This window comes from Rhinoraja longicauda, chromosome 23 (assembly GCF_053455715.1).
Source record: "Rhinoraja longicauda isolate Sanriku21f chromosome 23, sRhiLon1.1, whole genome shotgun sequence".
Taxonomy (NCBI): domain Eukaryota; kingdom Metazoa; phylum Chordata; class Chondrichthyes; order Rajiformes; family Arhynchobatidae; genus Rhinoraja; species Rhinoraja longicauda.
This window is the reverse complement of record NC_135975.1, coordinates 25,837,951-25,981,890: the sequence shown is the minus strand read 5'-3', so window position 1 is coordinate 25,981,890 and position 143,940 is coordinate 25,837,951. Positions and strand designations below refer to the sequence as shown.

The 143,940-nt window shown below is 41.8% G+C and overlaps 1 protein-coding gene across 1 annotated transcript; it reads right to left on the bottom strand.

Annotated features, from left to right (window-relative positions):
* Positions 1 to 37,574: 37,574 nt before the first annotated feature.
* On the bottom strand, positions 37,575 to 107,818 carry LOC144605111 (mucin-6-like). The gene is made up of 50 exons (XM_078420170.1): positions 107,754 to 107,818; positions 103,726 to 103,763; positions 102,560 to 102,788; positions 101,634 to 101,751; positions 101,306 to 101,384; positions 101,084 to 101,172; positions 96,640 to 96,841; positions 96,364 to 96,489; positions 94,104 to 94,224; positions 93,872 to 94,010; positions 93,646 to 93,738; positions 93,484 to 93,556; positions 93,259 to 93,396; positions 88,478 to 88,633; positions 86,706 to 86,800; positions 85,289 to 85,415; positions 84,034 to 84,280; positions 83,892 to 83,950; positions 83,699 to 83,784; positions 81,304 to 81,452; positions 81,065 to 81,203; positions 80,114 to 80,218; positions 79,784 to 79,972; positions 77,460 to 77,699; positions 77,225 to 77,381; positions 75,861 to 75,986; positions 75,402 to 75,543; positions 74,552 to 74,583; positions 72,500 to 72,592; positions 61,067 to 61,111; positions 59,372 to 59,710; positions 54,390 to 54,437; positions 54,251 to 54,289; positions 52,786 to 52,833; positions 51,781 to 51,843; positions 51,321 to 51,377; positions 49,208 to 49,252; positions 47,281 to 47,619; positions 46,627 to 46,674; positions 46,488 to 46,526; positions 44,358 to 44,408; positions 44,205 to 44,252; positions 44,018 to 44,080; positions 43,558 to 43,614; positions 41,445 to 41,489; positions 39,518 to 39,856; positions 38,863 to 38,910; positions 38,724 to 38,762; positions 37,736 to 37,786; positions 37,575 to 37,630 (listed from the first exon to the last, which is right to left on the bottom strand). Exons 1-50 carry the CDS (start codon positions 107,816 to 107,818, stop codon positions 37,575 to 37,577), a joined length of 5,559 nt encoding a protein of 1,852 aa, XP_078276296.1.
* Between the last annotated feature and the right edge of the window lie 36,122 nt (positions 107,819 to 143,940).

Genomic DNA, 143,940 nt, shown 5'->3' with positions numbered 1-143,940 from the left:
AGGTTGCGCAGGTGACCCAAGAGACTGTAAGCTCCTCCCCTTCGAAAAAAAGGAGGAATCTCTCTAGGGAGGAGTGGAAGGGGGAACATACGGGAATCGTTCAGTGAGGAGGGGAGTACTGTGGTGGAGGAAGACTCCCGCCCTCTGGTTCTGGCTCCTGTCCCATGCTCTGGAGGGGATTCTGGGGAGGGTGGTGATGGGGACCACTCGGGTGAAATGGAGCAGGGAGAGAGTCTTGTTGGGGAGGGAGTCCCGATTCATACACCCGAGGAAGCTCAGGAGCAACGCACCCAGGACGAGGTGCAGAGCACGCATGTGTAGTTAGGGACAGTAGGCGGGGAGGGGGAAGGGGAGATCAGCCCTTCTGTCCCTCAGAACTTTTTCAGTCAGAGAGTTGTAAATGTGTGGAATTCTCTGCCTAAGAAGGCAGTGGAGGCCAATTCTCTGAATGCATTCAAGAGAGAGCTAGATAGAGCTCTTAAGGATAGCGGATCCAGGGGGTATGGGGAGAAGGCAGGAATGGGGTACTGATTGAGAAACCCGTCGTGTTGCAAACGGGCCTGTTCTGGGTGGTGTCTACCCTGCTGAGCTCCATCGATCCTGGCGACTGCGTGATCCTCGGGGGATATTTCAACTGTACCCTCGAGGAAGGAGACCGTTCCGGTATCCAGTGTGGCCAGGAGTCGGTGAAGATGTGGAAGGAGCTCGTGGGCTCCTTTGACTTAGCAGACACCTGGAGGAACCTCCACCCCGACTTTAGTGCCTACTCCAGGAGGTCAGAGGGGGGTGGTTCTCGCATCAACCGCCTATATATTTCTCGGGCGTACGTCTCCCGTGTATCGGCAGCCTCCATGCGGCCGGTGCCGTGCTCAGACCACCACCTGGTGTGGGCGGAGTTTACCCCGCTGTGCATGCGGGGACGGTCCGCGTACTGGCACTTTAACAACCGGCTGCTGGAGGATCACCGCTTCCGGGACTCGTTTGTGAGGTTCTGGACCACCTGGAGGGGGAAGCGGGGAGGATTTCACTCCCTGCGGCTATGGTGGGGCGTGGGCAAGGCCCACATCCGGTGTTTCTGTCAGGAGTACACTAGGGGGTCGACCAAGAGGCGCGATTCCAAGGACAGACAGCTCGGGAGTGAGCTGCTCGATTTGGATTCGTGTCTAAGTCAGACCAGCGGGGACCCGACCTTCTGGAGGGAATACCAGGGGAAGAAGGATGTGCTGAAGGAGCTGCAGTTAGAGCAATCCTGAGGAGCGTACGTGAGGTCGTGGATCCAAATGCTCCACGATTTGGACCGCGGTTCACCCTTCTACTCGCTGGAGAAGTGGCAGGGAGGCCGTCAGCAGTTAGTGGAGCTGTTCGCTGAAGATGACTCCCCCGTCACCCAACCAGAAGACATCAACGCGGCGGTTCGTTCCTTTTATGGGACCTAGCTCTCACCAGCTAGCTCCGGCGGGGACGAGTGCAGTGATCTGTGGGAAGGTCTAGCCACGGTCGGCCCGGGAGGGGGTGTGCCGAGCGTCTGGACGCTCCCCTGAGACTAGACGAACTGACCACGGCCCTCCATCAGATTCGAAGGGGCAAATCCCCTGGCCTGGACGGCCTGACAGCAGAGTTCCTCCGCACTTTCTGGGGGATCCTGGGGGAGGATTACACCATGGTCCTGAGGGAGAGCCTGGCGACCGGGGAGATGCCCCTGTCTTGGCGGAGGGCTGTCGTGGTCCTTCTGCCCAAGAAGGGAGATCTCCGCCTACAAAAGAACTGGCGCCCCTTCTCCCTCCTCTGTATCAACTACAAGGTCTTTGCTAAGGCAATGGCCAACCGTCTGGTCCCAGTGTTGGCCCAAGTGATCCACCCTGACCAGTCTTACATGGTACCGGGCCGGTACATCCAGGATAATATCCATCTGGTCCGGGACCTGGTCTACCTTGCTCAGGAGACCGGTGTACCCACTGCCTTTCTCCCCCTTGATCAGGAGAAGGCTTTTGACAGGGTGGTTCACGAAAATCTGCTGAGGGCTCTGCGGGCGTTTGGGTTCGGACCGCACTTTGTAGCCCGGATCCGGCTTCTATACGCCGCCGCGGAATGCCTGATCAAAGTCAACGGATACTTGACGGCCCCCATTCCCTTATGCAGAGGAGTACGTCAGGGCTGCCCCATGTCAGGCCAACGGTACGCCATCTGCGTAGAGCCATTCCTTAGACTGCTTCGGAGGAGGTTGACGGGCATGGTTCTACGCGAGCCCGGCATGGAGGTGGTCCTCTCGGTCTATGCCAATGACGTGCTCCTCATGGTCACCGACCTGCAGAGGTTGCGCGAGTGCCAACGAGTCTTCTCGGCCGCCTCCTCAGCCAGGATCAACTGGGGGAAATGTTCTGGACTCTTGGCTGGCAAACTGGCAGGAGCTGCAATTGAAAGTCGTCGCCCGGCTGGGGCGCTGGTCAAATCTCCTCAGAGGGTTTTCCTACCGGGGCAGGGTGTTGGTCATTAACCACCTTGTGGCCTCCCTGCTCTGATACAGATTGACCACATTGGTCTCATCAGCCACCTTTGCTGGGATCATCCAGAAGATGTTGGTGCACTTCTTCTGGGGCAACGGAAACCGCTGGGTCTATGCAGCGGTCCTGAGTCTCCCGATTGAGAAGGGCGGTCAGTCACTGGTGTGCATTCGCACCCAGTTGGCGGCTCTCTGCCTCAGGACTCTGCAGAGATACCTGTACTCGGAGCATCCTCCCAGGTGGCATGTGCTGGCGACGCACTTTTTACAACGGGACCGCTGCCTTCAAGGAGGTACGCGGATCCCGATAGTGGGCGTCAGCCGTGCCGTCGTGCTGGGGATGCCCGGCTTCTACTGGGCTGAAGAAGGGTTTCGACCCGAAACATCACCCATTTCCTCTCTCCTCGATGCTGCCTGACCTGCTGAGTTACTCCAGCATTTTGTGATACCTTCGATTTGTACCAGCATCTGCAGCTATTTTCCTACGCAGATTCTACCGGGACTTGTTGAGAGTCAGGAACCTGGTTGCTGTCGACCGGGCCCCCCCCATCGCTGGTGAAGGGTGACGGCCCGAGCGTGAGAGCAGTCGGCCCTTGTCCCGCCCCGCTGGGTGTCAGGGGGCTCAAACGTGTGGAGTACTTGCAGCTGAGCAAATCCCCGCTCAGCCGGAAGTACTCGTCGGACCCAGGCACCGTAATCCTTCCTGGGAGCTGATCCCACACAACATGAGCCGCTTTTCTTCGACACCCTTCATCTCCCTCCGAGACACAGGGAGGTGTGCCAGTAGGGGCTCCTCCTCCTCACCCTGCACTTCCTCGCCCTGGTCCACCATCCGGACACTAAGTGGCGGTCGGTGTTGCCTTCCGGTAACGAGGGGGCCCCTCTACGCAGGGATTCTGCCCCTCTCCATCGGGGACCTGGGGTGGAGGGTATTGCACCGAGGAGTCCCCTGCAACCTGTTTCTCTCACGGTTCACAGACTCGCCAGCTGCCTGCCACTTTTGCGGCTGGAAGAGTCTGTGTACCACGTGTATACGGAGTGTGTGAGGTTGCAGACCCTGTTTCAATATCTAAAGGGGCTGCTCCATGCCTTTTGGCTGCACTTCTCACCCACCATCCTCATCTTTGGACACCCTGTGCGTAGGGGAGAGGGTTGGGCTGAAGATGTCCTGGTTGGGTTGCTCCTGGGCCTGGCCAAGCTGGCCATCCGCGACTCATGGCACCAGGCGGAAGAGGGCTGTGCCCGTGCCAGCTGCCTACCTCTTTTCCGGGGTTACGTCCGGGCCAGGGTGGAGTTGGAGAGGGAGTATGTGCTGTCCACGGGCACCCTGGGAGATTTCCGGGACCGCTGGGCACCGCAGCGGTATGGATGCATCCTAGATAGGGATTGTAATATCGTTGTATAATAGTTTCATTTGGTATATTTGTTAGTATTGTATTCTGGTGGTGGGTTTTGTTTTGTTTTATTGTAATGTAAATATTGTTTTTAAATAATTGAATACATTTTTTAAACGGGAGAACGGCTCGCTCTGGCCGACGTGATGGCCGGCCGTGGCCAAGGTGAGTGGCACCCTCTCCCCTTTCCTGTCTCCCCTCGCCTGCCCACGGCCCCATGGGGACATTCCCCGGCCGGCAATGGGTCCACGGATCGTCAGTTGGGGGAGGGTTGCCGGGCCCGCAGAAGAGGTTTGCACCCAATGAGGGGTGCCGTGCCCGCAGGAGAGATTTGGACCCAACGGGTCACACCCGTCTAGTCTACATTAAATGTATTTGCTTGAAGAACAATCTTAGTTTTCCATTCGTTTTACATAACTGAAGTCTGTATCCCTGTCCCTTACTACCTAATCAAATCTATCCATTATATAACTTTACACACGTTTACTTTGCACGTCACTCATCCTTTTTTTTCAATACCCTATCTCGCATCCCTTTTTTATCTTTACTACATATCTATATCTTTATGCAATATCATGCATATCCCAGTTATCATTCCTAAATATACTGCATCGGCTGAGGACCATGTACCATTACCGTCAGATGAGTGTTCCTTTGTTGCGATAGAAGAGAGCAAATAAAGAGAACGACTCAAGGTGGCGCTCAAGGCATTGATGGGGAAACAGACATCCAACATCAATTATCCATCCAAATGAGCCAAAAAAATATAAATTTCAGATACTCGAAGTTCAAAATAAAACAAAACATTATTACAGATACTCCCTGGCTTACGATGTTTCGACTTGTGATAGTCCGACTTTGCGATGGCGCAAACGGCAGCGACCCGTAGCGAGCCGTAGTGATCGCACATATTCAATGCATTTCAATAAGCAGATTTCAGACCCTCAGCATAGGACCACCGCAAGGCTGCGTACTCTCCCCTCTCCTTTACTCTCTCTACACCAACGACTGCACCTGCACAGACTCCTCTGTCAAGCTCCTCAAGTTTGCGGATGACACAACCCTGGTTGGACTGTTCCAGGATGGGGAGGAATCTGCCTACAGACGGGAAGTGACACAGCTGGCGTCCTGGTACCATCGCAACAACCTGGAGCTCAATGCTCGTAAGACAGTGGAACTAATTGTAGACTTTCGAAGAGATGCCCCTCCCCTCCCCTCCCCTCACACCATCAACAACACCACAGTCATATTTGTGGAGTTATTTAAGTTCCTTGGAACCATCATCTCCAGGGACCTTAAATGGGGGCCACCATCGACTCCACAGTTGAAAAGGCCCAACAGGGGATGTACTTCCTGCGGCAGCTGAGGAAACACAATCTGCCACAGGCAATGATGGTCCAATTCTATATTGCTATCATTGAGTCCGTCCTCACCTTCTCCATCATGGTCTGGTTTGGCTCAGCCACCAAGCATGATATCCGGAGGCTGCAACGGATCATTTGCACAGCTGAGAAGGTTGTTGGCTGCAACCATTCCCCCATTGACGAAGTGTACACTGCAAGGGCCAAGATGCGAGCGGGCAAGATCATCTCTGACCCCTCTCACCCTGGCCACAAAATCTTTGAAGCACGTCCCTCTGGAAGGCGACTCCGGACTTTCAAAGCAGCCACAGCCAGACATAAAAATAGCTTTTTTCCACGAGTGGTAGTTCTACTCAATAACCAAAGTATGTAGTCTCTTTTTTGCACTGTTTTTTTTCACCCACATGTTTAGACCGTAATGTTGTATCCTTATTGTTTTGATGTGCTTAACTGTACGTTTGTGTTGTCATTTGTGAAACGAGCACCAAGGCACATTCCTTGTATATGCACATACTTGGCCAATAAACTTATTCATTCATTCATTCATTACAATATTTTTGGTTTCCGATGGGTTTCTCGGAACGGAACCCCATCGGAAGCTGTGGAGCACCTGTAACTCTGTTTCACTCTCTATAGAAACTGTCTGACGTACTGTGAATCTTCAAAATGTTCAGCTTTTTCAGATTAGTTCATGCATGCCGAGACCACATCAATTCAAACTTTATATGACAATATTGTATGATGATGTTAAAGTCCGCAGGCTGCCTCGCCAACAGTCTGCTTCGTCCCTTCCTTTGTAGTTTTTAAAATATGGGTTAAATGTATGTGTTAGTGTCTTATGTGGGGGGGGGGGGGGTGACACCTTTTTTTAATCTGTTACCTCGACGAAGATGCATTTTTTTCCGTATTGTATCTCCGTCCACACTGCAGCCTAACATCGAGGAGCTGGCGGCCTCTGCTGGAGACCGACTTCAGGAGCTCCACCCGTGGGAGCCTGCAGGACTTAACATCGTGGAGCTGGCAATCCCTGTCAGGGATCAACTTCGGAGCTCCAACCGCGGGAGCCTGTGGGCTTTAACCGTTTAGCTCACGGTCCCTGGTTAGAGACCGACTTCGGGAGCTACAGGCCACAGGAGCTTCGATCGCCCCGACATGGGGGCTTCAATCGCCGGCTGCAGGAGCTTCGATCGGCCTGACTGCGGATGGTTCGACTGCCCTGACCGTGGGAGAATAAAGAGGAAGCAGATTATACTTTATTGCCTTCCATCACAGTGAGGAATGTGGGGGAGCCGCTGTGGTGGATGTTTATGTTAACCTTTATGTGTGTCTTGTTGCTTTTTTTAGTATGGCTGTACGGTACTTCGAGTTTCACTGTACCTTAATTGGTACATGTGACAATAAACTGACCTTTGAACCTTTGAATATTTCTGATAGGTAGGGCATTAGGTATATTGGATGCACAATAATGATGACATTAAAGGTCACTCTGAAATACAGAAGTGAATGAGAAATGTATCTGAGCCATGCAGTGTGAGTCTCTGGTCGGGAAAATCCAGCAGGGCTCTCAGTTAGGACAAAATCTCAATAGGTAACAGCAACAATGGAAGGAAGAAGGAAAGTTGTTTTAAAATGTAAGTTTATGAGTAGAATATTAAAGACAAAGCAGCTATGTCCAGGAGAGCAGCCTAGTATAAAGTTGTTTTCGTGATGTTCAGTGGAGACCATTAACCTGAAGATCAAAGTTGAGAAATGATCCAAATGATCCAAAGGAAACCATAGAACAGGCAAAAAGGAATTGGGAAAAAAAACTTTTATTGTAAACCAGCATTTGCAGTTCATTTTTTCTACAAAAAGGAATGGGAATTGGCTGTTTAAGCTGCTAGTAGTTGACTTTTAATTAGGGCTAAAATATTTGTACGTTTATTGTATCCAAGCCAATTGGCAATGCTCAGAGGAATCCCCATAAGGAAAACTTATTCCTTTCAGTTCCTGTATGATATAAATGGACATTGATGCCCAATATATGACCATGGATTCAATAATCTCATATACCCAATGGGTTGGTCCACCCAAAAGCTGCATTAAGCTGGAAAACTGGCACATGGGAACATAAGGCAGTGGAATGAAACTGTAAAAGTGGTCCATTGTTCTGCATTCAAATTTAAAATGAAACACATCGCATTTTACTTTATTTTTTGTGAAAATGCTTTATTGATTTTAACTTATTCAATAACAGATCAAAAGTTCCAACGTTTACAAGGTATGATCTTGAATCCACATTCTAAATTTCATAACTTGAGATAGATACTCAACATTTTCCTAATTTTACCGTGTAACATTTGCAAACTAAACATTGATTTTTATAAATTCCTTTAAAATTTCAATTATATTCATAAATTCTGTTCAGATGACCAGATCTGAAAGGTACATCCATCTCATTTGTTTTTACAACGTTTGCACATGCATGTCTTTGCAGATATGTACTTGTACTTTTTAGGCTTTCCATTCTTGCAAACTAGTGTTGTCTCTATTTTTTCTATTTTATCTTCTTCACAGCACTCACAGTCCTTCATCATGCGATTTGTTTTGGAATCAAACCTGAAAAATAGCCAGATCACAGCAGGTCAGGTTTAAACAAGTCGTAATCAAATTGGGATCATGGTTGAACATATCACAGATATGAGACCAAACTCATAACACACACAACACAAGAAAATCGGCAGAGTCAACCATCTGCACTTCAAGCCATTCAATATGGTCATGGTTGATCTCAATTCCCATGTCAGTTCTCCAGAGCACCCAATTCCTCATCTTTCAAAAATTTATAAACCTACTCTTCAAATACTGCCAATGATTCAAATTCCACCATGTGGCACCATCAGCGATGGCATCCTCGCCAACAGTCTCCATCTTTTCTGTTATTTTTAGTGTATTTTTAAAAGTATGTGTTAATGTTCGCTGGTTTGTTTTATGTGGGGGAGGAGGTAGGGGAAACATTTTTTCAATCTCTTACCTTGTCGGAGGTGCGATTGTTTTCTGGATCGTATCTCTGGTCGCTCTGCGGCCTAATATCATGGAGCTGGTGGCCTTACTCGAGACTGACTTTGAGCCCCACCACGGGGCCGTGGACTTACCATCAGAGCCTGCGATCCCTTGCCTGGGATCGATGCTCCAACCGCAGTCTGCGGATTTCAACATCAAGGAGCTTGCAATCTCGGGTAGAGACTGATGTTGGGAATCTCCAAAGTCGCAGGAGGCTTGACTAGCCCCGACCTGGCGTCCGATCGCCCAGCACGGGGGAACTGAGATCCCCCCGATGCGGGAGCTTGATCGCCCCGACGCGGAGGGTCCGACCGCCGGCTACGGGTGCCATGATGGTCCTGTCAACGTAAGGTTTGAGGTCCCCAACCGCGGGAGAACAAAGAAGGGAAGAGATTGAACATTATTTTTTGCCTTTCATCACAGTGAGGAATGTGGAGGTGTCACTGTGGTGGATGTTTATGTAAAAATGTATTTTGTGTGTTTTTTATTGGTATGAGTATATGGCAACTCAAATTTCTCATATGTTGCAAAACATACTTGGCTAATAAAGTATGATTATGATCTTGTCTGATTCCTTTAACCAAAGTGCATGACCTCTGCCACATTAAGCTCCATTTGGCAAGTTTTTACCCACTCACTCGATCTATCTATATCCTATTGCAATATTCAAATATTCTTATTGTAACATGCCCTTTCACCTATTTTATTGTTAGAGGCAAACTTAAAAATGTTATACACTGGCCTCTCCTCCAGATCATTCATATAAATGGTAAATCTACAGGTTCTTGTCTATTGGCTCTGCTTAGCATTTTCTTGAAGAACTGCAAATTTGTCAAACATGATTTACGTTTCAGAAAACATGGTTTGATTATATTCAGCTTTTCTATATGACTAGCCACTACTTGATCAATCAAACAGATCCACGTCTTTTCATTCTTTTGAACTGATCTGAGGCATCCCACTGTTTTAAGCTTGCCTTCACTCTTAAGTCTCCTGCTCTTTTAAAACTCCCTTTCACTTAAATTTCAGGCCTTCCATTCATTTTAAACCCACCTCATCTCATAGAAACATAGAAAATATGTGCAGGAGGAGATCATTCGAGCCAGCACCGCCATTCATTGTGATCATGGCTGATCATTCACAATCAATAACTTGTGCCTGCCTTCTCCCAATATCCCTTGATTCCACTAGCCCCTAGAACTCTATCTTGCTCTCTCTTAAATCCATCCAGTGATTTGGCCTCCACTGCCCTCTGTGGCAGAAAAATCCACAAATTCACAACTCTCTGGGTGAAAAAGTTTCTTCTCACCTCAGTTTTAAATGGCCTCCCCTTTATTCTAAGACTGTGGCCCCTGGTTCTGGACTCACCCAACATTGGGAACATTTTTCCTGCATCTAGCTTATCCAATCCTTTTATAATGTTATATGTTTCTATGATTCCCTCTCATCCTTCTAAACTCCAGTGAATACAAGCCTAGTCTTTTCAATCTTTCCTCATATGACAGTCCCGCCATCTCAGGGATCAATCTTGTTAACCTACACTGCACTGCCTCAATTACAAGGATGTCCTTCCTCAAATTAGGAGACCAAAACTGTACACAATACTCCAGATGTGGTCTTACCAGGGCCCTATACAACTGCAGAAGGACCAATATACTCCTGTCCTGAAATCCTCTTGTTATGAAGGCCAACATGCCATTAGCTTTCTTCACTGCCTGCTGTACCTGCTTTCAGTGACTGGTGTACAAGGACACCCAGGTCTCGCTGCACCTCCCTCTTACCTAACCTAACACCATTGAGATAATATTCTGCCTCCTTGTTTTTGACACCAAAGTGGATAACCTCACATTTATCTATATTATACTGCATCTGCCACGCATCTGCCCCCTCACTCAACCTGTCCAGGTCACCCTGCAACCTCCTAACATCCTCTTCACAGTTCACACTGCCACCCAGCTTTGTGTCATCCGCAAACAAGGTAGTGTTACTTCTAATTCCCTCTTCCAAATCATTAATATATATGGTAAACAGTTGCGGCCCCAACACTGAGCCTTGCGGCACTCCACTCGCCACTGCCTGCCATTCTGAAAAGGACCCGTTATCTCGTTATATTTCATAATATTCAAATATGAAATACTGATCACAAGCACAACAAAAGTCAAACTGCTTAAAGCTGAGGTCTATGTATTCATTAACTTCTACAGCAATGGATTTTTGCTGGATGATTAACCTCTCTTGCCATCATTTTAAGTCATGTATGTTCTATCAGCCAGTAATCATTCCACTGTTTCCTTGTTTTTCCTACCCCATTTTTTAATCTAAATGTGCTTTCATCTCTTAGTAGTGTACAACCTAAATCATTGATTCTCTGACCTACCAGAAATTATTTTCTTTTAATTTGGATTGATTTATAATTTGATTTCAAACACTACAAATATATTAAATCACTTCACTTACATGGAAAATGACTTGCAAAATCCTTCACATGAATTCACTTCAACGAATGCTGAACAACCACCCTGGGTTAATTCCATCAGCACAGGTTGAACTTTGCATCGGCTCACTGTGGGAAAATAAAAAGTATAAATTGGTAGGAATCAATCAGTATTTTCAAATGATTATAAATCCATTATAAATATAAATATGACTTGAAATTTAAATTTAACCAATTAAGGTGCACCTTCTACCTAGCTCTGTATGGTTTACAATCTTGGGATATTTAATCTCCTTGTTCAAATAATTAATGATACTAGCGGGTGGCACAGTGGTAGAGCTGCTGCCTTACAGTGCCAAAGACCCGGGTTCAATCCTGACTATGGGTGCTGTTTGTACGGAGTTTGTACGTTCTCCCTGTGACAGCGTGGGTTTTCTCCGGGTGTTCCGGTTTCCTCCTACATTCCAGACATGCAGGTTTGTAGGTTAATTGGCTTCTGTAAATTGTCCCTAGTGTACAGGTGATCGTTGGTTGCCTCAAACTCGGTGGGCCAAAGGGCCTGTTTCCACTTTGTATCTCTAAAACCAAAATCTAAAGCTAACAGTATATTATGAAATATAATATTTCATATGAAAGGCTGGATTTTCAGAAATGATTTGTATATTACTCTGTGAGTAACTGCATCTTTGAATGACAGAGATGAACAAAAACTATTCAAATTAATTACTGACTTTGACAAAGTCAAAGTTCCACCCTCGCTATTTCTTTGCGAGAGCCTGTCAGTGGTGTTCTGCAGCCAGGACGGCTGAAGCCTATTGGCCATTAACTCCAACATGTGGATGGCCAGCAAGATGAGCTCTCTGATGCAATTAAATTGAGTGTGAATAGCGAGAACCACAGGTAGCTTTGAGCAATCGGCTAAGTTCAGTAACATCTAACCCAAAGCTTTTGGAGTGCAGCCACTTCAACTAAAGCTTCATTAACTGATTTTGTTTCAGCCATGAAAACCTAAACTGAGCTCACAATTTGAAAATCATGTGAAAATATTGGCAGGAATATGATTTGCTTCAATACCCGTTAAAATAGAAAGATATAATAGAATCCCTCGATATATAGCACAAGCACTGTATGATAAGCTAAGTACTTTAGAAATGTTGTCACTATTGTATAATGGAAATGGTACATTTTTGTTTTAAATGTTCTCATCTTTAAATAAATTATAATGTGTATATTTTATAGTTTCTATACATGCCACACAGAAGAATATATTTTACAGAATACATTACTTTGACTATAACTACTTACGTTGCTGTGGACAATCATAGCAGCAATGATGTTCATCCCATATTCTGGAAGCCTAAATTAATAGAAAATATTAATCACTGTTGTACACATACTATTTAAATTTCAATTATGTGTTATGCAAATTGCGCAGCATATACAAATGTATATATTGGTGAAAATTAAATTCTAATTAAATTATGTCAGAATAAAATGTGATTTATCATATCTTTTTGAAACATGATTATTTTATATTATGTAAATAATTGCTCCAGTTATCCATAGCAAGGATTTGAGGATGTAGGTGACTGCAATTAGGACTACTTACCAAGTTTTAGTTTATTTACATTTTACAAATTTTGTGTACTTCAAATTACTTAGATGTGTTTCATTCAATTGGATTTTAAATTCCACACACCATGACAATCTTGGTGAAATTATGATTATTTTTTCATAAATTTTATTACATTTTGAAATTTCATTTCTGTCATTTTTATATACTTTGTTGTTTCTAACGGATATTTCGACCAAATCTGCAAATAAATGCAATACTATGTAGCGGTATATTTATCTGCTGGGTTTAAAGTAAATCTATAACAATGTTTATCGTGGTAAGCCTTGCATTGTCATCCTCTATTTCCAGATTGATTTGATGATATCAATTTCCATGAATTGCTTTAGTCGGGAGGGAGAGGAAGCTCTTGATCAGTCAGAATGAATTAGACTAGTAGGATGCACTGGTGAATCAAACATAGCACACCTAACATAGATTATTGTTCTTCTTATTTTGTTCCAATGAACTGTTTTTGAACCGTACAATATACTTGACTCCATTGGGTTGCACACTGGTGCAACTTACAGTTACTGCCTCACAGCGGCAGGGATCTGGGTTTGATCCTGATCTCGGGTGCTGTCTGTGTGGAGTTTACACATTCTCCCTGTGACCATGAAGGTTTCCTCTGTATGCTCTGGTTTCCTGCTACATCCCAAAGATGTGCGGATTTGTCGGTTAATTGGCCTCCGTAAATTGTTCTTAGTGTGTACGGAATGGATGTGAAAGTGGAATAACATTGAACTAGTGTTAATAAGTGATCGATGGTGGGCCAAAGGACTGGTTTCCAAGCTGAATCTTTCAATTAAATCAAAACTAAATCATTACAGTTTGGAGTTTCTTGCCCCTTACCTCCATCTGACGTGATTGCTGCTTTGATATCAATTTGTAATTTGTTCCCAACATATGAGAAACTAATGAGATTAGCCTCTGTTTTTTTTACGAATAACCTTTGTAACAAACAAAAGCCACCCTTCATCTCAGTAATCGGAGCTAAATTAAAATCTTGGGTACTTAGATGAACTGGACAATAATGGTTTCTGCAGCAGCTGTATCTTGAAAGGATGCTGTGTTAATCCTCTGAGCCGAGATTTTATTTTAAAGTTTCTACTGATGTAGGATCTTTCCTATTAATTTAAATTTGCTTCTCATTTTGCTGTTCTTTTAGGTTTACCATCCATTAGTCAATTCTTTGCACAAACAAAAATTATAGCAAAAGTGATAAATACTTCAATGGCAAAAACAAAGCTGTGGAAAAACTCAGCAGGTCAGGCAGCACCAAATGAGAGATAAATAGTTAACCTTTCAGACTGAAGACTTTGTCAGAATCCTTTGTCTGATAAAGGGTCTTTGAACTGAAATGTTAACTCTATTTCTCTTTCCACAGATGCTGCCTAACTTGCTGAGTGTTTGAAGCAATATCTGATTTTGTTAAGATATCTTCAGTTTTTAAAAACTATTTCAACACACCAGTGTTATGAACATCAGAACAAAAGGAATTTAGTACAAATCAAATGGTGTATTGTACAAACCTCATCACAGCTTGGGCGAGATGAACATGTTATTTTAGTCTCTACTACCACACCTTGTGAGCAGCTGAAGTGAATACATGTATTAGTGGGATGCGACCAATGTTCACCTTCCTGTAAGAAAAATATAGACAATAGACAATAGGTACAGGAGTAGGCCATTCGGCCCTTCGAGCCAGCACCACCATTCAATGTAATCATGGCTGATCATTCTCAATCAGTACCCCGTTCCTGCCTTCTCCCCATACCCCCTGACTCCGCTATCCTTAAGAGCTCTATCTAGCTCTCTCTTGAATGCATTCAGAGAATTGGCCTCCACTGCCTTCTGAGGCAGTGAATTCCACAGATTTACAACTCTCTGACTGAAAACGTCTTTCCTCATCTCCGTTCTAAATGGCCTACCCCTTATTCTTAAACTGTGGCCCCTGGTTCTGGACTCCCCCAACATTGGGAACATGTTTCCTGCCTCTAACATTTCCAACCCCTTAATAATCTTATATGTTTCGATAAGATCCCCTCTCATCCTTCTAAATTCCAGTGTATACAAGCCTAGCCGCTCTAGTCTTTCAACATATGACAGTCCCGCCATTCTGGGAATTAACCTAGTAAACCTACGCTGCACGCCCTCAATGGCAAGAATATATAAATATTCACCAAAAAACTATAAAATTCCATAGTGTTAGAAACTCCTCTCAAGATGATTCAGTTGCTTATGGCAGTAAGGAGTTTAATCATGTAATCCAGAAGGATCAATTTTGAGATAGCTAACATCAGATGAAGCAGCTTTGGATCATTACAATTGGTATTTGCAAAGTGCTGGAGTAACTCAGCAAGTCAGAAATAATGGCATGCTTTACTGCTTCAGTGTATTTTTTCTCTCTTGAAATTATCCATTGGAGGGAAATACCTAATGCAATGAGATCAAGTTGTCTTAGAAGGACGTGCACAGTTCTGACATAGGATTTTCAACCTGAAATGTTAACTTTATTTCACTTTCACCCGCTAAGTGTTTGCAGCATTTCTTGTTTTATTTCGGGTATCCAGGAGCTACAGTTTATATTGGTTTTCATACATAATGAATACTTCATTTGACCAGAAGATCAAACTCACAACTTTCATACTTGTTGGAGATTCAGCACAAGAGCGTCACAGGCAATTCACACATTGAACATTATTGTAGTCAAGTCAGCACCTGTTTTCCATGTATTTATTACCAGTGTGTGGACTCACAAAATAAATTTGCTGAATAATATTGATAATGCAAATTCTGGTCGATTTATGTTTTCTTTTCTTGAACTATTATAGGCTTAATCAGGAATCTAACCATGACCTTTATTGTTAATTTCAAAGGGGATTACACAATGTCAAAAGTAATTGGTACATTAACACTGAAGTGGCCAGGCCTTTTGTGCAGGCAAAGGGATGTTCAGAAAGGGGGATACTTTTAAAAGAATGAGAGTGAGAATTCAAGGTAAAGATGTTCCCATTAGAGTAAAGATGAATACAGGTATGAGTAAGGAAACCTGGATGACAAGTGAAATGAAAGCTCTGACCAGGAAAAAGGAGGCAAGGCATGGGTCAGGTAGTGACTAAGCAACCGAGAGGGTTGAGAAGGGCAGGGGTGTTTACATTGTCTATATGCACTTCAGCCAGGTCTTTTATAAGGTTCCACATGGTAACTGCTCTGGATGGCTAGATCGCATAGGATTCAGAGAGGATTTGCCAGCTGGATATAGAACTGGCTTCATGGTAGGAAGCTGCGGATCGGGGAGGAAGGTTGTACTTTGCACGAAAGGCCTATGACGTGGTGTGCGTCAGGGATCGGTGCTGAACCCCTGCTATTTGTTATCTATGTCGACAATTTGTATGAATATATATAACATGATGATAAGTTTGCAAATGACACCAAAATAGACAGTATTGTAGACTGTGAAGGTGGTTATTAAATATCACAGAGGGGTTTTGATCAGCTGGGCCAAGTAATGGTAATTGAAGTGTAATCACACAAGTGTTACCTGTTGCATTTTGGGAAGTCAAACGTGGACAGGGTCTTCACAGAAAACGGTAGAGCAGTGAGATACTCCAGTGTACATATTTCACTGAAAGTGGCTTTGCAGGTGGATAGGTGAAGAATGTTTTTGACAAACTGTCCTTTATCAGTCAGGGAATTGAGTAACAAAGCAGTTACAGTTGTACAAGGCGTTGGTGAGGCCACACTTGGAGTGTTGTGATTAGTTTTGGTCACCCCACTATAGTAAAGATGCCATTAAGCTGAAGAGTGTGCAGACAAGATTTATGAAGATGTTACCAGGACTTGAGTTTGGGCAAGCTAGGACTTTATTCCTTGGAGTGCAGTTTGGCTCAGAGGTGGTCTTCTCATGGTGTATAAAACCATGAGTGGAGTAAATAGGGTGAATTCAGAGTCTTTTTCTCAGGGTTGGGGAATCACGAACTAGAGGGCATGTTTAAAGTGAGAGCGGAGAGATTTAAAAGGAACTCGAGGGCACATTTATTTACAGAGGAAGGTGAGTGTATGGGAACAATTTGTCAGAGGAAGTGCTTGGAAAAGTTCAGAAGGAAATGGGCCAAACATAGACATGTTGGGCTGAAGAGCTTCTTTCCTTGAGTGCGACTAGGTTACTTGAGGCATTATCATTAAGTACATTCTCAGAATATTATACTGGTAAAAAAGCTACCGAATGCAAGCAAAGAAAATCACCACACGGTTTGATGCAAGTAAACAATATGGAGAACACTACTGTGAGAGAGCTTCAAAATAAAAGAGTTGGATGATGGAAACAGTTTGAAACTTCACACTGTTTGATTTTAGTTTATTCTGGAATCAGATTAGGAATTGTCGACGTCTTCACATAACTGAATGTACTGTGCATGAATAGGAAAGTGACAATATAATTACTGCCCAATAAAAAATAAAAATCTTTGAGAGATTATGTACAGAAAATAAAACTTGATTAGCAATGACAGGAGGAGCATTAATTTAAGATCATTAGCATTAGAAGAAGGAAACAAAGTTAATTATTCATGCCAATAACTTGTTTGGGTGCAGGATGTACCATTTCAAAGTGCAATTAATACAGATTTAATAGTAACTTTCAAAGAGGATGAGATATATATTTATTTTTAAATGTAGAGTTACTGGGAAAGAACAATACAGAGGTCTAATTGGATAGTCACATATATAATGGTCCAAATGGGCTTCTTCTCTTATGTCAGCTTTAAAACACTGCATAAGAGCAGTTGGACTATTTTATGATATAAATTTGCATAAAAATATAGATTCCAATGAAGCATTGAAAAATTTTCTAGTACTCACATTTCTTAAATTTCCTGAATGGTCTTTACATCCTGTAGAAATAATGCAGCAATGCATAATTAATTCTGCATTAAATTCCCAAGCAGTTAATTTGTTCGACAGTAACACCTCAAATTGCGATCTAGATACATTCCAAGAAAATGGAATGCTAAACGAAAGTGCGCTCAAAATGGGGTCACTATATATTATAAATGAGGATGTGACCCTGGTAAGTTATTTTTAACCTCAGACATACACAGTACTGTATATTATATGGTATATGAAGAGTGTGGATAGTAATAATAAAGAATAATAGTAAAGAATAAAGAAAAATAATATAGAAATGTATCTTTACTAATTAATGTACATAGATTATTGAACTGTATAATTCTGCTTTTTGCGTATGGCGTGTACAGCCTGAAGTTGTAGGTCAAGGGTAGACATCCAGACCAGGGCAGCATCAGTTGCTGGGTGGATGGCCTTCATGCCACTGGGCAAAAGCCTCAGTGAGCAGTCTCAGTAAACTGGTCCATGATTTCTGTAATCTTTGCGATGGTTTTACGGAAGAATTCAGTGGTGAGGATTCTCTCTAGTGTTGTCTATGTCTCTGTAGCAGGGTTGTCAGGATCTTCAGCCTCACACTGGATTTGTTGCTGTGCCTACTCCTGCAGTTGTTCAACATTTAAAACCTTACCACGAGACTCCAATAACTCCTCCACATCTTCAACACTGGCATCCGCCACTCCCCCTTCTTCGGCCAGTTCCATGATTTCATTGGTGACTGTTGGAGGTTCTCATCCATGCTTCTCGCCATAAGTTCTTCCAGACTCAGTTCATGTAGTTTTGGGTTACTTCACATTGAATGGTGGTGCTGGCTCGAAGGGCCGAATGGCCTACTCCTGCAGCTATTGTCTATTGACATTATCTATCAACCTTTATGATGTGGTAGATTTTCTAAAATTCATGATTGATTGATTGTTTCCTGGGCCGTTTGTCTTCTCACCATGTTGTCTGATGGTGTGACGAAGGAAGGAGGTTTTAAAATTAGAAATGACTCCCTGATCTATTGTAAGGAATCAGCAAGTTGTGTGTATTATTCATCATTTTTCTGAGTGATAAACTAATCAGCATCTTCAGGTTGAAATCTCCTGAAGTGTTACTGCCGAGTGAGAGTGTTAAACTGTCTTTTCCAGCCTTGAACTCACAAGAACTTTTCTTTTCAGAAAATAAAAGTGCTGGATAGCATTCTTTTTCAAAAAAAGTTCGTTTCATCAACATTGAAGACAAGCTGGGGAGGGTAATTGCTATGTTTAATGATTGCTTTGAGATTTTGGGGAAATTGTTTGGCTGACTGCATGACTGCACACAACTTCATCTGAGATAGATACTGTGCAGGTTATAGCATTGTTTGAACTTGTCAAACCAATCCTTGCTAACTGTGAATGTTTTGGGGCTATCACTTTCTTCTTGTAGGTGTCTGAAGATGCTCCTTGTTTTTTCCGTGATGATAAATTGGTTTAATAGCATGTTGCATTGCGATTGCAAGTGCAAAACATATCTTCCATTTTCTCCAAAATAATTCTCCTTGAAAAAGCCTCCTTCTTTGAGGTTGTCATGGCACAAGCTTTTATCTTCTCTACATTTTTTATAATGGTTCTAATCATTGATGTAGCCACATTCATAGATTTACTCGCTTTCATCTGATGCGCACCAGCTTCCAATTGGCTCAACACCTTCAGTTTTACGTCCATTGTGCTGCTTTTCCTCAGCAACAGATGCACTTCAGCACTTGAAGTTGCAGGCCGTTTTCCAGTCATGATAAGTAAAAATTGTGTAGATAATATAACAAATGATAATAAGACAGCCAGAATGTGTGCACAATGTAGTTGCCTCAGAGCATGACCTAACTGAGGACTAGGAGGTAGCTGTTGTCTGGATGTGAGCACACGTGTGGTGCATTCTGATTGGCTACATGAATGTAAACAAAGATAGACACTCTTGGTGGGCTGTTCGAACTTGACCAATGTTATGGAGTTTATTCTTATTTTTGGAAAAAATAAGGCTCCAAAATGGAAACGTGCTTATGGTGATGGGGGTAGTGCTAAACGTGGTATTACTGTATTTTAATTGTGATTTATAAATATTTGTATGTTTACTTGGAAATAGAACTTACTTCTGCATGAAGGAACACATTGGGTCTCATCTTCAGATAGCATCATGCTCTCCGGACAAAAGCAACCTTCAGCAGGCTCATCAAAATTCTCTCCAACTATCATCACACTGCAACAAAGATAATTATTTAAAATGACTTACTAAATTATAGTTTCATATCAACATTGAAATTTGGCATGAAACAGATTTTGAAAATATGAAGTATATCATAAAATACTTACTTGTTCTTACAATAATTGTGATTACGGCTGGAACAGGCTTTGTAGATGAAACCATTCGGACAAATGTAGTCTTAAAATAGAATTAACATAAAATATCAGATACAGAGACATTTAAAATTTCCATAAAACTAATATTTTAGTCCCAGCCAGAATGTTTGACTAAAAGCTCTCTGTGAAATGTGCTCAGCATCGTTACTTCCAGCTGAAGAAAAGCCGGAAGAAGAGATCAACTTTGGTCACCAAAACATGTACAGTTGTTTTAATCTTTGCACATTTGTTCCATTCATGTCAAAGGAAACTAATTTCAAAAGCACAGTTGAACATACAAGCCTCAAGTTTCTCAGTCCCTATATTTTCTCACCATAATTTAACTGTTAGGGATAGTAATTGCAAAAGTTGATTGGAGTAGATTGTATGCAGGCAAAGGGACATCGAGAAATTAGGGGATGGCTTTTAAAGCGGGATAGAGTTCAAGGCATACATGTTCCTGATAGAGCAAGACAGGTAAGAATCAAGAGGTTTTTATTATCATATGTCCCAGATAGAACAATGACATTTTTACTTGCAGCAGCACAACAGAATGCACGAACATAGTACTCTGTAAACAATGTAATAAATAAGAAAATAAAAGTTCACTGTGAACGGAATCTTGGATGACGAGAAATTGTCAGGAAAAAGAGGTATGTTTGGGTATAGCAGCTGGGATCAGGTATATCCCAGGAAAAATATGGATTGAGGAGTATATTTCAGAAGGAAATCAGGAAGGCAAAAAAGGGGCATGATATACGTAACTCTGGCAGAGAGGATCAAGGAGAATCCAAATAATTTTTGTGGTATATTAAGGGAAAAATAATAAGTCGAGAAAGAAGAAGGTTTCTTAGAAACCAGAGTGGTGGCCTATGCGTGGAGCTACATGAAATGGGCAAGATCCTCAATGAGTGTTTTTACTGTGTAGAAAAACATGAAAGTGAGGGAACTTGGGAAAATTAATGGTCAATTATAGTCAAGGAGGTGCTAAGTGTCTGAAGGCTTATGAAGGTAAATACATTTTACGGGCCTCATCAGATAAATCTGATGACACAGTGGGAAGTTAGACAAGAATTGCAGGAGCCTCGACTGAAATATATGAACCATCGTTAAATTGAGGTGAGGCACCTGAAGCCTGGAGATTGTAATAGAATTAACATAAAATATCAGATACAGAGACATTTAAAATATCCATTTTTATTGCGGGGCTCCTGCAATTCTATTTAAGATGCAAAAAAAAGCCTAGGAATTATAACCAGTGAGCCTAACAACTGAGGTAGGAATGTTACAAGATAGGATTTTGAGGGATAAGATATAGATGCATTTGGAAAGATGGAGATTGATTAAGAATTGCCAGAATGGTTTAGTGCATGGTATATGGTGACTAATGAATTTACTGAGTTTTTTTGTTTGAATATTTCAGAAAGGGCTTTCTTAAGGTTCCAAATGCTCAGGGTTGTTAGATCGCATAGGTTGCAGGGAAAGCTAGCTAACTGGATGCACAATTGGCTTCATGGTAGGAAACAGAAGGTGATGGTGGAAGGTCATTTTTCGGACTGGAAGCCTGTGACTGGTGTGCCTCAGGGATCAGTGCTGGGTCCATTACTGTTTGTTATCTTTATCATTGATTTGGATGAAACTGTAAAAGGTATGTTTAGTAAGTTTGGTCATGACACTAAAATGTCATATTGTAGATAGTGAAGTATTATTATTAGGAATTACAGCAGGATGTTGATCAGCTGGGCAAGGATACCGAGGAATCGAGTTAATTTAGAAAAATGTGAGGTGTTATATTGGGAAGTCAAACTAAGGTAGGATCTTCACAGTGAATGGTAACGCCCTGGGGAGTGTTGCAGAGTAGAAGGATCGAGGGCAAAATTCTCTAAAAGTGGTGTCATAGGTAGATAAGATGTGAAGAAGGCTGTTGGCATGTAGTCCCTCATCAGTCAGGGAATTGAATAAAGAAGTCTGTTACAGTTGCACGAAAGGTGGGTAAGGTTGTACTCCTGAGTATCCTATTCAGTTTTTGTCACCATGCTGTAAGAAAGATGTCATTAAGCTGGAAACAGAGCAGAGAAGGTCTATGAGGATTTTGCCAGCTCTCTGGGGCTTGAACAAAAAGGAGAGTTGGGCAGGCTAGGACTTTATTTCTTGGAATGCAGGAGATTGAGAGGAGATCTGATGTGATGTATAAAATCATGAGGGGAATAGATAGGTTGGATGTACAGAGTCTTTTTCCCCAGGGGTGCGGACTCAAGAACTAGAGTTTATGATTAGAGAGGAGGGATTTACCAGGAATCTGAGGGGCAACTTTGGGTATATGATGTAAGAGGGCGGTGGATATATGGTGCAAGCTGTTGATGGATATGCAATAAAAACATTGAAAAGCTATTTGGACACGCATATAAAGGGACTAGACCAAGTGGACCCGTTGGGCCCAAACCTCTCCTGCAGTTGGTGCACCACCCTGTCCTCCCCTGTCTCCTCAACCCCCTCTCCCTTCTCCTCCCACTCCCCCCTTCCCTCCCTCCTCCCTCCTCCCCCCCCCCTCCCCTCCTTTAAAACTTTAAAATGTGAATAACTTAAAAAATATAACACTGATTTCAATAAAACTACTTGCATTATCACTAAAGTGACAATGGTGAGTAAGGTGGGCCTAAAGTTGTTGCGCTATCATGTACCGTTTTGGCTAAAGTTCAGTCACAAACAAGATAACAAACGAGAGTTTTAGTATATAGATATGGGCCAAACGCAGACAAATAAATCTAGCTTAGAAAAGGCATCTTGGTCAACACGAAAGAGTTGGGCCAAAGGGCTTGTTAATACGCTGTATTGAACATCAAATAATATAAAACAATACAGCACAAAAAGGGGTTCTTTGCTCACAAAACCTATGTCCAAGATGACTCCAAGACCAACTCTTATCTGCCTGCACATAATACATTTCCTCAATTCATTGCATATCCACGTGCTTATCTGAAAGTCTCTTAAATGGCACTATTGTATCTGGCTTCACCATCACCCCCAGCAGTGCATTCCAGGTACTTACTACGCTTGGTGTAAAAAACGTGCCCGACACATTTAGTTTAAACATTATCCCTTTCACTTAAAGGTATAACCTCTAGTAGTTGGCATTTCCATCCTGGGAAAAAAAGATTCTGATTGTCTACCCTATGACTCCATGACTATTGCTTCACAATACTCACCACATAATCCTTTTGCAGATGATCTCCAGTCGACACACCATCCCGCTCTATTGCACATTTGGGCAGCTGCTTCCAGGCTGGAACAGTCAGGTTTTCTGGAATTCGACCCACAGTTGCCATCTTCACGGCTGGAGCAACCATTTTCTGCGGAACCGGAACCTGAACGTGAACCTGGACGTGAACGTGAACCTGGACGTGAACCTGGACCTGGACGTGGACGTGGACCTGGATGTGGACGTGAACCTGGACGTGAACCTGGACCTGGACGTGAACCTGGACCTGGACGTGGACGTGGACCTGGACCTGGACGTGGACGTGAACCTGGACGTGAACCTGGACCTGGACGTGGACGTGGACCTGGACGTGGACGTGAACCTGGACGTGAACCTGGACCTGGACGTGGACGTGGACCTGGACCTGGACGTGGACGTGAACCTGGACGTGAACCTGGACCTGGACGTGGACGTGAATTTGAACCTGGACGTGAATCTGAACCTGGACGTGAATCTGAACCTGGACGTGAATCTGAACCTGGACGTGAATCTGAACCTGGACGTGACTCACAACTGCCATCTTCACCGCTGGAACAATCAGTTTCTGTGGAATTTGCCCCGCAGTTGTCGTACTGACATGCCTGGTTGTAGAAGTCAAAATACCTATTGTTTCTGCAACCACTGAATGAACTGTAGAATTGGAACATAAAGAAGTTAGTCCTACAATTTAACAAAACCCAAAATAATTTCACATCTAAGAAAGCTTAACATTAATTGCAACAATAAAATTACAATGCATATAACAAACATGAGAAATTCCTTTCTCTGTTGTTTTTGACAAAACTTGTTAAAGGGGAGAATACTTATTAATTGTTTATATAATGGTCATGATTTCCAGAAATACTGGTTACCAAAATGTTAATCAAAATGGTTTATATTTTTTACTTCTCTATAACAGTAATGCATATATTCCCTTGCCCATCGCTAACCTATATCTGGTGTGCATTTTTCCAGTAATGCAAGTGCAAATCCCCCAATAATAAAAAACACTGAATCCAGAAATAATCTTGGTCATGATCGGATAATTTGCCAGCACAATGTTGCAATCAGTGACCACTGTAAATTTGGTGCAAATAGCCTTGGACAACAGTGAACCATATGGTCTCTTAAAAATCAACTTATGCACTAAAATATCTTGCAAAGAGCATCAATGCACACAAAATAATGTTCAATGTTTGCGTTAATGTTTTATTTTGAATTATTAACGGGCTATCAATAAAGCCAAGAGCAGTCCCATGACAGGAACATGATTCAAACCACATCATATGTGCTGAAGTAGAATTGGGGAGGGGGGGGAGGATTGTTTATTGCAACAATATTTCATCAAACCCACATCAGATACACAGTTCCCCACTGATATTTTTAATTCTGTACTTAGGAACTGCAGAGTTCAGGAGCTAACTTTCAAACAATCTCAGAGCATGAGAGGTATGCAAATTGCTGAGGAAGTCTCCACTCCACTTTGTACAGGACCAGGGCCATTGACTGCATTCTAGGTATCACCTGCTCCCCAGTGCTCTGACTCAGGTCAGCGCATGTTAGAAATATCGACAGGCACAGGGACTTTAATAGCAGAGGAAATTAATCCAAATACCAAAATGTACTCAGTATTCCATTGAAGGCACTTAGAGATCAATTAATTTTCAGAGACATCAGGCATGTCTCAACTGGTGTCACTCTTGACAGAATCTGAATTGATGACCAATCTCGGAAGCTTAATTTGAATAATCAGTTTCCATTCCAGCGCAGAACAAATGAGATTTTAAATTGTGTCCCATTCGCTCTCTGAGGTGTATATAAATGATCCCATGACACTGTTCCAAAATTAATTAAATACTGAAGTTATCTCTGATATCCATGTATGATGTATTAACGCACATCCTTAAGAAAATATAATGGAAAAACAACATTAAGGGTGACTCTGGCTAGCAGTTGTCCAAGACTATAAGTTTCTATTGCACTCCTTTTCTGACATTTTTCCTTTCCACAGATGCTCCCTGATCTGCCAACCTTTTGCAATATTTTATGTTCAGAATTTTCAGCAACAGTTCAATAAAGTCATCAATTGAATTTATTATTTAATTTCAAAGAAATAAAATGAAATAGTACATACTTTCCTTTCAGGACATCACACACAGTTTCGTGTTCACATGGCGGTGGAGGAGAAGGTGGAGTGCACGGCACATTTGTAGGAGATGCTCTACACTCTGGTTTTTTTGGGTCATCAATCTTCCAATCAAATGCAGTTTTGTGGCAGCAGTTAGGAGGCTCTGCTTTTCCATTTCTTCTTTTACAGTCATCATTCATATTTCTGGATAGAAAACCTATAAAGTGGGGACATTTTCGATAAGCAAAAAAAAAAATCAAATTTCAGAACAATACAATTTATAGTTTAATTGATTTTTATAAAAGCTTAATAGGTTAAGCATGCACTCAATATTTTATGAAATTCACTTTCTGTAAAAATATATAACAAATATGTAAAGAAGTAGTTTAATGGCATGAACTATAGGTTACCACATGTTAAAGTTCATATTATATGTGTTAAATGTAATTGCAAGAAAAATGTTCAGTCTTTAATCCACAGATTTAATGCACCCTGATGCCATTGTACCTGCCCTTAGTTTGGGTAAGCTACAAACAAACTGCACAAACTTATTAAAACACAATTGTATGATATAGCTATGTATCCTAGCATTGTGTATAAACAATAACAGATCTCATACCGCATTGTCCTTGTGTGTTATCTCGGAAATATTGCTCTGGTACTTGAATCTTGATGGTATGTTTGTGACCAGTAATAGTGGTTCGAATGTAAGGAATGCTAACACGTACATTGGCACCCATCATTGAAATGTAGATTCCTTCTGCATCATATGGAAAGCTCTCAGCTATTCCATTGAATGTCATCTGTTGATAATTGATGAAAGATTGTTGAGACTTCATTTGTGAGAAACATATTGTCAAATAATCTCTATATTACTAAACCTCTCATCTTGTATATTTGTGGGTTTGTGGATAGATTTGTTCCCAAAATACAGCCAAAACAGTACATGATAGCGCAACAATTTTAGGCCCACCTTACTCACCATTGGCCTGCAGGCCTGCAGTTCAAATGGTTGTTATATTTTAAAAGGTATTCACTTTTTGAACTTAAAAATAAATTTTAAAACCTTAATAAATCCCTTTTCCACTTACGCTGCCCGTCAGCCGCGCCTGCTTCTGTTTTCGACGTCCCAATGCGCAGTTGGGAGCTCGGAGAGGGGCGGGACGCACCCGAGTGACAGGAGCGGCGGACAATCGGGAGGAGGGGGGTGAGGAGAGCTCTCCTGCTGCTGGCCACCCGGGTCCAGGGTGAATGGCTACCTTTTAAGGGGGGTTGAGGGAGGATGGTGGGTGGGGGTGGGGAGGGGCGGGGCAAGGGGGGATTGAGGGGGGATGGAATGGGTGAGTGCGTGAGGGAGGGGGGATAAGGGGGGTTGAGGGGGGATGGAGTGAGTGAGTGGGTGAGGGGGTGGGGGCAGGGGGAGTGGAGGGGGGATAAAGGGGGTTGACGGGGGCTGGAGTGGGTGAGTGGCTGAGTGGGGGAGGAGAGGAGGGTGAGTTGGGGTGTGAGGGGGAAGAGGGGGAGTGGGGAAGGAGAGGGTGCTGGACCAATGCAGGAGAGGTTTGGGCCCAACGGGTCCACTCAGACTAGTGAGTCATAAAGTCATACAGAACAGAAACAGGTTCTTGGGCCTAACTTGCCCATGCAGACCAAGATGCCTCATCTAAGCTCGTCCCACCTGCCCAGGTTACACCCATATCCATCTGTCATTGCCGATCAACTGGACTCTGACACCTTGCATTCGTTTTCCAGCCACACGATTTCCTCGCGCACAATGAGAGCAGTACAGTGCCAGTTACTGTATGACTCTGAAATCCCATTCTCTAATTTATTATCATCGATCACAATACATTCTCGAAAACACTAATACGGATAAAATGGCATGCTATTGAAATCAAGTTATCTGAAGTTGTAGAATTCAATATTGAACCCAGAAGTCTGCAATGTGGCCAGGCAGAAGATAAAGTGCTGTTCCTCAAGCTTGTGTTGGGCCACAATACAACAGTTGAGGAGGCCAATCTGCTTTTGGTTTCCCAATGTAAAAGATACCATATTATGAACAGCAGGTACACTGGATTGGAAAGCGATTAAGTGAATCATTGCTTCATCTGGAAGGGCTGTTTGGGGTACTGGGTGGTAGGCAGGGAATAGGTGAAAGGGCGAGTGTTGCATCATTTATGGTTGAGAGAGAAAATTCCATAATAAAGAGATTGGCTGGGGGGAGCAGAACAGTGGACCAGGAAGTCACAAATGGAATGGTTCCTGCAAATGCTGAAAGGGGAGGAAAGGAGAAGATGTGTCTGGTGGTGGAATCTCTTTCAAGGTAATTGTAGAGAATTATCTGTTGAATGTGGAGACTTGGAAGGTGAGGACCAGACTAACACTAACCTTGTTATGTCCCGGGGGAGCAGAGGTACAGGAAATGGATGAGGAGCAGTCAAGAAATTTGTTAACATTGGTAGAGAAGAAATAGTGATTAAGAAAGAAAGAAAACATTTTAGAGGTGACTATGGAATGTCTTTTTTAATGCAAATACAAGTTTAGAAAGAAAGAAGACATTTTACAGGCAGATGTATGGAATGTGTTGTAGGGACACAGGGATTGGCCAGGCCATCGAACCCTCTGATTGGTAGACCAGGTGAGGTGGTACGCAGGTAAAGGGAACGAGGCAGTCTCGTTTAGTCCTCCAGCGGAGACAGTAAGATTTATGGTTGTCTGTCGTTTGATGCGTTGATTGTCACGGTTGTTAATGTTATAATAAACGTCTACCTCAACGTACTTCGCCTACGACTCGCCATAGTGTCATCATTAGTGCAAATATGATGAAGACGGAGGAACCAGGTGAATGGAATAAAGTACTTACAAGGTACTTACAAAGTACTTTATAAGGTGAGACAAAGAGTAGTTAGAGAGCTCTCTTGTGCCCTTTCTCAACTATGCTTTGTCTGACTCCCACAGCCATCCTGACAACACTTCATCACCTTGTTTAGAGGCCAAGCAGCCTAACCTGCTCATCACTTTTTGTTTTCATTTGACATTGACACAATCTGTAGTTTTGTCTTGATTTTCATTTACCTCTTGAAAATCTGTCCCATGTAAGGATTACCTAGAGCCTTTCCTCAATAATGCTTCAATGTATATTATTCAATGTATATAATGTATATTCAATGTTATTCAGTGTCCAATGACAATGTAAAATATTATTAGTCTCCTGGGAGTGTGGCAAAGAACAAAATTGGAAACAACATGAAAGGATTTTTTTTTCACGTTTTTCTAACATGTAAGGAAGCCTATAAAACCAAATATTATTAAATATCAAATAGCAAAGGAAAAAATATACATTGAAATGTGAGATAATGGCTGCTAGTAGGGAAAGGGTTTGTGAAACTGACATACAGTATAACTAGGCATTAATTTTTATGAAGACATTACTTACACTGGGTCGGTATCCGGTTGTTAAATATATGACATTTCCTTGGTAATGGATAATTAATGTTTGTTGACAGGAATTAGGCGCTGATGATGTGCAGTAATAATTATCGAGTATCACCGTAAAATTGTATTTTGGGACAATTTCTTGCACAAGAATATGTGTACAATTTTCAAAGAAGTTATAGAATATCCCATCAAAGGTACGATAATGTTGTCCTCCCCATATCTGACAATCATCTAAAAAAAAAAAAATCCACTTAGATTCATGAAAAAAAAAAAGAAAAAGAAAACTACATCAAAGAAAGATGAATCTGAATCAATTAAAAGACTTACATTCACAATCCCACTTTGAACAGCAACCATCTTGAGTTTCAACTCTGATAGGGCGTAACCCATTGTAACAACTTGGTTTCACAGGTAATTGACAGGCAACATGTTCAATTTTGAACATTTCGTCTTTCACACAAGTAAGGGTCGCACAGTTCTCTTTCCATGTTTCATTGCACTACGGAAAGATGACAAAAAATGTAGACATCAACAGCTTACACATTTGCCAAGTTGTTTGAATTCGGCATGTAACTGCATGTGAAAAAGTATATTTTAGGATGGCTTGGTTGAATTAGTTTCCATCTAAACGATTTGAATATGAAACGTGGTGGTTTCTCTGAACCATAATCACCTCTGATTATGATGGAATTTTTGGAGAACCAACATTGTGCTTATTAGATGGCTGAAAATCCAGCCGTCAGTAACGAGAGATCAGAGTTTTTGAATACCTGCGGTGCTGGTTAGGATTATGGAGGGGTGAGGCAGAGAGGGTGAGAATTTTAAGACAGAGACATTGGTGGACAATGTGGGTAAAACTACATAAAGGTGTTGGATGAACCCAACGTGTCATAGGCTGGGATTTAGAAGCAGAAGCAAGGAGCAGAAATTTATGGAAGAACACAAGAGGCCGAGTGCACAAATAATGGAAGAGTCAACGCTAATGGATGCAGAAGAGCGTATGAAAAGTTTGGCGGCAACATAGTGAAACAGGTGGAGATGTCTAATGTTATTAGTTTCAGAAGGTGGTGCTATATTGACATGAAGAAATATGGTTGGAAATTCAGCTCAATTCAATGGAATGTTGAGGGTGTAAACTGTGTCATTGAGCCTGAGATAAAGGTTAGAGATTGTCATTACAACTTGCAATTCAATCTGATAACTACAATAAAATATGAGGTAAATTAAGTTTTTAAAGGCAAAACTTTCAGTACTCATTTCAGTACCACATCAAATCTGCCAAATTGGATGAAACAATTACCTTTCTTGGTGGATGTGAATCACAGAAACATTCTTCAGGTGCTGTAGTCGTGGTGACAGTTGTAGTCTCTTCAGTTGTGACAATGGGGAAAAAGCATAAAGCACAAACATGAGATGTCACTTTTCAGGCAGCTGACTGCAGCTGTGCGCTAACTATTGCATGATTTTAACAGCCGGATATTCTTTCCACTTTGATGGGTTGGTCTCAGCGTGCTATTGAAGAACATTATTGGAGTATTGCGCTATATCACCTTTGGATAGACAATAGACCATAGACGATAGATGCAGAAGTAGGCCATTCAGCCCTTCGAGCCAGCACCGCCATTCAATGCGATCATTGCTACGTATATGGTGAAAGGATATACCCCATATGCAGAAGAGATTAATTAGTGGGCAAGAGGGAAATGGCAAAAAGTTAGCTGCTCCAGGATAATATATGATAAAGGACCAAGTTTGCTATCAATTCATAAAACAGAATCATGAGATAATGCAGGAAAGAGATTATAATGAAAACAAGACCACTCTCAATAAGCTGTGGAAGGCTGTGCCTCGCCTTTGCCTGAAAGCTTGAGAAATCCAAGTTCAATCGTGATATTACATATTGTTTGTATGGAGTTTGCATTAGCTCCCTGTACCTCCTTGGGTTCCTCCTGTCACACAGAGAAGTACCTGTAGATTAATTGGCTGTTGTAAATTATCCCTTTGTGAAGGTCATTACCAGAAGAATCAAAGGAGAGATGATGTGAGAGAGAATATGTTGTGGAGTTACAGAGAAATAAGCAAGGGACATGACATTGCACTGTTGGAAGCTGAAAATGACCCAATGGGCCAAACAGCCTCCTCCCATGGCCTAATAAAGAGATTACCTATCATATTCATAAACACACGAGTTCAAATTCAGGAATTATGATAAAAGTAGCTGCCATTGTGAGCGACCAACCATTTTACTTATGAAAGTAAAATTGGTGAAAAGGGAACAGGGTCTATGCCAATGTTTGCCCATGGAGAAATTACAAATGTGATTTAGAAAAGGAATAGAGTTGTTATTACTGCCATTGCCATTGCTGTAAGTATTTGCTTTGAAGAAAAATTGAGGCATTCAAAACTGGACCAAATTAATGAATAATTGCTGTGAAGTTCCTCAAATGGGCAACTTTATCAGTTTGAAGTAAAATACAGCAGGAATAATTGATTACAGACATATATAATGGCAATCTAAATAATATTAGGCCAGGCACCTAGAAAGAAGTATGAACTATATTTTGATAGAATCAGCAGGTGCCACCAACATTAAAACCTCCGCTGATTTCAAAACCTTTTAGTGAAAGAAAATTGTTTCAATTTATTAAAAGAATTTGGAACAGTTTGTACTTAATATGTTTGACAATAAACTCTTGTGAGAATATACCAAAAAGGTAGAGAAGAAAACAAATGGATTTTCACTGTGATGAGTTGAGGTTGCAAAATAAATATATATTGAAAAAGTCAACACTTACCTGTCGTGGAAGAAATGCTGGTTGATGTCACAGTTGATGTTTCTTCTGGAAAATAACAAACAAATTCAAATCACAAAGTCAACTCAATTCTTATACCACTCCAGCAGATTTCAGACATTAGAAAAATGAAAGCAAAAACTACTGGAAGTACTTGGTAGGTCAAGCAGCATCTGTTAAGAATTAACATTTGAGACTGATTATATTTTATGTACTGGAAAATTTAGAATAAAACAAAATTTACGGTGCAGAGAAATAGGGGAGGATGTGACGGGCTGGAGACCAGGAGAGATTGAGTGACACAAATGGTGACTGAAATATGGAAGGAAAGGGTAAGAAAGAATAAGGTGAATGCTTGGAAAAAGTGTCACTGCAAAGAAACAAATAAAATGTAAAAATTATCGGGAAAGGCAGTGAGTATATAAGAAAAGGGAAGGGAAGGTCCACAGCAGAGTGGAGGGCAAAACAGATTTACTGTAGAATATATTAATTATCAGAATTAAAGTGTCTGTCGTTTAAATGTTCCCCACATTTCCACTCTGTGCCTCTAACACTGTTCCAATAAAGTTCAGTACTCGGTGTAAGTTACAGCGCCTCATCTTCCCACTACGCATATGGCTTTAGGACCCAAGACAAAATTTAACTGTTTCAGATAATCAGCTGGATTTGTATATCACATTTGGTCTTTAATCTCTCTCCAATATGGTGTCTCAGGTTTCAGTTGTCTGCTGACATTTACAAATTCTCTGGTTATGAAGTCTCATCAAAACTTTCTCTTGCAACTTAAAAGCTTGAATAATTTCAAATTTTTAATATTTGTTAATAAAGGTGAATGATCTGAAAAGATATCTTTAGTGCTCTATACAAAAATAATTCTTAATATTAACAAAGGAGATATCTTTGGTCTGTCCTGTATCATATCACCAACCTCGAGTAAACCCTCAAGGCTCTGGAGTAGGATAGAACTCTACTGCGCTGAAATTCAAACGATTGTGGCAAGCCAATAAAGTTCAAGCTTACAGTGCCTAAAAGGATAGTTGCGTTAGAATATCCATGAATTAATATTGAATGATGGCATCACCCACCAGTTATGTGACTGGTGGTAAACTAAGTTATGGTTGACTCTGTTATTGTATTTTCTATAAATAAAAGCAATCATGACCACTACATTCAACTTGATGAATGGCAGTAAAAATTAACCCGAGAAATGATTGTGGAAAATAATTTCAGCAAATGGCTTCAAAATTATAACCATACTCCATTCAGCTTTAAAATTTGCTGGGTGATTTATCTGTTTCGCATGTAAACTCTACTTTCAAAAGAACATCATTTTGTGAGCAAGCATGTTAACATACAGTTGATCACTTGTGTAGTGGCCTGGCGGAGGCCAGAGAAAAGGCAAGACGCCAGGCAGTGTTTAGTAAGATTCTTTTATTAGGCTGTGAGCTCCTGCCCACAGCGTAGTTCTCCTAGGGATAAGATACGCCTTCCCTTGGTCTGGCTTTTAACCCCTTTCGCCTGTCCGTCACGTAACGAGGGGGCTGACCCAAGGAGTGGCCTGATCCGCCACAGGACCCCCCCCAAGAACCGGAGGTACAAAATGGACAGGAAGGCGCACGAGGCGACCAGCCCGGGTGCGCACCATGACCGGCGCAGGGACCGGCGACTGACCGACAGGTGGAGGGGTCGTAGCAGACACTGGAGGGGGTAGCTTGGACGGGGGGCGACCGCGCGGGCGGGGCTGTGCAACCGGCACCGGCCGATCAATGTCCACGTGTGCCGGCTTCAGCCGTGCGACCGAAACAGTCTCTCTGCGACCCCCCATGTCCAGAACGAATGTGGCCGAGCCGTGTTGCAGGACCCGGAAGGGGCCCTCGTACGGCCGCTGGAGAAGTGATCGGTGTGCGTCCCTGCGCAGGAACACAAACTGGCAGTCCTCCAGAGCGGCAGGGACGTGTGGCTGGAATGTCCCATGACGTGACGTGGGCACAGGTGCCAGCCTGCCCACCGTCTGCCGAAGACGTTGCAGGGCGTCAGAAGGCTGCTCCACTCGACCCTGCGCTGGTGGGATGAACTCCCCGGGAACCGTCAAGGGGGCCCCGTACACCAACTCGGCGGAGGAGGAGGCCAAGTCCTCCTTGGGTGCGGTGCGGATCCCCAGCAAAACCCACGGCAGGGCGTCCACCCAGTCTGGGCCCGTGAGCCGAGCCTTCAGGGCAGCTTTCAGCTGGCGGTGAAAGCGTTCCACCAACCCGTTCGACTGTGGATGGTACGCCGTAGTGTGGTGTAGGCTGACACCCAAGAGTCTTGCCATGGCCGACCACAGTTCCGAAGTGAACTGTGGCCCCCGGTCGGATGTAATGTCCAGTGGCACCCCGAACCGGGCGATCCAGTGCGCCGCCAAGGCCCGCGCGCAGGTGGCCGTTGAGGTGTCTGCCAGCGGAATGGCCTCCGGCCACCGCGTGAAGCGATCTACCACAGTGAAGAGGTGGGTCATGCCCCGGGACGGCGGCAGCGGCCCCACGATGTCCACATGAATGTGGTCGAAGCGCTGCCGAGGGACACGAAACTCTTGCAGAGGCGCACGCACGTGTCGCTGGATTTTTGAAGTTTGGCACGGGATGCAGGTGCGTGCCCAGTGTGCGACCTGCTTACGCAGCCCGTGCCACATGAAACGGGAGGATACAAGGGCCACCGTCGCCCGAATGGAGGGGTGAGACAGCCCGTGGAGCACCTCGGATACCCTGCGACGCCAGACGACAGGGACGATGGGCCGAGGCAGGCCAGTGGAGGTGTCGCACAACAGTGTTGTATCCCCGGGGCCACAGACAATGTCCTCCAGCTGCAGGCCGGACACGGCTGTACGATAGGCGGCCATCTCCTCGTCCCCCAGCTGTGCGGCTGCTAGGGCGGAATAGTCGATCTCCCCGGCCATTTGTAGGACGGCGTGGATCGCGGGTCTAGACAGGGCGTCGGCCACCCTGTTGTTTTTTCCCTCCACGAACCGAATTGAGGTGGTGTATTCCGACACATAAGCCAATTGTCTCTGTTGCCGCGCAGACCACGGATCCGAAACCTTGGCGAACGCAAAGGTGAGTGGCTTGTGGTCTGTGAACGCGGTGAAGGGTCTCCCCTCTAGGAAGTACCGAAAGTGGCGTACCGCGAGGTAGAGGGCGAGGAGCTCCCGGTCGAACGCGCTGTAATGCCGTTGGGCCCCGCTGAGGTGCCTGCTAAAGAAGGCGAGTGGCCGCCAACACCCGTCGATGTGCTGCTCTAGCACCGCACCGACCGCCACCTCAGAAGCGTCCACGGTCAGGGCGGTTGGGGCATCCTCCTTAGGATGGACGAGCATCGTGGCCCTGGCTAGGGCCTCCTTAGCCTGCTCAAAGGCCGCTCCTGCTTCGTCGTCCCACTCGACCTCCTTGCGGCGACCAGCCATGAGGTGGAAGAGTGGGCGCATAGTTCTGGCCACCGACGGCAGGAAGCGGTGATAGAACGAGACCATCCCAACGAAATCCTGCAGGCCCTTGACAGTGGTCGGTCGGGGGAAACAGCGGACAGCTTCGACCCTGTCCGGAAGAGGTACCACCCCTTGTGGGGTCACCCGATGGCCGAGGAAATCGATGGCCGTCACCCCAAAACGGCACTTGGAAGTATTGATTGACAACCCGTACTCGCTGAGGCGTTTACACAGCTGGCGGAGGTGGGTGCAGTGCTCCTGCTTCGAGCGGCTGGCCACGAGTACGTCGTCCAAGTACACAAAGACGAATTCCAGGCCACGGCACACACAGTCCATAAGCCGTTGGAAGGCCTGTGCGGCGTTCTTCAACCCGAACGGCATCCGTAGGAACTCGAATAGGCCGAACGGGGTGATGATGGCAGTCTTGGGGATGTCATCGGGGTGGACCGGGATTTGATTATATCCACGCACAAGGTCCACCTTGGAGAACACGGATGCTCCGGCCAGGTGGGCATTAAAGTCCTGGATGTGCGGAACCGGGTACCTGTCGGGAACGGTCGCGTCATTTAAGCGCCGATAGTCCCCGCACGGTCGCCAACCCCCGTCCGCCTTGGGGACCAAGTGGAGTGGTGACGCCCACGGGCTATCGGAAGGGCGCACGATGCCCATTGACTCCATCTGACGAAACTCCTCTCGAGCTAGACGGAGCTTGTCTGGAGCGAGACGCCGCGCTCGGGCGTGCACGGGTGGCCCGGTGGTGGGGATATGATGTTGCACCCCGTGCTTGGGAGCGGAGGAGGAGAAGTGGGTTTCCACAATGTCCGGGAAGTCCGCCAGGATGCGCGCGTACGTCGCATCCACGGACGACAGGTGTCCGACGTTGGGGGAAACCGGCCTCAGCGTGCTGGAGTGCACCAGGCGCTGCCGCCTGACATCCACGAGCATGGAATGCGCCCGCAGGAAGTCGGCGCCCAGCAGCGGCTGGGAAACATCAGCAATGATGAACCGCCACGTGAACCAGCTGTCGCCGAAGTTAAGGGCGAGCTGGCAGACCCCGTAAGTGTTGATGGGGCTACCGTTCGCCGCAGTGAGGAGGGGGCCGCGTTTGCCCGTATGGATATCGGCGGTGGAAGGAGGTAGGACGCTCACCTCTGCTCCAGTGTCGACGAGGAACCGACCCCCGGTGCGGCGATCCCGGGCGAACACACGATGGATCTGGCCGGCCGCCGAAGGGATCACTGACGGCCGGCCCTTGCGTTTCCCGGAAAGGCACAGGGTAGGTGACATTGCTTGGCGTTCGGTCCCCAACGACGGTGATAATAGCACCAGCCGCTTTTGCTGGTGTCCGGTGGTGGTGCAGACTGGGATGCCCACCAGCGACCTCCGGTGGTCTCCAGCGGTATTGGAGGTGGTGCTGCTTGGGCCGACCACCAGCGACCTCTGGTGGCGTCTGGCTGAATTGTCGGCGGGCCGTGCTGAATTGTCGGCGGGCGGGTCGTTTGACATCACTACGTGTGATGTCCGTCGAGGTCACCAATGTAGTGGCCTGGCGGAGGCCAGAGAAAAGGCAAGACGCCAGGCAGTGTTTAGTAAGATTCTTTTATTAGGCTGTGAGCTCCTGCCCACAGCGTAGTTCTCCTAGGGATAAGATACGCCTTCCCTTGGTCTGGCTTTTAACCCCTTTCGCCTGTCCGTCACGTAACGAGGGGGCTGACCCAAGGAGTGGCCTGATCCGCCACACTTGGAACATTCAAGTGCAATGCTGCGAAATTACTGAGAAATGTGAAAACAATTTAGAGAGGGAAAAATTATTTTCTTCACTTCAGAACCTTTATGAGTGGAGATGCAACTGCAACAAAATAGTATAGTCCTTCACGATTTATTCTCAGATTTGATTCCCTCTCAAGACATCAACGCATTTCAGTAACACTTAATTACCCACGAGATTCGCTTTGTTCAGTCTCACACAGGCTGGCTGATTTTAGTAGCCATCATTTAAAGAAGAGAATTCTAATACATTTCTGTAGAAATAAATTAAAATATTCACTACGCTTGTAGTGGAAAGGTCAAATTAGTCGACTTTTACAGAAGTTGAGTGGAAGTTTTAATTGAACAACCAAACGCAACAGCCAGTAAATAAATACTGACCAAGCCGATCACTCATCTGTTATGGATGAAGTGAAATTGAAGAAAGGAGGGGAAAGGAATGTAACTGAAAATGATGTCTATGAGCTTAGCTGTGATATAAAAACCCATGGATTTACATTGAAAGTAGTTATCACTCACCAGTTGTGGGACTGGTGGTCGATTCTGTTGTGGTTGTCGCTGTTGTTGTAGATTTTTCTGTAAACACATACATACACGGCCTTTACATTCAACTTGAAGAATTACACATTTGAGAGAGCAGTCTCAAAATGAACATATATTGCATAAATTACAAGAAGTTGCACAATAATATTTCAACATAATAACTGCAAATTTATAATCCATACGACATTCAGCAGTAATAATTGAATGTATTTCAACTCCAGCACATACTTTGGGCATTATTGTTGTTCCTTTGCATTGCATTAAAGCACCATTCTAGTGTGAATCTCAAGACTTTGAAATTCGATAATATCCCATGAACTGCTGAGGTAAAATTGTGGCGCAGCAAAGCAAGAGTGATCAACGTTGTCACAACCTACGAGTGATACTGTAGTTGAGCATATGTGTGTTAAAATGACTAATAAAAGTCATTACTCACCAGTTGTGGGGCTGGTGGTAGACTCAGTTGTGGTTGTCTCTGTTGTTGTTTCTTCTGTAAATAAAACAATTACATTCAACTGGAAGAATGATTCAACTGAGGGCAAGTGGAAGTTGAAATTGAATGACTGAACGTAACGGCTGGTAATAGCCTACTGACAGAGGTGATTACTCACCTGTTGTGGAGGTAGTGGTGCTTGGTGTCACCGTGGTAGTTGTTTCTTCTGGAAAACAATAAAGGCATTACATTGTTTTGCATGAACATAATATATATATGTATTGGGGAGCTTGTGTTACAACGATTTGCAAATGAAAATATCACCACCCACCAGTTGTGGAAGTGGTTGTGGACTTAGTTGTGTTTGTTATTGGAGATGTTTCTTCTAAAGAGAAACAAATTCATGGACAAATAAATCATCCATTTTGAATAGTAGATTTTGAATGACCGACAAATTCAGCCAGTAATTGGACTATTTCAAAAGAGATTCCGTAAAGCGGAGATAAAATCATGGAATTACTTCCCATCTTGCAAAGGACTTACAGCAAGAAATTGTACTAAAGAATGGTCACAGCTGGAATATAGGGAACACCGTAACCTACTTATTCATATCTTCATCGTATAAACTAGAAAGCTTAAAAATATTTTCTGAGAAATCTTGTGTTAATTACTGGTATTATTCAGGGTAGTGGGAAGATTTTTCTGTTCTTCGCCATTGGCCACAAGATATACCGCAGTCACGACAGCACACTCACAAATCTCAAGCAGAATTGCACAGTATTGGCAGTGCTGCACTAACCCTATCCTGCACCAGAGGACCATCAAGACTGAACCTACGGACTGAAATGGGATCATGAACTACTGAGCTGAAATTGTGAAACTTGAAGCAAGGAGAATCAAGCCCTGCTACTGAACATGAGTGTGTGATGTATATGAGCTCAGCAGTGTTACAAAAAACAATGAGTGCACATTGAGAGAAGTTATCACTGACCAGTTGTGGGACTGGCGGTAGATTCTGTTGTGGTCGTGGCTGTTGTTGTTCTTTCTACGGTAAACAAATGCAGACATGTCCTTTATATTCAACTTGAAGAATGACACATTTGAGAGAAGTTACAAAATCAGCATATATTACATAAATGAATAGAAGTTGTGGAATAACATTTCAACAAAAGTCACTGCAAATTCAACAATGATCAACACGACATTCAGCAGTAACATTTGTATGTGGTTCAACTCCAGCACAAGCTGGACATAGTTTGGTCAATGTTGTCCTTCCTTTAAAATGACTGTTAACAAGTACTGGAGAAGGAGCCACTCACCAGTTGTGGGACTAGTGGTAGACTCAGTTGCGGTGGTCTCTGTTATTGTTGTTTCTTCTGCAAAATAAAACCATTACATTCAACGAAATGTCAGACCCTAATAGCTGGTAATAACACACTGACCGAGACGTTCACTCACCTGTTGTGGAGGTGGTGGTGCTTGGTGTTACCGTGGTAGTTGTTTCTTCTGGAAAATAAGAAAGACGTTCAATTTGTTTGGAATGAAAATGATATCTATATGCTAAAACTCTTGTTTGTTTGTTTGTTTATTTGTTCCTGAACTGCAGCCAAAACGATACAGGATAGCGTGACAATTTTAGGCCCACCTTACTCACCGCCGTCCCTTTGGTGCTAACGGAAGAAGTTTAATTGAAATCGGTGTTATATTTTTTAAGTTATTTACATTTTAAAGTTTAAATCTATCTCCTAGGGAGGGAGGGAGGGGATGGGAGGGAGAGAAGGGGTGGGAGGGAGGATAAGGGGTGGAGTTGATGGGGATGGAGTGGAAGGGTGGAGGGGTGTGGAAGGAGGGGAGCAAAGGAGGAGGGGTAGAGGGAGGGGGAGGGAAGGAGGGTGGGGAAGGGGGGAGGGCGAGGCGAGGAAGAGAGAGAAGGGGGGAGGGGGAGGGGAGGAGGAGGGGGAAGTGGAGGAGAGGATGCTGCACCAATGCAGGTGAGGTTGGGGTCCAACGGGTCCACTTGGTCTTGTGTATACGTATAACTTGTGCATTTGTACTCTGGGAGTGCCTGTGTTAAAAATATCTGCAAATTATTATTGAATATATCATCACCTACCAGTTGTGGAAGTGGTTGTGGACTCGGTTGTGCTGATGGTTGAGGGTGATGGCTCGCAGCAAACCCTAATTCTGTAGTCACGACAAAGTTGGCCTAAAGCATATCCAGAGAATGTGCAGGTCAATCCTACGTCTTTATCGCAGGTCACAACTTCTGGCGATATACTTAGTGGACTGTAAGGATGAGCGGCAACTTGGCACTGAATGTTCGTAATTGTATCAGAAGAGGATGGGCACAATGGAGTGCCATATGAAGCAAACACTTCATGATCATGTGGATTTGACGTTGTTGGATGATGTTCATTATACCATGGAGACCATACACCCAAACAGTCTGGCACTGTAATGGAAAAGAAAGAAAACATAAGGCAGACTTGTATAAATCAATACAAAGTGGAAAATATAAACATAAATATAAAGAACAAGATTTGAGAAACATGGTTGTGCATCAAAAGGAATCTTCCAAATTACAGTTTAAAAGAAAATGGGAACAGTAAAATGGGAATAATAACAATACGTTTGGAGAACTATTGATTGATCTGAATTTAGAAACAGCTTCAAGTATCAGATAGGGAAACAGTAATTGTCAGTGCAGAACCGGACAATGGGGAAAAAGCATAAAGCACAAACGTGAGATGTCACTTTTCAGGAAGCTGACTGCAGCTGTGCGCTAACTATTGCATGATTTTAACAGCCACTTTGATGGGTTGGTCTCAGCATGGTATTGAAGAACATTATTGGAATAGTTACACTGCCTCCCCATATCACCTTTGGACATGCTACGGTATATGGTGAAAAGATATACCCCATATGCAGAAGAAATTAATTGGTGGGCAAGAGGGAAATGGTAAAAAGGTAGCTGCTCCAGGATAATATATGATAAAGGACTAAGTTTGCTGTCAATTCATAAAACAGAATCAAGAGATAAAGCAGGAAAGAGATTATAATGAAAACAAGACCACTCTCAATAAGCTGTGGAAGGCTGTGCCTCGCCTTTGCCTGAAAGCTAGAGAGATCCATGTTCAATCCTGATATTAGGTACTGTTTGTATGGGATTTACATTGGCTCCCTGTACATCCTTGGGTTCCTCCTGTCACCCAGAAACGTAGATTAATTGGCTATTGTAAATTATCCCTTTGTGGAGGGCATTACCAAAAGAATCAAAGGAGAGTTGATGTGAGAGAGAATCTGTTGTGGAATTACAGGGAAATAAGCAGGGGACATGACATTGCACCGTTGGAAGTTGAAAAGGACCCAATGGGCCAAACAGCCTCCTCCCATGCCCGAATAAAGAGGTTACCTATCATATTCTTATAAAGAAATGTTCAAATTCAGGCATGATGATAAAAGTAGCTGCCATTGTGAGCAACCGACCATTTTACTTATGAAAGTAAAAATGGGGAAAAGGGAACAGTAAAGTCTAAGCCAATGTTTGCCCATGGAGAAATTACAAATGTGATTTAGAAAAGTAATGGATTGGTTACTGCCATTGCTGTAAGTATTTATTTTGAAGAAAAATGGAGGCATTCAAACCTGGACCAAATTAATGAATAATTGCTGCCAAGTTCCTCAGGTGGGCAACTTTATCAGTTTGAAGCAAAATACATCAGGAATAATTGATTACAGACATATATAATGGCAATCTAAATAATATTAGGCCAGGCACCTAGAAAGAAGCATGAACAATATTTTGATAGAATCAGCAGGTGCCACCAACATTAAAACCTCCGCTAATTTTAATACATTTTAGTGAAAGAAAATTGTTTTAATTTATCTATTAAAATAATTTGCAACAGTTTGTACTTAATATGTTTGACAATAACCTCTTGTGAGAATATACCAAAAAGGTAGAGAAGAAAACAAATGGATTTTCACTGTGATGAGTTGAGGTTGCAAAATAAATATATATTGAAAAAGCCAACACTTACCTGTCGTGGAAGAAATGCTGGTTGATGTCACAGTTGATGTTTCTTCTGGAAAATAACAAACAAATTCAAATCACAAAGTCAACTCAATTCTTATACCACTCCAGCAGATTTCAGACATTAGAAAAATGAAAGCAGAAACTACTGGAAGTACTTGGTAGGTCAAGCAGCATCTGTTAAGAATGAATTATTCACAAAATGCTGGAGTAACTCAGCAGGTCAGGCAGCATCTCAGGTGAGAAGGAATGGGTGACGTTTCGGGTCGAGACCCTTCTTACTGTTAAGAATGAATATTTGAGACTGATTATATTTTATAAGTCCTGGAAAATTTAGAATGAAACAAAATTTATGGTGCAGAAAAATAGGGGAGGATGTGACGGGCTGGAGACCAGGAGAGATTGAGTGACACAAATGGTGACTGAAATATGGAAGGAAAGGATAAGAACAAGGGGTATGGTTGGAAAAAGTGCCACTGCAACGAAACAAATGAAATCTAAAAATTATCGGGAAAGGCAGTGAGTATATAAGAAAAGGGAAGGGAAGGTCCACAGCAGAGTGGAGGGCAAAACAGAGTTACTGTAGTATATATTAATTATGAGAATTAAAGTGTCTGTCGTTTAAATGTTCCCCACATTTCCACTCTGTGCCTCGAACACTGTTCCAATAAAGTTCAGTACTCGGTGTAAGTTACAGTGCCTCATCTTCCCACTACGCATATGGCTTTAGGACCCAAGACAAAATTTAACTGTTTCAGATAATCAGCTGGATTTGTATATCACATTTGGACTTTAATCTCTCTCCAATATGGTGTCTCAGGTTTCAGTTGTATGCTTACATTTACAAAACCTCTGGTTAGGAAATCTCATCAAACCTTTCTCTTGCAACTTAAAAGCTTAAATAATTTCATTTTTTTAATATTTGTTAATAAAGGTGAATGATCTGAAAAGATATCTTTGGTGCTCTATACAGAAATAATTCCTAATGTTAACGAAGGAAATATCTTTGGTCTGTCCTGTATCATATCACCAACCTCGAGTGAACCCTCAAGACTCTGGAGTAGGATAGAACTCTACTGCGCTGAAATTGAAACAACTGTGGCAAGCCAATAAAGTTCAAGCTTACAGTGCCTAAAAGGATAGTTGCGTTGGAATATCCATTAATTAATATTGAATGACGGCTTCAATATGACTGGTTATGTGACTGGTGGTAAACTCAGTTATGGTTGACTCTGTTATTGTTTCTTTTATAAATAAAAACATTCATGACCACTACATTAAACTTGATGAAAGGCAGTAGAAAATTAACCCGATAAATGATTGTGTAGAATAATTTAAGCAAATGGCTTCAAAATTATTACTACTCCATTCAGCAGTAAAATTTGCTGGGTGATTTATCTGCATCACAAGTAAACTCTACTTTGAAAAGAACATCGTTTTGTGAGCAAGAGTGTTAACCGCATTTAACATACTGTTGATCAGTTGGAACATTCAAGTGTAATGCTGAGAAATTATTAAGAAATTTGAAAATAATTTAGACATGGAAAAATTATTTTCTTCACTGCAGAACCATCACGAGTGGAGATGCAGCAGCAACAAAATAGTATAGTCCTGCACGATTTATTCTCAGTTTTGGTTCCCTCTCAAGACCTCAATACATTTCAGTATGGCACACCCACCTATTATGGCAATCACCAAAAAATCTACCACTGCACTTTTATTATGAATTACATAGCTTAATTACCCATGAGAGACACTTTATTCAGTCTCACACAGGCTATCTGATTTTAGTAGCCATGATTTAAAGAAGAGGATTCCAATAAATTATTGTAGAAATAAATTTCAGGATCCTTCATTCAACATTTAGACCAATGCTTGTTTTGGAAATTGTAGCGGAAAGGTCAAATTAATAGACTTTTACTGAAGATGAGTGGAAGTTTTAATTGAACAACCAAACCCAACAGCCAGTAAATACATACTAACTGAGGCGATCACTCACCTGTTGGGGATGAAGTGAAATTGAAGAAAGGATGGGAAAGGACTGTAACTGAAAATTATGTCTATGAGCTAGCTGTGATATACAAACCCATGGATTTACATTGAGAGTAGATATCACTCACCAGTTGTGGGACTGGTGGTCGATTCTGTTGTGGTTGTCGCTGTTGTTGTAGTTTTTTCTGTAAACACATACATACACGGCCTTTACATTCAACTTGAAGAATTACACATTTGAGAGAGTAGTAATAAAATGAACATATATTGCACAAATTAAAAGAAGTTGTGCAATAATATTTCAACATAATCACTGCAAATTTACAGTCCATACGACATTCAGCAGTAATATTTGCATGTGTTTCCACTCCAGCACATACTTTGGGCATTATTGTTGTTCTTTTGCGTTGCATTAAAGCACCATTCTAGTTTGAATCTCAAGACTTTGAAATTCGATAACATCCCATGAACTGCTGATGTAAAATTGTGGCGCAGCAAAGCAAGAGTGATCAACTTTGTCACAACCTACGAGTGATACTGTAGTTGAGCATATGTGTGTTAAAATGACTGATAAAAGTCATTACTCACCAGTTGTGGGGCTGGTGGTAGACTCAGTTGTCGTTGCCTCTGTTGTTGTTGTTGTTGTTGTTTCTTCTATAAATAAAACCATTACATTCAACTTGAAGAATGATTCAACTGAGGGCAAGTGGAAGTTGAAATTGAATGACTGAACGTAATGGCTGGTAATAGCCTACTGACAGAGGTGATTACTCACCTGTTGTGGATGTAGTGGTGCTTGGTGTCACCATGGTAGTTGTTTCTTCTGGGAAATAATAAAGGCATTACATTGTTTTGCATGAACATAATATATATATGTATTGGGGAGCTTTAGTTACAACGATTTGCAAATGAAAATATCACCACCCACCAGTTGTGGAAGTGGTTGTGGACTTAGTTGTGCTTGTTATTGGAGATGTTTCTTCTAAAGAGAAACAAATTCATGGACAATTAAATCATCCATTTTGAATAGTAGATTTTGAATGACCGACAAATTCAGCCGGTAATTCAAGAGAGAGCTAGATAGAGCTCTTAAGAATAGCGGAGTCAGGGGGTATGGGGAGAAAGCAGGAACGGGGTACTGATTGAGAATGATCAGCCATGATCACATTGAATGGCGGTGCTGGCTCTAAGGGCCGAATGGCCTACTCCTGCACCTATTGTCTATCGTCTATCGTAATTGGACTATTTCAAAAGAGATTCTGTAAAGTGGAGATAAAATCATGGAATTACGTCCCATCTTGCAAAGGACTTACAGCAAGAAATTGTACTAAAGAATGGTCACAGCTGGAATATAGGGAACACCGTAACCTGCTTATTCATATCTTCACCGTATAAACTAGAAAGCTTAAAAATATTTCTGAGAAATCTTGTGTTAATTACTGGTATTATTCAGGGTAGTGGGAAGATTTTTCTGTTCTTCGCCATTGGCCACAAGATATACCGCAGTCACGACAGCACACTCAAGTGAAAGTTGAAATTGAATGACTGAACGTAATGGCTGGTAATTGCCTACTGACAGAGGTGATTACTCACCTGTTGTAGATGTAGTGGTGCTTGGTGTCACCATGGTAGTTGTTTCTTCTGGAAAATAATAAAGGCATTACATTGTTTTGCATGAACATAATATATATATGTATTCATATCATATCATATATATACAGCCGGAAACAGGCCTTTTCGGCCCTCCAAGTCCGTGCCGCCCAGTGATCCCCTTACATTAACACTATCCTACTCCCACGAGGGACAATTTTTACATTTACCCAGCCAATTAACCTACATACCTGTACGTCTTTGGAGTGTGGGAGGAAACCGAAGATCTCGCAGTAAACCCACGCAGGTCACGGGGAGAACGTACAAACTCCTTACAGTGCAGCACCCGTAGTCAAGATCGAACCTGAGTCTTCGGCGCTGCATTCGCTGTAAAGCAGCAACTCTACCGCTGCGCTACCGTGCTACCATATTGGGGAGCTTGTGTTACAACGATTTGCAAATGAAAATATCACCACCCACCAGTTGTGGAAGTGGTTGTGGACTTAGTTGTGCTTGTTATTGGAAATGTTTCTTCTAAAGAGAAACAAATTCATGGACAATTAAATCATCCATTTTGAATAGTAGATTTTGAATGACCGACAAATTCAGCCGGTAATTGGACTATTTCAAAAGAGATTCTGTAAAGTGGAGATAAAATCATGGAATTACTTCCCATCTTGCAAAGGACTTACAGCAAGAAATTGTACTAAAGAATGGTCACAGCTGGAATATAGGGAACACCGTAACCTACTTATTCATATCTTCACCGTATAAACTAGAAAGCTTAAAAATATTTTCTGAGAAATCTTGTGTTAATTACTGATATTATTCAGGGTAGTGGGAAGATTTTTCTGTTCTTCGCCATTGGCCACAAGATATACCGCAGTCACGACAGCACACTCACAAATCTCAAGCAGAATAGCACAGTATTGGCAGTGCTGCACTAACCCTATCCTGCACCAGAGGACCATCAAGACTGAACCTACGGACTGAAATGGGATCATGAACTACTGAGCTGAAATTGCGAAACTTGAAGCAAGGAGAATCAAGCCCTGCTACTGAACATGAGTGTGTGATGTATATGAGCTCAGCAGTGTTACAAAAAACAATGAGTGCACATTGAGAGAAGTTATCACTGACCAGTTGTGGGACCGGCGGTAGATTCTGTTGTGGTCGTGGCTGTTGTTGTTCTTTCTACGGTAAACAAATGCAGACATGTCCTTTATATTCAACTTGAAGAATGACACATTTGAGAGAAGTTACAAAATCAGCATATATTACATAAATGAAAAGAAGTTGTGGAATAACATTTCAACAAAAGTCACTGCAAATTCAACAATGATCAACACGACATTCAGCAGTAACATTTGTATGTGGTTCAACTCCAGCACAAGCTGGACATAGTTTGGTCAATGTTGTCCTTCCTTTAAAATGACTGTTAACAAGTACTGGAGAAGGAGCCACTCACCAGTTGTGGGACTAGTGGTAGACTCAGTTGTGGTGGTCTCTGTTATTGTTGTTTCTTCTGCAAAATAAAACCATTACATTCAACGAAATGTCAGACCCTAATAGCTGGTAATAACACACTGACCGAGACGTTCACTCACCTGTTGTGGAGGTGGTGGTGCTTGGTGTTACCGTGGTAGTTGTTTCTTCTGGAAAATAAGAAAGACGTTCAATTTGTTTGGAATGAAAATGATATCTATATGCTAAAACTCTTGTTTGTTTGTTTGTTTATTTGTTCCTGAACTGCAGCCAAAACGATACAGGATAGCGTGACAATTTTAGGCCCACCTTACTCACCGCCGTCCCTTTGGTGCTAACGGAAGAAGTTTAATTGAAATCGGTGTTATATTTTTTAAGTTATTTACATTTTAAAGTTTAAATCTATCTCCTAGGGAGGGAGGGAGGGGATGGGAGGGAGAGAAGGGGTGGGAGGGAGGATAAGGGGTGGAGTTGATGGGGATGGAGTGGAAGGGTGGAGGGGTGTGGAAGGAGGGGAGCAAAGGAGGAGGGGTAGAGGGAGGGGGAGGGAAGGAGGGTGGGGAAGGGGGGAGGGCGAGGCGAGGAAGAGAGAGAAGGGGGAGGGGGAGGGGAGGAGGAGGGGGAAGTGGAGGAGAGGATGCTGCACCAATGCAGGTGAGGTTGGGGTCCAACGGGTCCACTTGGTCTTGTGTATACGTATAACTTGTGCATTTGTACTCTGGGAGTGCCTGTGTTAAAAATATCTGCAAATTATTATTGAATATATCATCACCTACCAGTTGTGGAAGTGGTTGTGGACTCGGTTGTGCTGATGGTTGAGGGTGATGGCTCGCAGCAAACCCTAATTCTGTAGTCACGACAAAGTTGGCCTAAAGCATATCCAGAGAATGTGCAGGTCAATCCTACGTCTTTATCGCAGGTCACAACTTCTGGCGATATACTTAGTGGACTGTAAGGATGAGCGGCAACTTGGCACTGAATGTTCGTAATTGTATCAGAAGAGGATGGGCACAATGGAGTGCCATATGAAGCAAACACTTCATGATCATGTGGATTTGACGTTGTTGGATGATGTTCATTATACCATGGAGACCATACACCCAAACAGTCTGGCACTGTAATGGAAAAGAAAGAAAACATAAGGCAGACTTGTATAAATCAATACAAAGTGGAAAATATAAACATAAATATAAAGAACAAGATTTGAGAAACATGGTTGTGCATCAAAAGGAATCTTCCAAATTACAGTTTAAAAGAAAATGGGAACAGTAAAATGGGAATAATAACAATACGTTTGGAGAACTATTGATTGATCTGAATTTAGAAACAGCTTCAAGTATCAGATAGGGAAACAGTAATTGTCAGTGCAGAACCGGACAATGGGGAAAAAGCATAAAGCACAAACGTGAGATGTCACTTTTCAGGAAGCTGACTGCAGCTGTGCGCTAACTATTGCATGATTTTAACAGCCACTTTGATGGGTTGGTCTCAGCATGGTATTGAAGAACATTATTGGAATAGTTACACTGCCTCCCCATATCACCTTTGGACATGCTACGGTATATGGTGAAAAGATATACCCCATATGCAGAAGAAATTAATTGGTGGGCAAGAGGGAAATGGTAAAAAGGTAGCTGCTCCAGGATAATATATGATAAAGGACTAAGTTTGCTGTCAATTCATAAAACAGAATCAAGAGATAAAGCAGGAAAGAGATTATAATGAAAACAAGACCACACTCAATAAGCTGTGGAAGGCTGTGCCTCTCCTTTGCCTGAAAGCTAGAGAGATCCATGTTCAATCCTGATATTAGGTACTGTTTGTATGGGATTTACATTGGCTCCCTGTACATCCTTGGGTTCCTCCTGTCACCCAGAAACGTAGATTAATTGGCTATTGTAAATTATCCCTTTGTGGAGGGCATTACCAAAAGAATCAAAGGAGAGTTGATGTGAGAGAGAATCTGTTGTGGAATTACAGGGAAATAAGCAGGGGACATGACATTGCACCGTTGGAAGTTGAAAAGGACCCAATGGGCCAAACAGCCTCCTCCCATGCCCGAATAAAGAGGTTACCTATCATATTCTTATAAAGAAATGTTCAAATTCAGGCATGATGATAAAAGTAGCTGCCATTGTGAGCAACCGACCATTTTACTTATGAAAGTAAAAATGGGGAAAAGGGAACAGTAAAGTCTAAGCCAATGTTTGCCCATGGAGAAATTACAAATGTGATTTAGAAAAGTAATGGATTGGTTACTGCCATTGCTGTAAGTATTTATTTTGAAGAAAAATGGAGGCATTCAAACCTGGACCAAATTAATGAATAATTGCTGCCAAGTTCCTCAGGTGGGCAACTTTATCAGTTTGAAGCAAAATACATCAGGAATAATTGATTACAGACATATATAATGGCAATCTAAATAATATTAGGCCAGGCACCTAGAAAGAAGCATGAACAATATTTTGATAGAATCAGCAGGTGCCACCAACATTAAAACCTCCGCTAATTTTAATACATTTTAGTGAAAGAAAATTGTTTTAATTTATCTATTAAAATAATTTGCAACAGTTTGTACTTAATATGTTTGACAATAACCTCTTGTGAGAATATACCAAAAAGGTAGAGAAGAAAACAAATGGATTTTCACTGTGATGAGTTGAGGTTGCAAAATAAATATATATTGAAAAAGCCAACACTTACCTGTCGTGGAAGAAATGCTGGTTGATGTCACAGTTGATGTTTCTTCTGGAAAATAACAAACAAATTCAAATCACAAAGTCAACTCAATTCTTATACCACTCCAGCAGATTTCAGACATTAGAAAAATGAAAGCAGAAACTACTGGAAGTACTTGGTAGGTCAAGCAGCATCTGTTAAGAATGAATTATTCACAAAATGCTGGAGTAACTCAGCAGGTCAGGCAGCATCTCAGGAGAGAAGGAATGGGTGACGTTTCGGGTCGAGACCCTTCTTACTGTTAAGAATGAATATTTGAGACTGATTATATTTTATAAGTCCTGGAAAATTTAGAATGAAACAAAATTTATGGTGCAGAAAAATAGGGGAGGATGTGACGGGCTGGAGACCAGGAGAGATTGAGTGACACAAATGGTGACTAAAATATGGAAGGAAAGGATAAGAACAAGGGGTATGGTTGGAAAAAGTGCCACTGCAACGAAACAAATGAAATCTAAAAATTATCGGGAAAGGCAGTGAGTATGTAAGAAAAGGGAAGGTAAGGTCCACAGCAGAGTGGAGGGCAAAACAGAGTTACTGTAGTATATATTAATTATGAGAATTAAAGTGTCTGTCGTTTAAATGTTCCCCACATTTCCACTCTGTGCCTCGAACACTGTTCCAATAAAGTTCAGTACTCGGTGTAAGTTACAGCGCCTCATCTTCCCACTACGCATATGGCTTTAGGACCCAAGACAAAATTTAACTGTTTCAGATAATCAGCTGGATTTGTATATCACATTTGGACTTTAATCTCTCTCCAATATGGTGTCTCAGGTTTCAGTTGTATGCTTACATTTACAAAACCTCTGGTTAGGAAATCTCATCAAACCTTTCTCTTGCAACTTAAAAGCTTAAATATTTTCATTTTTTTAATATTTGTTAATAAAGGTGAATGATCTGAAAAGATATCTTTGGTGCTCTATACAGAAATAATTCCTAATGTTAACGAAGGAAATATCTTTGGTCTGTCCTGTATCATATCACCAACCTCGAGTGAACCCTCAAGATTCTGGAGTAGGATAGAACTCTACTGCGCTGAAATTGAAACAACTGTGGCAAGCCAATAAAGTTCAAGCTTACAGTGCCTAAAAGGATAGTTGCGTTGGAATATCCATTAATTAATATTGAATGACGGCTTCAATATGACTGGTTATGTGACTGGTGGTAAACTCAGTTATGGTTGACTCTGTTATTGTTTCTTTTATAAATAAAAACATTCATGACCACTACATTAAACTTGATGAAAGGCAGTAGAAAATTAACCCGATAAATGATTGTGTAGAATAATTTAAGCAAATGGCTTCAAAATTATTACTACTCCATTCAGCAGTAAAATTTGCTGGGTGATTTATCTGCATCACAAGTAAACTCTACTTTGAAAAGAACATCGTTTTGTGAGCAAGAGTGTTAACCGCATTTAACATACTGTTGATCAGTTGGAACATTCAAGTGTAATGCTGAGAAATTATTAAGAAATTTGAAAATAATTTAGACATGGAAAAATTATTTTCTTCACTGCAGAACCATCACGAGTGGAGATGCAGCAGCAACAAAATAGTATAGTCCTGCACGATTTATTCTCAGTTTTGGTTCCCTCTCAAGACCTCAATACATTTCAGTATGGCACACCCACCTATTATGGCAATCACCAAAAAATCTACCACTGCACTTTTATTATGAATTACATAGCTTAATTACCCATGAGACACACTTTATTCAGTCTCACACAGGCTATCTGATTTTAGTAGCCATGATTTAAAGAAGAGGATTCCAATAAATTATTGTAGAAATAAATTTCAGGATCCTTCATTCAACATTTAGACCAATGCTTGTTTTGGAAATTGTAGCGGAAAGGTCAAATTAATAGACTTTTACTGAAGATGAGTGGAAGTTTTAATTGAACAACCAAACCCAACAGCCAGTAAATACATACTAACTGAGGCGATCACTCACCTGTTGCGGATGAAGTGAAATTGAAGAAAGGATGGGAAAGGACTGTAACTGAAAATTATGTCTATGAGCTAGCTGTGATATACAAACCCATGGATTTACATTGAGAGTAGATATCACTCACCAGTTGTGGGACTGGTGGTCGATTCTGTTGTGGTTGTCGCTGTTGTTGTAGTTTTTTCTGTAAACACATACATACACGGCCTTTACATTCAACTTGAAGAATTACACATTTGAGAGAGTAGTAATAAAATGAACATATATTGCACAAATTAAAAGAAGTTGTGCAATAATATTTCAACATAATCACTGCAAATTTACAGTCCATACGACATTCAGCAGTAATATTTGCATGTGTTTCCACTCCAGCACATACTTTGGGCATTATTGTTGTTCTTTTGCGTTGCATTAAAGCACCATTCTAGTTTGAATCTCAAGACTTTGAAATTCGATAACATCCCATGAACTGCTGATGTAAAATTGTGGCGCAGCAAAGCAAGAGTGATCAACTTTGTCACAACCTACGAGTGATACTGTAGTTGAGCATATGTGTGTTAAAATGACTGATAAAAGTCATTACTCACCAGTTGTGGGGCTGGTGGTAGACTCAGTTGTCGTTGCCTCTGTTGTTGTTGTTGTTGTTGTTTCTTCTATAAATAAAACCATTACATTCAACTTGAAGAATGATTCAACTGAGGGCAAGTGGAAGTTGAAATTGAATGACTGAACGTAATGGCTGGTAATAGCCTACTGACAGAGGTGATTACTCACCTGTTGTGGATGTAGTGGTGCTTGGTGTCACCATGGTAGTTGTTTCTTCTGGGAAATAATAAAGGCATTACATTGTTTTGCATGAACATAATATATATATGTATTGGGGAGCTTTAGTTACAACGATTTGCAAATGAAAATATCACCACCCACCAGTTGTGGAAGTGGTTGTGGACTTAGTTGTGCTTGTTATTGGAGATGTTTCTTCTAAAGAGAAACAAATTCATGGACAATTAAATCATCCATTTTGAATAGTAGATTTTGAATGACCGACAAATTCAGCCGGTAATTCAAGAGAGAGCTAGATAGAGCTCTTAAGAATAGCGGAGTCAGGGGGTATGGGGAGAAAGCAGGAACGGGGTACTGATTGAGAATGATCAGCCATGATCACATTGAATGGCGGTGCTGGCTCTAAGGGCCGAATGGCCTACTCCTGCACCTATTGTCTATCGTCTATCGTAATTGGACTATTTCAAAAGAGATTCTGTAAAGTGGAGATAAAATCATGGAATTACGTCCCATCTTGCAAAGGACTTACAGCAAGAAATTGTACTAAAGAATGGTCACAGCTGGAATATAGGGAACACCGTAACCTGCTTATTCATATCTTCACCGTATAAACTAGAAAGCTTAAAAATATTTCTGAGAAATCTTGTGTTAATTACTGGTATTATTCAGGGTAGTGGGAAGATTTTTCTGTTCTTCGCCATTGGCCACAAGATATACCGCAGGCACGACAGCACACTCAAGTGAAAGTTGAAATTGAATGACTGAACGTAATGGCTGGTAATTGCCTACTGACAGAGGTGATTACTCACCTGTTGTAGATGTAGTGGTGCTTGGTGTCACCATGGTAGTTGTTTCTTCTGGAAAATAATAAAGGCATTACATTGTTTTGCATGAACATAATATATATATGTATTCATATCATATCATATATATACAGCCGGAAACAGGCCTTTTCGGCCCTCCAAGTCCGTGCCGCCCAGTGATCCCCTTACATTAACACTATCCTACACCCACGAGGGACAATTTTTACATTTACCCAGCCAATTAACCTACATACCTGTACGTCTTTGGAGTGTGGGAGGAAACCGAAGATCTCGCAGTAAACCCACGCAGGTCACGGGGAGAACGTACAAACTCCTTACAGTGCAGCACCCGTAGTCAAGATCGAACCTGAGTCTTCGGCGCTGCATTCGCTGTAAAGCAGCAACTCTACCGCTGCGCTACCGTGCTACCATATTGGGGAACTTGTGTTACAACGATTTGCAAATGAAAATATCACCACCCACCAGTTGTGGAAGTGGTTGTGGACTTAGTTGTGCTTGTTATTGGAAATGTTTCTTCTAAAGAGAAACAAATTCATGGACAATTAAATCATCCATTTTGAATAGTAGATTTTGAATGACCGACAAATTCAGCCGGTAATTGGACTATTTCAAAAGAGATTCTGTAAAGTGGAGATAAAATCATGGAATTACTTCCCATCTTGCAAAGGACTTACAGCAAGAAATTGTACTAAAGAATGGTCACAGCTGGAATATAGGGAACACCGTAACCTACTTATTCATATCTTCACCGTATAAACTAGAAAGCTTAAAAATATTTTCTGAGAAATCTTGTGTTAATTACTGATATTATTCAGGGTAGTGGGAAGATTTTTCTGTTCTTCGCCATTGGCCACAAGATATACCGCAGTCACGACAGCACACTCACAAATCTCAAGCAGAATAGCACAGTATTGGCAGTGCTGCACTAACCCTATCCTGCACCAGAGGACCATCAAGACTGAACCTACGGACTGAAATGGGATCATGAACTACTGAGCTGAAATTGCGAAACTTGAAGCAAGGAGAATCAAGCCCTGCTACTGAACATGAGTGTGTGATGTATATGAGCTCAGCAGTGTTACAAAAAACAATGAGTGCACATTGAGAGAAGTTATCACTGACCAGTTGTGGGACTGGCGGTAGATTCTGTTGTGGTCGTGGCTGTTGTTGTTCTTTCTACGGTAAACAAATGCAGACATGTCCTTTATATTCAACTTGAAGAATGACACATTTGAGAGAAGTTACAAAATCAGCATATATTACATAAATGAAAAGAAGTTGTGGAATAACATTTCAACAAAAGTCACTGCAAATTCAACAATGATCAACACGACATTCAGCAGTAACATTTGTATGTGGTTCAACTCCAGCACAAGCTGGACATAGTTTGGTCAATGTTGTCCTTCCTTTAAAATGACTGTTAACAAGTACTGGAGAAGGAGCCACTCACCAGTTGTGGGACTAGTGGTAGACTCAGTTGTGGTGGTCTCTGTTATTGTTGTTTCTTCTGCAAAATAAAACCATTACATTCAACGAAATGTCAGACCCTAATAGCTGGTAATAACACACTGACCGAGACGTTCACTCACCTGTTGTGGAGGTGGTGGTGCTTGGTGTTACCGTGGTAGTTGTTTCTTCTGGAAAATAAGAAAGACGTTCAATTTGTTTGGAATGAAAATGATATCTATATGCTAAAACTCTTGTTTGTTTGTTTGTTTGTTTGTTTGTTCCTGAACTGCAGCCAAAACGATACAGGATAGCGCGACAATTTTAGGCCCACCTTACTCACCGCCGTCCCTTTGGTGCTAACGGAAGAAGTTTAATTGAAATCGGTGTTATATTTTTTAAGTTATTTACATTTTAAAGTTTAAAAGTATCTCCTAGGGAGGGAGGGAGGGAGGGAGGGAGGGAGGGAGGGAGGGAGGGAGGGAGGGGATGGGAGAGAAGGGGTGGGAGGGAGGAAAAGGGGTGGGGTTGATGGGGATGGAGTGGAAGGGTGGAGGGGTGTGGAAGGAGGGGAGCAAAGGGGGAGGGGTGGAGGGAGGGGGAGGGAAGGGGGGTGGGGAAGGGGGGAGGGCGAGGGGAGGAAGTGAGAGAAGGGGGGAGGGGGAGGGGAGGAGGAGGGGGAAGTGGAGCAGTGGCAGTAGCAGCAGCAAGCAGCAGCAGTAGCAGCAGCAAGCAGCAGCAGCAGCAAGCAGCACCAAGCTGTGTTGCTTGGGAAGTAGTGTGTGGGGATTGTGTGGGGATAGTAAGGAGTAAGACCTGTGTGATCTCCCGGACAAGTTTCGATCGCCTAGCTTGGGGTCGGAGAGGAATTTCCCGGATTTTTTCCCAAATTGGCCTGGGTTTTTTATCCGGTTTTTCGCCTCTCCCAGGAGATCACTCAGTTCTTTTGGGTGGGCGGTTGGAGCGGTTGGAGTAGCGGCCGGGCGGTAGGTTTAGTAACCGAGCACGGGGCTTTGTTTGGAGAGTATGAGTGTCGGATGTGGGGAATCTGGGAGTCTGATAGTCTTCCAGACATCCAGACATCCACATCTGCGCCAGGTGCAACGAGATGGGGCTCCTAAGGGGCCGTATTAGGAACCTGGAGCGGCAGATTGATGACCTCCGTCTGATCAGGGAGAGTGAGGAGGTTATAGATAGGAGTTACAGAGAGGTGGTCACTCCAAGACCACGGGAGGTAGACAAGTGGGTCACTGTTAGGGGGGGCAAGGAGCAGAGGCAGGGACTAGGGAGTACCCCGGTGGCTGTACCCCTTGGAAATAAGTACTCCTGTTTAAGTACTGATGGGGGGGACAGCCTACCTGGGGGCAGCGACGGTGCCCGGGCCTCTGGCAAGGAGTCCGGCCCTGTTGCTCAGAAAGGTAGGGAAAGGAAGAGGAGAGCGATAGTAATAGGGGACTCTATAGTGAGGGGGTCAGATAGGCCTTTCTGTGGACGCAATCGGGAGACCCGGATGGTGGGTTGCCTCCCTGGTGCCGGTGTCCGGGATGTGTCTGAGCGTGTCCAGGATATCCTGAAAGGGGAGGGAGAGGAGCCAGAGGTCGTGGTACATATAGGTACCAACAATATAGGTAGGATAAGGGAAGAGGTCCTGAAAGGAGAATTTAGGGGGCTAGGAAGAGAGTTAAAAAAAAGGACTTCCAAAGCAATAATCTCAGGCTTACTGCCTGTGCCACGCGATAGTGAGAATAGGAATGGAGTGAGGTGGAGGATAAATAAGTGGCTGAGGAACTGGTTCAGGGAGCAGGGTTTCAAGTTTCTGGATCATTGGGACCTCTTCTGGGGGAAGTATGACCTGTACAAAAAGGACGGGTTGCATCTGAACCTGAGGGGAACCAATATCCTGGCGGGGAGATTTGCTAAAATAATTGCGGAGACTTTAAACTAGTACGGTTGGGGGGAGGGACTTAAACACAGATAGCTAACAGGCAGTGTGTGAGGCAGGTGGCAGAAAAGGGAAACACTCAGACCCAATATGTAGGAGAGAAAGAAGGGAAAAGAAATAAACTGAGAATAAGAAATGATGGGTCCCTTAAATGTGTATATTTTAATGCTAGGAGCATTGTAAGAAAGGTGGATGAGCTTAGAGCCTGGATTGACATCTGGAAGTATGATGTTGTGGCGATCAGTGAAACATGGTTGCAGGAGGGTTGCGATTGGCAATTAAATATTCCAGGATTTCATTGTTTCAGATGTGATAGAATCGGAGGGGCAAGAGGTGGGGGTGTTGCATTGCTTGTCAGGGAGGATATCACAGCAGTGCTTTGGCAGGACAGACTAGAAGGCTCGATTAGGGAGGCTGTTTGGGTGGAACTCAGAAATAAGAAAGGTTTAGCAACACTTATAGGGGTGTATTATAGACCGCCAAATAGGGAACGAGAATTGGAAGAGCAAATATGTAAGGAGATAGCAGATATTAGTAGTAAGCACAGAGTGGTGATTGTGGGTGATTTCAATTTTCCGTATATAGACTGGGAATCGCATTCTGTTAAAGGGCTGGATGGTTTGGAGTTTGTAAAATGTGTGCAGGATAGTTTTTTGCAGCAATACGTAGAGGTGCCTACCAGAGAAGGGGCAGTGTTGGACCTCCTGTTAGGAAATGAGATGGGTCAGGTGACGGAGGTATGTGTTGAGGAGCACTTTGGGTCTAGTGATCACAATGCCATTAGTTTTAATATCATTATGGAGAAGGTCAAATCTGGACCAAGGGTTGAGATTTTGGATTGGAGAAAGGCTAATTTTGAGGAGATGAGAAAGGATTTAAAAGGAGTGAAATGGAAATTTTTGTTTTATGAAAAGGATATAATAGAGAAATGGAGGATATTTAAAGGTGAAATTTTGAGAGTACAGAGTCTTTATGTCCCTGTTCGGTGGAAAGGAAAGAATAATAATTTGAAAGAGCCGTGGTTTTCCAGGGAAATTGGACACTTGGTTCGGAAAAAGAGGGAGATATACAATAAATATAAGCGGCAGGGAGTAAATGAGGTTCTTGAGGAATATAAAGAATGTAAAAGGAATCTTAAGAAGGAAATTAGAAAAGCGAAAAAAAGATATGAGGCTGCTTTGGCAAGTAATGTAAAAGTAAACCCCAAGGGGTTCTACAGATATGTCAATAGCAAAAGGATAGTGAGGGATAAAATTGGTCCATTAGAGAGTCAGAGTGGTCAACTATGTGCTGAGCCGGAAGAAATGGGGGAGATATTAAACAATTTCTTTTCTTCGGTATTTACCGAGGAGAAGGATATTGAATTATGTGAGGTAAGCGAAACAAGTAGAGTAGTGATGGAAATTAGGAGGATTAAAGAAGAGGAGGTACGGACACTTTTGAAAAATATAAAAGTGGATAAGTCTCCAGGTCCTGATAGGCTATTCCCTAGGACATTGAGGGAAGTTAGTGCAGAAATAGCAGGGGCTATGACGGAAATATTTCAAACGTCATTAGAAACGGGGATGGTGCCGGAAGATTGGCGCATTGCGCATGTTGTGCCCTTGTTTAAAAAAGGTTCTAAAAGTAAACCTAGCAATTATAGACCTATTAGTTTGACGTCTGTGGTGGGAAAATTAATGGAAAAGATACTTAGGGACAATATATATAATTATTTGGATAATCAAGGCCTGATTAGAAACAGTCAACATGGATTTGTGCCTGGAAGGTCATGTTTGACTAATCTTCTTGAATTTTTTGAAGAGGTTACCAGGGAAATTGATAAGGGCAAGGCTGTGGATGTTGTCTATATGGACTTCAGCAAGGCATTTGACAAGGTTCCACATGGAAGGTTGATTAAGAAGGTTAAATCGTTGGGTATTAATAGTGAGGTTGCAAGATGGATTCAACAATGGCTGAATGGGAGATACCAGAGGGTAACGGTTGACAATTGTATGTCAGGTTGGAGGCCAGTGTCCAGTGGAGTACCCCAAGGACCTGTGTTGGGTCCACTGTTGTTTGTCATTTACATTAATGATCTGGATGATGGTGTGGCAAATTGGATTAGTAAATATGCAGATGATACTAAGATAGGTGGAGTAGTTGATAGTGAGGTAGATTTTCAAAGTCTACAGAGAGACTTGGGCCTTTTGGAAGGGTGGGCTGAAAGATGGCAGATGGAGTTTAATGCTGATAAGTGTGAGGTGCTGCATTTTGGTAGGACAAATCAAAATAGGACGTACAGGGTAAATGGTAGGGAATTGAGGAATGCAGTGGAACAGAGGGATCTGGGAATAACTGTGCATTGTTCCCTGAAGGTGGAATCTCATGTGGATAGGGTGGTGAAGAAGGCGTTTGGTATGCTTGCCTTTATAAATCAGAGCATCGAGTATAGAAGTTGGGATGTAATGTTAAAATTGTACAGGGCATTGGTGAGGCCGAATCTGGAGTATGGTGTGCAGTTCTGGTCGCCAAATTATAGGAAGGATGTCGACAAAATGGAGAGGGTACAGAGGAGATTTACTAGAATGTTGCCTGGGTTTCAGCACTTAGGCTACAGAGAGAGGTTGAACAGGTTGGATCTTTATTCTTTGGAGCGTAGAAGGTTGAGGGGGGACTTGATAGAGGTTTTTAAAAATTTGAGAGGGACGGACAGAGTTGACGTGGGTAGGCTTTTCCCTTTGAGAGTGGGGAAGATTCCAACAAGGGGACATAGCTTCAGAATTGAGGGACAAAGGTTTAGGGGTAACATGAGGGGGAACTTCTTTACTCAGAGGGTGGTGGCTGTATGGAATGGGCTTCCGGTGGAAGTGGTGGAGGTTGGCTCGATTTTATTATTTAAGAGTAAATTGGATAGGTATATGGATAGGAGGGGATTATAGGGTTATGGTCTGAGTGCAGGTAGATGAGACTAGGTCAGGGAGAATGGTCGGCGTGGACTGGTAGGGCCGGACAGGCCTGTTTCCATGCTGTAGTTGTTATATTGTTATATTGTTATATTGAGAGGGTGCTGCACCAATGCAGGTGAGGTTTAGATCCAACGGGTCCACTTGGTCTTGTGTATACGAATAACTTGTGCATTTGTACTGGGAGTGCCTGTGTTAAAAATATCTGCAAATTATTATTGAATATATCATCACCTACCAGTTGTGGAAGTGGTTGTGGACTCGGTTGTGCTGATGGTTGAGGGTGATGGCTCGCAGCAAACCCTAATTCTGTAGTCACGACAAACGTGGCCTGAAACATATCCAGAGGGTGTGCAGGTCAATCCTAGGTCTTTATTGCAGATCACAGCTTCTGCCGATATACTTAGTGGACTGTAAGGATGAGCGGCAACTTGGCACTGAATGATCGTAATTGTATCAGAAGAGGATGGGCACAATGGAGTGCCATATGAAGCAAACACTTCATGATCATGTGGATTTGACGTTGTTGGATGATGTTCATTATACCAAGGAGACCATACACCCAAACATTCTGGCACTGTAATGGAAAAGAAAGAAAACATAAGGCAGACTTGTATAAAACAATACAAAGTGGAAAATATAAACATAAATATAAAGAACAAGATTTGAGAAACATGGTTGTGCATCAAAAGGAATCTTCCAAATTACAGTTTAAAAGAAAATGGGAACAGTAAAATGGGAATAATAACAATACGTTTGGAGAACTATTGATTGATCTGAATTTAGAAACAGCTTCAAGTATCAGATAGGGAAACAGTAATTGTCAGTGCAGAACCGGACAATGGGGAAAAAGCATAAAGCACAAACGTGAGATGTCACTTTTCAGGAAGCTGACTGCAGCTGTGCGTTAACTATTGCATGATTTTAACAGCCACTTTGATGGGTTGGTCTCAGCATGCTATTGAAGAACATTATTGGAATAGTTACACTGCCTCCCCATATCACCTTTGGACATGCTACGGTATATGGTGAAAAGATATACCCCATATGCAGAAGAAATTTTACATTGGCTCCCTGTACATCCTTGGGTTCCTCCTGTCACCCAGAGACATAGATTAATTGGCTATTGTAAATTATCCCTTTGTGGAGGGCATTACCAAAAGAATCAAAGGAGAGTTGATGTGAGAGAGAATCTGTTGTGGAATTACAGGGAAATAAGCAGGGGACATGACATTGCACCGTTGGAAGTTGAAAAGGACCCAATGGGCCAAACAGCCTCCTCGCATGCCCGAATAAAGAGGTTACCTATCATATTCTTATAAAGAAATGTTCAAATTCAGGCATGATGATAAAAGTAGCTGCCATTGTGAGCAACCGACCATTTTACTTATGAAAGTAAAAATGGGGAAAAGGGAACAGTAAAGTCTAAGCCAATGTTTGCCCATGGAGAAATTACAAATGTGATTTAGAAAAGTAATGGATTGGTTACTGCCATTGCTGTAAGTATTTATTTTGAAGAAAAATGGAGGCATTCAAACCTGGACCAAATTAATGAATAATTGCTGCCAAGTTCCTCAGGTGGGCAACTTTATCAGTTTGAAGCAAAATAGATCAGGAATAATTGATTACAGACATATATAATGGCAATCTAAATAATATTAGGCCAGGCACCTAGAAAGAAGCATGAACAATATTTTGATAGAATCAGCAGATGCCACCAACATTAAAACCTCCGCTAATTTTAACACATTTTAGTGAAAGAAAATTGTTTAAATTTATCTATTAAAATAATTTGCAACGGTTTGTACTTAATATGTTTGACAATAACCTCCTGTGAGAATATACCAAAAAGGTAGAGATGAAAACAAATGGATTTTCACTGTGATGAGTTGAGGTTGCAAAATAAATATATATTGAAAAAGCCAACACTAACCTGTCGTGGAAGAAATGCTGGTTGATGCCACAGTTGATGTTTCTTCTGGAAAATAACAAACAAATTCAAATCACAAAGTCAACTCAATTCTTATACCACTCCAGCAGATTCAGACATTAGAAAAATGAAAGCAGAAACTACTGGAAGTACTTGGTAGGTCAAGCAGCATCTGTTAAGAATGAATATTTGAGACTGATTATATTTTATAAGTCCTGGAAAATTTAGAATGAAACAAAATTTATGGTGCAGAGAAACAGGGGAGGATGTGACGGGCTGGAGACCAGGAGAGATTGAGTGACACAAATGGTGACTGAAATATGGAAGGAAAGGATAAGAACAAGGGGTATGCTTGGAAAAAGTGCCACTGCAACGAAACAAATGAAATCTAAAAATTATCGGGAAAGGCAGTGAGTATATAAGAAAAGGGAAGGGAAGGTCCACAGCAGAGTGGAGGGCAAAACAGAGTTACTGTAGTATATATTAATTATGAGAATTAAAGTGTCTGTCGTTTAAATGTTCCCCACATTTCCACTCTGTGCCTCTAACACTGTTCCAATAAAGTTCAGTACTCGGTGTAAGTTACAGTGCCTCATCTTCCCACTACACATATGGCTTTAGGACCCAAGACAAAATTTAACTGTTTCAGATAATCAGCTGGATTTGTATATCACATTTGGTCTTTAATCTCTCTCCAATATGGTGTCTCAGGTTTCAGTTGTATGCTTACATTTACAAAACCTCTGGTTAGGAAATCTCATCAAACCTTTCTCTTGCCACTTAAAAGCTTAAATAATTTCAATTTTTTAATATTTGTTAATAAAGGTGAATGATCTGAAAAGATATCTTTGGTGCTCTATACAGAAATAATTCCTAATGTTAACGAAGGAAATATCTTTGGTCTGTCCTGTATCATATCACCAACCTCGAGTGAACCCTCAAGACTCTGGAGTAGGATAGAACTCTACTGCGCTGAAATTGAAACAACTGTGGCAAGCCAATAAAGTTCAAGCTTACAGTGCCTAAAAGGATAGTTGCGTTGGAATATCCATTAATTAATATTGAATGAAGGCTTCACCCACCAGTTATGTGACTGGTGGTAAACTCAGTTATGGTTGACTCTGTTATTGTTTCTTCTATAAATAAAAACATTCATGACCACTACATTAAACTTGATGAAAGGCAGTAGAAAATTAACCCGATAAATGATTGTGTAGAATAATTTCAGCAAATGGCTTCAAAATTATAACCATACTCCATTCAGCAATAAAATTTGCTGGGTGATTTATCTGCATCACAAGTAAACTCTACTTTGAAAAGAACATCGTTTTGTGAGCAAGAGTGTTAACCGCATTTAACATACTGTTGATCAGTTGGAACATTCAAGTGTAATGCTGAGAAAATATTGAGAAATTTGAAAATAATTTAGACATGGAAAAATTATTTTCTTCACTGCAGAACCATCACGAGTGGAGATGCAGCAGCAACAAAATAGTATAGTCCTGCACGATTTATTCTCAGTTTTGGTTCCCTCTCAAGACCTCAATACATTTCAGTATGGCGCACCCACCTATTATGGCAATCACCAAAAAATCTACCACTGCACTTTTATTATGAATTACATAGCTTAATTACCCATGAGAGACACTTTATTCAGTCTCACACAGGCTATCTGATTTTAGTAGCCATCATTTAAAGAAGAGGATTCCAATAAATTACTGTAGAAATAAATTTCAGGACCCTTCATTCAACATTTAGACCAATGCTTGTTTTGGAAATTGTCGCGGAAAGGTCAAATTAATAGACTTTTACTGAAGATGAGTGGAAGTTTTAATTGAACAACCAAACCCAACAGCCAGTAAATACATACTAACTGAGGCGATCACTCACCTGTTGCGGATGAAGTGAAATTGAAGAAAGGATGGGAAAGGACTGTAACTGAAAATTATGTCTATGAGCTAGCTGTGATATACAAACCCATGGATTTACATTGAGAGTAGTTACCACTCACCAGTTGTGGGACTGGTGGTCGATTCTGTTGTGGTTGTCGCTGTTGTTGTAGTTTTTTCTGTAAACACATACATACACGGCCTTTACATTCAACTTGAAGAATTACACATTTGAGAGAGTAGTAATAGAATGAACATATATTGCACAAATTAAAAGAAGTTGTGCAATAATATTTCAACATAATCATGACAAATTTACAGTCCATACGACATTCAGCAGTAATATTTGCATGTGTTTCCACTCCAGCACATACTTTGGGCATTATTGTTGTTCCTTTGCGTTGCATTAAAGCACCATTCCAGTTTGAATCTCAAGACTTTGAAATTCGATAACATCCCATGAACTGCTGAGGTAAAATTGTGGCGCAGCAAAGCAAGAGTGATCAACGTTGTCACAACCTACGAGTGATACTGTAGTTGAGCATATGTGTGTTAAAATGACTGATAAAAGTCATTACTCACCAGTTGTGGGGCTGGTGGTAGACTCAGTTGTCATTGCCTCTGTTGTTGTTGTTGTTGTTGTTGTTGTTTCTTCTGTAAATAAAACCATTACATTCAACTTGAAGAATGATTCAACTGAGGGCAAGTGGAAGTTGAAATTGAATGACTGAACGTAATGGCTGGTAATAGCCTACTGACAGAGGTGATTACTCACCTGTTGTGGAGGTAGTGGTGTTTGGTGTCACCGTGGTAGTTGTTTCTTCTGGAAAATAATAAAGGCATTACATTGTTTTGCATGAACATAATATATATATGTATTGGGAAGCTTGTGTTACAACGATTTGCAAATTAAAATATCACCACCCACCAGTTGTGGAAGTGGTTGTGGACTTAGTTGTGCTTGTTATTGGAGATGTTTCTTCTAAAGAGAAACAAATTCATGGACAATTAAATCGTCCATTTTGAATAGTAGATTTTGAATGACCGACAAATTCAGCCGGTAATTGGACTATTTCAAAAGAGATTCTGTAAAGTGGAGATAAAATCATGGAATTACTTCTCATCTTGCAAAGGACTTACAGCAAGAAATTGTACTAAAGAATGGTCACAGCTGGAATATAGGGAACACCGTAACCTACTTATTCATATCTTCGCCGTATAAACTAGAAAGCTTAAAAATATTTTCTGAGAAATCTTTTGTTAATTACTGGTATTATTCGGGGTAATGGGAAGATTTTTCTGTTCTTCGCCATTGGCCACAAGATATACCGCAGTCACGACAGCACACTCACAAATCTCAAGCAGAATAGCACAGTATTGGCAGTGCTGCACTAACCCTATCCTACACCAGAGGACCATCAAGACTCAACCTACGGACTGAAATGGGATCATGAACTACTGAGCTGAAATTGCGAAACTTGAAGCAAGGAGAATCAAGCCCTGCTACTGAACATGAATGTGTGATGTATATGAGCTCAGCAGTGTTACAAAAAACAATGAGTGCACATTGAGAGAAGTTATCACTGACCAGTTGTGGGACTGGCGGTAGATTCTGTTGTGGTCGTGGCTGTTGTTGTTCTTTCTACGGTAAACAAATGCAGACATGTCCTTTATATTCAACTTGAAGAATGACACATTTGAGAGAAGTGACAAATTCAGCATATATTACATCAATGAAAAGAAGTTGTGGAATAACATTTCAACAAAAGTCACTGCAAATTCAACAATGATCAACACGACATTCAGCAGTAACATTTGTATGTGGTTCAACTCCAGCACAAGCTGGACATAGTTTGGTCAATGTTGTCCTTCCTTTAAAATGACTGTTAACAAGTACTGGAGAAGGAGCCACTCACCAGTTGTGGGACTGGTGGTAGACTCAGTTGTGGTGGTCTCTGTTATTGTTGTTTCTTCTGCAAAATAAAACCATTACATTCAACAAAATGTCAGACCCTAATAGCTGGTAATAACACACTGACCGAGACGTTCACTCACCTGTTGTGGAGGTGGTGGTGCTTGGTGTTACCGTGGTAGTTGTTTCTTCTGGAAAATAAGAAAGACATTCAATTTGTTTGGAATGAAAATGATATCTATATGCTAAAACTCTTGTTTGTTTGTTTGTTTGTTTGTTTGTTTGTTTGTTTGTTCCTGAACTGCAGCCAAAACGATACAGGATAGCGCGACAATTTTAGGCCCACCTTACTCACCGCCATCCCTTTGGTGCTAACGGAAGAAGTTTAATTGAAATCGGTGTTATATTTTTTAAGTTATTTACATTTTAAAGTTTAAATCTATCTCCTAGGGAGGGAGGGAGGGGATGGGAGGGAGAGAAGGGGTGGGAGGGAGGATAAGGGGTGGGGTTGATGGGGATGGAGTGGAAGGGTGGAGGGGTGTGGAAGGAGGGGAGCAAAGGAGGAGGGGTGGAGGGAGGGGGAGGGAAGGGGGGTGGGGAAGGGGGGAGGGCGAGGGGAGGAAGAGAGAGATGGGGGGAGGGGGAGTGGAGGAGGAGGGGGAAGTGGACATGGAAAAATTATTTTCTTCACTGCAGAACCATCACGAGTGGAGATGCAGCAGCAACAAAATAGTATAGTCCTGCACGATTTATTCTCAGTTTTGGTTCCCTCTCAAGACCTCAATACATTTCAGTATGGCGCACCCACCTATTATGGCAATCACCATAAAATCTACCACTGCACTTTTATTATGAATTACGTAGCTTAATTACCCATGAGAGACACTTTATTCAGTCTCACACAGGCTATCTGATTTTAGTAGCCATGATTTAAAGAAGAGGATTCCAATAAATTATTGTAGAAATAAATTTCAGGATCCTTCATTCAACATTTAGACCAATGCTTGTTTTGGAAATTGTAGCGGAAAGGTCAAATTAATAGACTTTTACTGAAGATGAGTGGAAGTTTTAATTGAACAACCAAACCCAACAGCCAGTAAATACATACTAACTGAGGCGATCACTCACCTGTTGCGGATGAAGTGAAATTGAAGAAAGGATGGGAAAGGACTGTAACTGAAAATTATGTCTATGAGCTAGCTGTGATATACAAACCCATGGATTCACATTGAGAGTAGATATCACTCACCAGTTGTGGGACTGGTGGTCGATTCTGTTGTGGTTGTCGCTGTTGTTGTAGTTTTTTCTGTAAACACATACATACATGGCCTTTACATTCAACTTGAAGAATTACACATTTGAGAGAGTAGGACTATTGGACTATTTCAAAAGAGCTTCTGTAAAGTGGAGATAAAATCCTGGAATTACTTCCCATCTTGCAAAGGACTTACAGCAAGAATTTGTAGTAAATTATGGTCACAGCTGAAATATAGGGAACACCGTAACCTACTTATTCATATCTTCATCATATATACTAGAAATCTTAAAAATATTGTTCTGAAATATGGTCACAATTGAAATGTAGCAGCATTGCACAGCATTGGCAGTGCTGTAGTAAATACTATAATGTGCCAGAGGATTAGCTAGAGTGAACCCAAGGAATCTGAATTGGGATCACGAGTCACTGAGCTGAAGTAGGGAGGAGAAAGGAATGTTACTGAACATGAGTGCGTGATGAGTATGAGCTCAGCTGTGAAATAAAACCCATGAGTGTACACTGAAAGAAGTTATCACTGACCAGTTGTGGGAGTGGTGGTAGACCCTGTTGTGGTTGTGGCTGTTGTTTCTTCTGTAAACAAATGCATACACGGCTTTTACATTCAACTCGAAGAATGACACTTTTGACACTTTTGAGAGAGTAGTAACAAACTCAGCATAAATTGTATAAATTAAAAGAAATTGTCAATATAATATCAATAATATCACTGCAATATCACTACAATCTGATGACTTTGAAATGCGATGATATCTCATGAACTGGTGAGGTGAAATTTTGGCGCACAAAACAAGGCAGTTACAACATACAAGTGGCACTGTATTTAAGCATTGTTGTGTTAAAATCCCTATTAACCGTACTGAGAGAAGGCGCCACTCACCAGTTGTGGGGCTGGTGGTGGACTCTGTTGTGGTTGTTTCTATTGTTATTTCTTCTGCAAATAAAACAATTACATTCAACTTCAAGAATGATTTACTTAAGGGTAGAAAAGCTGAAATTGAATGATTGAACTTCACGGCCGGTATTAACCTACTGACAGAGGCGATCACTCACCTGTTGTGGAGGTAGTGGTGCTTGGTGTTACCGTGGTAGTTGTTTCTTCTGGAAAATAATAAAGGCATTCAATTTGTTTTGAACAAAAATGATATGTATACAGAAAACTTGTGCATTGGTACTCTGGGAGTGTTTGTGTCAAAAATATTTGCCAATTATTATTGAAAATATCATCACCCACCAGTTGGGGAAGTGGTTATGGACTCAGTAGTGCTGGTGGTTGTCAATGTTTCTTCTAAAGAGAAACAAATTAATGGACAATTAATTCACCTATCTTGAATGGTAGATTTTGAATTAAAGCAAATTCAGCAGATTTTACCCATCTTGAAAAGTAATTCTGTTTAAGTAGAGATAAACACCTCTAATTTCTGACCATATTGCAAAGGACTTTCAGCAAAAAATTGTATTGAAATATGGTCACAGTTGAAATGTAGCAGTATTGCACAATATGGCAGTGCTGCAGTATATGCTATCCTACGCCAGAGGACCATCTACACTGAACCCACGGACTCTGAATTGGGATCACGAGGTACTGGGCTGAAATTGCGATACTTGAAGCAGGGAGAAGAAAGGCCTGTTACTGAACACGAATGTGTGATGTGTACGAGCTCAGTTGTGAAAGACCCATGAGTGTATTTGTACTCTGAGATAGATTGTGTTGAAAAGATTGGCAAAGGATTTCTCGAAAATATCATCATGCACCAGTTGTGGAAATGGTTGTGGACCCAGTTGTGCTGGTGGTTGAATATTGAATCAATCATAGTCATTAATCCAATTGTGGAGACATTTTATCTTTATTTATAAATCTTGTGATCGGATTTTGTACTTCCACAACAGCACACTCACAGATCCACACAAAAAACTATGGCAGAATAACACAGTATTGGCAGTGCTGCACTATTCCTATCCGACACCAGAGGACCAATTACAATGAACTCATGGACTCTGAAATGGGATCATGAGCTACTGAGCTGAAATTGCAAGATTTGAAGCAAGGAGCAGAAAGGCCTGGTTACTGAACACAAGTGTGTGATGTATATGAGCTTAGCTGTGATATAAAAACCCTCGAGTGTACATTGCGAGAATTTATCACTCACCAGTTGTGGGACTGGTGGTAGATCCTGTTGTGGTCGTCATTGTTGTTGTTGTTGTTGTTTCTTCTGTAAACAAATGCATACACGGCCTTTACATTCATCTTGAAGAATAACACTTTTGGGAGAGTGGTAACAAAACAGCATATAATGCATAAACTTAAAATAGATAGTGCAAAATAATGTCAACAAATCACTGCAAATTTACAACCAACACTCCATTCAGTGGTCATATTTGCATGTGTTTCAACTCAGACTTAAGCTAGACAAACTTTGGGCATTACTGCCCTTCCTTTGTGTTGTATCAATGCACCATTCTAGTGTGGGGTTAGAGATACAATGTAGAAAGAGGCCCCTCAGCCCATCGTGTCTGTGGTGACCATCAATCACCCGTACACTAGCTTTATCTTATAAGCTAAGGGCAATTTTTATAGTAACCAATTAACCTGCAGTCCGGAAAGTGGAGTGGAAATCGGAGCACCAGGAGTAAACCCACGTGCTCACAGGGAGAACGTATAAACTCCATATAGACTGCGCCCATAGTCTGGATGGTACCCTGGTCTCTGGCGCTGTAAAGCAGAGGATTCCGCTGTAAAGCAGAAACCCTACAGCTGCTGCACTGTTTGCATATCAAGTCTTTGAAATGTGATAACATCTCTTGAACTGCTGACGAGATATTGTGGTGCACTAGAAAGGCAAATAAACATCAGTTATAACACGAGTGGTACTGTATTTAAGCATTGTTAAAATGCCCGTTAACAAGTACTTTGAGAAGGCATCACTCACCAGTTGTGGGACTGGTGGTAGACTCAGTAGTGGTTGGCTCTGTTGTTGTTTCTTCTGCAAATAAAACCATCACATTTAACTTGAAGAATGATTGAATTGAGGGTAAGTGGAAGCTGAAATTGAATGACTGAACCTAATGGCCGGTATTAACCTATTGACAGAGGCGATCACTCACCTGTTGTGGAGGTGGTGGTGCTTGGTGTTACCATGGTAGTTGTTTCTTCTGGAAAATAGTAAAGGCATTCAATTTGTTTTGAATAAAAATGATATGTATACATTTAGTTTCTCCATAAGTTGTCTTGGAGAGCTTATCTTAAAAATATTTGCAAATGATTATTGAAAAAATCACGACCCACCAGTTGTGGAAGTGGTTGTGGACTCAGTTGTGCTGGTTGTTGTAGATGTTTCTTCTAAAGTGAAACAAATTCATGGATAATTAATTTATCAGTCTTGAATGGTAGATTTTGAATGAAGACAAATTCAGAAGATATTACCCAATTTAAAAACGATTTTGCAATGTGCAAATCAGTTTCTTTCATTCCTCAACATCTTTTAGTCATGAAATTTGGTTAATACACGTATTCATGTATATTTGTACTATATATTTGTACTCATGTATTTGGCTAATAGATGTATTCCAGAGAGAGTTGGATATAGCTCTTTGGGCTCACAGAATCAAGGGATATGGGGAGAAAGCAGGAGAGAAGGAATGGGTGACGTTTCGGGTCGAAGCATCAGTCTGAAGAAAGGTTTCAAGGCATGCTACCTTCGATTTTAACCAGCAGCTGCGTTTTTTTCCTACACTTGGATCAAAGACGTATCTAGATTAAAATCGCGTGCGTTTGATGTGAGATATCACACAGCAAACTACTCAGCTGTAAACACACAAGTGATAGATTCCCAGTGTGTGTATTATTCCTATCTGAGTACTTCACCATGTTCCTACTAGATTACCGCTTTTAAAATATCACAAGTACTGCATACTCTGAAGCCATTTAAGTAATTATCTCTTTACAGTTCTTTGATAGTCACTCCAATCCACCTCCATATTCATTTCAATGCCCCTCTCACGTTCAAGCTATGCTTTGCTATTTCCATCCTGGGCAATAAGTTCTGACCGTCCACGCTGTCTATGCCTCTCTATTTTCATATATTTCTAACAGCTCTCTACAACTTTGGCGGTACATTTCTTTGTACAAGGACAACATTAAACAGTAGTTAGAACCGCTGCCATCAGTTTAAAAGGAATTTGTGAAAAAGGGAGGGAGTTGCAATATTTAACAATATTAACATTATTTAACAATAGAGGAAAACTGGCAGAACATAACTGTGGAGAGTTGAGCAGAGATGTCTAAAAAAAATCTTAATTAAAAGGTGCACTAGAATGGAAAAGATGTGTGGGACAATGGTTATTATGATCATTCTTCCATTATATAAATATTCAGATGTAACCCAAGGCCTTGGCTGCAAGAAATTGGGTATTGTACATTTTATCTTCACGTCAGGTTGATAGGTTTATCACATTATTGAGGGAGTCTCGAATTAGAGATTTACTGACACTGTGGTGACACGTTAACTCTCCAGCAGATTTTGTATGTGTGGTGGTAGGAGGAAATGAAAAGGAAGAGAAGGGAAGGGAAGGAATGGTGCTTTTATGCAGGGAAAGGGAAGGTTGAGATGAGTAGATGAAGGGTTGACAGAGTCCAGTAAACCAGCTGAGAAAGGATCATTGTAATGGGGAGGGGTGTTAATGTGGATTAAAGGGTCAGGGTATTAGTGGAGATCAAGGACATTGGGTAGCACATTAAATTTGGCAGATTTTAGGTAATTATCTGACTTTGTAATTTCATTTTAAAAGGTAAAGTTGAATCTGCTTATAAAATACATCTCTTTCCAACAGCACATTCCAAATCATTGCAAATTTGTGCTTAAAGAAATTTATATTTTATTTTTGCCTTTAGTTCTTTTGGCAATTATCCTGGAACCCCTTTTTTGGTATCTGGTAAATCATTGGTCACAATGTAAACAAAAGGGATGCATCACAAATCACTTCATGAACTTTACATTGCAGAAAGCCAGTTTGATCTCACATCTGTTTTACTTCATATTTTTATCTAGATCCAGCATTTAGTCATACAGCCCTCCCAAAATAGCAAAATGGTAGAGAGGGTGTTGCCTTGTTGATTAAGGAGAATGCCATGGAATTAGTCCGAGATGACATTACTGACAGTTAAAAAAATACAAGTAAAAATTAAAAAATATATATTAAGAGACATTTGGATTGGTACATAGATAGAATAGGTTTAGAAGGATATGGGCAAATGCAGAGATGGGACTAGTGTAGATGGGGCTGGGCATTGGCTGATTTCTGCCACTCAGAAATACAGGTCCCCACTGAAATAGTAACAACACAAAAACTGAAGTAAAAAATTAATGAATATTTAAAACTAAAATTTACATTTCTCTGAATATGCTTTCTGAAAAGCCCATTTTACTATTCCCCTTTTTAAAAACAGTTTTTGAATTGCTAAATATAATGAAACAGACATTATATTCTGGTGTCAATTTCACAAAAAAACCCATAGAATAATACAGCACAAGAACGGGTCCATCAACCCACTATGTCTGTGCCGAACATGATGCCAAGACCTATCCTTATCTGCCAGCACATAATCCATACCCTCCATTTTCTAAATATCCAGGTGCCTGTCCAAAAGTCTCTTAAATACCACGATTGTATCTGCCTCCATCACCATCCTCAGCCAGGCATTCAACATCCACCATACACACATCTTCTCTAAACGTTGCCCAGCCACAAAATGGAGAATTGTGCAGGCAGAGATTAGTTGCAGGCAGAGGAGATTTGTTGAACTTGGCATCATGTGCACCAAAAGGCCTGTTATTGTGCTGTACTGTTCTATGTTAGGATGTTTCTGATTTACATTCATTCTTCTTATCAACATTTTGCCAAACTGGCAACTTGACGCCCGGACCTGATGTGCTTTTCACTCGTGAGTTTAAAACATGAGCCAAAGCTCAGACTTTATCCATACAAATTGTCTATAACACCTACAGTTGCTTTGGGCTTGTCCCTGTAGAGGTAGGAGCAGTGAATGTGAATGGAGATGAGACCCAGTTGACTGAATCATACATTTGCCTTGTGGAGTCAGGAGGGACTCACATTTGCCCTTTTTACACAGTGTTTGTCATTTCTTTGAGACCCAAGAGCAATATGTAGATTCAAGTTACTGATCGTCAACATCATGAAACATGTTGGAAAGTGACAACCTGCTTATGAATCCCATTTGCGATTATTATGTCCAAAAGTACAGACATACCAATGTTCAGTTTCACCTCTGATCTTTCAAAATCTGTTCTTACCATATTGTAAATATTACATGCCATAACTTGTAACTAATATCACCTTACCTGGGATAGTGATCGGTGAAGAAATTGTTGAAGTTGACGTAAGTGGAGTTGTGGTCAACAGTGTTGTAGATGGAACAGTTGTGGTAGTTATTCCTGTTGTTAAGAACATGTACATAATAAAACTTCTGTCCTTAATCTATTTTGTATATTTCCTCAAGGTAATAACCATGTTACTGTCATTTAAGTAACAGAAATTTGCCCTTATTAAATCCTTAATCAACTACCAAAACATTTTAGATACAGATTAAAATTTGCACTTACCAAAATGGAAAATAAACAAATAAATATATATAAAAATGCAAACCAAAAAACAAATTTTAAGTTTAGTCACTGTGTCAATGGGGTTGGCAGTCACAGCCATGTCTTCTTCAGATCAAAGACAGATGTCCCAGAGTGCAGTTTTGCTGTGCTCTTCACCTGTGAGTGCAATGTGGGGAGTCGCAGTAGCCCTGGCCATCTCCTTAAAGTAATCCCTCAGTGTTTACTACACTTCCATCCAGCCACCGAGCTTTAACTCATTCGTTTAGTTTAGAGATACAGCATGGAAACAGTCACTTCGGCTCACCGAGTCCACGCTGACCATCGATTACCCATTAACATTAGTTCTATGTTATCCCACTTTTTCATTTGTTCCCTACACATTAGGAGCAACTTACAGAGGCCGATGAACCTATAAGCCCGCCGTTTTTGAGATGTAGGAGGACACGGAGGAAAGACACCTGGTCACAGGGAGGTGGTGCAATCTCCACACAAACAGCACCAGCTGCGCCACTGTGTTGCCCCATTAATTACTTCTACGTCACTTTTCTCCCATGAATCCCAACCCTTGAATTCCATTCCTTTCCCAAATAAATCCACTTAGTAAACCCTTTCATAATCAGCGAGCCCTGTGCATCAGACAATACGACTCGCAAATGAAGAGCCCGGCAATGCTACGGTCCGCGACATTTGTTCACATATCGGACTGGAGGGAGCATGGCAAAGGTGGGTGGCTCAGCTGGGACTCCTAACCCAATCGACAAAATGACTCATATTCAGATCTTATCGCCATACAACATTGAGTGATTAAAAATTGATGAAACTTGTTGTTTCATTTGTATAAGCTTTGTCCATCCTCTGGGTCTAATGTTGGTCTCAGATGTTAAATATGAATGGTGGCTTCTCTTGCCATCACTGATAAATTGGTTTAAAATGGGAGAAAATCATTCTCCACTTATAACGTGGAATTCAAGATGAAAAGGAGATTGCGTTGCAGAAAATCACAATTATAGCAAATGCAACCACTCTATAATGCAGGAATCATCTATGTTGGGTACATATTTCGTCTGCATACATCAGTGTTTCTTAGCTCTGCTATAACTTCAGTACAAGTTGTAGTTGACAAATCATCCTCTACAATAATCCCCAATCCGGGTGCTCCGCTAGGATGTGTTCTCAGCTCCCTTCATTACTCCTTATTCACCACGACTGTGCAGCCTAGTACAAATCCAATTCAATTTACAAATTCATGGGTGACGCCACCGTAGTGGCACGGATCTCAAATAATGATGAGACGGAGTACAGGAAGGAGATTGAGAACCTTGTAACCTGGTGTCACGTTAATAACCTTTCTCTCAATGTCAACAACACAAAGGAGATGGTGATCAACTTCAGAATTCAGGCAAAGTGCTACACATACATTGACAGCGCCAAAATAAGGATGGTTAAAACTTCAAGTTCCTAGCAGTAAATATCCCCAGCAACTTGTCCTGAACTAGCCGTATCGAAGCAAAGGCCAAGAAAGCGCACTAATGCCTCTACTTCCTAAGAAGGCTTAGCAAGTTTGGCATGTCTTCAACAACTCTCTCCAACTTCTACAGAAGTGCTAATTATTCACATCTGGCATTTGGAAAGTAGTGTTTTGGAAATATTTAAATTGAAGATATAACTACAACTGCTGATACTATTAATATTGCACTGCAAATAAGCAAACATTCTTCTTTATCGAAAAACAATAATTTATTACATATATTCATTTCTTTAACAGGTGGAATGCTGAAAGTTATTACTTACTTTGGCACGTAGTGATTCCATGATTGCAGGTACTGTCAACAAAAAAAAAGATGTTACAAATAAAACAAACTAACAAACAACAAACTAGTCTAAAGACATATTTTATTGCAGTGGTTCAACCTCTCTGGAAAGATGGACAACAATGGATACAAAGCAAGAATCGGAAAGGAAAAAACTCTGTTAGCTCTGAAATTACCACCAAATGGTCCACAGGATGATTTTAAAATGTAATGGGGGCAATGTATGGGCAAGGTAATAGATTCTTTACTAATTGCAGAATGAAAAAAAGAAAAAAAGAAGCTTTAATAAAATTTGTTGGTTTATTCATGGGCAATCACAGACTATCTGCACTTTATTGTTGCAACTCATTGAGAAGTTAATCTTTAAAGGAGCGATAGCCTTCACTTAATGTTCATAGTTTACAACCAATATTACAATACAGTGTAATAATGAAGAATAATTATTAAGGGATGGACTCTCAGATAGATAAATAGTCACTGACTATCGTTGGATAGAGATAATAAAGAACATGAAGAACTTTTTGCTGAAGGAACAGAAAATGAATATAACTGCAAACTATAGATTAAAGTCACTGAAGTGGATGAGGGAGGGCGGTGGGTGGGAAGGAATTTGAAAACAATTATTTTGGCTTTTGTTCAGGTGTGAAATTATCCTAATTGCATTTTATATTTCAAGTATTAAAACAGCGAATGTCACTATTTAAACCTCAAAAAATATTCATGGCATTTTTAAGAGAATATTTGTAAAACCCAGTTTTTTGGCACTTATTTTGTTTTTTCTTCCAATATTAGAACAGTGATAAATACATTCACTGATATGACTACTTTACCATTCTTCACAATCACTCATTGTTCTTTCACCATGTTGCAGAATTCTTCCATCATAATAACATGTGCACTGGTTTAATGTAACACATTTCATAATATTTTCATCCAAGTAAGGAGCATTATCTGGGCACTTGGCATAGCAACCTAAAGTAGTGAGAAGTAAAAGGGACCATCAAGATAAACAAGAATGTTGTAAATGCAGGAGATCTTGCCACCAAGAAAATGTATCTCCATTCTAAACATGCACAAATCTCCAACGAATTACCAGTATAAGCATAACATTTTTATGAAGAATTATCAAAATATATAGATAATTTAACTGAGTATAATGTGTAATGAATTGCACAATGAATTGATTATTATGATTAATTTTAGAACAGAAACTTAGACTAACCTAAAAGTATTGTTTAAAAAAAATTGCAAAGAGATTGTAACATATTTGAATAAATTCTAAACAGCACCTTCTAGAATTGCAGAAAACTTTTTCCCAATGAAATGGCCTGTGCATGTTCTTGTTGTTGTTGTTCCACACGGCTGATAGTGCCAACTGCAGCCACCAAGACTGTTATAATAGTCACAGAACACAGCTGGAGAATAACAGAAACAATCAAATTGTGATTCTGGCTTGGTTATTCATTGCCCAAAATGAGCACAATATTGCATGGCAAATAGTAATTGTATATTTCTTTTATACATATTGGTCTGTGAACTGGAGTGTTAGACTCTCAGACATCTGTCCCTACCATGGCAAATACTCAGACAAATTTATTCTCCTGTTGCCAAGAGTATACATGTTGATAATTGAGTTGACTTATGTAGTCGGTGAAGGAGAATTGTCATGAACATCAATATAATCAACCTGCAAAGTATCCTTTTTTAGATAAAGTGGACCAACAGTAATATTGATAGATGGAATGATATGTGCATTTATTCTTAACTGTATGCCAAACTTGGAGGATAGAGACTGAATGTTGGCAGAACATCATCTTCAAATGAAAAGCCACAAATCTTAATAAGCAAACAGACAAGATTTAAAGAAACAAATATGTGGGTTAGTTGCAGATCAGCAGGTGGTGGGATATTCCTCTTCATGACGTTCTGAATGTATTTTACTTGATGAATCAAGGATTAAAAGTGTACAGTGATAGTGACCTGCCTTTCATTGAAAGGATCAAAATAACCTGCCTTTCATTGAAAGGATCAAAATCAGTTTTGACATGCTATTCATCATGAGCCAAAAAGTGATTTAGTAAACAATGCACAAATAATTACCCAAGAGTATCCTCAAAACAGAATCAAGGTTTCAAGGTCAGTTTATTGTCACATGTACCAATTAAGGTACAGTGAAATTCAAATTACCATACAGCCATACAAAAAAAAAAGCAACAAGACACACAACTACATGTAAGTTAACATAAACATCCACCACATCGGATTCCCCACGTTCCTCACTGTGATGGAAGGCAATAAAGTCCAATCTTCTTGAAACCTTGATTTTGTTTAGAGGATACTCTCGGGTAATTATTTGTGCACTCTTTACTAAATCACTTAGAAGTTGGAGGATCTTGTGTCAAAAGAGACAGGGAATTGAAGAAGGAAATATGGTTTATTTATTGCAATTACAAAATGGCACATATTTTAAACAGCAGCAAGCATCAATCTAGACTTTGGGGACACAAGAGTCTGCGGATGCTGGAATCTGGAGCACCAATCTGAATAATTATGGTGCTCTGTGGATCAATGTGTTCCGCTATCTATAAAAGTATGTTGATGAACTCTTATACTTTAATTGTTCTCTACAAGGAATACAAAAGTTTAGACTTACGGCAGAATTCAGGGGTTCTCCAGCGAATACAAACTTCAGCTTTATTGCAAGCCTCTGCGTACACAGCAATAGCAGTACACAAACCCTGGTATTTTCCCTCCATATCACAAGCACAAGCTTCTTGGACACAAGCATCATAAAATAGGATTGGGTTAACCTGATAAAGAGCCACAATGTCAGAAATCATGATTGCATTATGGATTTTCTTGAAATTTCAATTTGACTGACATCTTACCATTTTATGACAAGCTTGAAAGACTGGGCCAGTAATTATGCTGCACCTCTTCTGAGCCCATGTTAAACAATATGGATTGTTATCACATGGGTATATTTCATTTACTGTGTTAGAGCATGACTGGATGGACTTCCAACTGTTCCCGAAGGCCGTAAAGCTGGTCACCAAGGAGTTCCCCTTCGTTGTTAAGTCGTCTTCAATGTTTTCATTGAAATTTCCACAAAGGCCACAAACTTTATTCTTATGTATGTAAGAAAAGCAAAGTAATGGTTATTATTCTAAAATCACAATTCATATTTCCTACTTTTTCCAAGTTAACCCAATACAATACAAACCCTTGCTTCAGAAGCACAGCTTTTGTCTACTCCAAAAATGACCATGATCATAGAGTGAGCAAAGCATCAAGAGGGTTTTACATCACAATTAGTACCAAAGACATTAGCTGTAAAGAGATTATAATGTAGGTTGTGAATGGCAATAAATAAGGCCAGTTATTTCACTCTTCATTACCCATGGATTAGTATGGTTGAAAATTCAAAGTATTTTCAATAAACTGCTAAATTGTACAAGATGGGGATTTTGGGCAGTTCTGGATTGAATAACTAGTCTATTGGTTGAAGGCCTTCACCATAAGTACAGTGTCACAACTTTTCATGATAGAAGTTGGCACAAGTACATAAAATAAAATTAAACTGCTAAATGTATAATTTTAAATGAAGAATAATTCAAGACAGTATTGTCTGATCCTATTATACTTCATCTTCCTTAATTTCAACATACTCTTAACTTTGAATCTTCGTGATCTTTACCATGTATATAAACATTGTACACATTTTTACTGCGACTGTTTAACTCATCAAAGCTTCAAGCCATCCTTTGAATGAAATGTCATTGAACTTCAAATTACAATACATAATCTGTACGTGAACTGTTGGCTTTAACTATATACTTGCAGACTCTTTAAAATAGATGGCATCAAAGGGGTGATTTTTAAAAACAATTCCTCTTGTATTTTTACTTTCAGTTAAGTGATTTATCATTTAATATAAAGCTTTTACTTTATGTATACATATGTTTAATGATATCCTTTTGACAGGTTTGAGCAAGCCTTTTTCCCCCACCCATGTGGTTTCTGTTTTGCCTTCCCACACTGCCAATTGACTTGGAGACAAGATCTTGAGTTGGGATTGTTCCAGTGAAGGTTTCCACCTTGGCCTCTTGTCACATCCTGGAACACCTATTTGGGAGCTTTAGGTTCACATTAAATGAGAAAAAAAACCTGAAGATACTGGAAATCTGAAACTAAAACAAAATCCTACAAAACCTCAACAGGTCAGGAGACACTAGTGGAAAGACAAACAGATAATCTTTCAGGTTGAAGGCCCCTCAGTGGCCTGAAGATGGTTCTTCGGCCTGAAATGTTATCTGTTTCGCTTTTCACAGATGCTGCTTAACCTGCTAAGAATTTCCAGTATTTTCATTTTTTTTAGATTCTCATTTGTTATTCCCAGCTTGACAAATCCCAAAGCTTATATGCCAAAGATGTCATAAAAACATATATGCTTAAAAATCTCCAGTTCCGTGTTGGTGTTTTATTCAATGTGCTTATTTCAACCTTCCCATACCCTGCAAAATAGCACCATTCTGATCCCTTCCCTTCTCTTCCTCATTTCCTCCTACCATCACACAAAATAAATCTGCTAGAGTGTTAGTGTGTCACCAGTGTTAATAAATCTCTAATTCGAGCCTCCCTCAATTACGTGATAGACCTATCAAAGTGACGTGAAGATAAAATGTACAATACCTAACTTCGTACAACCAAGGCCTAGGGCTGCATCTGAATTTTAATATAATGGAAGAATGACCATAATAACCATTGCCCCTCACATCTTTTCCATTCTAGTGTACCTTTTTAATTAAGAATTTTTAGACATCTGTGCTCAACTCTGTTTTCCAGATATTTTCTGCCGGTTTTCCTCCATTGTTAAATAATGCAGCTCCCTACCCTTTTCACAATTCCTATTAAACTGATGGCAATGCTATTACTATTTAACAGATGATAAACCAGAGTTTTGTCTAATTTAATTTGGATCCAATGCTGCATTGCTTCAGGGAATGTGTCCATCATTTATTCCCAAATTTTGTGTTGTCCATTACATCTATACCCCAATTGTCTACGAACATTTAGTTAAACATTTTTCACACCACATCCATGTTTCTCATATGAATTATGCCTCACAAGTTTTGTTTTACAATTTCTTATTATGTTTTCTCTATCAATAAACAGAAATTAAGGAAGCATTTTAATTTACAATCATGCATACCTTCCATCTTGGGTCCAATGTGATTGAAAATCTTGTACGTTTGTCCCATATCACAGTTATTCCATTGGGAAATGTTATGACCAAGTAAAGTCCAACGTTGTGAATAGTATATAAATTTTCTGTGCACTGGTTTTTGCCAAGGGATGTTTCACTTACTCTATTTCCACTTAACAGAATTATTTCTTTATCCTGGAAGAATATATTTGAAAATACGTTGTTTTATAACATGCTGAATAACTTCAGATAAATCATTGCAAGGATCCATTTGGAAATTTTGTTTTAAAACTCCAGCTTACACATTCTAATTGCTATAAATCAAAGCGCATATACCTCAAATATGATTCTGATGTTTCTTGAACATGTCACTCCATTTTCACAGCAGGGAATACTCTCGGTCAGTATTTGGAATGTGCCAATCTCTCGCAGACATCGGTCCTAAAATTAAGATAACTTGATGCAGCATAACTTCAACCTATCATAATCTGGCATGGCAGAGCCAGCTCAATATTTCCAGTATAATTTATAGTTCATCGAGATTTATATATATTTTCATTATCCTCTGAGCTCAAGAAAATATATGGACAAAGGAGGTGGAAAAGACAAGGTCTTAATAACAGCTCTTGAAACCCTTAGCACCAAGTGATAGTTAACACTTTCAAAAGCATTTAAATGTTTGCTGAAGAACTATTCATACTATAGAATATTAGATCATTTAATCTGATTAATACATTTTGTTCATTTTTGCCTACCCTTTTCATTTATATCTCAGAAGCAATATCAGAGATTTCCAATTACACTCAAAAACATTCTTGCTGATTGTGTCTGAGATAATTTATACTTTTAAACATGCGATCTATTATACTGCTGTATATTTAGAATCTCATATGTCATAATTTTGAAATGTGAAATGCTGATATTCTTAGAGTGAGTGAACAAGCAAATGTGTAAACAATTCCAGTTGCACACATGTATCACTCCCTCTCCTCCAGCAACCATCAATGTCAACAACCAAAGGCCGACCATATGAATGTCAAAAGCAGTTGCTCGGACCTTTCCATTTTAAATGAACAAATTACGCTTTAGAGAATTTTTAAATAAAAACTTCAGTGAAATATTTTAAATACTGATTACAATCATTATATCAATTAACAATAATCTTTTGCATGTCTGCGTGAACTTAGAAAGAATGTAAAGATTTTAAATTTAAGTATTATCATATATGTTTACAACTAAATGAAAAAGAAGAATATGCACATTGAATATGCACGTTCTCTATCTTACCTCAACAAAGATATATTCACAGTTGCCATCAAAAGTGTATCGTTTTCCATCAAAGGTCATGTAATGTCCATCTCCATAAACCTGGCATGTCTTTGGACATGGATCATTGCTACATTCCCATGTGCCACTTTTGCATGTGCTACAACATAGAGGACATAGTAATATCTTTCTCCAATTCTATGCTGTTAAGGGCATATTATTTATTAGAACTATTTTGTTTGGCATTTGTCTACACTCACCACTTATTGCAGTCCCTTTTGATTTTTTCTCCAGGCCCAAAGGTTTCACCTCCAAATACACAAGGACACTGAGATAGTGTAACGCATCTTCCACTGGAATCTTCCACCAAACCGTCAGGGCAGACACAGCCCGGGACACATGGGTTTGGCTTTATAAAGGAGAAAACATTGTAAAATTGGCAGAATTGGCATTAAGATCTATAGTTGGACAGCATGTATGCGTAATCATCACATAGTTAAAATACACCCTGCAGTCCTATATGCTTCTGAGACGTGGACTACCTGCACCAGGTATCTTAAGGCAAAGGATAAAAAACTACCAATGCTATTTCAGAAAAAGCTGTGGAATACACCCTCCAAGCAGCATTTATGTTCCCATAGTGGAGATGTTCGAAAGCTTCAAATTCCCAGGTATGAATATCACCAACAATTTGTCCTGGATCAGCCACATTGAAGCTCTGGGTAAAAAAGCACATTGATGAAATGCGGAAGAGGATCTAGTAGGTGATAGGTTGAACCAGAAGAGGGGGGAAATGATGAGCAGATGGAACCAGATTAGGGAGCATGGGGAATGGATGAAAAAGGTGAACAGAAAACGTGGGAGGGTTGGTGGGGTTTAGAAAAGAATATAGGGTGTCAGAGTTATCTGAGAATGGAAAATTCAATGTTCATACTTTTGGGTATAAGCTAACAAAGCAGAATCTGAGGTATTGTTCTTCTAGTTTGTACTTGGCCTCACTGTGGTAATGAAGAAGACTGAAGGCAGGCAGGACAGTATTGGGATGGGCAGGAGAGTGAAAAGGCATCCAACTGGAAGCTCAAGATGACTGTTGTGGACAGTGCATATGCTCTGTAAAAGTTACCAAATCTACACTTGTTCTCGCCAATACAGAGCAGGTCACATTACAAACATTGAATCCATTATCCATTTTATAGATTGAGTGACATAGATACCCATAGATTGTGACAAGACATGCATGGTATAAAGCTACAAAGTGAAGGCAATAGTATCACTGGCAACAATGGGTCCCTCCCAGAGGAACTCAATGCATCTACACACGCTTTGAACAGCCACATTGGAGCAATGGGCAAAAAAGCACACTGATGCCCAAACTTTCTCAGAAGACTGAAATTTCAACATGCTCCAACAAATTACCTTTTCCAGATGCACTGTAGAAAGCATCCTAACTCATTTGCCTCACAGCCTGGTTTAGCAACAGCTCTTCCCAAGACCATAAGAAATTGCGGAGAGTTGTGATGCAGCACAACACACTGTAATCTCTCTGATGTAGTCCATCACACAAACTAGTCTCTCAACTATCGACCCCATCTACACTTCTGCAGCTTCAGGAAAGCAGTCAACAAAATTGTAAATCGTTTATAGCTCAGTCATTCCCTCTTCTCCCTTGTCCCTTTGGGTAGAAGGTACAAAATCTTGAAAGCACATACCATCGGGTTCAGATACAGATTCTTCCCCATGGCCAGTGGACTACTGCACAATCCTCCCATAAGCTAAGGTGTAGTCCCAATCTTCCAACCTATCTCATTCCAAATCTTGAACTTTTTCTCTGTGACTGTAGCGTTCTAATGTTGTAACACTATATTCAGCTCTCTACTATTTTTTTCTTTGTACTACCTGCTGTGCTTGTGCATGGCTTAATTGTACCTGTACAGCATGATTCGACATTAGTGCGTAAACCAAGCTTTTCAATGTATCTCGATACATGTAACAATAATAAACCAGTACTAATACCAATGCCAAATTTACTGTAAGTACTAAAGAACCATCATCATTGTCATCTCCCAGGTTACCCCCCATTATTGATACCCTGCTTATTTTTAGTTGGCTACTATAGGCAGGCCTTAACATTCATATGCCTGATTACTTCCATATGCCTAGCACTTTTTCAAGCTCTGCATGGGAACAATTTGCCAGGAAGACAGAGGAAAAGATCAAAGGAGGTGCTCAAATGCACCTTAGAGAAATGCAGCATTCTTACTGATTCCTGGGACTCTCTGGCCTGTGACTGCCCAATGTGGAGAAAAAGCATTCCGGATGATATGGAAAACGTTGAGGTCATGTATCAGGAAAACATCGCAACTGTGATGCAAAAAATAGATCACTTAAACTACCCTTGCCCGGTCAGTCAGCATCTGCCCATCTGTGGAAGAGTATGTGATTCCTACAAGACCTTAGTGGCCATTTCAAACCCATAAAACCAAAATAGAATGAAATCAAGCTTGATCCTGAGGGACTGCATCAAAAAAATAATAGAATGGATCACCATTTGTCCTATGACGGACACCTAGTAAACTGAATTATGTTGAGATACATGACCCATTGGGCTTTCATTTTGTACAAATGGACCAAGAATATTGGCTCGTGTTCACTTACACATGGTTTGTACAGCGTTTCACATGTCCTCTTGCATGCACCAGCAGTGGAACAATTTGAAAATATTTTACTTTGTTTCTTGCAATCTAACAAAAAAAAGTGAATTATTTTTTCATGCAACCAAAGTGCATTCATTTAATTAAAAAGTTAAATTGTGTGCTTCAATAGTTTAAACAGATTAAAAATATATTACCTTGCAAGATTGGTGGATTTCTTGCATTAGGGCACGAAAGCTCTCCATTGAGACATAAACTAAGAGAAAAAGTATACTTCTTATTTTATAGTTGCAAGTACTTTAATCCAAAAATGTACAAAGCAAAATGTAAAGCACTGACCATGTCATTCCATTTAAAGTTAGACTTTGTTCTGGTGGCAGATTTAAACCATCAGCATAACAAGGGCATTCTGATCTGCTCACGCATGCATTCTCATCATTCATGTACTTTCCCTGAGGACAGCCGCAACCAGCAACTGGAACATCTTGAAGCTCACATGTGAAATCAGGATTTGACAGAAACCTGCACGTACGATTACAGGCTCTCATATCGTGATGATAAATCTGTGATATGGGACAATTTACTCCTAAAAAGGAAAAACATTCCATTAAGCCATTTGATTTTTATCATATCATATCATATATATACAGCCGGAAACAGGCCTTTTCGGCCCACCAAGTCCGTGCCGCCCAGCGATCCCCGTACATTAACACTATCCTACACCCACTAGAGACAATTTTTTTTTTTACATTTACCCAGCCAATTAACCTACATACCTGTACGTCTTTGGCCATGAATTCCAAATATGGTTGAACACTAGTAAATGCATGGCGAATTGCTCAAGATGTGCAATTGGCAGAGATATTGTGAAATCATTTTCTGACTGCAGATGACCATGCTTATTTCAAACAATTGGGAAAAAAACACATGTTTTACATTTCTAAAATAAGACTCGGCTCTTGTTAATTGTTCCAATGAATGAATAGCATTTCAACAATGGGGGGAGGGAAGGGGAGGGGAGGGGAGGGAAGGAGGGAGGGGGAGCAGGAGAGGGGCGGAAGGGGAGGAGGGAGGGGGGAGGGGATGGGGGAGGGGAGGAGGGAGGGAGGGGGAAGGGAAGGGGAGGGGGAAGGGGAGGGGAGGGGGAGAGGGGAGGGGGAGGAGGGGGAGGGGGGTGTGAGGGGGAGGGGGAAGGGGGAGGGGGGGAGGAGAGGGTGCTGCACCAATGCAGGAGATGTTTGGGCCCAACGTGTTCACTTGGTCTAGTATGTTCCTTAAAAGTAATACCCTCTGTACGACTATGATTATCTCCACCCATCTGCTAATCATCCATTCCCCCCCCCCCCAACTGTATCTTTGCACCACCCGAACCTCCATTCTGCAGCTTTCTCCCACCTACTTCATCAATCTGAAGATGGGTCCCAACCCAAAATGTCTCCCTTCCCTTCACAGATGGTGTCTGACCCGTTGAGTTCCTTCAGCATCTGCAATCTCTTGTGTCTCAATAACTGAATGGTCACCACCCACTGTTAGTATTCCTCTATCATTTTTATTTCTGTAATTATAATGTAACAAATACTGAAAAATCACATACTGCACACTGATCCTCTCCAGTTCCTCACGATGACATCCCTTGCAGCACAAGCATGGGCATATGCTCCCATTATAGCACATACGCAGTCATTGACCTTCTCACAGTTACATGAGGCAACTTTACACATCTAAAACACAAAACACATTTGTTACAATTTTAAATATCTCCATTATTGATACCATGATTACTTTATAAACAATGCAATGGAGCAGCCATTTACATTTTAATATATTACCAAAAATTTGATTCCATCCAGAGGCCATAATTTTTACACAAATTATTAAAAAATGCCAACTTAGGTTCTCGTACAATTCTAGTAATTGTTCTACTCATATTATTTTGTTCACAGGTAGTATTTTGTATCAGAATGATTGTTAGCACAATCTGATTCCAAGCCTTCTTTAATATTAACTTTAAAAATATTATATTTGAAAGATACAAAATACGTGATCAGCATTGAGAAATGACTGACATGACAGAAATGATGTTCTTGAGTATATTTGCATTTCTTTCTATGTTTTGTTTATTTGCTTCTGACTTATGATGTGTTTTAAATATATATATTTTGTTAAATATTAAGGGTAGGCACAACAAGCTTTGGCTTCTGCCTACACCTTTTTCTTTTCGGTCAGAAAATATCAAGTGCGATAATATTGTTTTATTTTTGATACAATGATTTTGCACTATTGGACTTTCACAACTGTATGGTCAATCTATTGTATGTATTGAGTGGGAAAAAAATAAAAAGATAATAAAATAAAAAATAAATAAAATGCTTACTTCTGTTCTAACAAAGCAATTTTGATGTAATCTCAAATGTAATTCTGTACTTTATTTGAAACAAAAACAAGGAGAAGATCTCTATGGGTTTCTTTTAATTCACATGTCTCAGATTTGGAACCATAAACAAAATCCTATTTAAATGATATGGACCTTGTTTAATTCAAAGTCATTTCTCAAGAAGTATTGAGGTAGTAGCTTGATTGTCACAGGTCAAATAGTGCGAACACTGCTTTTCAAGGGAACCACTGACTATCATCTATTCAAAATATCTTGGACATCCCGGCAGATGCCAGGAAATTGGAAAGGTGTTCCAAAGATCATGTGCATCTGACTATCTGCATCAATGAGCTCAGTACTGGGGCAGTAACGTGCTGAGGAGAGACCAGATACAATGTGCCTTTTACTCAGTGTGTATGAAAGAAGTACAGATGCTGGTTTAAATCGAATTGTGTGTGCCTATTACTCAGCTTTGTCGGCTCTATTTAAGCTTGTGAAGTGGGTCACTTATCCAATCCTCTACATTCACAAAGGTGGGTGGGGACCATGGGCAGCAAGTCAAGTAGTGGATCAGGTCCAGGATGATCGGGCAGATCATATTATCATTTGCGGAAATATGTTTATAATTCTGACTTACTTCATAATACTTGTTAAATTCTACTGTGGAATGACAGATGGCGAAATCTCCTACAGGGTTTTTCAACTGGGCACAATGTTCTTTAGCAAAGATTTCTGCAACACAAACATAAGTTATAATTACATAAAATATGAATTATCTAATGACCTATTATCCAGGATTATACAAACAGGCTTGCAAAGCTTTTGTATGTTACTCATGTACCAACTGACTTTGATCAGAGGAAATTATGAGTATTCTTTGACAAAATTCACATGCATAGCCAGCACATATCCACATTTCACTGAATTCTCCATGACTTTGGTCCCTTATGCAGTAACTCAGATTCCTATCATCTAGTATGAACAATATGGTTCTCACTTTGGCCAGCTTAGACTTGAAATAAGGAGTTTACTTTCACAGATTTCAATGGAGGAGAACAATTGCGGAGGATTAAGCTAATATTCAAAACTTTTAAAAACTTGCTTGGCAACCTCAACTACTAATTAACTCAAGTCTGTCAACATTATTTCAGATGTCTATCTGCTGGGTCATGTTCTTGCCCGCGAGCATCCCCACCCCAAATTATGTTATAGAAGTTACTGCCATTGCACAAGCCCTCGGGTGATAAGGTGAGCTTCAGTCTCACTATTGGTCACAAAATTTGGGTCATTAATTTTCGGTTTCAGTTGTCGGAACACAAGAACAGACTGCTAAGGAACTCATACTCTGGACTATGCTAACTCAATGCTAACTTCCATTGTCAGCTCAGTCTAGCAATCCTCAAACCACAAAGATTAGGCTTAAGCAAGCTTGAACAAGAGTTGTTTCAGAAATGTTATGGTTTATAGGAAACTGTATTCTTACTAAAACTGTATTCAGACTGTTAATAAATACTGACTTCAAATAGACCTCTATCAGAACTTGCATGATTTATTTTAAATTATGTTGCAAGAAGGAAAATAAATTAAATTTAAGTACAATTCATTGGAATTAACGGTAAATTTTCTGACATTTTAAGTGTAATAAACCAGTTTATTTTGCTCTTTTAATTTCAGTGATCTGAATCTGTGATCTGGAAATTACATGGAGCACATGATTGAAGGTGACCCCTTCCAGTTTACAGTTGGATTTTTTTCTCCAATTCTTAGGAAGCTGGTGCTCTGACTTCAGTGGTCATTAACAAGGACAATTTCCATCTTTCGTTATTTCAGAACAATATTTCACCTGAATTATCCACTTGGGACAGAATATATCTGCTTTCTCTGATTGTTTCTGAAGCCCTAGTTTCTCAATATTTCCTATTTATGATCTTTTCTCCAAAACAATAATGACAATTTATCTTTCAAGTCTGAATCTTCCATAAATGTTTGCTTTTCAGCCTCTCAGCTTCAATTTTTTTTAATTAGAGGAAATCAGTTTTCAGTCAACTTTAAACTTTATCTGTATACTGTGGATGGCTTGATTGTAATCATGTATTGTCTTTCCTTTGACTGGATAGCACACAACAATAGACAATAGACAATCGGTGCAGGAGTAGGCCATTCGGCCTACTTCGAACAAAATCATATGTACCTTGGTACATATGATAATAATAAACTAAACTCTCTGAGATGTATGCATAGGTTTCTAGATCTATTTTTATTTTATGATAATGTAGGCAGAAATTGGAATTGTGAGACGGTCAAGTTTTTTTGCAAGTACCGTATACTGTATTTTGCAGTATTAACATACAAAAGAAAATTGCTGCTTCACCACTTAATCACACAATATTTTGCCATTTAAAAACGTACCATTTTCTGAGCTGACACATGTGGGATTCACATTTGGTAAAGGGCATCCCTCCATGACTTTCCACGAATCAGCAAATGCAAAGTAAGTGTTTTCCAACATGCCGTAGGCAGATAGAAAATCATCATCTGCATTAGCATTGAAGGTGCCACATAAACCTGGAGGAAAAAAACAGTTCAGGTCAACACAAGAGAGCAGTTATGTTTTATGTAATATGTTCTGAGAGAAGAATGAAATTAAAAAATCATTTCATTAGTGATCTACAGATTATTACATTGTTGAAAAGATTTTTTACAAAGCAGACACATTAACGTGATTTTGGGTTGGGAGGTTGACAAATTTATGCTTCAAGTAGTTCTACACTCTACCCTATTTTATTTTGAAGTAAAATCAATGAGATGTATTATTGGGAAATGGAGCAGTATATAATCTTTCCAATTTTGCTGGTTTCTTGATAAGCAGCTTATCTGAGTTATTGACAGCCTGTTTATGAGATTTTTCAGTCATCGTATTTAAACTACCACTTAATAGATTTCAGAGATGAAGGACATCATTTAGAGCTATTGCCTCACAATACCAGAGACCCGGGTTCGGTCCTGACCTGTCTTTGATGAGTTTGCATGTTCTTCTTGTGACTCTATGACCATAAGACATTGGAGTAGAATTAGGCTATTTAGCCCATTGAGTCTACTGTGCCATTCAATCATGGCTGATCTATTTTTTCCTCTCAACCCTATTCTCCTGCCTTCTTCCTATAACCTTTGATGCCCTTCCTAATAAAGAACCAATCAATCTCCGCTTTAAAAATATCCAATGTCTGGCCTCCACTGCCGTCTATGGCAACGAATTCCACAGATCTACCATCCTCAAGCTAAATAAATTACTCGTCATCTCTATTCTAAACATACGTCCTTTATTTTGATGCTGTGCCTTCTGGTTTTAATCTCTCCCATTACTGGCAACATCATTTTCCCATCCACTTTATCTAGGTCATTCATTATCTGGTAGGTTCAAATGAGATCCCTTCAACTTTCCAAACCCGAGCGAGTACATGCCGAGAGCCTCCAAATGAGTACGTTAATCCAATCATCCCCGGGATCATTTTCCTAAAACTCCTCTGGTTCCTTTCCAAAACAAGCACATCCCTCCTCACATATGGGGCCCAAAATGGCTCACAATATTCCAAATGTAGCCTCACCAGAACCTTGTAAAGCCTCAGCATTACATCTTTGCTTTTATACTCTAGTCCCCTCAAAATGAATGCTAGCATCTGCTTTTCCTTACCACCAGCTCAACATGTAAATCAACATTTTGAGAATCCTGCACCAACACTCCCAAGTCCCTTTGCACCTCTGATATCCAAATCCCATTTATTTAGATCCCTTTATTCCTTCAACCAAAGTGCTTTATCGTACATTTTCCTACACTGTATTCCATTTGCCACTTCTTTGTCCACTCTCCCAATCTGTCTACGTCCTTTTGCAGACTCCCTACTTCCTCAACACCAAAATACAGTATACCTTCTCCCTGTGACCATGTGGGTTTCCTCCAAGTTCTGTTTCCTCCCATATCCAAAAGACGTGCAAATTTGGCGGTTGATTGGCCTCTAAAATTGCCTCGAATGTGTACGGTTTGGATGAAAAATTGGGATGACATAGAACTAGTGTAATCAGAGATGTTTGGCTTAATCTCAGTGGACAAAGGGCCTGTTTCCATGCTGCATCTCTAAATCTCAAACATGGAACAATTCCAAATCCTGTTCTAAAAAAATGAGGTCTGATGCTTTTATATGGATCAGAGGGAGGCTGTACAAAAGCAACTGACCCCTGGGTTACAGACAGTAACTATGTTTGTTAAATATGTGCACTAGTCTCTATCAATAGCAAGGAAATCAACTCAATATTAGAAGTTTATTCAAAAAGAGCTGATGCAGGGGCTGGAATTCAAAACCCAGAAGCTACTGTTTCCTCATAAATACTGCATTCAATATAAAGTTCAAAATTTCCCCACCTAAACCTATATATGAATAAAAATATATTGGTTTAGAAATTATTTTGTTTATAGCAATCTTTATGCATACTATGTGGCAAATTACATTACAAAACGGATTGCTGACCAGGATCGTGGGCAAATTACATCTATTACAAATTTTTGATCTTTCCTTCGGGTCCTCCATGTGCATCATGTATGGAGGGCCCTCGGATGCACAGGAGTAGCTAATGATCCATCTGCACAAATTCACCTTGTCAAGTTGGGGCCACTTGTTCAGAGGTGGGTTTTTTCTATGAACATCAGAACCAAATGATACTTTATGGGGACCTGCCTGATGGGACCCAGTCCTTGCAATCCAACCCAAACCTCAGCACCCATTAATGAAGACATACCAACCCCACTATTGTGGTTCTAATCCATTGAGTCATACAGCATGGAAACAAGACTTTTGGCTCGGCTTATATTTTTTAAATCCTCTGACACTGAACAACCAAGTGGAAGACACTAGCAATGTGCCAGAAATTCAAGAGAATCAGGGGGCAGAAATTAGTGTAGTCGCTATTACTGAGGAGAATGTACTTCGGAAGCTGAAAGGTCTGAAGGTGATTAACTCACCCGGATCAGATGGACTACACCCCAGAGTTCTGAAATAGGTAGCTGTAGTGATTGTGGATGTGATTTTTCAAGAACTACTAGTGAGGAATGATTGCAGAGGACTGAAAAATCGAAAGTGTAACTCCACCATTTAAGAAGGGAGCGATCAAAAAGAAAGAAATAATAGGCTGGTTAGTCTGACTTCTGTGGTTGGTAAAATTTCTGAGGTTTTGGGGTACTTGGAAGCACATGATAAAATAAGCCAAAGTCAGCATGGTTTTGTTATTGGAAGATCTTGCCTGACAAATCAGTTGGAGTTTTCTGAGGAAGTATCAATCAAGAATGACTGAGGAGAGGCATGGATGTTGTTTACTTGGATTTTCGGAAGGCCATTGATAAGGTGCCACATGTGAGGCTGCTAAACAGGCTAGGAGCCTATGGTATTAGAGGCAAAGTATTGGCATGGATAGAAGATTGGCTGACTGGCAGCCGCAAAAAAAGGGAATAAAGGGGGCCTTTTCTGGTTGGCTACCAGTGATAAGTGGTGTTCCGTAGGGGTTGTGTTAGGTCTGCTACTTTTCATGCTATACATTAGTGATCAGGATGATGGAATCATCTTTGTAGTCATGTTTGTGGTTGATAGGAAGAAAGGTGGAGGAGCAGGCATGTGTTGAGGAAGCAGGATGTCTGCAGAAGAACTTGGACAGTGGACAAGTAGTGGCAAATGGAATACAGCATTGCAAAGTGTACGGTTATAGACTTTGGTAGAAGGAATAAAGGTGGACTACTTTCTAAATGGGGAGAGGATTTTGGAATTGGAGGTGCAAAGGGACTTTGGAATGCTGGTGCAGGATTCCTAGAAGGTTAATTTGCAGGTTGAGTCGGCAGTAAGAGGAGATTTACAAGTATGATCTTGGTCTTGATTGGGTTAACATATGAGGAGCGTTTGAAGTGGTACTTGCTGGAGTTGAAACCTACCAGATAATGAAAGGCGAAGATAGAGTGCTTGTGAAAAGGATGTTTCCAGTAATGGGAGAATCGAGAACCAGAAGGCACAGTCTCAGAACAAAATAATATACCTTTAGAATGGAGATGAGGAGAAAGGAGAATGGAATTGAGAGGGAAAAATAGATCAGTCGTGATTGAATGACAGAGTGGGGCAAATGGCTTAATTGTGCTCCTGTGTCTTATGGTTGGTACTATTTCTTTGGAGTAAAGGAGGCTGACGGGTGACTATGCTGAGGTGTACAAGGTTATGAACGGCATGGATAAAGTGAACATTTGTAGCCTTTTTCTCAGGGTGGAGAATTTTAAACTTTGGGAAGAGATTTAAGCCTCAGGGCAAACCGTTGTCAGTCAGAGGGTGGTCCATAAATGGTTTAGTTTAGTTGAGAGATACAGTTTTGGCCCATCGAATATGCACCAACCAGTGATCAACCATACAATAGTTCTAACCGACACACTATGGTCAATTTACAGAAGCCAATTAACCTGCAAGCCTGCACGTAATTGTAACATAGGACGAAACCGGAGCACCTGGAGAAAAACTACGTGGTCACATGGAGAAGGTACATACTCCGTGCAGACAGCACCCATAGTCAGGATCGAACCTGAGATTTTGGTGCTGTAAGGCAGCAACTCTACCCCTGCACCACAGTGCTGCCCCAATGGAACGTGCTTCCAGAGAAAGCTATAGAAGCAGATACAATTACGACTTTTAAAAGACAGATATATGGATAGGAAAAGCTCAGAGAGTTATGGGCAAGCATGGGTAAATGCAGGCAAAGAGGACAAGGCCAGTATGCCAATTTGATTGGTATGGTGGGTTGAAGGGCCTGTTCCTGTGCTGTACACCTTTAAGACCCTATGGTTCTGAATGAGTTTTAGCAGCTTTAATACTAGATTGACGTTTTTAGCAGCTAGATTTTAGCAGCTTTAATACTAGATTGACGTTTAAATATTTTCCTTATTCGGGCTGTGAACAAAGTCAAATATGCAAATAAACTAAAGAGACAAGGTGTGTTGATGAAGAATGTGACTGGAACATTGTTTCAGAAAGAGCAAAAGTGACTGAGCAGTATAAAATAGCAAGTGAAACAGAGCACTGTTTTTCAGCAAATGTCTGGCGATTTCATCTCATAACACTGCTCGTAATCGATAATTTTTGTTCCCACATATTTGTTATAATTAGTCGTACCTTTTGTACTTCCCTCGGCACTTCTGGGCAGTGAGATGTAAAGTTGCATGATGGGAAATATCTGTATTTGCATCTTCAGTCCAGACACGGCATGGACTTGAATGTAATGTGATGACTGTTGAAATATCATGATATTACCTGACAAAAAAATGTTAATTGGTTAAGTACACATTAACTATTGTCTGGTTAATAGGTTTTATGATTAATTGAAAGAAAACTATTTACCGTTTCTGAGAGGCAATTCTATTTTATTTCCATTTTGATTAAAAATGCCATTCCAATTGATTGTGTAAGTGTTCTGGAATGGAACGACAAATGTTATAAAATTTATCTGAAAAATTAACTCAAACATAAAGTTCCTGAATGAAAAAAATCACAGAATTTTACCTGGTTCACGATGAATGCAACTTGTTGTAAACATGTCTGTTTATATGCTGCTTGACAAGGATGTATTTGAATTTTTACTGACCAGTCCTGTGTCTGTGAAAAGCAATTTGAAATTCAAAACTCAGAAATGAATTTCCTGGGCATGCTGGTAATAGATACAAAGTGCATCTTTGAAAAATTAAACAAGAATTAATAAAATCGGTTGACGAGGCAAAAGCTTACGTACAACTACTGCATAGTATGAACAATCTCCGATCAAGTTATACTGTGTGCCATCAAATGTTGTTATATGTGTTCCTCCTTCAATGCTGCATGTTGCAGCGCAGTTAAGGTCGGTACATTCCCACATTCCACCTCTGCAGGTGCTAAAATCATAATGAAATAAATTTATAGCACATTATCTCTGCTGTAATATTCAAATATTAATTTACAGGTATGCTTTTGATTTATGTCATTACCATGATCGGCAGTGAGAATTTCTTATTTCTCCAGAGCTATAAAATGTTCCATCATATTCACAAGGACAATCCATCGGTCTGATGCAACTGTTATTACCTCTTTGGTTATTAAGAACAGTACCTGAAGAACAATGAAATAAATGCCTCAGTTCATCTGTTCAAAGCAAAACAGTCTGTAACTTTCATGTGAAGATTATGAAAAGTTTACTGAAGAACAGTGAACTTTCCCAGAGAAGTAAGATTGCTTCTGCTACAGGCGCCCGCGGCAGAGAAGGGAAGTACAAGAATGGACCTGGCGGCTGCTGTGAACAACCAGCGGCTCATCAGGGGCGGGGCCGACTTGATCGAAGACCTGGCGGACTGCCCGCGGCCACATGCGGTGACAAGTCTGGTTCGCTACTGTGAGGAAGGACCTAGCGAGCCGCTGCCTACAGGGGGCTGCTCGGAAGTCCAAGGACCACAAAGTTGAGGAGAGAGCCACTGGCAACTACGGACATGGGAAGTCGGCCTGCAGGAGAGGGACCAGTGTATTTCCTCCAGCTCCATCAAGGTCGGCTGCAGGAGGTGCCCTCGGGATGCAAAGGCAATTGGCAAGAGGAGAGGGACTTCGGGTCACAGGGCTACAGGAGCCTGGGGCTTACCTGGATCAGGGGTGATCCGGTACATTCGGAATGTGAACCGGATTTTGGACATTTTCTTTGTAAACGGCGCCAAAATATGGTGACTGTGCATTTGTGGATTGTGCAAAAGAATTTAACTGTGCTGTGCATATGTGACAATAAAGAACTATTGAACCATTGAATTGAACGATTGGTACAAAAAGGACAGAATTACAAATTAATCGATTTCTATTGAGGGAAAAAAACTAATGGTGGACTCTCCCACAACTCTTCACATTTTCAAAAATTACAAATTCTTTAAGAAAACTGTCCACAATACGGACGACTGGTTAGGATTGGTTTTAGTATTTTCTTTTACAAAGATACTGTCACTAAAGATGAAATATATAACTTTCTGTCAAAAAACAATGTAATTTGTCTGGAAATTAACTGCTGAAATGTTTATCTTGTCAAAGATTTTAAAAGGATATCTTTGCTGTGCTTTATCACACTACAAATATCCAAACATCAAATGCTCCTTCTTTTATATATTATCGCGAAAAGGAATTGAGAAATACAATTGAGGATGTCAAGCACAAATGGAAGCCATCCTTTCAGTTAAATGAGCATTTTCATTCCCAAAATAATAATGCAGTTGTGTTGAACACAGGTAAATTGCATTGACTGACAGCTGGAAGTTCTGAAGGGAGTTGATAATTATCAGCCATTCACAACTCAGCTTATCTCTGAATGCTTGCCCGTCAAAATGTAGATGTAGCGCAGCGGTAGAGTTGCTGCTTTACAGCGAATGCAGCGCCGGAGACTCAGGTTCGATCCTGACTACGGGTGCTGCACTGTAAGGAGTTTGTACGTTCTTCCCGTGACCTGCGTGGGTTTTCTCCGAGATCTTCGGTTTCCTCCCACACTCCAAAGACGTACAGGTTTGTAGGTTAATTGTCTGGGTAAATGTAAAAATTGTCCCTAGTGGGTGTAGGATAGTGTTAATGTACGGGGATCGCTGGGCGGCACGGACTTGGAGGGCCGAAAAGGCCTGTTTCCGGCTGTATATATATGATATGATATGATACTCCCATAAGTCCAGACGCATTGAGCATCCAGCTCCCAGCTTGACTGCAAGGAGTTTTGGCAAATGAACATCAACTCATAACCTTGTAGACAAAGCTAAATACAGGTAAGTGCTTGTGTTCTTGTTATTCAAAACATTAAACGTTTTGTTAAAATGCTTTAAAATTACATTTCCTTATTCATTTATCATATTATTTTGAATAAATATATGAACATTTTGAGTTTTGAGCATGTTCACATTTTGAACATTTTTTTGGAACATCCAGTGGAGTATTTCTGAAATTTAGCTGAGTTATCAGATAAATTAAAAACCAGTTAAATAGCCAATGACAGCCCACAATACTATCATGGTGTTCCGAGGATGAAGCCTTTGGATTGCAGCCTGAGAACTACTGGACTTTTAGAGCCTGTTTCACCTTGCCAGGTGCCTTTAGGATGCAGAGGGTGGCTCTGCATCTGTAAAAAATGCACACGTGTTGCGTTTGTGAACATGGTCCAGAATGGTCTGCTCCATTCTTCAATAAAATGCTTGATAAAACTTATTTAGTCCATAAGTAACTGTTAAATATCATTACCTGCTGGACAACCACATGTATTAATACATTGATCACACTGCTGTTGAGAAAATGGATCCGTGCAGGTAGGCATACAGGCAGGACCACACTCTTGGTAAACCTGATTCTCTGGACAGGTAGGTCGTGCTGAAAGAAAAGATTTGTTGATTTGATAATTAGAGCTGCTTAGTGGAGTTAAGCAAGAGATAATTAACAAAATCTTGTTGAAACAAGGAATCTATTACACTTCAAATTAGTTTAATTCAAGTTTTGACTGTCCATTACAGATTAACTTACTACATTGGTGCAAATTTCTCCATTCTTTCCAAATTGATGGATTTACATGTGTACATTCCTGTGATGCTTTTCCAAAGCTGGCACAATGACAGTCAGGTGCACCTCCACAAGCACAACTATCCAGCCGACACATCCTCATGAAATTATTGTTCATGGCATCAGAAGAACACGACTTGAAACGTTTTGGGATTTCTGAACAGATCTGAGCATAAAAATAAATTATTTTGCTTAAAATCTACTTTCTATACAATATGTAAGCAGGAGAAAGAAATAAGTGATATTTTCCAGTTGCAAGCATGATCACTGGTCAGCACCAAAATCCTTCCAGTGCAATATAAATTTTTGCCCGACAAAAATGGAGATGAGTGGAACATTAGATAATAAAAACAACCATCGCATAGAATCAAAGAGTAATGCAGCATGGAAACAGTCCAACTTCCCCATGCTGACCAACATACCCCATCTACACTAGTCCCACCTGCCTGAGTTTGACCCATATCCTTTGAAATCTATCCTATCCATGTCCCAAGCATGTGAAAAAAAGAGGAAACGAGCTAAGCGCTTTTTTCAACAGCGGTCAAATAATTGGATTTTTTGTGGAAAATTTACAGAAATTACCAGTTTCAAACCTCTTTTAGTGCATTTCAAAGTAAAGACAGACATTACAAAATAATGTGAATATGTCACTGTACACTAATAACAGTTTGAAGTAAATTCGCACATTAATTGATAATCTGCCCAAAAAGGTGGTAATTGGCTTTTCTGTTGTGTTTTATATTTTAGCCCTGTCTTAAATAATTTAGCTACATAATCTTGCACTTAAATTTAATATTTAATCATTACAGTTCCACCACTGATTTTCTGGCACTCTTGGTTCCAGAGCTTTGCTGGTTTCTCCAACAGGCCAAGGAAGTTGGCTATGGGGATAGAAATGCTGGCTCCAGCTGGGCTGGAGTTCCAGAGTCACGGCTGCAGGTTGTAAATTCAACACACCGATCGGCCATGGAAGTCCCGATGAGGTTGAGATTGGCTGCCTTGCCCAGCCTAGCTGCCACATTTCTGGGGAGACTTCCATGGCACGGGGAAGGAGGGGGGGGGGGGGGGGGGGGGGATTTCTCGCGTAACCTCTAGCGACTGAGTTGACAAATTGGCCATAGAAGTCCTGATGAGGTCGAGATTGGCTGCCTTGCCCAGCTTAGGTGCCACATTTTCGGGGAGACTACCAGGGCGTGCGGGGGGGAATTTCTCGCAGAACCCCTAGAGACCTTTAGAGGAACCCTAGTGCAAATTACAAGTCTATACACTGGGTTTTTCTCTTTCTTTTTTTTAATGTGATTTCTCTGTTTATTTGACAGTGAAAAACGCAGAAACCATGCAAAAAAAGTGGAAAATCTGCGGAAACATGGAAAATTCACATGCCTGATGTACAAATCCAAATGTTTTTTTAAACTCTGCGATTGAGCTTACCCCTACTACCTCCCCTGGCAGCTCATTCCATACACCTACCACCCTTTGTGTAAAAAAGTTGCCCCTCAGGTTCCTATTAAATCTTTCCCCCCTCACTTAAACCTATACATCTAATTTTTGATTCCTGCACTCTGGGTAAAAGACTGTGCATTTACCCTATCTAATCTTCTCATGATCTTATACACCTCTATAAGATTACCCCTCAACCCCCTGCTCAAATTCTCTCTTTAGCTCAGGCCCTCGAGCCCTGGCACCATCCTGGTAAATTTTCTCTGCATTAATTCTAGTTTAACAACATCTTTCCTCTAAATATGACCTCACCAATGTCTTATACATCTGCAGCATGACCTCGCAACTTCTATACCAAATACTCTGACTGATAAAGGCCAATGTGCTGAGAGCCTTTTTGATAGCCCCATCTACCTGTGATGCCACTTTCAAAGAACTATGCACTTGACCTCCTAGATCTCTCTGCTCCACAACACTCTGCAGAGTCCTGCCGTTCACTGTGCAGGTCCTGCTCATGTTAGACTTTCCAATATGCAACACCCCCAACTTCTCTGTATTAAATTCTATCAACCATTCTCAGCCCACCTACCTAACTGATCAAGATCCTGCTGCAATTTTTGACAACCATCTTTGCTATCGACAATACTACCCACTTTAATGTCATCTACAAACTTATTAATCATGTCTTGCACGTTCTCATCCAAATCATTGATATAGATGACAAACAGCTATAGTCCCAGCACCAAACGCAGAGGCATACCACTAGTTACAGGCCTCCAGTCCAAAAAACAATCTTCCACCATCACCCTCTGCTTCCTTCCATGAAACCAATTTTCTATCCAGTCGGCTAGCTCTCCTTGGATCCCATGGACATTGGATTCCAGAGCAGCCTACCATGTGGTACCTTGTCAAATGCTTGGTGAAATCTATGTACATATGTCCACGGCTCTGCCCTCATCAACCTTCTAGGTCACATCTTCAAAAAAAAGCTCAATCACGATCTCCCAGTTAACTAACTATCCCAGATGTGCTAACTATCCCTAATCAGCCCTTGCCCATCTAAATACATGTGTATCTTATTCCTTGGTACACTCTCTATTAAGTTTTGCCCATATAATGTATTAGAGGATATGCAACAACAAAAAAAAGCAACTATTTTACATAATTTCAGTAAACTAGTTCTGCTCAGTAAGTTAATACTCATCCTGGTGAGCAGAAGTAGTTTACTGAAATTTTGTAAAATAGTTGCTTTTTTTGGTTGGCACGAATTGAGATCATGCCAGCAACTCTTAAAAGATAGGTAATTTGTGGTTACAAATGAGGTTGAAGTCACAATGTAGACTGTTAGAACCTGCTGAAATATAACTTTTTCACATAAAGGGTGGTGGGTGCATGGAACAAGTTGCCAGAAGAGGTAGTTGAGGCTGGGACTATCACCGTTTAAGAAACAGTTAGACAGGTACATGGATAGGACAGGTTTGGAGGATGTGGACCAAGCGCAGGCAAATGGGAATCGTGTAGCTGGGACATTGTTGGCCGGTGTGGGCGAGTTGGGCTGAAGGGCCTGCTTCCATACTGTATTACTCTATGACTCTATGAGGAAAAACATTTTCACCCAGAGAGTTGTGAATCTGTGGAATTCTCTGCCACCAAGCATAGGAGGCCAATTCACTGGATATTTTCAAATGAGAGTAAGATTTAGCTCAGGGGGCCAAGGGAATCAAGGGATGTGGGGGAAAAAGCCAGAATGGAGTACTGATTTTGGATGATCAGCCATGACCATATTGAATGGCGGTGCTGGCTTGAAGGGCCGAATGGTTTACTCCTGCACCCATTTTCGATGTTTCTATGTTACACTACCTGCCCCATCCACCTATTTTTGTGTCATCTTGGCCACAAACCCCTTAATCCCCTCATCCAAAGAATTATAACTTTTATCCAAAAGTTATAGTTGAAACAAATGACGAACTGCTTCCTTTAACCATTGGTGTTTCAGCTCTGTTAATTAGGATTTCAGTATTGCAGGATCAGCAGACTGCAGATAAGAACTTAAAAGATGTTGGATTAGAAATTTCTCAAGGGAAGCAAATGTTGATCTCAGTTATGTTCATCCTGTCCTCTTCCTTCTGAAGCTTTTGACTTTCTGCTCGGTTTTGGTAGGTTACTTGCCAAGTATCCATATATAATGCTGACAGACAGCATTACAGGATAACATGGACCTTGGAAGTTGAGAATCTGGCTATTTGACACGTCAGGTGCTTGCAAATGGTTTTGCTCCACTCAAGAATCTTTCTTCCCCACTTCATCTATCCACAATGATTTATCCTGTTACTTTTTTCTTTATCTTTTTATCTGGCCCTCTCTTAAATCCATATTCACCCTTCAACTCAACTTGTGGCAGCAAATTCCATATCTCTTTGAGTACAATGTAAAAAGTTAATTGACTATGGAACCAATCACCCAATGCCCACTCTCAAAGTTCTACACATGTCAGAGGAAAAATAATTGAGAAACTAAGCTAATGTTTAAAATATAAGGAGTGAACTGAAAATGTCAAGAGGAATGGAAAGTATTGTACCAGTTACTCTCCCTATTAATTGACTGAGATTTTTGGAAGCGCAATTATAAACAAATCAAAATGAATCTTAAATTAGCTGAAACCTGAATTAGAAGCTAGGTTTACAAACATCGATAAAACTCAATGGAAGGGATCTGGGATCCATCAAGACCTGTCGTGGGATTCAACTCTCACTGGTCATTAATGATAAGCAGAAGGAAATGATTTGTAGTTTTAATATGTTTGTTACATTAACTCTTGTTTTGAGGTTGTAGAATGACAGATTTTAATAGCAATTCTTCGAGTGAGAATATGTGCACTGGAACAGGAATTAAACAAAAATTAGGCCTTTCAAACTTGTTTTCTGGTAAACTGATTTCTTAAATATTCCTGCCTATTCATGCAACTTACATCAGTTGTGTCGCAACTAGTTTCTTCTGGGAACACAGTCGTACAGGTACCACTTGTATCCATGTTGGCCTGAAACGTAAACGCCAAATCTACACCAAAAAGAATGATCCAGTTATCAATTTCAGAAATGATCTATTCATGAAATTTTAAAGATCAAGGGAATTTTTTTTTAAATGGTTCAGTTATAAATAGTGATATAAATAGTATATATTTAGTTTTTACCATATGTTGTTGGGATATTTTCATCATTAAGTCCACAAAGGCCACATAGTTTCCCATGGTATTGAACATCCACGGTTATCTAAAAATGAAAGACTGGAATTAAAAAATACGAAAATATATTCCATCACATGAAATAGGTATATAATTATGTGGAAATTAGACCCTTTCTCTCAAAGTAATTTTTAATTTAAATTCAACAGAATGCTCTCTTTCAACACTGTATGAAAATGACATACATAGAGGAGGTTTCAACAATCTTAAAATTATTTAAAATCTATGAACTGATTTTTTATATAGAATAAAATAAATGCTCTTCAAACTTTCTTACCGACAGTGCATCATTGTAATTCCAGATGATAGATATAGTTTGTTTCCTGTTTATAAAGCGTACATCTACTCCATATCGATGAATACTGATCAATTTGTCAATATATGGCATTGTTATTCTACAGAGGGAAAGCAATAATGATCGAAAAAGCAATTGACATTTAAAATGTTGACATACATCAAAGATCTTTTTTTGGCACTGGAATTATTTTAAATAATTCCACGGTATTAAAGCCGCAGTGCAGACAGAGATACGTTGAACAAGTTGCATCTCCGTCGAGGAAAGAGATAAAAAAGGTTTCCCCCAACACCCACATAATACAAAAACTAAAAGTACACTAAAAACATACAAGTAAACACAGACCAAAACAGCAAAAGAAGAAAAAGATGAGACAGGCTTTTGGCAAGGCTGCCATGTACGGCGCCACCCGATGGTAGAATATTTCATAAATAGTGATATCTTTGAGCGTCTTTAGAAAAGCGCTATATAAATGTAATGCATTATTATTATTATTATTATTATTATTATTATTATATCGTTGATATTTATACAGAATTATTTCCACATTTGTACATTTGTTTATTCTTTATTCAAAGGCTTCAGTAAAACTTCTCAAAATAATTTCCTTTCTGTACTATTCAGCTGTGTTAAATGAAATAGGAGCCGACATCATCAGAACTGTTTGAAATATTTTAGTCATGGTAGGGACATAGAAATTCCGAGCATGATCAAGGGCAGAGTCCAGATGCAGTATAGGGTGGATGCCATAGGGTGGATGGATGGCTGGAATGTAGGGCATCATCAGGTCCAGGCAATTTCCCATCCAGTTAGATAATTAGCAATTGCTAGTCATTCTGCTTTCAATTAATTATTCTGCTCACAATTTCAAAATTAATTAGTATCAAAATTGATCCTGCAGTACTTACACATTGTTTTTAACCTTGATCGTATCATTTGCCACAACGATGAAAGCACCTTCAATGTTTATGAAAATATGCTCCAATTTGCCACTCGGGTCACGCCGAATCTCCAAATTGAAATCTTCTGTGTCACCTTGGCAATGGCGACTCAGAATGTAGTTACAATTTGATCTAAAATAATAAAATGCATTGGTGTAGGTCCTGATCGCTCCTTGTCCCCATGTGCTGCAAGTATCTAAAGAAATGGAAAAAATCAACCGGTCGTTATTTAGTTGCCTGAATATGCTTACATAATAAATCCTGTATTGTTTTGAAATGCATTGACCTAACATAATTGTGTATTTATATATTTGAAATGAAAAGAATAAGTTATCTTGTGCAAATCTTAAGGTTTGTATGAGATGTGACCCATTCAAATCAAGCAGAAAAAAATGCTTGCATTTGACACAGTTCACAGAAAACATGGGAGTAAAAAGGGTTTTCTTTCTAAATACAAATATTATTTATTTTCATTCCACACTCAACTTAGTTATAGTAATTCCATATCTAATTGTGGCTACAACATTGATCAAGCTCTTTTATTTTAAAGATAAACAAAACCTTCACATATCATTATAATATGGAATTTTATTTTAAAAACATCTCTAGTTTTATGTAAACACAATGCTACAAGTTACTTTTTCATCAAAACTGAAGAATTTATGTTGGATTGATTGACTTGACTGCAGAAGAGGCAAAGTCTTTAAATTATTATTTTCTCTGACTCATGCACAGTGTCATCTTAATTGGTTGTTTAACATGCTAAATCTTTACTGTGATGGTGCAGATCTTAGGAAGAAGCTGAGTTAGATGGGTTTTGGAAATTTTATCCATCCAGTAAGGTGGAATTAGTTTACTGTTTTCAATAGCCAGATGTTTGATGGAATGCTATTGCACGAGACAAGAGAAAAGCAATGCATGGGATAGAAGAAAGCACTGAAATTGGTAACATTAGTCAGAGGACTACACTGAGATAAAGAATCAAAAATCTTTCCTATGAAGAGAAGATGGCCCCTGCACACTGGAGTATTGCGAGGTAACTACCATAATTGCTAAACCCAAATACGAAATGCTGATGTAACATTAACCTATATGATGTCATGGTTATTTCAGTATTATAAATATTAACTTACCATGGCTGTTCTGTGACAACGTACCCCCATTTATTTCACTGGCAAAGGCATTATCTGTATCAAACAAAAATCAATTTTACTCAAATGATCTAAGATATCTAAAGCCTATTGTTTATTTATGACTGAATAAGATAATTATTGATAATTTTGTATAATTCTATAGAGATTTTGATATTCAAGAGCCAATGCATAAAAATACATTACAAAGGACTCTAAAAATTAACTTTAAAAAAGAGAAAGTCTATATCACCAAAACACGCTCAATGAGAAACACAAAAAACATATCCCCATGGTATTAACTCGTGCCTTCTTGCCTTCTGAATCTCTGACAGACTTTATAAAAAACACATAATTCTGATAAACTACCTATAATCTAACAAATTTCAAGAGTCAAGATTTCAAGATCAATTTATTGTCACATGTACCAATTAAAGTACAGTGAAATTTGAGTTACCTTACAGCCATACTCAGTGAAAAGCAACAAGACACACAGCCACAAAAAAATAAAATTTAACATAAACATCCACCACAGCGGATTCCACATTCCTCACTGTGATGGAAGGTAATAAAGTTCAAAGATCTTCCACTTTGTTCTCCCACGGTCGGGGCTGTTGAACCATCTGGCAGTCAGGGCCCCCGATCAATGCCTCCGCAGCCGATGGTCTGAAGCCCTCGCGTCGGGATGATCAAACTCCTGCGTTGGGGTGGTTGAAACTCTCTCCGCGAAATGGAGCTCCCGAGTCGGCCTCTTCTTACCAAAGACCATGTGCTTCACGATGTTAAAGTCTACAGGCCCCGCGATTGGAGATCTGCACAGTCGATCCCCGGCAAAGGATTCGCAGCTCCGAGATGTTGAAGCATGAAGTGCCGGGCCGATCACCAGGAAAGACTGCCAACTCCTCAATGTTAGGCTGCAGTGGGGACGGAGATACGATATGGAAAAAAATCGCATCTCCGTCGAGGTATGAGATTGAAAAAAAGTTTCCCCCAACTCCCCCCAATCCCCCACATAAAACAAACCAAGGAACACCAAAACATACTTAAATTAACAAAAACAGAAGGACAGACAGACTGTTGATGAGGCAGCCATTGCTGGTGGCGCCGCCCGGTGGAAATCGTGCAACTATGAAGAATGAAAAGTAATGGACAACGTAGAATCCATGATAAAATATAAACTGAATTTTTAGGATCAACATAACTTTTCATCCATAATTAACAAATTGCAAATCTCACAGACTATGTAATATTTAAAATTGGGAATGATAGCTGATTGATGCCAATTTGAAAGTTGATTGCACAATAAATTGGTGACAAAGTTATGAGAGCATTCTAAACATCAAGTTGTAAGTTAATGCATCAGGTAGATCTCAATCTCACACTAAACATACCAATGATGTCCCAGGAAGTTTTCAACCAACATTTTCTGTTGAACTAATGAAAGGAGAGTCCAAGAACATTTGTAGTGTAATATATGCACCACAAAAGTGCCTGACAATGATTATCTTCAACATGGCAGAATCAAATCATAAAGCTTTGATGTTCAAAGAATTTTTGAATGCTGAATCCCCCATCATTAACATCCTGGTAGTTGCCATTGACTAGAAACTAATCGAGGGCAGCCACATAGATACTGTTGTTAAGGAACACATCAGAAGCTGGGTATTCTGCGGTGTGATTTTCTCCTTAACATTGCAAGCTATCCGCAATCTGCTATCTACAAGGTAGAAGTAGGGAGATTGAAGGAATATTTTCCACTTTTCCATCAAAAGGCACATTCCAAGACAAAGCAACCTATCTGTTTAGTACCAAAAATAACACCCAAAATATTCATTCTGCTGACCACTACCAAACAGTAGCCGTTCTTTTTATCATCTATAAATTTTGCAGCAAGTCTTCTCGATGCTACATGGAGTACAAACTAGACACCCTCAACTCTGAAAGGATGCTCTCTAATACTTTTCTGATCCAACTTTCAAATGTCATACTTGCCATTTATTAATGTTGTTGAACACTGTCATTCCAAAGGTCTCTATGCTGACATGGGAACTTGACTATGTTGCTTCTGAACAAACTGCAGGCTGTTCAATCCTTTCTAAGTTAGTAATAGAGAATGTTTTTCGTGCATTTAGCTGCTGGGATACCCAATCTAGTTGGATTGGTGGTGAAGTCTCTGACAGTGTTCATTACTGGACACATCGTTAAGGCCATGAAAGGACAAGTAAGATGAGTTGGGAATTTAGGGCAGGAGCAAAAACAGCCCATCTGCAAAGAGCCTACTCTCATTTAGTGTTCAGAGATACAAAATTTTACCTGGAGCTCTTTGCTTAGCAAATTTTCCAAGGCTGTCATCACTATGATTAATGAAAATCTTTGGGAAATGAATGATTAATGCCCTCATGCCTGGACTAGTCTCACTTTGTAGATCAAGGACCTATTGACACTAATTGCCATCCTAGTAAGTACAACTAATCTGCTTTTTCTCCTAATTTGCTACTCACTGCTGCATCAGAGAGTTCACATGAAAATGATGTAATTTATTTAAATTTTAGAGAGAAGCATGTGAAATCTTTAACATTGGGATTTACACTTATTGCTAGCTTCCTAAAAGCACTACCATCCAATTGCTGCACTTAAAAGACTCCAAGTAATAATTGGAGCCTTTCTCTCAACGGGGATGTTTTCTTCTTGTCGGCATTTTTCTTCTTCTTCCCAACAAGCATCAGATTATTGAATACTATGAACTCCATCTAAACTTCGAACTACAAATGGTCTTGGTTGCACTTGGGCCATCGGGCCATCGGGCCATCGGGCTTTGTTTTGTTTTGACACCATATTGGGTTTTTAATTTATTTAAATTTTTTTTGTTTATTATGTTATCTATTGAGAACTGTGTTTTTACAAATCTGTTGTGCTCTGTAAGTAAGAATTTCATTGTTCACTTTTGGTGCATATGATAATACAACTCCAGCTGCAATATTTCTGTTTGTTTCTGTAACTAATCTATATCCCACAATACTTTGACAGCATTCCTCAATTTTAGTGTAATTTGCAAACTTACCCACCAACCTATCTATATTTATATCCTAGTCATTTATATATATCACAAACAACAGAGATACCAGCACAGAACTACTGATCACAGTGCATCTTAATCTCATGCATCTTAATCATCTGTATGAGACAGAACGACGAGGGACTTTATTATATGTCAAATCAATGGATCTTATTGATGTTATTACATTTTTAAACTAATTTTGTAGGTTAAAAAATAATAAATTTGAAACAACAACAGTGACCCAAAAAGATGAAAAAATTGAAACATAGATCAAGAATTCATATCCCTTTAACCTTTTTTGCATCAAGCAATTTTGAGTTAATGATGAAAACTGAAACAAATGTTAGCTAGTCTGTAGATTTGTTTACTTAAGGTTAACATCTGAAGTTGTACACTCAATAGTAATGTGAAATATAAAGTGAAATTTCACTATGTTCTCCAAAATATGTTCAAGCAACATTATATTTCATTCACAAAATGCTGGAGTAACTCAGCAGGTCAGGCAGCATCTCGGGAGAGAAGGAATGGGTGACGTTTCGGGTCGAGACCCTTCTTCACCCATTCCTTCTCTCCCGAGATGCTGCCTGACCTGCTGAGTTACTCCAGCATTTTGTGAATAAAAACCTTCGATTTGTACCAGCATCTGCAGTTATCTTCTTATATTATATTTCATTCTCTGTGGCAATGCTGTAATTTTAGCTATCACCTTGAAATATTGCATGTAAAAAGTTCCAGTCAATAGAGTTCCAACTTTGAATCCCTATGGTCATTTATGCTGTCAGAAATTATACAAAAAATAACTCAAAATTACAAGTAAATTAATAATCTGCTTAAATTAAGTTAACTTCTTTAAAATTATATCTGTTCTTAAAATACTTATTTTTTTCATCAAATACATACATCAGAGAATGGCTAAATATATAAATATAACAATGCCTACCTGCTACATTACTTTAATTACAAAACATAATACATAGTAAAAATCTCACCTTTCAAAAGAAACAAAGCAAATGTATTTACAAACATGTAAAACTTCATGGCATTAGTTTGCAAGTGAATCAGATAACAATCTGGCAGTGGTCAATCCTGCTGATTGCTCGGTGTACTGTTTCACAAGTGTTTTATACCTATGTTTCGAATAGTCCCATTACGTAGGAATGAGGAAATTGTTATTTCTTGGTTATTTTATAAAGGCAATCAGGACTTCAAACACTCAAGAAATGATGGTATGTTGTCAACCTTCCCTGAAGGCAAACTTCTGATTTCTTAATTTTGCACATTACAGCTGGGAGAGGAATTCAGCAAAGACAATTGCACTTATAAACTCATTGAATGTATAAATATATAATACTTTGAATCCTAATATGTAAGATGGACTTTGAGAAAGATTTGAGGGGGACAAAGGCTTTGCTTGAAAGGTTTGAATTCAGCAAAGCTAAATGCTACCATTGCTGGATGGGCTGAAGGAAGTGAGAAAGAAGGGACAGGTCCATTGAGCGATTTCAAAGTGAGAATGAAGAATTAAAAAGAATGGTTTGAGGGTCCTTAAGTGCAGGTGGATCGTAGAGGATGAGTGTTGATAAGTGCACTCCCAATAACTTGAGGTGGCTGACTCTCTCCACCACCGTCCCATTGATGAAGGTCAGACAGCATCTGTGGAGATAATGGATACGCAATATTTTGGGTCAGTACTCTTCTTCAGACTGATTGACGTAGGGTGGAGAAAATTGGAAAAGAAGTGGGAGCTGGACAAATTCATTCTGGTCTCACTCTGGCAATGGAAGAAACCCAGAACAGAAAGGTCAGTATGGGAATGGGAACGGGAGTTAAAATGGTTAGTAACCGGAGATCCAGCAGGCCTTGGCAGACTAAGCGCAAGTGATGGGCGATATGGTCGCCTAGTTTATGTTTGGTCTCGTCATTTCACTCAAGATTCTAGCATCTGCAGTTCTTTGCATCCTCCATGCCCTGTCTATTTAAGAATCTGTCCAAATGTCTCTAAATCATAGTAGTTGCATCTCAATTCACCATCTCCTCTGGCTGCACATTCCAGATATCAACTATTCTCTGAGTGAAAAGCTGACCCCACATGTCCCTTTAAATCTCGTTGCTCATACCTAAAAACTTTATCTCTTGGTTTTGATACCCCTACTATGGGAAAAAGATCTATGTCTCTCATAATCGTATATACTTCTATCAAGTTAGCCCTGTCTCCAACGCTCGAGGGAAAAAAACCCAGCCCCAAAAATCTCTTTGTAGAAGGCAGGTGCGGTTGTAATACATAGCGTGAAAGGGTGTAATGCAATAAATGTATTTATAATATAAAATATTTGCAACTGAATCATGGGGTGTGGTGAACTACACAGGATGTGTGACGCTTGTGGTGCTTTTGGAGAGAATGGAGGCTTGACGCGAACAGTTTAGTCAAGAGATTGGGGCGTGTCCAATGTCTGGCTGAGTAGACATAACTTTTCAGCACTCCCGAAAACAAAGCCCTAAACTACCAAAAAAAGACGCACCAAAAGAATTCTACTTTAATTTAAAGTTAAAAGTATAAAGAACGTACTGATGACCCCCAAGAAAGAAAGGAAGGGAGCACAGCTACCACTGAAGCAAAGAAATCCACCAAAGGAATCAAGAAAAAAAATCGAAGGTAGGCCTACAGCCCCGACGGAGCAGGGGCCTGGATTTGAGGAGCCCTCAGCAGGCGTAGAGGCATGGCCCTCTGGTGGCCGAGAGGCTCAAGTTTCGGAAACGAGTGACGAGGAGGGAACTAGCAGTGGAAGTGGAAACAAGGAAGAAGGAGATCAAGAAGATTCAGAGATTAAAATTAAAGCGATGCTTGAAGAAATTATTAAAAGGCTCAAGAAAATTGAAGGAGCTCACAAAGTGATGGAAAAGGAAGTGAAAGCATTGAGGATAGATAATAAGGAACTGCATAAGGACAATATGGAAATATATAAGACTTTGAAAAAAATGGAGGAGAATTTTCAAACAGTGATAAACAGAGTGGATAATATAGAAATGGAAAATGAAATGTTAAAATCTAGAGTGGAAAAAAATGAAGATAGTATTACTGCTGCAACAATTGAAAGCAAAAAGATCGTGGAGAAGTTGGACGCCTTGGAAAACTACAGCAGGAGAAATAATGTTAAAATTGTTGGCTTGCCAGAGGGAGTTGAGGGGGAAGACCCAATCAATTTTTTTCAAGATTGGATAGTGACTAGTCTTGGAATAGATAAACAAGGACCGATGGAAATAGAAAGAGCACATAGGGCTCTAAGACCGAAACCTTCGAATAATCAAAAGCCAAGATCTGTGTTGATTAAATTCTTAAGATACCGAGATAGAGAATTGGTCCCCAAATCAGTTGGGATGAATATAAGACAGGGAAAACCAATAGAGTATGAAGGTACAAAAATATTTTTTTACCCAGATATTAGTAATGTCTTGTTGAGCAGGAAAAAAGAATTTAATAAGGCAAAAAATATTTTATGGAAGAAAGGTTATAAGTTCATTTTACTGCATCCTGCTACTTTGAAGATCATGATCAACATTGGAGAAAATAAATTTTTCAAAGACTTTGTCAGAGCACAAGATTTTGCTGAAGAATTGCCATCGAGAATTGATTAAGAAGATCCATGAATGAATGATTATTAACAAGATTTGTATACTATAGAGGGGATCAATTGTATTAAGGATAGTTAATCTTTAGAAGTACTTGAAATATCGGGGGGGTTGGAGAATATGCATGCTCTACCATAATCATGGGCACAAGTGTGGTGTGGACCACACCTCGTATAATAGAGGGGGGTAATGTTGTTAATTTATTTATTAACAACATTAGAGGGAGGGTTTACTTTTCTATCTTTCTTTTTTCTTTTCTGTTTTTGTACCTGGACGATGGAAGGGAGTACACTGAAATACGGCACAACGTAAATATTCGAAGAGGTAACAAGGTAAGGAAGAAGGGCAAAAAAAAAAAAAGAAAAAAAAAAAAAGAATGAATGGATAATAAATTAAACTTTCTAAGTTATAATGTGAATGGGTTAAATGGACCGATAAAAAGGAAGAGAATTTTAACACAGATGAAAAAATTGGAAGTGGATATAGCTTTCTTACAAGAAACACATCTAACGGAAAAAGAACATCAAAAGTTAAAGAGAGATTGGGTAGGAAGTATGGTAGCATCTTCTTTTAATTCAAAAGCAAGAGAGGTTGCGATCCTATTTAAGAAAACGCTACCAATTAAGATACAAAATATTGTAAGTGACCCAGTAGGTAGATTTATAATCGTACATTGTCAAATTTTCTCAGAATTGTGGACTTTAATGAATATATATGCACCAAATACAGAGGATGAGAAGTTTGTGCAGGATACTTTTCTAAATCTAGCGGAAGCACATGAAAATATATTGATAGGGGGAGATTTCAATTTTTGTTTAGATCCAGTAATGGATAGATCATCAAGGACAACGACAAGGACAAGAGCAGCGAAGACAACCTTGAATTTAATGGAAAGTTTAAATTTAATAGATATTTGGAGGAAAAGCCATCCCAAGGAAAGAGATTACTCTTTTTATTCCAATAGGCATGATACATATTCTAGAATAGATCTATTTTTGATTTCGCCGGCAGTCGCCTAAAAAATCGCCTAAGTGGGGCGGGCCCTTTACACAACCCTAAACTTACCTTGACAATGGGTCACCTCTTTCATTACTATGGACTTTTTTTTTAAATTATGTTTTTGTACTAACGTATTGCCTTTATGCAGTTTTCTTTCTTTAAGAATTTTATGTGGAATTTATTTTTGTGTGTCTGTTTGAATCTGTGTGCCTGTTGCTGCTGCAAGCAAGAATTTTCATTGAGGTTGGACAGACTTGGATTGTTTTCTTTGGAATACCAGAGGTTGAGACGAGACCTGATAGAAGTACATAAAAATATGAGGAAGTGTCAAAGGCAAGGGGGCATAGCTTTAAGGTGAGAGGAGCAAAGTTTAAAGCAGATGTGCAGAATATGTTTTTTACACAGAGGGTGATATTTTTCTGGATAGTGCTGCCAGGTATGGTGATGGAGTCAGATATGATAATGGTGTTTAAGAAGCTTTGGGGTGGGAACATGGATGTGCTGGTAATGAAGGATTATACTGTGGAACATAGAACATTACAGCACAGGAATTGGGTCAACTGCTACCCTGATGATACCAAAGGCAGTCACTCTCATCCTTCTTCAGAGTATAGAGCAATTATTTCACCAAGGCTGCCTCAAGATATTGGAACACCTAATTTAGTAACACCTTGAGTTACACACTCATCAGGATTGTTGTTATTCAATAATACACATAACCACTACTCCCCCCAAGGCAATCAGGGATGGGCAATACACAATGCCCTTATTAAATCACCCCCATGTCACGAATATGCAATAAAGATCACAGCAAAACCTACAATGATACGGACACTCCGAAATTTCAACAACCCTGAATATATTCATCCCTGAGTTTACCACTCCCTGAATGTGACAACACAAGATACAACATAAGGTCATAAAGAATAGGGGTAGAATTAGGCCATTCGGCCCATAAAGTCTACTCCGCCATTCAATAATGGCTGATCTATCTCTCCCTCGTAACCCCATTCTTCTGCCTTCTCCCCATAACCTCTGACACCTGTACTAATCAAGAATCTATCTATCTCTAACATAGAACAGCACAGTAATGGGCCCTTCAGCCCACAAGGTTTGTGCCGAACATAGTGCACTGCAATATTATTCACAAAATGCTGGAGTAACTCAGCAGGTCAGGCAGCATCTCAGTCTGAAGAAGGGTCTCGACCCGAAACGTCACCCATTCCTTCTCTCCTGAGTTGCTACCTGACCTCCTGAGTTACTCCAGCATTACTACAATATTACACCATTTAGCTGCCATGAACACGTTGTTACATTTATCGGTGTAGTTTTCACTAATGATTAATCTGTGAGCTTCATTTGAACAAAACATATTGTTGCTCATTGAAGTTTACAGGTTAAACAGTGGACACACAGTAATGACAATAAACTAATCAGAATCTTTCATAGAACATTTCAAAGGATTCCATTTTTTTTAAACTGTCCGTCATTGCCTATTCTCTATCTTTGATAGTTTTCCATTGTACTGCTGATGTCAATTTGCCGTGTTCAGCTTGGTTCTCATTGCAGTTAATCACCTTACATGCGTCATGCTCCTTTCTTTTTTTCATCAACTTCCCTATCTCTGTTGGAACCTTGGGAATTCTGGCTTTTGTTTCCTTACTTTTCCCCCTTTTGGAAAATGCTGAGGCCATCCAATTTTCATTTACAGCTTTGTCCCCCAATATTTTGTTCTGTTTTATTCTCGCACACTCTTTTCTTGTCCAACTGATATCAGGATTACTCCAATTTGGAAGGTAAAATTTAGATTTCTCCTTGCCCCTCTCTATTATCAATTTGAACATTGTTCCCTAAGGGCTCTGTCCAACAAGCCCAATGTGTGCTCCAGAACAAGATCCAGCAATGTCCCTTTTTTGTTGTTTTGTTGAGAGTTGTTCATCTGAACACATTTCAGGGAGACCTACTTTCTTCATTTTTAACATTAATTTGTGCCAATCAGTAGGTCACTCAAGATAGTATCAATAATATAATATCAATTAATTTAATCAGTCCCCTGCTCAACCTTCTCCATACCCATGATTGTGGAGTCAGAAGCAGCTCCAATGTCATCTTTAAATATAATTTTCAATTTGGCTTCATGTTCCTGGGCATGCATATCTCTGAAGCTCTGTCCTACACCCTGGAAAGAAAGATCTTCAAAGCCTCTTCTTCCTTAGAACATTGAAGGTACGATACATCAATGAATACTCTATTGAACATTTACAGGTATACAGTGGAGAGCACAATGACTGGTTACGTCATGGAGTGGTTCAGCAACTCGAACACGCAGGAATAAAGGATATTGATGAGAGTGGTAGACACTGCCTCGTCCATCACAGATACTGACTGCCCCAACATCGAAGAGATCTGTAGAAGGTGCTGACTCAGGAAGACAGCCAATATCATCAAAGTCTCACACCTCCCAGGCCACGCTAATTTTGATTCTACTATCTGGAAGAAGGTATGGGAGCCTGAAAACTGTGACCACCAGGTCCAAGAATAGCTTCTTACCAGCAACCATCAGTAACAACATTAACCTCGACAATTATAAACTTCTATGGACTGTGTTTTTGATTGCACTAAGATTTTTTTCACTATTATTATTTATTCATTTATTGAATATTTTGATTATTTTTTTCTCTGTGCAGTGCTTAATATGCTGTTAAGCTGTTGCAACTTCGAATTTCATTCCATTGTCAGTGCATATGAAAATGAAACACTCTTTACTCTTGACTATAAGGCAAGATTGATATCTCACACGGAACATTATTGGATTCTTTCAACATTTATGTAATATCTTTATGTTTTATTCCTTCTTGGCCCCAATTTGGTATGTTTTGCTCAATTGTACATGGATTCTTCATCATGGCATGAATCTCAGTTGGTACCTTCTAAAATCGCATCTCAGGAGTATTTTGGTGCTCTTTCATTCATGATAGCCAATTTCAAATTCAAGTTTATTGTCATATACACAAGTACAGTGAAGTTTCGGTAGATAGAACATAAGACACTATGGTACAAGAACTGGCTTGTCAGCACACAATATCTGTGCTGAACATGCTGCCGAGATAAACTAATCTCATGTGCCTCTGCATGTTATATATTGTTTCCAATCTTACATGGCATGTTATGTGTTGAATATGATGCATGAGTTTGAGCCAAGATTAGAATAAGAGCCAGTTTTCCCTCATCAAAAGTTCAGGGTATGATGGATCTTTCTCCATTTGCCTGATTTAGCTGTGCTCAAGAATATTTTCCGCTTGCTGGTACAAGTTCATTTAAAGCAATTTGCCATCACAGAGGACAAAACAGACTGGTTGATTAGCACTTGCAATCCATTCACCATCAGTGCACTTCAGATGCACAAAAGTATGTTTTCCCAACAGAATGCCAATAATTATTTGAGAGCATCTGAAACCCCATGACCTTTGCCACAGAGAAGAAGAAAGTTGGCAATCCCATGATTCCTTTCCCATCATCTCGAAGGATGCTTCTAAATGAAACTATCCTTTAAAACATATAGTCACTTCTCTGATACTTGACTAAAGTACTCTAGCATCCATCTTACAAGCATTGTTGGGGTACTTTCAGCAAAAGCAAAATCTCAATTTTACCATAGTTCCCATTGCCAGAGCTGATTCAAAATTTTATGTTATCAACATTCCAAGCCACATAAATAAAACCAATCAAGAGCTAAAGCATTAAAATAATGTATCAATCAACATTGTTCATACACCTTCATTGCCATTGTCTAACCATGCAGTGCTCCCAGCTACTTTTTGTGTACTGCTGCCTTGCTGTGGAAGTAGCTCTGGGCATATGTAGATCTAGGTGGCCCATTTTGTGGCTACACTCTATGGTAGCAGCCTGATCTGGCTGGGTAAGAAACCACAACAGGAGCACTGATGTAGACGTATGGTTCTATCATGAAAGCAGTTATTTTGTGAGGAGAATGGACAATTCATGCATCACAGTATCACTGTCACTAGACAAGACAGCCATGGGTATCTTACTGAGGAAAGATTACAAGAGTTCTGCAATACCTTAAAATTCCTTTTGAACATTACTGTATCTGGAAACAGTAGTCCATTTATGGTGCAATGTAAACGGAAACTTTCACCCATCAGAAAGGTGGGATAATTGACAGTGCTTGCAGAGAACGTGTGATCAGAGTATATGTGTTTTCTTTCATCTGTTATCTGGGGATCACTAGCAAGACCAGCGATTAGAATACATCCCTAGTTATCTGTGGGAAGGTGATAGTCATTCACTTTCTTGAAATCTTGCAGTCCATCTGGTGAAGTTTAAGAGTGCTGTCCAGGTACTAGACCCAGTGAAGTTGAACAGGCATGTGTATTTTCCACATTCCCGTGGATTTCCGCATTTTAAAAATCCATTTTCCACGCAATTTGCATGATTTCCGCGAGAAATCGGATCGAAAAAAAGAAAGAAAAAAAACAAAACAATGTATAGACTTGAAATGAACACTAGGTGTGCCGCTAGAGGTCGCTAGGGGTTCCGCCAAAAATCCCCCTCACCCTGGAAGTCTCCCTGAAAATGTGGCACCTAGGTTGGACAAGGCAGCCAATCTCGACCTCATCGGGACTTCCATGGTCAATTTATCAATTCGGCCACTAGAGATCGCTGGAGATTCCGTGAGAAATTCCCCGGTGCCCTAGAAGTCTACCTGAAAATGTGGCACATAGGCTGGGCAAGGCAGCCAATCTCGACCTCATCGGGACTTCCATGGCCGATCAGTGGGTTGAATTTGCAACCTGCGGCCGGGGCTCTGGAACTCCAGCCCAGCTGGAGCCAGCACATCTATCCCCATAGCCGACGTCCTGCTGGATAAACCAGCAAAGCTCTGGAACCAAGAGTGTCAGAAAATCAGTGATGGAACTGCAATGAGTAAATATTAAATTCAAGTGCAAGATTATATAACTAAATTAATGAAGACAGGGTTAAAATATAAAACACAGCAGAAAAGTAGACAGGGTTAAAATATAAAACACAGCAGAAAAGCCAATTACCACCTTTTTGGGCAGATTCTCAATTAATGTGCGAATTTGCTTCAAAATGTTATTAATGTACAGCGACATATTCACATTATTTTGTAATGTCTGTTTTTACTCTGAAATGAAATGAAGAGGCTTGAAACTGGTAATTTTATGTGTAAATGTTCAAAAATGTTCCAATGTTTTGACCCCTGTTGCAAGCACTCGGCTCTTTTCCTCTTTTTTTTTACCTCACACACATGCCAATGGTTGAAGGAATAGTGATATTTTAACGTTAAGATAATGTGTGACTTGGAAGGGATTCTTTACTAATGATATTCCCAAGCATCCTCAGCCTTCATCCTTCTTGCAAGTAGAGATGAAAATCAAAACAAAATTGTACATTTTAAAAATCTGAAATAGAGAAGCACTACGCAAGTCAGGCAACATCAATGGCGAGAGAAACAGTGTTTTGAATCAAAAACTATAATGTTTTATTCTTAGTGTTTTTAATGTTTTATGTTTTATTCTTAATTGTTTACTCTATGTCATGTTGTTACTTGTGAGCAAAGCACCAAGGCAAATTCCTTGTCTGCATACATACTTGGTTAATAAAATGTATTCAATTCAATTCAATTCAATCTATTTTTTAATTCCACAGATAGCTTCCAACATTTTCTGACGATTCTAATTTGTGCAGTAGGAGGCAATGAGGCAGATTAACACTTTTTAAATTGTATTACTTTAGTTCATCCTTTTAATTGTTTCCGTTTTATTTAATTTATTTGAAAATATATACTTTGTAATCATTTATTTCAAATGACATTGCTTTAAACATTTCTACATACCATAAACATTTGGAATGCTTGACAGATCCAATCGAGCTTTGTCTTTTTTTAATTTTACCACCTGATGTTGAGTTACTGCTGAAATTACACCATTTGCCGAGAGTGAGGAGAGTAAGTGTAAATGGCTCTCTGCAATCAGCCGTTAAATGTGGGCAAGCAAAGACCACAGGTGACAGCTACTTTTAACACAGTCCAGCCCAAAATTTCTGAAAAGAATATCTACAGCTTAAGAGAGTGGGAAGAAAGATGGTAGACTGTTACCCTTTTTTTGAGGAGAATAGAAAAGGTGAGCATTGTGAAATTTTCCATAACTATTAGATACCTAGATACATGGAAAATAGGTGCAGGAGTAGGCCATTCGGCCCTTCGAGCCGGCACCACCATTCAATGTGATCATGGCTGATCATCCACAATCAGTACCCCGTTCCTGCTTTCTCCCCATATCCCTTGATTCCGCTAGCCCTAAGAGCTCTATCTAACTCTCTTTTGAATGCATCCAGCGAATCGGTCTCCACTGCCTTCTGAGGTAGAGAATTCCACAAATTCACAACTCTCTGGGTGTTTGTTCTCAGAAAACTATGAATGCACAGTTAGGAAAAACACTGAGCAAAGAGGAGAAAACATTTTCCCCTCCTTATTTAAGGAAAGAATGGAGCAGAACACACATGTTCACTGTTTTTTTCCTGGATTAAGGGATTGTCTTGGAAGAGCTGTTTAACAGAATTAACTCATCGAAGGCTAAGAGATGATTTCACTGAACATGTCCATACAGGTTTTTGAAAATGTTGGCATATTGACATGATTTGGATGATTCCTTTGGTCATCCCTTGGAAGTCTAGAACAAGAGGGCATAATGTCATATAAAGAGGAGCTGATGGAGAGAGCTAGGTGACCATTTAAGATTCAACGGAGTGTCAATTTGTTCTCTTAGTGAATTATGAAACAATGGAATTTTTGACTCCAGGGTAGCTGTTAATATATTCAAATTTGAGATTTTTAGATTATAGGGGATCAGCATTATCATTCAGGAAAATAGCGTTGAGACCATGATTTTACAGAATGGTGGAGTGGGCTCGGGTGCTGTCTGATATCTTTCTCACCTTATTTCACAGGTCTTATGCTCTTTAATTTCTCTTCTGTTACCATTTTCAACCTTTGTTATTACCCTTCTCCATTTTGAATTCTTCTCCAACTTTATAAATAGCTTAATCTGGGTAACTTCATCATTTATCTCCTGCTTTTCTTTGTTACTTCCAAGATCCTTTCATATTCCTCTCAGATTTACTTTTCTAATTCCCTCATACCTGCTCTTCTGAGATGACTTCTACCAAGATGACATGGAAATTGTGGGAAATATGGGGCATTTATATTGGCAACTTATACAGGTCGAACCATCTTCGTGATTTTAGAGTCATAGAATCATATCGCACAGAAACAATCCCTTCAGCACAAGTTGCCCTGTCTAAGCTAGTCCTATTTGCCCATATTTGTCCCACATTTCTCTAAACTTTTCCTATCCATGTACTTGTCTATTTTCTCATTTAAATATTGTTAGTGATTCTGCCTCAACTATGTCCGCTGGCAGCTCAATCCATAACCATCTTCTGGGTTAAAAAGTTGCCCTTCAGGTTCTTATCAAATCCTTCCCTTATCATCTTAAAGCAATGACCTCTAGTTCTTGATTCCCCTACCCTGGGAAAAAAAGGCACTATATATATTCACCCTATCTATGTCCCTATAATTTAGAAATCTATGATTTTACACCCCCCTAAATTTCAGCCTGACCAACCTTTCCCTATAACTGAAACGTTTGAATTTTGCTTACTCCACTCTGCAGTCTTTCCAGCTTACTGGCATCTTTCCTCTCGCAAGGTGACCAAAATTGCATGTGATATTCTTTGAGTGCGGCCTCACCAATATTTGAATTGTAACTGGTCCAATCTCTTGACTTTTTTTTTTTTTTTTAATATTTTATTTAAGTTTTAACAGAACCCATACATTATACATTTTACATTTCATAGTAAACAATAGACAATAGTCACTAACCTATAACTTCGATTATACATGTATTGTTCTGTATTTTCTCCCCTCCCCCCACCCCCCCCCCACCCCCCCACCCCCCAGTTAAAAAGAAGGAAAAAGAAAAAGCAGAAGAAAGAAAGAAAGAGAGAAACCTGGAGTCCCGAGGGAGTCACTTCCGAGTAATTTCTTTTTAAATTCTTGTTAGGGAACAAAGCCATCCTGAATTTAAATACTTCCTATTCTTAATCCTAGCTTTGCCATGAATGGGTTCCACACCTTCAAAAAGAAGTCGTATCCATTTCTCAGATTATACGTTGCTTTTTCTAATGGGATACAACTCCGCATTTCTGCATGCCATCTTTCAAATCTTATTTCATTTTGTTCTTTCCAAGTAACCGCAACACATTTTTTTGCTACTGCTAATGATATTTTGAGAAATCTTTCCTGATGTTTATCCAAACTTAGCTTTAGTGTTATTCCTTTTGTGTCTCCTAGCAAAAACAACCTTGAATCCATTGGTATGATCTTATTCATCAATTGATCTAAAAACTTTTTTAGGTCTTGCCAAAAAGGAATTACCTTCTGACATGCCCATGTAGAGTGTATAAAAGTGCCCACGTCTTGGTTGCATCTAAAACACCTTTCAGATGAGTTTGGTTTAAATTTATTTAATTTTTCCGGGGTTAAATATAGTTGCTGCAAAAAATTATACTGTACTAAGCTATATCTCACATTAATAGTATTTTTCATACTATCTAGACACAGTCTTTCCCAACTTGGTTCATCAATAATAATATTAAGATCTGTTTCCCATCTTTGTCTAGCTTTATGAATTCCTATCTTTGGACTAGATATCTGTAGTAGTTTATACATTGATGATATAAAAATTTTAATTCCCTTGCCCTGAATCAAGGATTCGATTCCTTTAATCTGAAATAGAGACATTGAATTACCTAACTTTTCCCTTAAAAAAGATTGTAATTGATAATAGAAAAAAATACTATTCCCTGGAATTTGATATTTATTTCTCAATTGAGAAAATGTCAAAAAGATATTCCCTTCATAGCAATCTCCTATATTTTTAATACCCTTCTGTTCCCAGAGTTGTAGTATTTGATTATTCCAAGCAAACGGCAATAGTCCATTTTTTACTAATGGAGTTTTAGCTGTTAAAAAAAATCTTTTATCCTTAACTTTAACTGTTTTCAACAATGTATTAATTAAATGTTTTAGCAAAGGTGACTCTTTATCCTTAACTAATATCTTCGCTTCCCATTTATATATAAATTCTTCTGGACAAGACTCTTTTATTTTATCCATTTCAATTTTAACCCATGCTGTTTTTCCACCCTCTTGATAAAAGGATGAAATAAAACTCATTTGCGCTGCCAGGTAGTAATTTTTAAAATTTGGTAATTGCAATCCACCTAATTCAAATTTCCATGTTAATTTTTCCAGAGACACTCTTGGCATTTTACCTTTCCAAAGAAAATTCCTCACAGTTTTATTCAATTCTTGGAAAAATTTATTTGGCAAAGGTATAGGCAGTGTTGAAAATAAATACTGTATCCTCGGAAAAATATTCGTCTTAATACAATTCACTCTCCCTATCAATGTAATTGGAAGATTCATCCATTTCTTCAGATCCTCATCTATTTTTTTTACTAGTGGTTTATAATTTAATTTATACAAATTATTTAACTTATTTTCTACTTTAACTCCTAAAAACTTAATGCCTTCTTTTTGCCATTTAAACTGACTTTCTCTTTTACATTGATCATAATTGCCTTCAACAAGAGGCATTATTTCAGTTTTATCTTTATTAATTTTATATCCTGATACTTTCCCATATTCTTCCAGTCTGAAATATAATTTTCTTAAGGATTCCAATGGTCTAGTAAGACAAATTAAGACATCATCTGCAAATAAAGTAATCTTGTGATCTTCCTGATTAACTTTAAATCCTTTAATATCTAAATCTGATCTTATTAGCTCAGCCAGAGGTTCAATGGCCAATACAAATAAAGCCGGTGACAAGGGACATCCCTGTCTACTAGATCTTTCCAAATTAAATGATTGAGAAGATTGGCCATTTGTCACCACTTTGGCTTTAGGTTGTTTATAAAGAGCTTTTACCCAGTTAATAAACCCATTTCCTAATCGGTACTTCTCTAATACTTTAAATAAAAAATCCCATTCTAACCTGTCAAACGCCTTTTCAGCATCTAAAGCAACAGCTACGCTCAATTCCTTTCTTTTCTGTGCTAAATGTAAAATACTTATAAATCTTGCTACATTATCAGATATTTTCCTTTTTTTGACAAATCCAGTTTGGTCCTCTTTAACCAGCTTCGGTAAATATTCTGCCAATCTCCTTGCTAAAAGTTTAGCAACTATTTTATAATCTGCATTCAACAATGATATTGGTCTATAAGAAGATGCATTTAAAGGGTCTTTCCCTTTTTTTTTAATTACAGTTATAATTGCCAATGAGAAGGAGTCTGGTAATGTAGATGTTTTTTCCGCTTGATGTATCACTTCCATAAATAGTGGTAACAACAAATCTTTAAATTTTTTATAGAACTCAGGCGGAAAACCATCTTCCCCTGGAGATTTATTACTTGGTAAAGAATATAATACTTCCTCCACCTCTCTCAAAGTAAAGGAGGCATTTAGTCCCATCTGCTCCTCATTAGAGATTGTTGGTAATCGTGTCTTGGATAAAAAATTATTTATCTTAATTTCATCCTTTTCAGATTCAGAATGGTACAGATTAGTGTAGAATTGCTTAAATACCTCATTGATTTCTCTAGGTTTATAAGTAATAATGTTCTGATCTGTTCTAATTGAATTTATTGTTCTTGATATTTGTTCTTCTTTCAGTTGCCATGCCAATACCTTGTGCGCTCTTTCTCCTAATTCATAATATCTTTGGTTAGTTCGTAATATTAGTTTTTCTGTTCTGTGAGTATGTAATGTATTGTATTGAAAATTTTTATTTGCAAGTTGTGTTTTTTTTGTATCTGAAGAAGTTTTCTGTAAGTCTTTTTCTAATACGGTGATTTCTTTTTCTAATCTTTCAGATTCCTTCCTATAGTCTTTCTTTATCTTAGATGAGTAGCTTATAATGTGGCCTCTCAAATAAGCCTTCATTGCATCCCATACAATAAATTTATCATCCACTGAATTTAAATTTGTCTCCAAATATAATTCAATTTGTCCTCGAATAAAATCACAAAAGTCTTGCCTTTTCAATAGTAAAGAGTTGAGTCTCCATCTATACACTAACTGTTCTTTATCTGGCATCGTAATTTTCATTAATAATGGTGAGTGATCCGATAACAATCTAGCCTTGTAATCTATTTGTATTATTCTACCGCTTAAATCGTAGCAGATCGCCGAAATTTTCTTTTACCCGACGACAATGACCACGACAATGCCGAGTCAGGTCAAGATTACACCGTCTTCGGAAACATCACGAAAATTCCCACGCTGTCAATGCTTCTCTGGCATCCTAATTTTTGCTGAAATCACTGACAAGTCGGTAAGTACCTGAGAGTTTTGAAATATAACATCTTGCCCGGGTTACTTGAAAGCCATGCTTCATGGTAACAAAGCATAAACTGGATTGACTTCCAGTTTACTAATAGCAGTATTAAGAAATTTAATTTAATTTAAAAAGTGGTCAAATGGATTTTTGAGAAAAGTGCGTGGGCATTCTTTGAAAATGTACCAGATGCATATCTGGTTTCTGGGTTGCATATCTTGGTTGGAAGCCTACTTTAAATGTAATGGCTGATGGCCATAAACATTGCGAAAATTCCCACGCTTACCTGACTGTCAAACTGTCGCCTCCAATCTACCTGTCAAATGTCCTGACGGTAAATAAATTGGTTAAAGACAAGTATTTTATGGTATTTTGAAATGACTTTACTTATTTTAATATTATGTGCTTCTAAATACATCTAAGAGAACCTAGCAAACCTGGGGACAGCATGCGACAGTGCCCGCAATAAGCAACGATACCTGGCGACAAGCCAGATGTCGCTGAGAAATTTCACTCCGGTTGATTTCTCAGCGACGCGCTGAGATCCACTACAATTCTTGGAAGACTCCTCATGATCATGCCTGCAACACCCCGGAGAACTGTCGGCGACAGCCTAGTTGCCGGCAGTCGCCTTAAAATTGCCTAAGTCGGACAGGCCCTTTAATTAGTTCAAGACTCTGATTGTTATAGAAAAACAATGTTTCTGACTCTGGCGGTGTGGACTTCAGCGTTCTGTACTTCCTGCCCAATGTTATCAGTGAGATGAGGGCATAGGGTTCCTTGATGACAGATGTTGAGACAGCACCTAGCGAGATGCTTTTGATGGAGAGAAGGCTGTGCCCATGATGGACCTGACTGAGTTCACCACTCATTACAGCCTCTTGCGTTCCTTGCGCATTGGAATGACCATTTGAGGCTATGATGCAACTAGTCAGGATACCTCCGACCATCTGTGAGTGTATTCAGAGACATACCAAATCTCTTTGAACTTCTAAGAAAGTAGAGGTGCTGGTGCGCCTTCTTCATGATTGGATTTATGTCCCAGGACAAGTTATCTGATATGTTAATGCCCAAAGATTTGAAGCTGCTAATTCTCTCCGCCACCAATCCACCAATAAGAACCAGCACGTGCTTTCCCGACTTCCACTTTCTGAATTCAATGATCAGTTCCTTGCTCTTATTGATATTCAGCAAGAGGTTGTTTTTGTGACACCATTCAACCAGCTGTTCTATCTCTCTCCTGGGAAATGAGTCATCACCATTAGTGATTCAACTAATCACAGTGGTCATAAGATCATGTGATAGGAGCAGAATTAGGCCTCTCGGCCCATCAGGTCTACTCCACCATTCAATCATGGCTGATCTGTCTCTCCTAACCCCTTATCCTACCTTCTCCCCATAATCTCTGACACATGTACTAATTAATAGTCTATCTATCTCTACCTAGAATATTTCCACTGACTTGGCCTCCGCAGTCTTCCATGGCAAAGAATTCCACAGATTCACCACCCACTGATTAAAGAAAATCCTCCTCATCTCGTTCCGAAAAGAGCGCCCTTTAATTCTAGGGCTAAGATCTCTAGTTCTAGACTCTCCCACTAATGGAAACATCCTCTCCACATCCACATTATCCAAGCCTTTCACTATTCTGTACGTTGCAATGAAGTCCCCACTCATTCTTCTAAACTCCAGCGAGTATAGGCCAGTGCTGTCAAAAGCTCATCATATGTTAACCTACGCATTCCTGGGATCATTCTTGTAAACCTCCTCTGGACCCACTCCAGAGCCAGCATATCCTTCCTCTGATATGGCGTCCAAAATTGCTCACACTATTCCAAATGCAGTCTGTCCAGCACCTTATAGAGCCTCAAAATCACATCCCTGTTTTTGTTTACAAGCCCTTTACTACCGATTCGACTTGCAGATTAACCTTTCGGGAATCCTGTACTCGCACTCCCAAGTCCCTTTGCACCTCCGATTTCTGGATTGTCTCCCCATTTAGAAAATAATCTATGCTATTATTCCAACTACCAAAACGCATCACTTTGCTACACTATATCCCATCTGTGTAAGATTTGAGAAGTTTTCCCTCATTCTGAAAGCAACACCAAACCAAAGAGCTGCAGTTTGGACATTTTAAACGGGAGACTGGGGCTGATAGCGGAGAAAGGCTGCGGTCAGTTTACCAAGGGATGTCACAATCTGTGGGTCCTAAAATGGCCGCAGGATCTCGTGACCAGCCACAAGAGCAAAAACCTTACAGCCCAGTCTCTAGGTTACTGCAAAGCCATGGCCAGAACAATGGATGGGTATTGGCCATGCAGAAACCTGCAAAACCAGGTCGAAGTCCAGACACTGGGGCGCTGACATCAGCATACTCACAATGCCCCAAGCCGACCTACACAGTTAATCTCGTTAAGGAGGCACAATAGCCCATAGAAAACTACCTGGTAGGTGATAGGAAACCAGTTAAACCCATCACCTCGCAATTAAATACCAATTAACACCGTCTGGCCATCCCCGGTACCCCGGACATAAGCGCAGATCGGAGAGAAAACTCATACATATCTTTTAAACAAAGAGATCCCAAGATCTGGCGGGAGATAGGACGGGTCAGAATAGTATAACTGGCCATGACTTTTGGGTTTTAAACTCAAGTCAAACGGATGCAGGAGGAAGAAAAGACAGGCAAGAAGAAGCGAAGTGCAAGAGAGAGGAACCGGCACGCAACTCGAGAAGAAATACTGCAAGAAAACCTGCAAGGAACGCAAGAAACGGAAGGAAGAAACTCAGGGGACAAGCACGACCCTCACGGAAAGCAGCGGAGAATCAGCACGAACAGCCAGTAACCCCAGTAATAGCCCCATGGTGAGCATGTACCCCGATCCTGCATATCCTGGACATAGTTTAGTGTAGAGGGGAGGGTGGTTTGAATAAACGTGGGTGTGTAAAGGAATATGTGTTGGTCAATTTTGCGATGTGTCGTACGTTCCCCATCTTACAGTCGTGTATATGTCTTGTAGAACTGTGCGTTTTAGAATTCAGAGAAAAAGGTATTCATGTATATGTCTTGTAGAACTGTGCGTTTTATGATTCATAGTCAAAAGTATTCATGTAATTCGGTATGTGTCTTATAGATATGTCTTATAGAACTGTATAAGTATTCATGGACAATAGTCCCAAGCGCTCAATAAAAGCCTTTTCCATTTAAACCCTGGTCTTCAAATCTGGTCTGGTTGAATTTTTCTGCACTATAAACGCTCCTGCATCTAAGTCCAGTGTCTAGAACCGTAGGGGGTGAGTGGGTCGAACCACTCACGGGGAACCAGTGTGCGCGGCCTGGTCAAGGGATCAGAGCAAGGCACGGGGACCTTAGGTCGGGCGAAACCCGGCGCAGAAACCCCTTACAGATAATGGCGACCATGAAGGGACACTGGCAGCAGGATGATAGTGTACCAGAAAAGGATTTTAAAACTAGGGATGTAATGGACGAGCGCATTGCGGACTATGTTTTTAGCAAGGTGAACATCACCAAACAATGGATGTGTGGTTTGTTAGAGGACAAACGCCCACTGGATGCAGCGATCTACAGCACAAGAAATCTGTAGAAAAGGCGGTCTGGCTGACCTGCTATAAAAAGCAGGTCCAGCTTTTGGACCGCGTGGTTGTGGCACAGGCAGCCCAGATCAGGGACCTTCAGGAGGAGGTAGAGGAGAAGGCTGCGGGTGGGCACCAGTTGATTGAGGCTCTGGACTCTTTAAACAAGGAGCGCCGGGTCGTGACCAACCGCCACAAGGCCAGGGTAGAGCTGATGGAGTGTCAGATCACTGAGGCCATGCGCAGTAAGGGCAAGCTCAGGGAGCAGTGCGCTTCCCTGAGCCGCCAGCTGGAGACCCAGGAAGAGAACCTCAAGGGGGTTAGGGCAGCCTACAAAATGTTTTTGGATGACAGGTCGGAAGGGGCCGACCACGGGGCCTGCCTGCAGGAGATAGAGGGTCTGCGGAGTGCTTTAAATAAAGTAAAAGGGCTGGTCTATCTAATGAACCCCCCAGCGAGCCAGTCGCTGGCGGTTGCGAAGGTCCCGGTTCCAGTCCCCAGAAAGACCGTGGTGGCTTCGGCCCCCAGACTCCACAATTCCCCTAGCTACGAGGCATCCTGGGAAAGTGGTAGTGTAGGGGAAAGAGAGAGAGGGGAGCTCCCGGTCGAGGACTCGGCACCGGCGCCCATGTGCCCGGTCCTGGAAACCAGACGGGGACCCACCATGCAGAATGGGGACGCCGGACCCATTCAGAGCGAGATCGTGGTGCCCCACAGCTCCCAGCAGTTAAGAGCTATGATCGGGCATGTAATGAAATTGTCCGAATCAGGGGACCCTTCGCTGCATTTTAGGGAGATCGAGCAAACCGCCGCAATCAACGGTTGCGACGAGGGAGAACGGGCAAAATTGTTGCTGTTCTCCCTAGACAGCTCGATCCTCCAATGCCTCTCCGATGAGAGTAAAAGAGGGACCAGGACCTACGATCTCCTACGGGACGAGGTCCTGGAAGTTTTGGGGATGGGCGATGAGGGCCCATTTGCCCGATTGGGGAAGACCCTCCAGATGGAGGGAGAACCCCCAAAGGTTTTTGCGGCGCGACTGTGGTCAGTGTATCAGAGCAGCTGCCCGCACATCCCCGCGCGGGATGCCCTGGTCGGGAATGGGAGAGCCCAGTGGCTCCGATGTCTGGTATCAAACAGCCTGGCGACCGTCAGGGAGCAGGCGAAAGCCTGGTTTGATCCCACAAATAGTACAGAGGAGGCGGTTTTGGACCGTCTCACGGTAGGGTATAGGAACACCCGGGGCACATCCACCCGACTCATAAAAGGGAAGTTGCACTTAGCGGAGGCTACTGCACCGGCCCAAAAGGAGTGGCGACAGGAGGGTAACCCTACCGCACAGTCCAAGTGTTTCAGGTGCGGTAAGGTGGGGCACTGGCGGAAGGATTGCAGGGCCCACACCAAGGAAGATAGGGTTGGCACCACCCTGCGCGCCGATGTCCCAGTTAAGCCCGAGATCATCGAAACGATGATCGAGGTGATGCGGTCCCTCATGGCCGCCCAGGGGAAGGTGGCAGTCGCTACCGGCTCCCCGGGTGCAGAGGGGGCATTGGACATTCCCCAATGACATCAGCCCACGCAGCCTGCCTATCTGTGTCCTCTCCGCTATGATGCATGGAAGAGGCCGCTTGTGGAGATGGTAGTGGAGAGGCAAAGGGGCAATTATCTGTTGGACACGGGGGCTTCATGCACCATGGTCCACACAGAGGAACCCTTTGACTCTCCCCTGTCCACAGGGGTCCCTTTCGCACTGGCGGGGTTCACAGGGAAGGAACAGGCTGGCGCACGTTCCATCCAGCTGTCCGTTCATTTGGGAGCACTCCATACCACATGGGAGTGTATCCTGATGAAGTGGACAGAAGGGGGTGGAAAGGGGATCATTGGATCCGATTTTTTAGTAAGCCATGGGATCCTCATGGACTTACGGAACCACTGCCTTTGGGTGGACAAGGGCGGTATAGGGGAGATAATAGTAATTAGGGGAAAGGAGGGGAAAGGGACTCTGTGCACCATGAAGCCGCCCGAGGGTTACGACCTCGAGTGCATGGTGGCGGAGGTCCCGGCCGAACTACAAGAGTGTGTGGGGAGCAACCTGAACGCGTTTGCGACCCACAAACACGATTGTGGTAGGGTAGTGGGGTTCGAGGTCAGAATAGATGGGAACCCCATGACCAGACCCCAGAGGCAGTACAATTTCCCCAAGGAGGCGGAACCCGATTTGGAGATAGCCATATCTTCACTGGTGCAGCAGGGCGTACTGAGGCTGATAGCCACACACGTGAACTCTCCATTGTGGCCAGTTAGGAAACCGGATAACTCATGGAGGGCCACGGTGGACTACCGGGTCCTCAACAGCAACATCCCCGCCTGCGCACCCACGGTGGCAGCAGTTGCCGACCTCATCGGAAGTATCCCAGCATCCGCGACCACGTTCACGGTGCTGGATATTTCAAATGGGTTTTGGTCCATTCCGCTGCGGCGGGAGGACCAGTACAAGTTTGCCTTTACTTTTAAAGGGCAACAGTACACCTGGAACTGCTTACCACAGGGTTTCCACAACAGCCCCAGCATTTTTCACCAGTGCATGGCGGATAGCCTGAGGGAGTTTAGCCAGCGCCACCAGGTCGTGCAGTATGTGGACAACCTCCTCCTGTTCACAGACACAAAGGAGGAGCACGGTCCACTGCTGACCGAGCTGCTAGAGCTGCTGGCTAGGAAGGGTTTTAAGATAAACCCGAAAAAGGCACGGATCGGTCTGCCAGAAGTAAAATTCTTGGGTCTGACCATCCGTGCTGGGGAAAGGGCTATAGATCAGGCTAGGAGGGAGTCAGTGCAGGAGTTGCCGATTCCCTATACAATAACGGGTGTGAGGTCTTTCCTGGGACTGACCGGGTATTGCAGAGACTTCATCGAGGACTACGCGGCCACCGCAGCCCCGCTACTCCGACTCCTACACAAGGGAGTGGAGTGGTCTTGGGATGAGGGTTGCCAGGCCGCGTTCGAGAAGTTAAAAGGGGATCTGCAAACCGCACCAGCCTTAGGAGCCATAGATGGGGAGAAAGGGTTTTCTCTGGAGGTGGCAGCCAGTGGGGACAGCCTGAGTGCCGTGCTGCTGCAGGAACGGCACGGTAGGCTGCGACCAGTGGTGTACTCCTCCAGGGTGCTCACCGATGTGGAGAGGAGTTTCTCCAATTGTGAGAGGCACCTTTTAGCCACGCATTGGGCTGTGAAGAGGGCTTTAATCTTCACAGGAACCTCTCCAATCACTCTCCTCACCCATCACACACCCACCCAGATGCTTCTGGATGGAAGGATCAAGGATGGGACTGTCAGCAGCGCCCGCATCGTGCGCTGGACCCTCCTCCTTTCACAGATGAATCTGAAGATTGAAGGTCTGTGCGAGCCCAAGCTCGCGGCAAATTTAGTGTATCCCGGAACGGCCCATCGGTGTTCCGTGGAGGGGGTCTGGGACGTCGACATAGGTTTATGGGCTGGGATCCATCCCACAGGCCGGGAGATCTATGTGGACGGCTCCAGTACGGTGTCAGTTGGCGAACGACTCACGGGATGTGGAATTTATGACCCCAAGGCAGGCATTGCCTTGGCGATTAAGCTCCCCAGTATCATGAGCGCGCAGCAGGCCGAGCTGTCCGCAGTGGCGTACGTTATCACCCACCCAGAGAGGTTCCCAACCCCGTACACGATCTGCTCGGACAGTATGTTTACCTGCAATTCGTGCACCGAGTACCTGGCCATCTGGTCCCGTCGCGGATACACTTCCTCAGACGGGAGGCCTTTAACTGTTAAACCCCTGCTAGAGCAGATCTTGGCCGCAGTAGGGGAGAAAGGGGAGGTGAAGGCCCATTCCACCACAGAGCCCCGGTGGGAGGGCAACAAGCAGGCGGACGCCCTGGCTAAGGAGGGCGCCCGCAGTGGCATTTTCTGGGACCCCTATGGGCACAGGCAGATAGCAGCGATCCAGGGTAAGGAGGGTAACGTCGGGACCCCAAAGGTTACATTGCCTCTGGACCTCAGGACCGTCCAAGCTCAGGATCCTGCTTTAAAAGCCGTCCTCAGAGCTGTAAGTGAGGGCGAGCAGTAGAGGGTCTCTACGGTAAGGCGACCCTCTCCGTAAAAGAAGGCATGCTCTTCCTTGCCGAACAGTGGGTTGTGCCACAGCAGCACAGGAGGGAGTTCCTCCAGCTGGCACATGAGGGTCCAGGGGCAGGGCACCCCGGACCGGAGGTTACGTGGCAGCGGGTAGAGCAGGCGGGATGGTGGCCGGGGCTTAGGGACGAAGTCCGTGAGTTCTGTGCCAGCTGCCTCGTCTGTGCTGCCAATAACCCAGACCCCCAGAAAAGGAAAGCATGGGACACGTCAGGAGGGTGGAGGGACCATGGCAGTCGATCCAGATCGACTACATCGGGCCCTTGCCCACCACCCAAGGAGGCTATAAGTACTGCCTCGTCCTCATTGACGTGTTCACAAAGTGGGTGGAGGCTTTCCCCTGTAAGGCAGCTACGGCACTGGGGACTGCCAAGATCCTGGTCCGGGAGGTGTTCTCACGGTGGGGGCTCCCTCGTTTTGTGGAGTCCGACCAAGGGAGTCATTTCACCGGACAGGTAATGCAGAACACCCTCATGCTCCTGGGCATTGAGGGGAAGTGGCACGTAGCCCACAATCCCCAGTCATCAGGGATTGTGGAGCGCATGAACAGGACACTGAAAGAAAGGTTGAGGAAGGAGGCTATGGGCTCGCCCCAAAAATGGGCGGAGGTCCTGCCCCTAGTCCTCATGGGGATCAGGGCCAGCCAGTCTAAGAGCACGGGATATTCCCCGTACGAGCTGATGACTGGCAGGGTTATGCGCACTCCCACCCATGTTCTGGGAGGGTCAGCTCGAAGAGGTTAAGAGGGACAGGTTTGTCCAGAACCTCTTCGAGCATCTGAAGCAGGTCCACGGGCAGGCGGCTGGGAACATGGGAAGGCAGCACCTGGGCAACAAGCTGTTGCTGGAGCCGCGCAAGCTGCAGGAGTGGGAGGTAGGAGAACTGGTAATGGTTCGGAACTACGCTAGGGTAGGTAGTTTCGAACCACTCTACATGGGGCCCTACAGCATTGTAGATAAAGCCAGCCCCATGGTCTACGCCGTGAAGATGCCCCGGCGGATTAAGTGGTTTCATATCAACCAATGTAAATTGTACAGGCCGGGAGCACAGGGGTCAACCACAGGGGCCAGCCCTGTGAGTGGGGACTCACAGCCAAGGATGAGGCAGGTCACGCAGACAGGCAAGGTTGCCTGCGTGAGGGGGGAGGACATTCTCCAGGAGTGGAGGGTCTCGCGTTTTGGGTGGGATTCAGATGAGGAAGAGCCTGATCAGCTCGACCAGGGGCTGGATCCCATTACGGAGGAGGAGGAGTCGGAGGGGGACGACAGTAACGTCCCCGACTCAAGCACCAGGAAGGCGGGGGTAGCGGGCGGAGGCTCACCACCTGTAGGTACAGGTAGGGTGAGGCCGGATGCCGCGGGTATACCCAGCACCAAGGGGGCAGAGCTGGATGAGGCGGGGCCAGGGTCGGCAGCTGCGGGGGGTACCCGAGCTGCGGCACGGCAGGAACCGGTCCTCAGCCAGGCTGTCCAGGGGGCAGTGCCTAAGGTGATCCTCCGTAGGTCTAGCAGGGGACCCCAACCTAGAAAGTTTTGGACAGAGGTCAATCACGCCCTGAGGTACCGGAGCCAAGTGAAGAGGAGGGAGCTAACGTTTCAGAGGAGGTTTAGCCCCCGCCAGGCAGCGACAGGCTGCGGAGGATCAAAGGTGGGAGACAGCGTGGTGCAGCCGCAGGAGATGAACCGCTGCAGCCCTGACAGGGATTAGCTGAGCTGCCCTGGGAAGGCGGCGCTGTATTATATTTTAGATAGATAAGGATTAGGTAATATAGATAAGTTTTGTGGGGATAGTTGTAAATAAAGTTGATGCGTCCAGGATGTGTGGGTGTGGGGTGCAGGCTGGGGGTCAAGAGACCCGCCCGCAGAGGCGTTAACAAAGCCAAGCGCTCCCCAAGAGGCTGGCTATACCATATTTTATCTGTTTTCTGGAGTGGAAGGAGGCACTCGTATGGTGGATCGTTGCCACGGCGATCGGATGTGGGTGGGCCTATCGGGGCCGCACCAAGGACATCATCATTTATGGCTGCTCCGGGGACACGGCTCCCATCGCGACAGATGGGACTGGAAGGAGAGAAGCGGAGGAGACCGCAGTTCACTTCCATGAAGGCCGGTGGCCGGGGTGGCTGGGATCGAACTCTTCAGAGTATTCCAGCGCCTCAGGCTTTGCTTACCGGGACACTTCGTTATTGTGCCCGAGAGTCCCATAATCCAGCCGGGGGTGGAGGGGGAGCCGCAGACTAAGGTTGCGCAGGTGACCCAAGAGTCTGTGAGCTCCTCCCCTTCGAAAAAAAGGAGGAATCTCTCTAGGGAGGAGTGGAAGGGGGACATATGGGAATCGTTCAGTGGGGAGGGGAGTACTGTGGTGGAGGAAGACTCCCGCCCTCTGATTCTGGCTCCTGTCCCATGCTCTGGAGGGGATTCTGGGGAGGGTGGTGATGGGGACCACTCGGGTGAAATGGAGCAGGGAGAGAGTCTTGTTGGGGAGGGAGTCCCGATTCATACACCCGAGGAAGCTCAGGAGCAACGCACCCAGGACGAGGTGCAGAGCACGCAAGTGTAGTTAGGGACAGTAGGCGGGGAGGGGGAAGGGGAGATCAGCCCTTCTGTCCCTCAGGGCCTGGGTCCACCGGGCTCCCTGAGTTGGCCCAACTGGTGGAGGGATAGACCCCCCTGTCGATGGGCTTGACTCCCCAGGTACATATGGGGAAGGCCCTCTGACATTGGCCCCAGGGTGGGGACTGAGGTGGAGGAGAAACCAGAGGGTGGGGAAGAGGCAACCGCTGCACAGGATGGGGCGGGAGTCTCAAGCACAAAAGGTGTGTCCAAGGATGGGGATGGTGACTCCATCTGCAGTGAGCGGGTGGAAGGGGACTCCTCGGACAATGAGTCAATGGATGTTCTTGCTCCCCCCCCCCACTCCACTTATTCAAGTAGAGGAAGTCCATGAGTTCATCGCGACCACCGAAGGAGCCCAACATCGGCCCAGACTGGCCTCCCTCCGGTGGCCGAACTTACAAGGGGTCACTAGCTCCCTGAACCTCATCCTCAGAAGGAGGGAGAGGGGAAAGGGGGGGACGGGGTGAAGGGTAACGACCGGCGTCTGCTCAGGTCCTTCTTGGATGTCCTGGAAAGGAACGCCAAGGCCCAGAGCAGCGTTGTTCCTGCTGAGGGTAGAGGGATCAATAGAGCGTCCCTTGTTGCCAAGGTCCGGAAAGTGAAATGCATTGCCAATCCATCTAGAATCCGTAGGGGGAGGAGATGAGGAAAAACTTTTTCAGTCAGAGAGTTGTAAATGTGTGGAATTCTCTGCCTAAGAAGGCAGTGGAGACCAATTCTCTGAATGCATTCAAGAGAGAGCTAGATAGAGCTCTTAAGGATAGCGGATCCAGGGGGTATGGGGAGAAGGCAGGAATGGGGTACTGATTGAGAAACCCGTCGTGTTGCAAACGGGCCTGTTCTGGGTGGTGTCTACCCTGCTGAGCTCCATCGATCCTGGCGACTGCGTGATCCTCGGGGGATATTTCAACTGTACCCTCGAGGAAGGAGACCGTTCCGGTATCCAGTGTGGCCAGGAGTCGGTGAAGACGTGGAAGGAGCTCGTGGGCTCCTTTGACTTAGCAGACACCTGGAGGAACCTCCACCCCGACTTTAGTGCCTACTCCAGGAGGTCAAAGGGGGGTGGTTCTCGCATCAACCGCCTATATATTTCTCGGGCGTAGGTCTCCCGTGTCTCGGCAGCCTCCATGCGGCTGGTGCCGTGCTCAGACCACCACCTGGTGTGGGCGGAGTTTACCCCGCTGTGCATGCGGGGAGGGTCCGCGTACTGGCACTTTAACAACCGGCTGCTGGAGGATCACCGCTTCCGGGACTCATTTGTGAGGTTCTGGACCACTTGGAGGGGGAAGCGGGGAGGATTTCACTCCCTGCGACTATGGTGGGGCGTGGGCAAGGCCCACATCCGGTGTTTCTGTCAGGAGTACACTAGGGGGTCGACCAAGAGGCGCGATTCCAAGGACAGACAGCTCGGGAGTGAGCTGCTCGATTTGGATTCGTGTCTAAGTCAGACCAGCGGGGACCCGACCTTCTGGAGGGAATACCAGGAGAAGAAGGATGTGCTGAAGGAGCTGCAGTTACAGCAATCCTGAGGCGCGTACGTGAGGTCGTGGATCCAAATGCTCCACGATTTGGACCGCGGTTCACCCTTCTACTCGCTGGAGAAGTGGCGGGGAGGCTGTCAGCAGTTAGTGGAGCTGTTCACTGAAGATGACTCCCCCGTCACCCAACCAGAAGACATCAACGCGGCGGTTCGTTCCTTTTATGTGACCTTGTTTTCACCGGATAGCTCCGGCGGGGACGAGTGCAGTGATCTGTGGGAAGGTCTAACCACGGTCGGCCCGGAGGGTGCCGAGCGCCTGGACGCTCCCCTGAGACTAGACGAACTGACCGCGGCCCTCCATCAGATTCAAAGGGGCAAATCCCCTGGTCTGGACAGCCTGACAGCAGAGTTCCTCCGCACTTTCTGGGGGATCCTGGGGGAGGATTACACCATGGTCCTGAGGGAGAGCCTGGCGATCGGGGAGATGCCCCTGTCTTGGCGGAGGGCTGTCGTGGTCCTTCTGCCCAAGAAGGGAGATCTCCGCCTACAAAAGAACTGTCGCCCCTTCTCCCTCCTCTGTATCAACTACAAGGTCTTTGCTAAGGCAATGGCCAACCGTCTGGTCCCAGTGCTGGTCCAAGTGATCCACCCTGACCAGTCTTACACGGTACCGGGCCGGTACATCCAGGATAATATCCATCTGGTCCGGGACCTGGTCTACCTGGCTCAGGAGACTGGTGTACCCACTGCCTTTCTCCCCCTTGATCAGGAGAAGGCTTTTGACAGGGTGGTTCACGAAAATCTGCTGAGGGCTCTGCGGGCGTTTGGGTTCGGACCGCACTTTGTAGCCCGGATCCGGCTTCTATACGCCGCCGCGGAATGCCTGATCAAAGTTAACGGATCCTTGACGGCCCCCATTCCCTTATGCAGAGGAGTACGTCAGGGCTGCCCCATGTCAGGCCAACGGTACGCCATCTGCGTTGAGCCATTCCTTAGACTGCTTCGGAGGAGGTTGACGGGCATGGTTCTACGCGAGCCCGGCATGGAGGTGGTCCTCTCGGTCTATGCCAATGACGTGCTGCTCATGGTCACCGACCTGCAGAGGTTGCGCGAGTGCCAACGAGTCTTCTCGGCCGCCTCCTCAGCCAGGATCAACTGGGGGAAATGTTCTGGACTCTTGGTGGATCCCTGGCAAGTGGACTCTCTCCCAGAGGAGATGAGGTTTTTCACGTGGAGAACCACGCGCCTCCTCTACTTGAGCGTCTACCTGAATCCCGTCGCGGAGACCTGGCTGGCAAACTGGCAGGAGCTGGAATTGAAAGTCGTCGCCCGGATGGGGCGCTGGTCAAATCTCCTCAGAGGGCTTTCCTACCGGGGCAGGGTGTTGGTCATTAACCACATTGTGGCCTCCCTGCTCTGATACAGAATGACCACATTGGTCTCATCAGCCACCTTTGCTGGGATCATCCAGAAGAAGTTGGTGCACTTCTTCTGGGGCAACGGAAACCGCTGGGTCTCTGCAGCGGTCCTGAGTCTCCCGATTGAGGAGGGCGGTCAGTCACTGGTGTGCATTCGCACCCAGTTGGCGGCTCTCTGCCTCAGGACTCTGCAGAGATACCTGTACTCGGAGCATCCTCCCAGGTGGCATGTGCTGGCGACGCACTTTTTACGACGGGACCGCTGCCTTCAAGGAGGTACGCGGATCCCGATAGTGGGCGTCAGCCGTGCCGTCGTGCTGGGGATGCCCGGCTTCTACTGGGCTGAAGAAGGGTTTCAACCCGAAACATCACCCATTTCCTCTCTCCTCGATGCTGCCTGACCTGCTGAGTTACTCCAGCATTTTGTGATACCTTCGATTTGTACCAGCATCTGCAGCTATTTTCCTACGCAGATTCTACCGGGACTTGATGAGAGTCTGGAACCTGGTTGCTGTCGACCGGGCCCCCCCATCGCTGGCGAAGGGTGACGGCCCGAGCGTGAGAGCAGTCGGCCCTTGTCCCGCCCCGCTGGGTGTCAGGGGGCTCAAACGTGTGGAGTACTTGCAGCTGAGCATATCCCCGCTCAGCCGGAAGTACTCGTCGGACCCAGGCACCGTAATCCTTCCTGGGAGCTGATCCCACCCAACATGAGCCGCTTTTCTTCGACACCCTTCATCTCCCTCCGAGACACAGGGAGGTGTGCCAGTAAGGGCTCCTCCTCCTCACCCTGCACTTCCCGCCCTGGTCCACCGTCCGGACACTAAGTGGCGGTCGGTGTTGCCTTCCGGTAGCGAGGGGGCCCCTCTACGCAGGGATTCTGCCCCTCTCCATCGGGGACCTGGGGTGGAGGGTATTGCACCGAGGAGTCCCCTGCAACCTGTTTCTCTCGCGGTTCACAGACTCGCCAGCTGCCTGCCACTTTTGCGGCTGGAAGAGTCTGTGTACCACGTGTATATGGAGTGTGTGAGGTTGCAGACCCTGTTTCAATATCTAAAGGGGCTGCTCCATGCCTTTTGGCTGCACTTCTCACCCACCATCCTCATCTTTGGACACCCTGTGCATAGGGGAGAGGGTTGGGCTGAAGATGTCCTGGTTGGGTTGCTCCTGGGCCTGGCCAAGCAGGCCATCCGCGACTCACGGCACCAGGCGGAAGAGGGCTGTGCCCGTGCCAGCTGCCTACCTCTTTTCCGGGGTTACGTCCGGGCCAGGGTGGAGTTGGAGAGGGACTATGTGCTGTCCACGGGCACCCTGGGAGATTTCCGGGACCACTTGGCACCGCAGCGGAATGGATGCATCCTAGATAGGGATTGTAATATCGTTGTATAATAGTTACATTTGGTATATTTGTTAGTATTGTATTCTGGTGGTGGGTTTTGTTTTGTTTTATTGTAATGTAAATATTGTTTTTAAATAATTGAATACATTTTTTGATAATTTTTTTAAACGGGAGAACGGCTCTCTCTGGCCGACGTGATGGCCGACCGCGGCCGAGGTGAGTGGCACCCTCTCCCCTTTCCTGTCTCCCCTCGCCTGCCCACGGCCCCATGGGGACATTCCCCGGCCGGCAATGGGTCCACGGATCGTCAGTTGGGGGAGGGTTGCCGGGCCCGCAGAAGAGGTTTGCACCCAATGGGGGGTGCCGTGCCCGCAGGAGAGATTTGGACCCAACGGGTCACACCCGTCTAGTCAACATTAAATGTATTTGCTTGAAGAACAATCTTAGTTTTCCATTCGTTTTACATAACTGAAGTCTGTATCCCTGTCCCTTACTACCTAATCAAATCTATCCATTATATAACTCTTTACACACGTTTACTTTGCACGTCACTCATCCTTTTTTTTCAATACCCTATCTCGCATCCCTTTTTTATCTTTACTACATATCTATATCTTTATGCAATATCATGCATATCCCAGTTATCATTCCTAAATATACTGCATCGGCTCCCCTACTGAGTTATTTAAGTTCCTTGGAACCATCATCTCCAGGGACCTTAAATGGGGGGCCACCATCGACTCCACAGTTGAAAAGGCCCAACAGGGGATGTACTTCCTGCGGCAGTTGAGGAAACACAATCTGCCACAGGCAATGATGGTCCAATTCTATATTGCTATCATTGAGTCCGTCCTCACCTTCTCCATCATGGTCTGGTTTGGCTCAGCCACCAAGCATGATATCCGGAGGCTGCAACGGATCATTTGCACAGCTGAAAAGGTTGTTGGCTGCAACCATTCCCCCATTGACGAACTGTACACTGCAAGGGCCAAGATGCGAGCGGGCAAGATCATCTCTGACCCCTCTCACCCTGGCCACAAAATCTTTGAAGCACGTCCCTCTGGAAGGCGACTCCGGACTTTCAAAGCAGCCACAGCCAGACATAAAAATAGCTTTTTTCCACGAGTGGTAGTTCTACTCAATAACCAAAGTATGTAGTCTCTTTTTTGCACTGTTTTTTTTCACCCACATGTTTAGACCGTAATGTTGTATCCTTATTGTTTTGATGTGCTTATGCTTTATTCTTAATTGTTAACTATACTTTTGTGTTGTCATTTGTGAAACGAGCACCAAGGCACATTCCTTGTATATGCACATACTTGGCCAATAAACTTATTCATTCATTCATTCATTACAATATTTTTGGTTTCTCGGAACGGAACCCCATCGGAAGCTGTGGAGCACCTGTAACTCTGTTTCACTCTCTATAGAAACTGTCTGACGTACTGTGAATCTTCAACATGTTCAGCTTTTTCAGATTAGTTCATGCATGCCGAGACCACATCAATTCAGACTTTATATGACAATATTGTATGACGATGTTAAAGTCCGCAGGCTGCCTCGCCAACAGTCTGCTTCGTCCCTTCCTTTGCAGTTTTTTTAATATGGGTTAAATGTATGTTTTAGTGTCTTATGTGGGGGGGGTGACACCTTTTTTTAAATCTGTTACCTTGACGAAGATGCATTTTTTTTCCGTATTGTATCTCCGTCCACACTGCAGCCTAACATCGAGGAGCTGGCGGCCTCTGCTGGAGACCGACTTCAGGAGCTCCACCCGTGGGAGCCTGCAGGACTTAACATCGTGGAGCTGGCAATCCCTGTCGGGGATCAACTTCGGAGCTCCAACCGCGGGAGCCTGTGGGCTTTAACCGTTTAGCTCACGGTCCCTGGTTAGAGACCGACTTCGGGAGTTACAGGCCACAGGAGCTTCGATCGCCCCGACATGGGGGCTTCGATCGCCGGCTGCAGGAGCTTCGATCGGCCTGACTGCGGATGGTTCGACTGCCCTGACCGTGGGAGAATAAAGAGGAAGCAGATTACACTTTATTGCCTTCCATCACAGTGAGGAATGTGGGGGAGCCGCTGTGGTGGATGTTTATGTTAACCTTTATGTGTGTCTTGTTGCTTTTTTTAGTATGGCTGTACGGTACTTCGAGTTTCACTGTACCTTTATTGGTACACGTGACAATAAACTGACCTTTGAACCTTTGAATATTTCTGATAGGTAGGGCATTAGGTATATTGGATGCACAATAATGATGACATTAAAGGTCACTCTGAAATACAGAAGTGATGGAGAAATGTATCTGAGCCATGCAGTGTGAGTCTCTGGTCGGGAAAATCCAGCAGGGCTCTCAGTTAGGACAAAATCTCAATAGGTAACAGCAACAATGGAAGGAAGAAGGAAAGTTGTTTTAAAATGTAAGTTTATGAGTAGAATATTAAAGACAAAGCAGCTATGTCCAGGAGACCAGCCTAGTATAAAGTTGTTTTCGTGATGTTCAGTGGAGACCATTAACCTGAAGATCAAAGTTGAGAAATGATCCAAATGATCCAAAGGAAACCATAGAACAGGCAAAAAGGAATTGGGAAAAAAAACTTTTATTGTAAACCAGCATTTGCAGTTCATTTTTTCTACAAAAAGGAATGGGAATTGGCTGTTTAAGCTGCTAGTAGTTGACTTTTAATTAGGGCTAAAATATTTGTACGTTTATTGTATCCAAGCCAATTGGCAATGCTCAGAGGAATCCCCATAAGGAAAACTTATTCCTTTCAGTTCCTGTATGATATAAATGGACATTGATGCCCAATATATGACCATGGATTCAATAATCTCATATACCCAATGGGTTGGTCCACCCAAAAGCTGCATTAAGCTGGAAAACTGGCACATGGGAACATAAGGCAGTGGAATGAAACTGTAAAAGTGGTCCATTGTTCTGCATTCAAATTTAAAATGAAACACATAGCATTTTACTTTATTTTTGGTGAAAATGCTTTATTGATTTTAACTTATTCAATAACAGATCAAAAGTTCCAACGTTTACAAGGTATGATCTTGAATCCACATTCTAAATTTCATAACTTGAGATAGATACTCAACATTTTCCTAATTTTACCGTGTAACATTTGCAAACTAAACATTGATTTTTATAAATTCCTTTAAAATTTCAATTATATTCATAAATTCTGTTCAGATGACCAGATAATGCAAAGGTACATCCATCTCATTTGTTTTTACAACGTTTGCACATGCATGTCTTTGCAGATATGTACTTGTACTTTATAGGCTTTCCATTCTTGCAAACTCGTGTTGTCTCTATGTTTTCTGTTTTATCTTCTTCACAGCACTCACAGTCCTTCATCATGCGATTTGTTTTGGAATCAAACCTGGAAAATAGCCAGATCACAGCAGGTCAGGTTTAAACAAGTCGTAATCAAATTGGGATCATGGTTGAACATATGGGCGGTACGGTAGCGCAGCGGTAGAGTTGCTGCTTTACAGCGAATGCAGCGCCGGAGACTCAGGTTCGATCCTGACTACGGGTGCTGCACTGTAAGGAGTTTGTACGTTCTCCCCGTGACCTGCGTGGGTTTACTCCGAGATCTTCGGTTTCCTCCCACACTCCAAAGACGTACAGGTTTATAGGTTAATTGGCTGGGTAAATGTAAAAATTGTCCCTAGTGGGTGTAGGATAGTGTTAATGTACGGGGATCGCTGGGCGGCACGGACTTGGAGGGCCGAAAAGGCCTGTTTCCGGCTGTATATATATGATATGATATGATATCACAGATATGAGACCAAACTCATAACACACACAACACAAGAAAATCGGCAGAGTCAACCATCTGCACTTCAAGCCATTCAATATGGTCATGGTTGATCTCAATTCCCATGGCAGTTCTCCAGAGCACCCAATTCCTCATCTTTCAAAAATTTATAAACCTACTCTTCAAATACTGCCAATGATTCAAATTCCACCATGTGGCACCATCAGTGATGGCATCCTCGCCAACAGTCTCCGTCTTTTCTGTTATTTTTAGTGTATTTTTAAAAGTATGTGTTAATGTTCGCTGGTTTGTTTTATGTGGGGGAGGGGGTAGGGGAAACATTTTTTCAATCTCTTACCTTGTCGGAGGTGCGATTGTTTTCTGGATCGTATCTCTGGTCGCTCTGCGGCCTAATATCATGGAGCTGGTGGTCTTACTCGAGACTGACTTTGAGCCCCACCACGGGGCCGTGGACTTACCATCAGAGCCTGCGATCCCTTGCCTGGGATCGATGCTCCAACCGCAGTCTGCGGATTTCAACATCAAGGAGCTTGCAATCTCGGGTAGAGACTGATGTTGGGAATCTCCAAAGTCGCAGGAGGCTTGACTAGCCCCGACCTGGCGTCCGATCGCCCAGCACGGGGGAACTGAGATCCCCCCGATGCGGGAGCTTGATCGCCCCGACGTGGAGGGCCCGACTGCCGGCTACGGGAGCCATGATCGTCCTGTCAACGTAAGGTTTGAGGCCCCCAACCGCGGGAGAACAAAGAAGGGAAGAGATTGAACATTATTTTTTGCCTTTCATCACAGTGAGGAATGTGGAGGTGTCACTGTGGTGGATGTTTATGTAAAAATGTATTTTGTGTGTTTTTTATTGGTATGAGTATATGGCAACTCAAATTTCTCATATGTTGCAAAACATACTTGGCTAATAAAGTATGATTATGATCTTGTCTGATTCCTTTAACCAAAGTGCATGACCTCTGCCACATTAAGCTCCATTTGGCAAGTTTTTACCCACTCACTCGACCTATCTATATCCTATTGCAATATTCAAATATTCTTATTGTAACATGCCCTTTCACCTATTTTATTGTTAGAGGCAAACTTAAAAATGTTATACACTGGCCTCTCCTCCAGATCATTCATATAAATGGTAAATCTACAGGTTCTTGTCTATTGGCTCTGCTTAGCATTTTCTTGAAGAACTGCAAATTTGTCAAACATGATTTACGTTTCAGAAAACATGGTTTGATTATATTCAGCTTTTCTATATGACTAGCCATTACTTCATCAATCAAACAGATCCACGTCTTTTCATTCTTTTGAACTGATCTGAGGCATCCCACTGTTTTAAGCTTGCCTCCACTCTTAAGTCTCCTGCTCTTTTAAAACTCCCTTTCACTCTTAAATTTCAGGCCTTCCATTCATTTTAAACCCACCTCATCTCATAGAAACATAGAAAATATGTGCAGGAGGAGACCATTCGAGCCAGCACCGCCATTCATTGTGATCATGGCTGATCATTCACAATCAATAACTTGTGCCTGCCTTCTCCCCATATCCCTTGATTCCACTAGCCCCTAGAGCTCTATCTTGCTCTCTCTTAAATCCATCCAGTGATTTGGCCTCCACTGCCCTCTGTGGCAGAAAATTCCACAAATTCACAACTCTCTGGGTGAAAAAGTTTCTTCTCACCTCAGTTTTAAATGGCCTCCCCTTTATTCTAAGACTGTGGCCCCTGGTTCTGGACTCACCCAACATTGGGAACATTTTTCCTGCATCTAGCTTATCCAGTCCTTTTATAATGTTATATGTTTCTATGATTCCCTCTCATCCTTCTAAACTCCAGTGAATACAAGCCTAGTCTTTTCAATCTTTCCTCATATGACAGTCCCGCCATCCCAGGGATCAATCTTGTGAACCTACACTGCACTGCCTCAATTACAAGGATGTCCTTCCTCAAATTAGGAGACCAAAACTGTACACAATACTCCAGATGTGGTCTTACCAGGGCCCGATACAACTGCAGAAGGACCTCTTTACTCCTGTCCTGAAATCCTCTTGTTATGAAGGCCAACATGCCATTAGCTTTCTTCACTGCCTGCTGTACCTGCACGCCAACATTCAGTGACTGGTGTACAAGGACACCCAGGTCTCGCTGCACCTCCCTCTTACCTAACCTAACACCATTGAGATAATATTCTGCCTCCTTGTTTTTGACACCAAAGTGGATAACCTCACATTTATCTATATTATACTGCATCTGCCACGCATCTGCCCACTCACTCAACCTGTCCAGGTCACCCTGCAACCTCCTATCATCCTCTTCACAGTTCACACTGCCACCCAGCTTTGTGTCATCCGCAAACAAGGTAGTGTTGCTTCTAATTCCCTCTTCCAAATCATTAATATATATGGTAAACAGTTGCGGCCCCAACACTGAGCCTTGCGGCACTCCACTCGCCACTGCCTGCCATTCTGAAAAGGACCCGTTATCTCGTTATATTTCATAATATTCAAATATGAAATACTGATCACAAGCACAACAAAAGTCAAACTGCTTAAAGCTGATTTATTCACAAAATGCTGGAGTAACTCAGCAGGTCAGGCAGCATCTCGGGAGAGAAGGAATGGGTGACGTTTCGGGTCGAGACCCTTCTTCAGACTGATGTCGGGGTTGGGACAAAGGAAGGATAT

Bases quoted from the DNA above. Each gene is read 5' to 3' on its own strand.
- LOC144605111 (XM_078420170.1), bottom strand. From the start codon at position 107,818: ATGAAGTTTTACATGTTTGTAAATACATTTGCTTTGTTTCTTTTGAAA. The intron at 101,752-102,559 runs GTAAGTACTGCA...TTCCCTCTGTAG, and splicing joins ATCAAGGTTAAAAACAATGT to AATAACAATGCCATATATTG. The intron at 88,634-93,258 runs GTACGACTAATT...TTTTTCCTCCAG, and splicing joins TGCCGAGGGAAGTACAAAAG to GTTTATGTGGCACCTTCAAT.